This window comes from Xiphias gladius, chromosome 22 (assembly GCF_016859285.1).
Source record: "Xiphias gladius isolate SHS-SW01 ecotype Sanya breed wild chromosome 22, ASM1685928v1, whole genome shotgun sequence".
Taxonomy (NCBI): Eukaryota; Metazoa; Chordata; class Actinopteri; order Istiophoriformes; family Xiphiidae; genus Xiphias; species Xiphias gladius.
The window spans coordinates 29,994,348-30,136,101 of NC_053421.1; the positions used below are offsets into that span (position 1 = coordinate 29,994,348).

Here is a 141,754-nt window from a genome sequence, read left to right on the forward strand (position 1 = left end):
ACTTATCGTATCTTTCGACAGTGGTATGGTCTTCAGTTTATCCGCTGCAGGTTGATCCAGCACCTCTCTGACCACGTCAAAGCCTGCAGGCAAGATAAGCTCTTCTGCAGTGGTGGGGGCCTTCTTGGACTTTGCAATACGGTGCGCTACGTGCTCTTGCTTCAAACATGAAGACATTAGGGATTTCGCGATGCCTTCAGCTCCTGGAGTCGTCTTTGAAAGTACATAACAGGTTTCTCTTAATAAGCGGAGTGTTTTCTTTCTAAATGGCGTTTTTGATGGCTTCATGCTTTCGTGTGCCAGCACTTTGCTGCACGCAACACACTGAGGTTTGGTCCCTCTCTTTTGTACTCAATGTAAGAAAACCCATATTTAATGTAGTCTGTGTTATATTTGATTTTGCCATGTTTACTAATGCTCGAATGAGCGCTCACTGCTGATGTGATGACGTTTGTTTTGGATGTTGATGTCATGACAACAAGGGTGACAAATGGCCACTCATTGGAAAGTGTATGTCCTTCAAGATAAAAGCACAGCAGCAAAAAGTTTAACTTTTTTTCCCTGAATTTTTTTTGTTTTGTTTTACGCACACATCCACGACCCATTCAAACTGGCCCCACGACCCCCTTTTGGGTCACGACCCACCAGTTAAGAGAGGAGATTCTACGGGTCAGTAGAGGTGCTAGAGGTCATTTTAGAGGTTCTGTGGGTCAGTGAAGAGGTTCAAGTGCTCACCAAGGCGGCTCTAGTGGTCACTGAGGAGGTTCTAGGGGTCATTTTAGAGATTCTAATGATTTGTTGTGCTTTTATAGAAGTTCTACTTGTCACTTATAAGGTTCTATGGTTCCTTCAGGTGGCTGAACAGCCATGAGTGATTTTGTAGCAACGTTCTACACCATCATCACCAAAACACTGAATGAGGGAACGTGTTTTGGTAGAATGTTGTTCATCTCTTGCGTCGAGTTTAGGGACTTGAAATCTTACTGGAATTCCTGATAAAATTTTTCTGAGTTTGAACAAATTTTGGACAAGCGTCATGATTTTATAAAGACGGAGATGGGATGGTTACAACATGACATTTAAAGCAGATACAGGAAGAACATGATAAAAAAAAATGTCTGAAACTTCTCTCTGACTTCGGATTATTAAACTCGCGTTCATGTTGTCTGACTGAACACAAAGTTTAACTATCGCTCAGCGGTTCAGTCTGGTTTGATCAGCTGGTCTCTGCCGGACTTCAGAGTCTTACAGAGGAATCTGGCTCTGGCTCTGGTTCTGTTGTTTTATAACTTTGTTCATCCTGATAATGACAGCGTGTGAGTTCAGAATGCAGCCCTTCATCCACTGCTCTGACAGCATGATGACTATAATCTGACCCAAAGTTTCATTAACACTGTGTGTGTGTTTTGGCTAGGTGTAACCTTTGACCTCTGGACAGGATAATGAGTTCATAATTAAACCTTCATTCCTCCTCCTACTCCAGCTGCCTGAGAACTGTCAGTTTACTGCTCAGATCTGTTTAGATTAGATTTATTTCCAGATGAAGATTTAGTTTGTTGTTTGTCTTTGTGTGAAATGAAGGCAAAGCGCTCACCAGTCGCCTCATTTAAGGACAATTTCAGCGTCCCGGTTGTTTAGATTTAGGATCGCGGCTAGCTAGTCCTTTGTTGGTTTTGGGGTCTAGTGTGCCTGGGGGGGCCTTATCTTTTACACTCTGAAAAAAGAACCAATTTGAAGACGTCAACATGGGCTCTGGGAAGTTTTAATGGGCAGTTTTTACGGATTTCTGAAATTAAGACAGCTGCTCACTGTAGGCTTTGTTACACAAACAGGAGGAAACAGTGCATTTGTTGGGGACTATTTTCAGCAGCGGATTAATCCGTATCTGGTGCTGTAGTGAGCATTTGTGGCATCAGGGCCATGTGTGTGGGACTGAGTCTAAATAACCTACAGTGTGTGTGTTCGTGGTGATGAAGGAACATGTCACCCGGTGCAACAGTGTGACTCACTGATGTGTTTTTAATAGTTTCTGGAAACAGTGGAGCTCTATGGCTCAGAAGAATAAGACACATCAGACTGTCAGTCTTTCACCTTCACTCCTCCACCGGTGTTTTTTTTGTTTTTTTTACACCTGGTTGTTTTATTTTGTTGATGTGTTTTCTGTTGGTCAGTATTCCTCCTTCCTGCTGCTCTGAGCTGCCAACAGTCCGGTCCTGCTCCAGGCTGTGTTTCTTTTTCTTCTTTTCCATTAAACTTGTTCCATTTTCTCATCCAGAGTGAACATGGACTCCCTCTGATCTCATGCAGTGGCTGACCAGGGAAAAAGCCTCACTGACTCTGGAGTTTTGAGCAGCAGCAGTTATTTTCATTATTGGTTAATCTGCTTGTTGATTTCTCGATTATTCCGTTACTCCCTTGGTCTATAAAATGTCAGAAACTGTCCCTGTACCTGCTTCAGAGTCTTAACTCTTCTTCTCCTCCTTTAGTCCTGGTTCGTTACGTCAGAGCTGATGGGAAGCTCCACACCGTCAACCTGCAGAACGCTAACCTGGCTGACGGGCGGACTCACTCCATCATCCTGAGAATCGGAGGTCTTCGTCGTGAGAACATGAACATGGAGCTCTACGTCAACTGCCGATTGGCCGACTCCAGCCAGGGCCTCCCGCCACTGGTCCCTCTGCCCAGAGAGGCAGATATGGTGGAGGTCAGGCACGGACAGAAGGCCTACGCCCGACTACAGGTCAGGGAGAGACAGTGAACAACGTCTACAACCTATTAGCTGTTTCTGTCAGTTACTCGATCGCAAATTAATTATCAACAATATGTAAAACGATTAAGCTTCTCAAATGTCTCTCAGATTTTCTGTTTTTCTCTGTTTTATATCACAGTTAACTGGTTATCTGGGTTATAAACTGCTGGTCAACTTGGACTAAACATTTTGGCATTTTAGATGATTAACCGATGAATCCGAAAAATAATATACAGATTAATTGACAGTGCTCCCCAGGATGAATCCTTTTTTCGGTTTTCCGAAGGTGAATAATAACAGACAACCGTTTTTTTATTAAAGCTGCTTTACAGTAAAATGATAAAATATTAAATCAAAATGATGTCCGTGAAAGAATAAAAAGGCAGAGGAGTAAAAATAGAAAACTAGACATACTAAAACAACAAGAGACTAAGATAAAATCAAGTTCAACATTAAGGGCAGAATTAGTGGAGAGAAAATATCTTTCTGGTCTTCTGGGGCTGCACACATTTAAGATTACAGGGTCTGAGAGTCACTCAGCAGCACAAATAACTGTAGAGAAAGAGAAGCTGCAGTTTGAACTTTCTTTCTGACAGATGATGATGATGATGATGATATCAGTGGAATGAGCAGTAATTCGACTAAAAGCAGCTGTAAAAATCAGTAAAACGATCTCTGGATGACGTATTCAGTTCTTAAGGAATAAGATTGAATGTCAATTCAATTAGGGTCACTTTTATTTATGTAGCAACTAAATCCTAACAGAGGTTTTCTCAGGGCACTTTTCATATAGAGCAGGTCTGGACCGGACTCTTTATAGTCAGTTCTTATGATTAAAAACGAAATGACTGGAAATTAAAGAAGAAATCTGTGGGACTCATGGTGAAGATGGACAGTTGGTGTGTTTGTCCAAAACTTTGATCCACAGACTGAAATACTGATGTCCTGATGCCCTTCCTGCTCTCAGAGGATGAACTTTTTTTCATCAGATTACAGATTTTAAGAGTCCATATCTTTGCTCTAGCGCCACCCTCAGGACAAATGGTATACGTTTAGATCCACCACTGGTTAGACTTTAATGGCCTGTTTAAACACCAGGTCTTTCAGTCATGTTTTCAGTTTCACATGCGTCTCACAGAACAGACACAGAGGCTGAATAACGGCTCACATTTTGATAGAAGCTTGTCTCTCTGGGACGCAACGTGTATTTTTATGCTTTAAGTCTATTTTCTTCCATTTACTTATGAACTATGGTGATTGCGTCCATTTATCTTGTCACTAAAAACCCCCATTTTTTTTTCTAGAGTAACATACCAAAATAAAAAGCTTCCTGTTCCTCAGCCCGTCTGATCACAGTCATGACACCGGTCTCCTCTGAAAGGAAACGCTTTAAATGTTACAACCAAAAAGTCAGAATGAGCAGAAGAGCAATGAACCAAAGTTTCGGAGACGCAAACATGGTGGAGACGTTGGTTCTTTTGTCATAAAAAGGGAACACAAGGCCTCTGGTTGAACCTTTTAGTGTGGAGAACACAGTGGAGCCACAAGTCTGAACTAACTCAGTGTGAACAGCTGTTGCAGCGATGTGGGGAACCCTAAAATGCAGGGTTAGGGTGGCACTATGACAGAATCAGAGACTTAGAGTCCAGGCTGTGGGAAGACTGAGTCCAGTACAGACCAGAGCACATCTGAAGCAACTCTACCAAGGTCAAAGAGTCCTTCAGGTGGGATGCTGGATTTCAAAGGGTTAAAGCTCTTTATTGACGTGACCATACTGAGACACTGTCTTAATGTGCCCTCCCTGTCTCGCAGGGTGCAGTGGAGTCCCTCAGACTGGCTCTAGGAGGCAGTGTTGCCAAAGCAGGAGCTCTGACTGACTGTCCGTTCCAAGGAGACTCCTCAGCCTATAACTCAGGTCAGCTCACCTCACATTAACCCTTCAACTCCTCACCCAGAACACCTGTATCACCCAGGTAGCCCTGACTGCTGAACCGTGCTGATCCGGCTGGAGTCAGATGTCAGATCTGGACCAGGTTAGGGTCAGCTTGTTGACAGGTGTTCGGAGTCCGGGTTAAGTCGGTGTTCATGTCATGCAGGAGTTATGACAAGTACAGTATGAGTTTCCAACTTGTAAACAATGTTCACATCAACACCCAGACATAGCTACGACTGGGACACTTAATTTCTCTGAGAGCTCTGACATGTCTGACTTGGAGCTACACGATACATCAGCGTCTGTAAACCAAACAAACGTGGACAACTGGTACGAGGCGATGTCCATTATTCAAGGTCATAGATGTTAATTCCATCTATATAATGCCATATTGTCAAATCACAGTATTTGAACACTCAAAGACCAACTTTGTAATCATACAAGCGACTTGAGTTGTTCGATGCCGTGAACGCTCGTGGGTTGTAAACATGGTAAACTTTAACATCTCTACCATCCATCACATCCAACTCAAAGGTCACTCCAGTAGGTTAAAGAGGAGCTGATGTGATCGTGTGGAAGTAGAAGCTCTGCTGGCTTTTCATGTTTCAGCCCATTTACTCAGACAGATGTGAATAGGTTTGTACTGTTCAATCCAGGCTTCTCGACCGATAGTGTTAAAATCAGCAGTCCTGTCTCATAGAAAAATGACCCATTGTGTCACGTGAGCATAGGGAATAAACTCATTGTTTTTGCTTCTTAGCAGTCTCTTCTACTTTTTTGGATCAGTCCATCTACTTTTCATCTTGTGTAACTTTATACGTCAGCTCCACATTCTCATCTAACACAGTTAATCATGTGTAATATTGGCGAGAACTGAGGAAAGTCACTTCTGTTATTTTTCAGTGAGTGGGGAGGTCAACTCCATCCTGGGTGAGTTTTCAACTGAAGCAACAGATCAAACACAAAAACCGTGTTCATTACTGTTTCATTCAAGCTGATATACACCAGAGACTAATCAATAATCACAGCTGATCAGTTTCATCTGATGTTCCCTCTCAGGTGATCACACCAAGGCTCTGATTGGTCAGCTCATCATCTTCAACCAGATCCTGGGAGAGCTGCGACAGGACATCAGAGAACAGGTGAGACAGACAGGACATCAGGGGACAGGTGAGACTGACAGGACATCAGGGGACAGGTGAGACTGACAGGACATTAGAGGACAGGTGAGAATGACAGGACATCAGGGGACAGGTGAGACTGACAGGACATTAGAGGACAGGTGAGACTGACAGGACATCAGAGAACAGGTGAGACACACAGGACATCAGAGAGAAGGTGGGTCAGACAGGACATTAGAGTACGGGTGAGACTGACAGGACATTAGAGGACAGGTGAGACTGACAGGACATCAGAGAACAGGTGAGACACACAGGACATCAGAGAGAAGGTGGGTCAGACAGGACATTAGAGTACGGGTGAGACTGACAGGACATCAGGGGACAGGTGAGACTGACAGGACATCAGAGAACAGGTGAGACACACAGGACATCAGAGAGAAGGTGGGTCAGACAGGACATTAGAGTACGGGTGAGACTGACAGGACATCAGGGGACAGGTGAGACTGACAGGACATCAGGGGACAGGTGAGACTGACAGGACATTAGAGGACAGGTGAGACTGACAGGACATCAGGGGAAAGGTGAGACTGACAGGACATTAGAGGACAGGTGAGACTGACAGGACATCAGAGAAGGTGGGTCAGACAGGACATTAGAGTACAGGTGAGACTGACAGGACATCAGGGGACAGGTGAGACTGACAGGACATTAGAGGACAGGTGAGACTGACAGGACATTAGAGGACAGGTGAGACTGACAGGACATCAGGGGAAAGGTGAGACTGACAGGACATTAGAGGACAGGTGAGACTGACAGGACATCAGGGGACAGGGCATTAGAGGACAGGTAAGACTGATAGGGCATCAGGGGACAGGTGAGACAGACAGGACATCAGAGCACAGATGTATCAAACAGGACATCAGAGGGCAGGTGGGTCAGACAGGACATTAGAGTACGGGTGAGACTGACAGGACATCAGGGGACAGGACATTAGAGGACAGGTGAGACTGACAGGACATCAGGGGACAGGTGAGACTGACAGGACATCAGGGGACAGGTGAGACTGACAGGACATCAGGGGACAGGTGAGACTGACAGGACATCAGGGGACAGGTGAGACTGACAGGACATCAGGGGACAGGTGAGACTGACAGGACATTAGAGGACAGGTGAGACTGACAGGACATCAGGGGACAGGTGAGACTGACAGGACATCAGGGGACAGGACATCAGAAGACAGGTGACAGAGAGCAGTAAAGTGGTCGTACCTGTGTCGTTTACTGGTCCTTTCGTCCTCAGGTGAAGGAGATGGCCCTGATCAGAAACACCATCCTGGAGTGTCAGGTTTGTGGTGAGTAAGCAGCTCTTTGTCCTGTTGTTAATAAACCAGCGTAGGACATCTGAGGACCTGACTGAAGCCAACCTCTGGCTCTTTCTCTGCAGGTTTCCATGAGCCTCGTTCCCGCTGCTCTCCCAACCCCTGTTACAAAGGTGTGTCCTGCATGGAGAGTCTGCAGTATCCTGGGTACACCTGTGGACCCTGTCCGCCTGGAACCACGGGCAACGGGACGCACTGTCAGGACATCGACGAGGTAAATGGACAAGAGCAAACACAGCAACAGCACAAAAACAGAACTACACCACCACAATGACAACACTAAACCACTAAGGAGAGAACAGAGCAATGAATCATTTCCTTCTATCTCACGTAATAAAACGGCAGCTAAAATAAACATTGGACATTAACTGCCCCCCCTCCCCCACAGTGTGAGCTGCAGCCTTGTTTCTCTCCTGAAGCCTGTGTAAACACGGTGGGGGGGTTCAGCTGTCAGTCCTGTCCTCCTGGCCTGTGGGGGGCGCCGCTGGCTGGAACCGGACTGGACTACGCTAAGACACACAAACAGGTCAGACACATACACACACAAACATCCAGTGAGCAGTTTATGCTTTTGTAAGATGGCAGGAGACTATCACTGGAGCTGGAGTAGACAGGCGTAGGCTTCTTTTCTACTCCAGTGCACTTTCAGTGGGTGGATACAGTGTTATACTGCATCAACATGTCTTCTAGAGACTGCAGCCGTGACACAAATCAAGACTTCACACTAAATCCAAGACATTTTTCAGTCTGTAGTTTGTTCACAGGGGGAAAGTTAAACACTCTGCTCAGGATACGCAACAAAAAAGAGTGATGTTGTACAGCTGCAAAAAAAACATGCGTAGTTGTGGATGTTGGTGAAACAGCTTCAGGAGCACATCAGAAAACGAAAAACATTAAAGCCCCACTGTGGAGGATCCGTTGCTGTTTGTAAACACACCATTGCGAGATGGCCCCTCCTCCCCAGCTCAACGAGCAGCAGAGAGAGAGAGAGAGCAGCGGTGGTCGAGCGAGCTAGAGAGCGAATGAACAGAGGGAGCCGTGACTCAGACAAACACACCTGTGTGTGTGTGTGTGTGTGTGTGTGTGTGTGTGTGTGTGTAGCTCAGCCCAGCCCTCGGTCAAACACACATAGACCTATAGCTCTTTATACGTCCATGACACTGAGTGAGAGCAGAGGACAGAGACAGAGACGGCGATGTAACCTGTTCGCTACGTTTTTATAGAGTCCCGACCTCACCTGCGTGCTGTTATTGGCTAGGAGCTACACACACACTGTATGAATATGAATGTTGATACAGGTATATAATATATAACAGTTTAGAACATCTGGGAAAGGGTTAAAAACCTAACTGCAACAGAACATTTCACATTGAACTTTTTTTTTTTTCACTTGCAAAAATTTGTAATACAAAAAACCTGAATATGGTTTTATGTGGTGTGTTTTTATGTTTGTGCATGTGCTACTAATAATATTGATAGTAATGATAATACTCTGTCTCCTGTGTCTGTCCCTCAGGACTGTGTAGATATTGATGAGTGTATAGATCTACCTGATGCCTGTGTATCAAACTCTGTCTGCATCAACACTGTGGTGAGTTCATGTTTCTGTTCTCTCACAGACAAAAATCTCTGCCCTCTCACTGAGAATAGATATCAACTGAATGTGTGTGTCTAAGAACCAACTGAGCTGCAGTCAGCTGAGACGCACAGGGAGGTGGCGCCCTCATGTGGGCACTCAGCTCTAACACGGCTGCTACTTAGAGAAGTGACACAGTAGATTAAACATGTACTGTCTTTTTACTTTCTTTTCTCTCAGGGTTCATATAAGTGTGGCAGCTGTAAACCTGGTTTCCTCGGTAACCAGACATCAGGTTGCTTCCCCAGGAAGTCGTGTGCTGCGTTGACCTTTAACCCTTGCGACACCAATGCCCACTGCACCATGGAGAGGAGCGGGGAGGTTTCCTGCAGGGTGAGGAGGCTGCCTGGCTCAAAAGACCAGAATCAGAACAGATGGATTTCTGTGTCTCTGGAATATCATGCACATCATATACTGCTGGTTAACCTCAGCCAACATGATCTTACTGTAACTTTGTTGTAATTGGCTCATGACGAAAGCGAAGCTTCTGTAGCTCAACGCTAAATCAAAGTTCAGCAAGTCTTGACCTGTGTGTGTGTGTGTGTGTACGTGTGTGTCTGTACGTGTGTGTGTGTGTGTGTGTCTGTACATGTGTCTGTACGTGTGTGTACAGTGTAATGTGGGTTGGGCAGGAAATGGTAACACATGTGGAACGGACACGGACATTGATGGGTATCCAGATCGCTCTCTGCCCTGCATGGACAACGACAAACACTGCAAACAGGTCAGATATTTCACAACATGTTCTTGCCTGTCATGTATTGTTTTATTTCTACATTTCATTTATCTTAATAATGTAAAGCAATAGAGATAATAATAATTATTTTATTTATATAGCACTTTTCAAAACAACCATTGGAAAGTGCTTCACAAAGAAGGACAAATATAAGAAAACAGAAGAGAGCATGAAAACAATCAAGAACACGCTCACAGTCAGCAAATAAAATAACACATTAAAAATGTATAGTACTGGTAAAACAGTGAGTAGAAGTAACAGAAAAGTAACTGAAAAAATAATTAAACAAGGTCCATGTGGTAAAAGTGTGTTTTGAGAGAGAATTTTTAAAAAGTATCATCAGCGAAGCAATGACATGAAATATCCTGCTGTTTAATCATTTGGCCCAAAGGGAGTAAATAAAGAGAAAATTAAATTGGTCCTAGAATGGAGACCTGCGGCACCCCATCCCTCCACACTGCTTCAGAGGAGGTTAAACCATGGACACACACAACGAGTCTTCTCTAGAATAAAGTCCTCAGCCTTTCAATAATAATGGTATGATCCACCGGGTCAAACATGAACCAGTACCGATCATTCACTTCCATCAGCCCTCATCAGGACATCATTGATAACTCTTACAGGGGCAGTCTCTGAGCTGTGTTGATGGAAATATCGCAAAAATATTGTTATTGATCAAGACTTCAAGCAGGTGATTTGAGATAGTTTTCTCAAGGATTTTTGATTTAAAGGGAAGCTTACAATTTGAAAACTGAAAACTGAAACTTCGATCTAATGCCGTCGATCGAATCTATGATAAAAGGTTAAAAACCTTTCAGTCTGCATTAGAGGAAACGGGGACACCAGGATAGCCAGGGTTGACTAATGGGTCAGTGGAAGTAAATAAGAATCTAGGATTGTGCTGGTTGGAGGTGACGAGTTCTGCAAAGTATTTTACTCCCCAGCTTTAATTTCACTGTTATAAGATTGTAATAAAAAGTTCATATGCTCACAGTGTAGAGCTTTGATTTCCTCCACTGTCGCTCCCTTTTTATGCCACAGATCCTTTCACTATCAAAGATGGTGCAGTGGATGAATTGGATTTAAATAAACATTTTGGAGGAGCAACATGATATGAAGCAGTTGAGCACAAATCATTGAAGCAGTTCACTAAGTCATTTCTGTTTGAGAGCAAGTCTAAGGATTCACCACACTCCACAAACAGTGAGGGAAATCTTAAAGCACTACTGTCATTAAAGATACGAGAGCAAATTTTCAGCTTGTGAGGAAACACAGAATTGAAAAGATGGAAGGTGCAAACACAGAACAGCAGATAAATCAAAGAGAAAAAACAGAATGGCAGACTAAATTTCAAATTTCTTTTCCAAATAAAATGATTTAACTGTGTAGAATATTAAGAATATTATAGATTCTATGGTTTCAAATGTGAAAGAGTTTAGTGAGTGCCGGTATTCTTTTAGATAATCAATATTTAAACAAAAATGTACTTGTTAAGCTGTACAAAGAAATTATTTGTGGATCCTTATGTTCAAAATACATTTATGTGAATTTGTGCTCATAATGCTGAAAATCACAGATGTCAAATAAAATTACAATTTCAAAACAGATGAGTGAAAGTTCATTTTAACAAAAAGTACAGTTGACATCAATATTAGCAAAGTGTACGGTGAATTCATGTCATCATCACTTTATATATTGTGCAGGATTTGCAATGTTTTTCTGGAGCTTATTGAGTTTATAGAGTTTGGGTATTAAGGACAACAACATTTTATTCCAGTTTATATCTTTAATCAACTAATTCCAGAAGATTTTTCTCCTGGAGTGATCTTTGTTTGTCTTTGTAATTCATCATGAGACACATTGTCTCATGTCTTATAACGTCACCTTATATTGTATTAGTTACTGGTTGTCTGTGTCTGTCTCCGTCCACCAGGACAACTGTGTTTTCACTCCAAACTCCGGTCAGGAGGACGCCGACAACGACGGGATCGGAGATCAGTGTGACGAGGACGCGGACGGAGACGGCATCAAAAATGTGGAGGTGAGAGAGCGACGGTGTTGTAGCCGTAAGCTGTCATGTGATCCTGTGATCCAGTTACCATGTGAAGTGTCCTCCGTTCTCCTCAGGATAACTGCCGATTGGTCCCTAACAAAGACCAGCAGAACTCAGACAGCGACTCCTTTGGTGATGCCTGTGATAACTGTCCCAACGTCCCCAACAGCGATCAGACAGACACTGACAACAATGGACAGGGAGATGCCTGTGACCAGGACATTGACGGAGACGGTAAGACACAACCGGTCTGTCACCAGGTTCATTCATCAAAGACACAGTAGGAGACAGAAGCACCTGAATCTGTAGAGATCATAGGCAGGTTCATTTACAGGTGGAGGCAGCTTCTCGTCCTGCTGACAGTCCTCAGGACACACAGGCCAGTTTTAGTCCAGTGTGAGACATCTCATCACCCTATAGATTTTAAAGACCCTCAGCACAGTGGTCCTCAAAATGTGTCAGGATATTTTTCAACATTTTCCAACATTCACCTACATACAGAGTGTAAACACACACACACATCCTTTACTGTGACCCCCCCCCCCCCGCATAGAATTAATTTGCAATATTGTCTGAAATTAACATGTAGCTGAAACTTGAATCTAGTTTTTTACTGAAGAAAAGAACAGTTACAGCTGACACCTGATTAAAGACCGCCCCCGCTAACGTCAGAGGATGCTCTTACATTTTCATCAGATTTAAGATTTAAGAGCAGAGTAGCAAAGGCCACAAATTTGTGGCGTAATTATTAACACTGTCATCTAGCAGCTAAATGTGTCACAAGACAAGCCGCATCAGAATCTGTCTGATTCAGCTCACGTCACCACATCAGAAGAAAGAAAACTCTCTGGGCTTTAGAAGGTGGAGAGAAGTAAAGATAAATGGAACAGTCGTTCATGAAGATGAGAATTAATGTGACGTTTGGAGCAGTCGAGGTTGGATCATTGTATGTTTTACATTTGCTCGACAAACGTCCACCAGATCTATGCTGTTCAGACTGTTCATATTGTGAACAGGGAGGCCTGTAGAGTCCTAAACATTTCATCTAAATATGAACTAGTCTGATTGGACTTTGAGTGTTCTTTATTCTGTCTTGTTTATCCAAACAGCAACAAAACACCTGATTTCCTCCAAAACTCTACCAGTAGTTAAACTCTGAAGACTGAAGTCCACGTCCAGAGCAACTATATCCATTCAACTGATGTGTGTGTGTGTGTGTGTGTGTGTGTCTGTGTCTGTGTGTGTGTGTGTGTGTTCAGGTATTCCCAACGTTCTTGATAACTGTCCGAAGGTACCGAACCCAATGCAGACAGACAGAGACAGAGACGGAGTGGGAGACGCCTGTGACAGCTGTCCTGAGCTCAGCAACCCCATGCAGGTTTAGTTATAGTTAGTTAGTCCGTTCACTGACTTCAGTACATCAATGCTCAATCAATTTTCCACACTCCAGTCGTTTCCACTTGTTTTGGCCTGTGTCCCCTCTACTTGTGACCATTTATCACATGTTGCATATGTCTGTTAGAGGTGGCCAGTCAAAGGGTGACTTCCTTTTTGTCTGTTAGATTTAGATTTTAATACTTTTTAGCTTCCTGAGATGTAAAAAGATCCAATAATTCACAAGCCTATGCTGTATATGTATGTGTGTGTGTGTGTGTGTGTGTGTGTGTGTGTGTGTGTGTGTGTGTGTGTGTGTGTGTATGTGTGTGTGTGTGTGTGTGTGCGTGTGTGTATATGTGTATATGTGTGAGTTTATTTATATATTTTTTTATTTTTCTTATTTATTTATTATACATATAATATATATTATATTTTATATATTATTTTATATATTATTATATATATATATTATAATGATATATATATAATATATATCATTATAATATATATATAAATTATATATTATATATTATTTATTTTTTAATCATCTTTGGACCTCGCGGATTTATGTCGGGACCCCTCAAGGAGGTTTGGAAACCACCGACAACACAGTTTTGTCTGCACATGAATAAAACTCACTGGCCATGCTACAACATATTCAGGGAGGGAATGCAACATGGCTGAGACTTTCCTCTTTGTGCATAAAAATAGAGATTGAAGAACTTGATCTTATTATTATTATTATTATTATTATTATAGGCACTGGTGCAGTGCCAGAATGTATTTGTCGGTAGGCCGATGGGAGTAACGGGTTATTTACAAACTCACAAAGTCACAATCTCTTTCACTAACATCAATATTTATGACCCTCATCTGTGTTCATTTTCTCTTCACGATGTCTGAAGTTTTCTTGAGAACCGCTCATCATAAAATCTTCACAGTCGACACAGCACTCAGGTCCTCAGCAACATACCTGCCAGGTTTGAAGTCAAACAAATACAAATAGAGATTTCTACATTCATTTGAACAGGTGTAAGTCTCAAATTAGCGTTAATATAAGGCTTATCGATATCTGTGTATGACATCCACATATCACACTAACAAATAGCCTCCTGGATCAATGTTACCAATAATAACAGGCAGGTCAGAGGTCACAGTGTGTCTTCATCAAGGTCTCCTCTCTTTCTCAGACGGACATTGACAACGACCTGGTGGGAGACGTTTGTGACACCAATCAGGACACGTATGTCTGATTAAAAACACACACCTACCTGTGTTTCTGTGATGTAATCAATGTTGAGTGAAAACATTCCTACTTTCTGTTGAAAATGTGAAACGGTCTCCAAAAACAAAACCGAGGTAAGGCGTGATAAAAATAGATGGAAAGAGACCATAAAGGGCGTAAAACACACAGGAGGTGTATAATGCATGGAGCTGATGCATAACACAGACTCTAAACCCTGCTGATAACAGAATGAAACCTCTTCCTCTTGTTTCGTCTTGCCGCAGGGACGGAGACGGTCACCAGGACAGCAGAGACAACTGTCCAGACATCCCCAACAGCTCCCAGCTGGACTCTGATAACGACGGCCTCGGAGACGACTGTGACCATGACGACGACAACGATGGTGTCCTCGACGACTACGACAACTGCCGACTCATCGTCAACCCCAACCAGAAAGACTCCGACAGTAAGGATCTGATAGTTATATGAGGTGTTTTGCGTGTTTTTCCCAGAGTGAAGTAACATTTTGGTTTATTGACCTGGGATCTGGCTTTTTTATCTGGAAGAACATAAAGCAGGCTGACTTCTGACAGTTCTGCTCAGCAGTATCAAGGCTTTGCAGTGGGAGACAGTCATCAGCATACAGCAGCAGTTTAATGTCAGTGTCATGAAGAGTGAGAGCCACAGCCACAGACTGTCCCAACAATGTTATCAGGTTATTCATATAAAATACTCAACAACTTTGGACTCAAACAGCAGCCCTGTCTCTCTGATCTTCTGTCTGACTGTCTCTCTGATCTTCTGTCTGACTGTCTCTCTGATCTTCTGCCTACCTGTCTCTCTGATCTTCTGTCTGACTGTGTCTCTGATCTTCTGTCTGACTGTCTCTCTGATCTTCTGTCTGACTGTCTCTCTGATCTTCTGTCTGACTGTGTCTCTGATCTTCTGCCTACCTGTCTCTCTGATCTTCTGTCTTTCTGTTTGCCTACCTGTCTCTCTGATCTTCTCTCTGTCTGTCTTTCTGTCTTTCTGTTTGCCTACCTGTCTCTCTGATCGTCTGTCTCTCTGATCGTCTGTCTCTCTGATCTTCTGTCTCTCTGATCTTCTTTCTCTCTGATCTTCTGTCTGTCCACCTACCTGTCTCTTTGATCTTCTGTCTGACTGTCTCTCTGATCTTCTGTCTGACTGTGTCTCTGATCTTCTGTCTGACTGTCTCTCTGATCTTCTGTCTGACTGTCTCTCTGATCTTCTGTCTGATCTTCTGTCTGACTGTCTCTCTGATCTTCTGCCTACCTGTCTCTCTGATCTTCTGTCTGACTGTGTCTCTGATCTTCTGTCTTTCTGTCTGTCTGCCTGCCTACCTGTCTCTCTGATCTTCTGTCTGACTGTGTCTCTGATCTTCTGTCTTTCTGTCTGTCTGCCTGCCTACCTGTCTCTCTGATCTTCTGTCTGACTGTCTCTCTGATCTCCTGTCTGTCTGCCTACCTGTCTCTCTGATCTCCTGTCTGTCTGTCTTTCTGTCTTTCTGTTTGCCTACCTGTCTCTCTGATCTTCTCTCTGACTGTGTCTCTGATCTTCTGTCTTTCTGTCTGTCTGTCTGCCTACCCGTCTCTCTGATTTTCTGTCTTTCTGTCTGCCTGTTTGCCTACCTGTCTCTCTGATCTTCTGTGTCTGACTGTCTCTCTGATCTCCTGTCTGACTGCCTGTCTGTCTGCCTACCTGTCTCTCTGATCTTCTGTCTTTCTGTTTGCCTACCTGTCTCTCTGATCTTCTCTCTGTCTGTCTTTCTGTCTTTCTGTTTGCCTACCTGTCTCTCTGATCGTCTGTCTCTCTGATCTTCTGTCTCTCTGATCTTCTTTCTCTCTGATCTTCTGTCTGTCCACCTACCTGTCTCTTTGATCTTCTGTCTGACTGTTTCTCTGATCTTCTCTCTGTCTGCGTCTCTGATCTTCTGTCTTTCTGTCTGCCTGTTTGCCTACCTGTCTCTCTGATTTTCTGTCTCTGATCTCCTGTCTGTCTGTCTGTCCACCTACCTGTCTCTTTGATCTTCTGTCTGACTGTCTCTCTGATCTTCTGTCTGACTGTCTCTCTGATCTTCTGCCTGACTGTGTCTCTGATCTTCTGTCTGACTGTCTCTCTGATCTTCTGTCTGACTGTGTCTCTGATCTTCTGTCTTTCTGTCTGTCTGCCTGCCTACCTGTCTCTCTGATCTTCTGTCTGACTGTGTCTCTGATCTTCTGTCTTTCTGTCTGTCTGTCTGCCTACCCGTCTCTCTGATTTTCTGTCTTTCTGTCTGCCTGTTTGCCTACCTGTCTCTCTGATCTTCTGTGTCTGACTGTCTCTCTGATCTCCTGTCTGACTGCCTGTCTGTCTGCCTACCTGTCTCTCTGATCTTCTGTCTTTCTGTTTGCCTACCTGTCTCTCTGATCTTCTCTCTGTCTGTCTTTCTGTCTTTCTGTTTGCCTACCTGTCTCTCTGATCGTCTGTCTCTCTGATCTTCTGTCTCTCTGATCTTCTTTCTCTCTGATCTTCTGTCTGTCCACCTACCTGTCTCTCTGATCTTCTGTCTGACTGTCTCTCTGATCTTCTGTCTGACTGTCTCTCTGATCTTCTGCCTGACTGTGTCTCTGATCTTCTGTCTGACTGTCTCTCTGATCTTCTGTCTGACTGTGTCTCTGATCTTCTGTCTTTCTGTCTGTCTGCCTGCCTACCTGTCTCTCTGATCTTCTGTCTGACTGTGTCTCTGATCTTCTGTCTTTCTGTCTGTCTGTCTGCCTACCCGTCTCTCTGATTTTCTGTCTTTCTGTCTGCCTGTTTGCCTACCTGTCTCTCTGATCTTCTGTGTCTGACTGTCTCTCTGATCTCCTGTCTGACTGCCTGTCTGTCTGCCTACCTGTCTCTCTGATCTTCTGTCTTTCTGTTTGCCTACCTGTCTCTCTGATCTTCTCTCTGTCTGTCTTTCTGTCTTTCTGTTTGCCTACCTGTCTCTCTGATCTTCTGTCTGTCTGCGTCTCTGATCTTCTGTCTTTCTGTCTTTCTGTTTGCCTGACTGTCTCTCTGATCGTCTGTCTCTCTGATCTTCTGTCTCTCTGATCTTCTGTCTGTCCACCTACCTGTCTCTTTGATCTTCTGTCTGACTGTCTCTCTGATCTTCTCTCTGTCTGTGTCTCTGATCTTCTGTCTTTCTGTCTTTCTGTTTGCCTACCTGTCTCTCTGATCTTCTGTCTGTCTGTGTCTCTGATCTTCTGTCTTTCTGTCTGCCTGTTTGCCTACCTGTCTCTCTGATTTTCTGTCTCTGATCTCCTGTCTGTCTGTCTGTCCACCTACCTGTCTCTCTGATCTTCTGTCTCTCTGATCTTCTTTCTGTCTGATCTTCTGTCTGTCCACCTACCTGTCTCTTTGATCTTCTGTCTGACTGTCTCTCTGATCTTCTCTCTGTCTGTGTCTCTGATCTTCTGTCTCTCTGATCTTCTGTCTGTCTGTCTGTCGATCTGCCTACCTGTCTCCCTGATCTCCTGTCTGTCTTCTTCTCCAATCTTCTGTCTGTCTGTGTCTCTAATTTTCTGTCTCTCTGATCTTCTGTTTATCTGTTTGCCTACCTGTCTCTCTGATCTTCTGTGTCTGACTGTCTCTATGATCTCCTGTCTGACTGCCTGTCTGTCTGCCTACCTGTCTCTCTGATCTTCTGCCTACCTGTCTCTCTGATCTTCTCTCTGTCTGTCTTTCTGTCTTTCTGTTTGCCTGACTGTCTCTCTGATCTTCTTTCTCTCTGATCTTCTGTCTGTCCACCGACCTGTCTCTTTGATCTTCTGTCTGACTGTCTCTCTGATCTTCTCTCTGTCTGTGTCTCTGATCCTCTGTCTCTCTGATCTTCTGTCTTTCTGTCTGTCTGTCTGCCTACCTGTCTCCCTGATCTCCTGTCTGTCTGCCTCTCCAGTCTTCTGTCTGTCTGTGTCTCTGATCTTCTGTCTCTTTGATCTTCTGTCTGACTGTCTGTCTGATCTTCTGTCTGACTGTCTCTCTGATCTTCTGTCTGTCTGTCTCTCCAATCTTCTGTCCGTCTGTGTCTCTGATCTTCTGTCTTTCTGTCTGTCTGTCTGCCTACCTGTCTCTCTGATCTTCTGTCTGTCTGCGTCTCTGATCTTCTGTCTTTCTGTCTGCCTGTTTGCCTACCTGTCTCTCTGATTTTCTGTCTCTGATCTCCTGTCTGTCTGTCTGTCCACCTACCTGTCTCTTTGATCTTCTGTCTGACTGTCTCTCTGATCTTCTCTCTGTCTGTGTCTCTGATCTTCTGTCTCTCTGATCGTCTGTCTCTCTGATCTTCTGTCTCTCTGATCTTCTGTCTGTCCACCTACCTGTCTCTTTGATCTTCTGTCTGACTGTCTCTCTGATCTTCTCTCTGTCTGTGTCTCTGATCTTCTGTCTTTCTGTCTTTCTGTTTGCCTACCTGTCTCTCTGATCTTCTGTCTGTCTGTGTCTCTGATCTTCTGTCTTTCTGTCTGCCTGTTTGCCTACCTGTCTCTCTGATTTTCTGTCTCTGATCTCCTGTCTGTCTGTCTGTCCACCTACCTGTCTCTTTGATCTTCTGTCTGACTGTCTCTCTGATCTTCTCTCTGTCTGTGTCTCTGATCCTCTGTCTCTCTGATCTTCTGTCTTTCTGTCTGTCTGTCTGCCTACCTGTCTCCCTGATCTCCTGTCTGTCTGCCTCTCCAGTCTTCTGTCTGTCTGTGTCTCTGATCTTCTGTCTCTTTGATCTTCTGTCTGACTGTCTCTCTGATCTTCTGTCTGTCTGCGTCTCCAATCTTCTGTCCGTCTGTGTCTCTGATCTTCTGTCTTTCTGTCTTTCTGTTTGCCTACCTGTCTCTCTGATCTTCTGTCTGTCTGCGTCTCTGATCTTCTGTCTTTCTGTCTGCCTGTTTGCCTACCTGTCTCTCTGATTTTCTGTCTCTGATCTCCTGTCTGTCTGTCTGTCCACCTACCTGTCTCTTTGATCTTCTGTCTGACTGTGTCTGTGATCTTCTGTCTCTCTGATCTTCTGTCTGTCTGTCTGTCGGTCTGCCTACCTGTCTCTCTGATCTTCTGTCTGTCTGCGTCTCTGATCTCCTGTCTGTCTGTCTGTCCACCTACCTGTCTCTTTGATCTTCTGTCTGACTGTGTCTGTGATCTTCTGTCTCTCTGATCTTCTGTCTATCTGTCTGCCTACCTGTCTCTTTGATCTTCTGTCTGACTGTCTCTCTGATCTTCTCTCTGTCTGTGTCTCTGATCTTCTGTCTCTCTGATCTTCTGTCTGTCTGTCTGTCGGTCTGCCTACCTGTCTCCCTGATCTCCTGTCTGTCTGCCTCTCCAATCTTCTGTCTGTCTGTGTCTCTAATCTTCTGTGTCTCTGATCTTCTGTCTATCTGTCTGCCTACCTGTCTCTCTGATCTCCTGTCTGACTGTCTCTCTGATTTTCTGCCTCACTGCCTGTCTGTCTGCTTGTCTGTCCTCAGTGAACGGCGTTGGAGATGTCTGTGAGAACGACTTCGATAATGACGCCGTGGCGGATTTGATTGATGCGTGTCCAGAGAGCGCTGAGGTCACTCTGACAGACTTCAGAGCCTATCAGACCGTCATCCTGGACCCAGAGGGAGACGCCCAGATCGACCCCAACTGGGTGGTGCTGAATCAGGTGACCCTCGACCTCCTGTCCCTAACATGAACACTGAGCAGCACTGTTGCTTTAGAAGAGCTGAAAGAAACAACAGGGACCGTTCATTTTAAAGGTTTGTGTAAGGTTGTCAGATGGTTTTAGAGGGATATCAAGAAACCAGAAGGACAGAGGACCGAACTAACCTGTCCTCTGAAAGACAGGAAACTGACAGTTAGAGCACCTCTGTCCTCTGAAATGTGACCTCTTTCTGAATGAAACACACACACACACACCATGATCGGTGTACACTTAAATGTTTTACAGGCAACAAAATGAGAGGGATTTGATACAAAAATACTCAAAAATGACTCATTTTACATATTTGACTTTTACCAAGAGGTAACAGAACAATGAACACAGTATTTTCTCACAGATATCAGGCTTTCGTGTAGAAGACTGTGTTGCAGTATATTACACCTGTATCCTGTTACTGTGGTTGTCATGGGTAACGTATCACAGCAGTGCTGCAGGAGCCACCCTGTGTGGAGGCGAAGTTTCTGGCAAAACTTCACCTGCTTCATGAAGACGGGAACATCTGAAGAGGTCAAGACTGCAGTTGTTGTATAAAGAGCTTTTTCACGATAAAGTTGCTTTTCACTCACACGTTAACCTCTTCAGTCACCCTGTGATTCAAAGCTGTAGCTGCTATGATCAGGTTTCAGTCTTCATGCTGACAGTGTGAACAGGTACAGTAGAAACCCTCCTCAGGTTTGGATCCCTGGAACCCAATGTAACTCATCCTTCATGATAAACACAGACCTCATGGACTGATGCGTTCTAAAAGTTCATTTTTCTCCTCAGGGAATGGAGATCGTCCAGACGATGAACAGTGATCCTGGTCTAGCTGTGGGTATGTGTTTTTACTTAAATCTGGATTAAATCAGCGCTGAGCTGTCCTCAGTCCTGGTCCTAGTGTAGACCGTCTGCTCTGTGCTTTTCTGCAGGCTACACGGCGTTTAACGGTGTCGACTTTGAGGGAACGTTTCACGTCAACACGGTGACGGATGACGACTACGCCGGCTTCATTTTCGGTTATCAGGACTCCTCGAGTTTCTACGTGGTGATGTGGAAACAGACGGAGCAGACGTACTGGCAGTCCATCCCCTTCAGAGCCATGGCCCAGCCCGCCCTGCAGCTCAAGGTTTCTACTCTACTCTACTGTGGTCTACTATTCTTGATTCTAGTGTTCAGAGCCATGACCCTGCCCTGGTGTTACAGAGGACTTACATCTGTCTGCTGCCCTCATGTGGCATAAATGGAAACATCAGATTGTGAAAGTTCCTGCTGACGTTGGTAAAACCTGCAGGTCATTGTTGAAGGTTGCAGGTTTGATTCCTCGCTGTTCTCTGTGCTCAGTGGGAACAGATCTGTCTTACCTCGACTCTGACTCTGTGTTCTCCTGGTTTTCTCCCCAAACTAAACAGGCAGTAGAAATGAACGTGAGTGGTGCAGAAACTGAATAAACACATTCATCCCTGTGTCCGTCCTGCAGGCGGTGAAGTCTCGGACCGGGCCAGGTGAGTTTCTGAGGAACGCTCTATGGCACACAGGGGACACACCTGGAGAGGTGAAGCTGCTCTGGAGGGACCCACGAAACATCGGCTGGAAGGACAAAACCTCGTACCGCTGGCAGCTGAGCCACCGGCCGCAGGTCGGATACATCAGGTAAGACCACCACCGGACCTGCATATGGGCTACAACCTAAACCAGAATTGAGAGGCTGTCAACTAGACCTGCAGGCAGATTAGACCCTAAACTAGACCTGAGAGACTAAACCGGACATGAGCATGGGTCAGACCAAAAACTAGTACAGCAGTTTGTATGTTGCAGTGCAGTATTTAAATACTGATACAGCAGTACTCTGTGGTACTCTCCCAGCCTGCAGCTGTGTCTCTTCCACTCGTCTGTCGTCTGTTTTTCATCTCTCTCTCTCTCTCTCTCTCTTTTCTTTTTACTGCATTCTTTCCCCTCTGAAACTTCTTTGTGGCTCCGGGGCCCCCCGGTACTCTATTGTACTCATCTCCATGACGACCAAAGCCCTGGCAAGAATCCGCCTCGGCAACCGTTGATATGCAGATCAGACGGAGAGACAGAGACGCGCTGCAAAACTAGTTAGTTTTGACCTTTTTTAACTGATCATCTTTTTCACTCTTAGTAATTTTCACTGACTAATTTTCTTTAGTCAGGGAACATTGGTTTCACTGAGTAAAGAATCAGCTCGGTACAAACTGGTGGATTAGAAAAGTAAAGTTTCTGTGAACTAGTGATGATTTACAAGTTAGAGTCGGAAAACAAAGCCTGAGTAAAGTGTAACAGGTAAATGTGATCTACATAGCGCTACTATGGTGAGGAACTTTTATTTATATCTAGATTTTATTTGAATGTTTCAGACTGACCTACGTGGTTCTGAAAACAGCAGCAGATTTAAAAGGTCTGGACTCACATTCTTCAGTCAGTCAGGAGGAGAAAAGGAAAAGAAAGAAATAAAGGAGAGACCCAGGAGGAGGAGGAGGAGGTTTTTGTAGAGAGTCTATTCACAGAGCTGAAGAGAGAGAGGGTGCAGAGGCTGAGGTCGTTCATCCTTTTTCTCCTCCCTCTCTCTCTCTACTCTCTTTTATGTTCAGTTTGTGGATTTATGTGAATATAAAGTGTTTTGGAAATGACCTACCGAGGTCCTAATATCTTTCACTGTATTATATTATTGAAGTGAATTTACCTTGTCATAGATCTCTCAGTGTTTCTGAGAACAGGAAAAGTCAAAGATGTTTGAGGACAAACAGTGTCTCTGTGACAGAATTTGCATCAATAAACACAGCTAAGGATCCTTATCAGACATGTGAGTTTACGCCATGTGTTTCTGATAAAAAGTGATATAGTATCACATTTCTTAAACTCTTAAATTTTGACATCGGCCTCTCTTGGTTTCATTCGGGCTGTTCCTGCACAGAGTTCAGATTAAGCGCACACACAAGAGATGAACAGCTTTAAGTTTTGTTTGTAAGTTAGAGGTTTGCCAGTCAGGTTTCTCTCCTGTCGGATGTTTCATTTGTCCCAAGTCAAACCTGCAGTGGGAACATTAAGTAATGTTAAGGACACACAAAATACAGTCATGGACTCTCAGCAACCATAGAGAGAAAGAGAGAGGAAAGACAGAGTCTTTGTAACGAATGTGTCCACAGGAGTCACCAAATCCCCCAGGACTGAAATCTGCAGGATTCTGACTTTAATCGTCTCCACAAACGTACAACTGCTCTTACATGGAGTTTATCAATCTTCATCCCCATCAGCTGAGATTCTGTCTCCTCGTTGTCTTAGAGAGTGTTTACTTTCTAACCCAGCATGTCCTGGCGTTTACAATAAGGACTGTGTGTTTTATAACGCAGACTTTCCACAGGCCCGTACCACAAAGCCAGTTCAGCATACCCAGGATTTCTTTTCGTTATCTGGCCTCAATGAGGCTGACGACCGTAACCACGCTATGGGGTCACACGACGGTGGTTATCAACTCGGTGAGCGCGTTCACGTGTTCGCAGCATATGACCAGTCACAGACTTGGTCAAGTCTACTGGCAGAGCGGCATATTTTACGGACGAAGAGCAACTGTGTGAACGTGTGAGTTCACAGGCTCATAATATCCCTGCCCGTCATTAGGACACAGCAGTGAGCAGACTGACTGTCGTGTCTTATAGGTACAACAGGTACAAGGCTTCGGAGCTTCGGTCAGTCTCCGTCGTAGGATGAGCTCGGTAGACAAAAACCCAATGACAGGAAAGAGATGAGATGAAGAAGACAGGAGCGGACCAGCTCCGACACAGTGGTCCAGTCCTGCTGAGGAGCTGGTCCTCTGCAGTAATGAGGGTCACTTTTAATAAAATCATCAGGAAAAGACAAAAGGGTTTTCTGGTCTCTGAACACTCTAGTCCTCCTCAGAGACCCTCACCGAGCTCCACGGGATCTTCTACGAATGGTGACGCCATTTTCCGAGAGATCTGATTGGTCAGTAGGCGGAGCTACATAACCTCAAAACATACATCTCAAACATAACCTTCTACGGAGCAGGTCAGGTGTGCAGCATAAGTTACCGTGGCGATGTAAGAAGTGAACCACCGTCTTAACCCTGAAAACCCAGAGTTAAACCTGAAGTTACCGCGCTGACCATAAATCCCGCTCCATAGTACAGGCCTCAGGTTTCTACCTGAGTGGATGTTTGGTTTCCAACCCGGCCTGGCCCTGCATTTACCTCACCGAGAGATTGATTTCGAAAGTGGCGTGTCCTGGAGTTTACGCTGAGGAGCGCTTGTTTTCTAAGCTTGCATGTCTCTGTGTTTCAGGGTGAAGCTGTATGAGGGGACCGACATAGTGGCCGACTCTGGCGTTGTGATCGACAGCACGATGAGAGGAGGCAGGCTCGGCGTCTTCTGCTTCTCCCAGGAAAACATCATCTGGTCCAACCTGCGCTACAGATGTAACGGTACGACCTCTGACCCAGGCGAACGCTGGGTCTGGCTTTTACAGTTTTCATTACGTCAGGATGAACCCAGGTTCAGGTTTCATCTTGTTTTTTTAAAGTGGTCCTGAAAAGCGTTGAGGCTGGTTAGACCACTATCTTGTTTTAAGGGTTTGTGACAAATCGAATTTGGCTCATTCAGCTCTGTTGAAGTGAATGAATGTATATTAATGATCATTATGATTATCATCAGATTTGTTCCGTGGTCACTGAGTGGTTTAGTTACAGAACACCCTGATTTATCTCAGAAATGAAGTCCCTTTTTGTTTTGTCCTGTTTATGTTAAAGGGTCATTTTGTCTGCAGGAAGTATAAACCATCAACACAGTATTGATGTGTAATAACAGATTTATCTGTTGCGTTGTTGCTTGTCAGGTAACATTCAGTCATCATTAAAGTGGTGTGTTTTTGTTTCAGACACGGTGCCTGAAGACTTCCAGTATCATCGTAAACAAATTCTGATGCATATTCAGGTCTGAGAGCTGCAGCCGGACTGTCCACACAAACACACGCATACACACAGACACACACACACACACACAAACACAAACACATCTCTATACACACATCCCTGAACACAGAGCCTGAGCTTCTCTGAATCCACATTAACTGTAGTTTGAGTGTGTCGTCTGCATGTGTTTTAGGGATCAAGGTTAGAATAAGTGTGCGTGTGTGCGTGTGCGTGTGTGTGTGTGTGTGTGCGTGTGTGTGTGTGTGTGTGTGTGTGTGTGTGTGAGTGTGAGTGAGTGCATATGTGTGTGTGTGCCGAATGAAAGGGATATTGAGAGGCAGGTCACAGGTGTCAGAGTGTCAGCCTGGGAAACACTGACGAGCGGCACCTGAATGCACCATCTGTGTTGTTCTGTGTGACGTTTAAACGTCTCATTTCCAGTCCAGTTTATCTGTGTATCCATATGTGACTCAAAGTATCTGACTAACAGTGGTGAAGTGTGAGGAGTTGTTTCATAGTTCCTGCAGTAACAGTCTGGTTACTACAGTATTCAGTGACTGATGGTCTGTGTTGGAGGTGAAACTCTCCTGGTTCAATCATCAGATCTAAAGAGTAACAGCTGTTTTTGAAAATATCTGCTTCTTCGATAAAAAGCTACAACAATCCTGTGGACGTGAAAACTTGAGGAGAGTAGTCAACTACGACTCCCAAGGTGCATTTCACTAAGAAACAGCAGATCACAGAGCTTCACATTCTGCCGCGCTAGTTTAAAGACAGAGTTGTGATTCGGGGAATTTACCATGAGGAAAAAAACCTGTGGAACAGGCAGCTCCTCGCACTTCACCACTGAGTGGGCGGATTTATGGAGGAGGAGCATGTCTTAAAGCAGGAGCCAAATCCACTTCAGCTTTATAACAACCAGCACCATCAGTCCTCGGTCCGTGTTCGTCCACTTTACAGGTCAAAAAAGACGAGGGAACAGAGAGAAGGTTTCAGCAATCGAGGTGATAAAAAAGTATCATCATGTAGTTTCACGTTGTTTTTCTTGACCTTTTAATGAATATTTTATTGTGAAATTTAACTTGCCGCAGGAGTGTGTCTTTCTATCAGAAAATTTCAGATATAGTTCAGTTAAACTGAGCGGCAATAATCTTCCCGACCTTTAACCACCCAGACGACCCTGCTGGGAACTGATAAGCTAACGTTACAGAGCGGAGAGCCTGAAAAGTGCAAAACAGTGGAATATTCCTTTAACATGTTTCTGTGTCTTTTCAAATGTACATATCTTGATTGAAATAAAGTCCTCGGCCATAACTTTTCCCAGATTGGTGATTTTTATTTTTCATGTCCATGATTTTTCACATTAGAAAGACTCAGACAGGTTCACAAGTTTGGACAAGTTGAAAAAATATGTGGCCAAAAGTATGTGGACAGGGTTGTCCGCATACTTTTGGCCATGTAGTGTATGTTTTTTAACTCAGCAGTTCTGCTCCCATCAGCTCATTAAGCTTTAGTTTCTTTTTATTCAGAATTTTTAAAATATGGTTTGATCCTTTGTAACCAAACAATTTTAGCTTCAATTCCCTTTTTAAAACACGTTTCTCACGTTTTCATTTTTTGAGCTGAGAGTTGGTCTGAAATGATTTGCCAGGAGACTATTGTCATACACTACGTACCTTAGAGCCACCTGTATACAGATAATTCAGATGTGGGTGATATAACACACACGTCAGGTCTTTTATCTCCCACCTCCTCCAGAAAGACTAATGTCAGTTCAGCTGCTGTTGTTGAATCACGTGTCCCGGTTGTTCCCGTTGTTCCGAGCGTTTGGGTCCGAGCAGAACCAGGGTGTTTTTCCTGAGACTCAGACGTGCTGTGGTCTCGGTGTCGTCATAGTGTCACCCCAGAGGAGAAAACGGTGACCTTTGCTCTACCTCGTCTCTCAGAGCTCCACTGACGGATCTGTCCTGTTGGTCCGGTGCTGGGGGGGGTCGTGACCCCTGGGCCGGGGAGGCCGGGACGAGTGCAATATTGGAGGGGGGGCATGACAACAGTGCACCGCATCCCGGACCTGCCCGACCCTGGGAGGAAACACACCACACACCCTGAAATCCACACACACACACACACACAGGAGGGGAGTTACCAGGTATTAATTAAACAGTTGTGTCTGAATTCAGTGTGAACTATTACTGTATCAAACCAGACCAGGATCTTTCTGTAGCCTGAATCAGGTTGCTGCGAGAGTCCCGACAGAAGCGTCAAACACTTTGATAATTCTGGAGTCACTACAAGTGGATGTTGTGCTGCAAGATCAGACATTCTGGTGGAAAGCAAACACGATGAACGTGAACATTTTACCGATACGTTCATTCGTGACTCGTCAGATAAGTGAACAACAGTCCCTCATCATGTTAATGGGAAACATAATTCAGTCATATTTAAGTTTTCCACTAAACCTTTTTGCTCTCACAGTTCAGTTGTATAGAAACGTAGTTTCTGGGACACAGTTGCCAACACATTCAGCACTAAACCCTGTGAGACTTTACAGCTGGGTTCTGTTAATGCTGCTGCAGTTTAATCATTTAATCATATCTATTGTAGTTTTTTTACTGCAGCTATTGTTGATAATGCTGCGTTCATGCGAGGTCAGCAGAATGTGACATACAGAGAAACAGTCATTCTTCTGACTTGTTCCCATATTATCAGGTCAACCCTGGAGCTAACCCTGTCGTCTCAGCAGATAAACTGACTGAACTCACTTCTTCTTTTGTTGTGTGACGTGTCTGTAGCAGTTAGTTACCAAGTGAAACCGGGTCCAGACAAACAGCTGCTGTAAAATGAGCTGAATGGATAGTATCAGTGTTAAAGCTGGATTTTATGTTGGCGCATTTGCAGCTGTTCTGCCAAAAGTCTTTTGAGCAGCTTACCAGTGACAACATTCAGCAGGAAGTAGTGTGTCCTTCATATAGGGGGTGTCCAGTGGTTATTGACCTGCACCTCATGATGGTCCTTTTTAACCCTAATCACGACCTTCAACCTTAACCAGTTGTCTTAGGTACCTAACCCTAACCATGCATAGATTATGTAACAAGACCAGGTTCAATCCTAGTATGTTTCTCTCCTACTCTCTGTGCTCACATTTACAGCTTTTCTCATTTACACGTTTGTCTGTGTCCGTTGTCAGACGACGGAACAAGAATGAAACGGTGACTGAAACGAGGCCCTTTAAGACGACATGTTAACCAGCAGTCACTTCCCAGCTGCTGCTCTGCTGCTGAAATCCTGGTTTTACAACATCGACGTCGTCTGACAGAATCACCAGACACACGAGTTAAAGACGACGGCTGAGCTGAGATGTCAGGTACATTTACCTGTAAAATCATCAGTACTGAGAGGAAGTGAGAAGCTCATTCACGTCTGTGTCAGCTGCCGTGGGGTCAGGTGAATGAGACACATGCAGAGGTGTGTCTGCGGAGGGAAAGCCTCGACCTCGCACTCCCGGGTCAATACCGGCGACTCTCTTCTACAGAGAGTAGCTCAGGTTTGTCCAGAAAGTCTCCAGATATGTTGCTCGCTGCTTTCTATTCTAACCTTGGGTTGTTTTTTTTTGGTTTTTTTTTTTTTGGTTTTTTTTTGAGGAGAAGTTGCTAGAGGGTCTGAAAAGTCTGTAAATGTAGCGACAAAGGCACTAAGTTGTCAACACTACCTGTAAACGCCCCCTGATAATGTAACAGAAACTGTTTGGAACAATTTATTTTGAAAGAGCAACGGCCAATGGGGAAACTTTATCACTCAGTCAGTCAGGGACGTTCACCTGGTCCTGCTGTTGCTGTTCTGCCAAAAATTGAAGAATCTAACATTATTGTCAGGAGTTTGTACAAAGTAACTAAGTGAATTTACTTGAGTAACTGTCCTTAAGTGCAGCTGTAGGTACTTGTACTTTGCTCAAGTATTTTTATTTTACACCTTTACTAATGTCAGAGGGAAATATTTAACTTTTTACTGCGCTGCATTTAACCGACAGCTGGAGTCACTGGTTACTCTGCAGATTATTGTTCATACAAATCATAACCTGCTTTTAAAACAAGGTCATTGTTCAGTGAAAAAATCTCCCTCTTATCAAGTCATTTTCATCTGGACGTAAAAAGACGTAGAAGGAATATTTCAGCTCATTTCAAACTGTTCTAATGTCAGATTTTCCGTAACTCTGGTGGCGGGACCTGTTGTATTTTGTCTAGTTTCAAGATACAGACACTCATTTCTACAACATTGTGAAAAATCTCTAAATTAAAAACCAGTCAAAATCGTCAGACCGCGTTGCCACAATAACGTTTTTAGGATTCAGTTATAGGCGGGAATGTTTTTATAAGTTTTGAGGTTTTTACACATTGAAACTACCCAGCACTTAATGTGTTTAAAATCACATCGACAACCACAACAAAAAGCCCAACACTCACATGTTAAAGCATCAGCGATAATAATCCTATATTATATATATAACACTATGAAACTATTCAGCATAGTCAGAAATGTTACTTTTAATACTTTAAGTACATTTGGTTGTTAATACTGACACCGTTTTACTGAAGGAAGGTTTTGAACGCAGGACTTTTATCAGAGTATTTTTACCTCGTGGTGCCATTTTTACCTATATCCCATGATACGATAAACTTTCGAAACAGGAATGTCTGTTTTTGGTGAACCAATAAACCAAATGCCTGACCAGTCATATAGAAATCTAAATCCAGCCACTTGAATAGATGATTAAAAATGAAATTCTTTAATTAAAATGTGTCACTATGTAAATATGCATATTTGCACCCTGGCCTTCCTCTGGGAGTCATGGTGGAAACAGTACGGTTACAACAGAGAAACGTGATTATTATAGACACAGCAGATAAAAACAAGTGTTCTGAAGTAATAAAGTTTCTCCTGAGTTGAAGCTCAGCAGCAGGAGTTTGGTCGTTTGCAGTGTCGGAGGAGGTTCTCAGCCCCTTCACTTAAATCCGAGTACTAAGACATACAGGTGAAAGTCCTGCGTTCGGAATCTTACTGAGGTATAGATGTAAATTCAGCAACAGTTACTTCTGCTGTCGAAAGTCTAAGTACTGCAGAGTGGCCCCCTTTATTGCGTTATATGTAGATTATATTATGTGCGAATGTTGCCGATGCATTAGTGTGTCAGCAGCATTTCACTGCTGTAGCTGCTCATCGCGCGGCTTATTTTAATTTTACTATGATCTGTTGAGCATTTTAGTCTTTAGCAGTGCAGAAGTCACAAGGTTCTGAAGACAGTTCTGGCTGTGACTGGGTCTGAAACAAGTGTCCGGATCTGAGAGCATTCAACCTGGTTTTATTCAAATGAAGCTGTGACCGTATCCTGGAACTCGAAAAACGAAGCACGAGGCGTGTCGCTGCACTAGAAGCAAGAGACATGAAACCTGGTTTCAGAAAATGCTAGACACAAATTGACTTGCCCAGAAAATAGACTGGAATATTTTGACTGCACTGGGGAAGAAAGTCCAGAACTAGATAAGACGGAGATTTAAAGCGTCGTCATGTTTCTGGGAGAAATCTCTACTGGCACAGTAAACAGTAACTGCAGCTGTGAGATAACTGGAGCACAGCAAAAAGCAGAATATTTCCTTTTGAAATGTGCTGGGATGGAGAATGCAATCACTCGAGTGCAGTACAAGTACGTCAAATTTAATACTTCGGGACAGTACGCCAGTAAATGTACTCAGTTAGGCTACTTTCATTTGCTCCCTGTGTTTGCCGTCAGATGAACCTGATAAATCTTGTTTTTTCTTTTAAGGTTAAAAGGACCTTTGCAACACACGATTAACGGTTTCTGTTCTCACGTTTCCACACAGCTGAGAGATTTTAGCTGAACTCAGAGATAAGGTTTCACAGACTCAGATCCTCCTTCCTGACAGAGTCTGGATCAGGTTGTGCTCAGGTTCGTGTTCACTCCGCAGGTTTCTACAGTCAAAGAACAGACAGTAACTCACCTCCCTGCAGCAGCCTCTGTCTCTGTGTCCTGTCTGTGGAGGGTCTCGGTCTGTCAGTCCTGGTTTTGGTCCGGAACCCCCCCAACCCCCACCCACACCCCCTCCCCCATAAAGACTAACAAAGGATCCGAGAGCTGCTCAGTGAGGCGTGGAGGGGCCCCGCTTACGCTGAAAGGGCCAACAACTTAACCTGCTAGACTCTGCCGGACCCTCCATCTGTACACACTCCCACCGTGGTTCAAACTCATGCAGCTTTATTTAAAACTCGGCCCGACAGTAGAGAGGGGACCGGCCGGAACAGGTCAAAGTGAACTCCGGTGAGCTGCCGAGACAGGTGGGGGTTTGTCCACGGCAATGTCTCAGTCTGAAGCTTAGAGCAGCTGAGGTCGTGACCTTCGGGTAGAGACCCAGTTTTACCTGAAACCATTGAAACGACAACCTCAGGTTCTCAGTGTCAGTGCTGCCCCCTGCTGTCCGCCCGATGCTACTGCAGCTCAAACTGACGGACCCACCATCAAACTGTTAAATGTTGTGATCTCCACTGGGGGGTTGGAGTGGATTTTCTCACCAAATCCCTCTGAGTCTCCGACCGCCACAGACCAGAGGTTGAGATTTGCCCTGGGTTTCGCATCCCAGGCTGCATGTAGCTTTGTATGTCTTATTTCGTTTTCATGTCCGTACGCAGCAGCAACACCTACAAACACGACGCGGGGCCCAAAAAGCACTTTCACCTCCTCTGTATACAAATACTCGATGCTTTTAGTTACGGTCAATATTCCCTTGAATAAAACTTCAATCATTTCTATCAGGCAAACAAAACATGGGTTTAAGTAGCATTAAGATCATTTAAAGTAGTATTCAATGTATATATGTAAAGATATATATATATGTACATGTGTTCGTGTATGTGTGTATATGAATATATATGTGTGTATATATGTGTGTGTGTGTGAGTGTGTGTGTGTATATAGATGTGTGTGTGTGTGTGTGTGTATATATGTGTATATGTGTGTGTGTGTGTGTGTGTGTGTATATATGTATAGATGTGTGGGTGTGGGTGTGTGTGTTCGTGTATGTGTGTATATGAATATGTATGTGTGTATATATGTGTGTGTGCGTGTGTATGTGTGTGTGTGTGTGTGTGTGTGTGTGTGTGTATATAGATGTGTGTGTGTGTATAGATGTGTATATGTGTGTGTGTGTGTGTGTGTGTGTGTATAGATGTGTATATGTGTGTGTGTGTGTGTGTGTAGATGTGTATGTGTGTGTGTGTTTGTATATAGATGTGTGTGTGTGTGTGTGTGTGTGTGTGTGTGTGTGTGTGTGTGTGTGTGTGTGTATAGATGTGTGTGTGTGTGTGTGTGTGTGTGTGTGTGTGTGTGTGTGTGTATAGATGTGTGTGTGTGTGTGTGTATAGATGTGTATATGTGTGTGTGTGTGTGTGTGTGTGTGTGTGTGTGTGTGTGTGTGTGTAAATTATTATGACTGAATCATCAATACTTTTCTCTGTGTCTACAGATGGAGCTCGTTTGAATCAGTTAATATACATTTAACTAGTTTATAACAATGCCCCGGTTTTTAATAAACCAGTCACTTTTTAGAACAATATTTCCCTCTGAGATATTTTGGAGAACAAGGAGTTTTTCTTATTAGAAAATGGATCCAAATTATTTTAAATTAAAACTAAACTAAAGTTTCTGCCTTAGTTAAACGAAGCAACAGCATGTTACAAATAGACTTCAACTTCCTGGAGGTCTGAGGTAAAAATAAACTGCTGCTGCAGTGTGTGTGTGTGTGTGTGTGTGTGTGTGTGTGTGTGTGTGTGTGTGTGTGTGTGTGTGTGTTATAACAGTTGTCGTGCAGCAGGTGCTGGTTGTTGGCGATTTATTTAGAAACGACCAAAACTCCCACTCAGCTGTGAACGCACCACGAGGCAAAGACAGAACACAGAGTGGGACGCTGCAGTCCTGGACAGACCCGGACAGACCTGAACGGGGCATTTATAGATACCTGGAGAGCTCTGGACTGACCTGAGTGAGTCTTGGAGATTCCTGGACAGAAACGTTGAGAGTCCTGCAGGTTTTGGAGTCTCTTGGTGATTTCCAGCAGGACAGATTGAGGACATGGACGGACTCTGATGCTGAACCAGTTGGAGGTAAGAGACTGTTTTGGTCCTCAGTGACTTGGGTCAGGAACTAAGAGACATCAGGTTTACAAAAAATTACTGGTTCTCACTGACCAAACGTTTTGTTTTGTTGAACAGAAAATCACTGAAACAAACTCAAAATCAGCAGAATTTTAGCTGAAGTTTGGTCAGTGTTTGTTATTTGATCCACAGTTAAACTGTACAACAAATCTGCAACTGAACTCAAATGGAAACATGAGAGTACAGATCAACAAATTAATGTTTCGATCAAAAGTTGATATATCAGTGAGTGTAGCAACATTTCTGTGGTCGGAAACTCGCTGACTGGAAATTTTGTGCCGGTAACATAAATGATTCAGCTCCATCAAAAGAGAAAATCCACCTCCCATCAGCCCCAACTCTGTCTCATCTACATGGTGGATGGTTTTTACTGAACAGGTGATGAAACAGAAATGCAAAAAAGAGACATTTAGGTTTTATAAGCAGTTACACACTGATACCTCTAATTAATTCTAAATGTACTTCTGTTTACTATTGTGGTCCAAGATCATTAAGGGTTAAGTTCTGCATTTGAAAATGCAGAACTTAACCCCTTATAAACACCTTAAATCAAAAAGTAAATTATAAGCGTTACGTGACTTTACCAATCACGTCCACCTGACATTAGACTGACACGGACAAATGAATGGATCAGACTATATTTAGGGTTTTTAATGTTTAGGGGCTGTTTATTAAACCCATGACCGAACATTTATTATAAAACGTGACCATATTAAGATATAAATCAATGGATAGCTGTCCTGCTATTTTTACCACTTAAAATACCCTTAAACAGTGAAGGGAACCCATTAAACCCATGAATGATATAATTCAGTAAGTCATCCATTGAATCATTATTAATGTGTGAATCTATGGTCATAAGGTAAAACATTAAGCACCTGCTTTCATAGCCTTAGAGCTCTTTGCTGACCAACGGTGTCTCAAGTCTTGAACTTACAATGGAGAAACAGGACGGACAACCGAACAGCAGGTGGCGTAACAACGTCCACCATGTAAATCAGTTCCCCCTGCTTCCAGCCTTTGTGCTAAGCCGGGCTAACAGTTTCCCCCGCTTCTAGTCATCTTGCTAAGCTAGGCTAACAGTTTCCCCCGCTTCTAGTCATCGTGCTAAGCTAGGCTAACAGTTTCCCCCGCTTCTAGTGTTTGTAATAAGATAGGTTAACAGTTTCCCCTGCTTCCAGTCTTTGTGCTAAGCTAGGCTAACAGTTTCCCCCGCTTCTAGTCATCTTGCTAAGCTAGGCTAACAGTTTCCCCCGCTTCTAGTCATCGTGCTAAGCTAGGCTAACAGTTTCCCCCGCTTCTAGTGTTTGTAATAAGTTAGGTTAACAGTTTCCCCTGCTTCCAGCCTTTGTGCTAAGCCGGGCTAACAGTTTCCCCCGCTTCTAGTCATCTTGCTAAGCTAGGCTAACAGTTTCCCCCGCTTCTAGTCATCTTGCTAAGCTAGGCTAACAGTTTCCCCCGCTTCTAGTCATCGTGCTAAACTAGGCTAACAGTTTCCCCCGCTTCTAGTCATCTTGCTAAGCTAGGCTAACAGTTTAACAGTTTCCCCCGCTACTAGCGTTTGTTTTAAGCTAGGTTAACAGTTTCCCCCTGCTTCCAGTCATGGTGCTAAGCTAGGCTAACTAAATACTGGTGTAGCAGCTGTAAGATTCAGTTGTGCAGCTTTGATTCTCCATAACAGAGTAGCATCAGCCCATACACACACTTCCTAGATTTTATTTTTATAAATACGAATAAAATAGCAATCACAACCTTCAGCTTAACGTTGGGCAAAGAGAGGAGGCGATCACAGGTTTCAGGAGGGGTTAGGTCAAGAAATGACCAGCTGAAAATGTGACAGCGTTTAAATGTTTTGGCACAATAATCTCTTTGGTGGGAAAGCAAAGTCCATTCTTCCTCTTCTTCTTCTTCTAATCTGACGGTTGAAGTAAAGCTCTGACACTTCTGTTGTGGAAGGAGAGGTAACGTGTCTCTGGTTAATGTGAAACTGCTGGAACCGGTGCAGTGGAAGAAGAGTTCACGCCTGTCTTCAGTTTATCAGGTTCAGTCTCAGCAGCTCCGCTCTGAGAGGAAACTGTTTTAAATCTGGGCACTTTGAAAGAAACACGTTCCCCGAGCCTGTTCCACTCTCAACACTTTGCTTTTAGTTGGTCGTGTTTGTAATCATCGAGTAATTAACTGCATATTTTTATTATGTTTAGGTTATTTGACCTGTGAATTGCAGACCTTAGCGCTTTGTTAGCTCATCTTTTACATCTGTGGTGCTGTTTGTATTTCAAAATGTTCTCAAAAATTCAAAATTCAAAATTATTAGTATGTTGTGTTGAATGTTGTTGTGTCTGTCCAGTTGCACTCGAGGTTTGTTGTAACTAAACAGGCCTAAAGTTAATACAAGTCAACTGAAAAACAAATGGTCAAAGAAACACAATCTGTGCACACTCAGAAATATTATGCCCTAACACAGGTTACACGTTAACGTATGCAATGACACAGAAAAACGCAAACCAGTGACAATAAAAAATAATAGACACCAGAAATTCCATCTTTGACCCAAAGAAACGCTTTAAATAAATCTTCCTCAAACACAAACAGGATTCGTGGTTTAGTGTCGCCGCATTTTGCAAGTGGATGCCCTGCATGCTTGTGTGTGTGTGTGTGTGTGTGTAGCGTCTGTCTGTGACTGTAACTCTGGGGCCAACTGGGGTTTAAATTTAGACTCCACGCTCCAGAACACACACACACACACACACACACACACACGGTGAGACCCTCCCACCTGTTAAAGAGGACTAAAGGTCAGCTGACTGCAGAAACACCCACTGTAAGACTGGAAACCAGTCAGCCAGTCACTCACCTGTACTGGGATTCATTTTAAAGGAACAGTTCAACAGTTTGCAGGAATAATGTCCAGACTGATATTAGTCTGAAGCCCAGTGATTAAAGCAGGTTTACACTTTTCATATGTCACATTAGGACCTGACCGTTTATACACTCAGTGTCCACTTTATTAGGTACACCTGTTCAGACGTGAAGTCAACTTTAATGGTGCCTGTAACGCTCACTTTTTGATGATGCTGTCACAGAGGTGTGGTTCAGTTCTGGGTTTTATCACTGAGCTCATGGTCTGGACTGCTTTATATTCTGAGCTGTTTCTAATGTTCAGACACCCCCTGTGTGTAAATAGGGAAAAGTAAAACAATTAGAAACACCTCTGAACATAACGTAGTCCAGTTCAACTCCACTTTCACCTGTGAGCCCAATAGTAAATCTATTACTGATCCTACACATTTCGGGCAGAACATTATGAGCTTTGTGAAGGTGGTTGTTGTGGCAGAGCTGCCGCGTTGCCGTGTCATCAGATCGTAGAGGTTGTACCTGACAAAGTGCTCGGCGAGTGTGTGTGAATATGTCCTCTCTAAGTGTAATGTCAGTTCAAGCCACCTTAGGGCCCTTACATTTCCAGTTTTAATTGGGCTTTATTGGTGGACGTTACCTAATCAGTAATTAACCAGATCACCGCAGAGAAACCTGGAGCCCTCAAGGGTAATTCAGCCCAAATTAGAGATTTCACAAGTCATATGTCGGTGTTAGTGACGTCCTGTCTGTCAGTCATCTGTAACCAATGAACAAAGAGCGCTGCAGTAAGCCCCCTCCCACCCAACACACACACACACACACACACACACACACACACACACACACACACACACACCAGCTGCTGTTTGTTCTGCAGAAGAAAAAACAAAAAAAAAAAACCAGAGGAAAGTCCATGTTACAACACAGGGAGATGAGACTGACAGACACACGGATCCTGGACGATTTATTACTGAGAGTTTGTGGAGAGTCTCTGATGCTGCAGAAACAGACCGTTCCCTCTGAAATGTGTCCACGATGTTTGAGGGAACAGGACGATGTTCTGAGGTCACTTCATTAATGGGTTTGTTAGTGAGGATCAACACTGACTCTGCAGGTAGGCCTCAGGCCGAAGCAAACTAACCGTCATGTTACTGCTGAATGTTTCATGATTTAGGTCATCGATTCTTAGTGAGAAAGACCCTCACGAGTCTTCACTCCGCTAACTTCACCTGACAGTCAAAACAAGCGAGTATTCAGTGATAAAAAGTTCCGGTTAAAGGAGCACCAACCTCAGCGCCTCCGCTCCCGTGGAGGCTCAGATCGCATAACACGACATCACGCGAAATAACACTTTATTATGAAAATCCCTGTTTTACAGCAACACCACATGATGCAGAAAGGACGGAGAAGAAGAAGAGTGGAGGGAAAATAACTATGACATGAATCCAAATTAGAAAGCTGAGTTTCCTCAATATAATATAATAATAAGTAATATAGAAGAAACACAATTACAATAATTAAAACAGTCATTTATAAAAGGATCTCAAATATATTTCATACAGAAAAAATGGTAAAATAGAAAATATGTGGAAATTATATGAAATTATATCAATATGAAGAGATATAAATGTATATATAATATGTGTAGACATTTATATACATATTAATGTACAATAATATGTATAAAATAAATTATACAAAATATATATGAAGTACATGTGACGTATTGTAAAATAAAAAGAAACAAACATTGACATTGCATTAAAATTATTTTTACTGACATAAATAGTGTTGCAGTGTGAACTTTTAGGATCTATTATTATTATTACAGTGCCACAATCGGTTGTGTTGCAGTAGCATGTGAACTCTGTCTCAGTGACTCTGGGTTTAATCTCAGAGCTAAAGGGAAGAAGACGTCCCTCAGGTGATAAATCATGTGATGTCTTTCTGTGCAGGTTGTCCAATGGGTCCTGAAGAAGAGGAAGATCTCAGCTAACAGACAGGTGAGCTGGAATCTGCTCCGATGTGGTGTTTGTTCTGAAACATGATGCATGAACTGTGGCAGACACTCAGACTGCATATACATGAAGCCGTCTGAATCTGGAAATGTCTCAGCGCGTCCACACAGCGTTTCCAGGTGGTTTTAGCAGAGAGCTCTGTCCACAGTGAATCACCTGAACAACGGAAAAACAGGCAAATCTCTTCTTCTTCAAACAACAACAAAACTGCATGACAGCCAGCATCAGGTGAGGAGTGAGACAGGCAGCCAGCTGATAACATCTGGCTTTTATCATCGGAGCCCTGCCAGCAGCTCCGCTGTGATCAGACAAATCCACGTTAAACTGATGGATCGCAGAGAAAGTTAGAGAAGATTAAAGCTCGTCTTCTTCACTTCACCGTCTCACAGCTCCGACCCTCAGTGAGACGCTACAGCTTCGCTCTGTAAAGTCTCAGTTTTCCCCAAACACCTGAAACACCGAGCTGCACTTCAACATTAGACACTGAGACACTTTAACTACTACAGTGTTAATAAACATCAGTTCAGTCTGGACGGAGGCTTAACACAAGAGAAGAAGACGCCTTGATTTGAAATTTAACCAGCTTAATGTGGACGTACTTTCAGTAGTTTTATCTACAGTCAGCAGTGAAGGGAGATTTCAGTTTATTAATCATCATTATTCATCATCACTGTATGTGACACACTGCGCTGTGTCCAGGGCATTGACTCTGATTTTATTGTTCTACTGTGTGAGTGTCCGAGGCTCCACACAGAAAATAAATTCACCCATTGGACAGTGAATATATTGACATGTAGTAGAAATGGAGAGAATTCAGACACAGTCGGGGGTTAAAGTGAAGGTGCAGCTGCTGAGGTTTACCTCAGTTTGAGCACAGTCGGTAACATTGGATTAATATGAGCCATGATGCGAAGAAAAAAGAAGGATCAGTGTTATGGAGAATGATGATCCCAGTCGGAGAGATGAACTAATGTACAGACTCACTACTAATGGACTCTAATACACTATAATCACATCAGTGTGTCGTCGGTCCGTACTGAGAAACTCTGAGAGGGCGAGGTAACTGGAGGCTGGACCGCTCTTGCTCTCTCTCTCGCATCACAGAGGCACGATGAGGTCAGCGAGTTGATGAGTTAATTTAACGATGACTTAGTGGAGATCTGATCGACACCTCCACCTGTGATGTTCATCACGTCAACGCCAAAGGTGCGTTTCACCGACAGCCAATCAGCCGATCGCAGAGCTTCACGTTAACGATGAGCCGCAGCTACAGATCGTGCTGGTTTCACAACCTGCGAGGTCGAGTGATTCACTGTCTGATTCTGGGTCAGTTTTGGATGAATTCAGTTACCATGACAACTGCAACGATGTCGTATTCTCCGTGGTGACAGCGGCTGAGGCTCATGGGTATTGTAGCATGTAGAAACAGGAAAAAGCCCATTAGTCAGAAAAAGAGTGTGAATATTGCAGACTGGTGTCCGAACATAAACCGGACGTCAGGAGATCCTCCAAAGACAAATGCGAAATGTGAACAGAGAGTGAGGAAAAACAACCAGCGGCTCCTCACCCAGCTTCAGGGTGTCCTGTTCCCGCTCACGCCGTCACACCCAGCCCCACCTGAAGCTCTCCAGCACCACCACAGGCTGATCTGATGGTCTCCGTTGGGGGTTCGGTGCCTCGATCGAGGGCCCCTCATGATGAGGCAAGCGTCTCCCAGAAATCACATTCATATAAAACTAAACTGCTCCCAGTGTGGTGCCATTGTAATCCACTCCACTGGTAATATGTTCAGAGGCAACGTTTTTTATTTATTGGGTGGGTGGAGGCCATAGAAGGCTGAAGCTCCAGGTCCGGCTGAGGCTCAGGCTGCACAGATCGAATGGGTGGAGGTGCTTCTCCATGTGGTCATTCTGTTGATAGGAAACCTAACCCGGCCGCCGGTACGTTTCCCTCTTTCCAGCGAGTTGGGCGGTAAACTCACATAAACGTCCTTTCTAGGAGATAGAGCTGGATGGGGGAGGGGGCAGGTTCACTTGTGTTCACTTCCCATACTCGGATGTATCCTACTGGTCCTCCATTTGTTTAGGAAGAGTCCTGTCAGGTGTAAATGTGGCGCTATAGGATCAAAGCGATTACAGTTCAGCCTGAGGAGAAGATGAGCGTCTGACAAACGTGGGACAACCCGGCCCAGGGTTGCCGAGGTTTGCCATCGCGGACCAACAGACAAACTCGGCTGTGTCTCTGTCTTTCAGAGCGGCGGCGAACTCCGTGAGCCCGAGCTGGGTTTAGTCTGCTGATGGAGCTGCAGGCCGGCGTCACGCAACAGGCGGCGTTACCATGGAAACACTGCATCCACCTGACTCTGATGCTGGTCCAGCTGCTCTTACCTGAAGGTACAATCTTCTATCACAGTAAATGTCATTTAATATCTGGATACTGATACATTCTTAGGAATATCTTTATCGACAAAATACCCTGACAGTGACGTTCTAACTCTAATCCAGTGAATTAAATACCAGAAAAATCAGGTGAATGCAGAACTCATGTAAATCCAGTTTTGTCAGAGAGAGATTCCTCCGCATGAAGTGAACCACAGTTTGCTGACATGTCTACCATCACGTCACTCAGCCCTACAAGAGACGGGGCTGTAGAGACAAAGTGGACAATGTGATCTATGCAGAAGCCTTTACAAATCACTGGTGTGGTGTCAGAGCGCCCATGAAGCCAGGAACAGTGGGCCTGTCCAAGTCCGCAATTCATCGAGTCCACCTGGGACCTTAAGTGCACGTTGTGCTACACAGGACCTGGTTTTTCAGTTTTGGTGTAAACATTTATTTAAGGCAACAAATTACCAGTGTAAATGAGTTTGGAACCATTCACAAAAATACTCAGGGTATTGGTTGTCTCCATGGCAACGATTGGAGTCTGATGTTATATATCGTAGCGCGGTTTAACCCCCTGTGGCCCAGTGCTCTCGCAGCCGCCGCCTGATGACGGTGAGCTTCAGGCACCGGTGAGTGTTTTTGACTGACGTCCACGAGGATTTTTAGGATGTAGCTGCAGCCTGGAGTCGTCACAATAAAAGCGTCCGAGCTGAGGTGCCTTCAGGAACTTCACCCTCAGTCCACCTCTAATGTTCAGACTAAACTCTTCCATTCTCTCTGCAGTCGGAGCTTCCTGTCGTATCCTGAGGTGTAACTCTGACTTTGTGGCTGCGACGTTGGACCTGGGCAGCAGCAGCAGCAGCAGTGAGGGTGGAGGAGGCGGAGGACCAGGTGGAGGACCAGGCGGGGCAGCTCTCAGCAGGGCGGTGGTGAACGCCGGTTACTGCAGCGCCCTACGCTCCTACGCCATGTGCACAAAGCGGATGGCACGGGCATGTCGCGGTGACCTGGCGTACCACTCTGCGGTTCAGGGCATCGAAGACCTGCTGATCCAGCACCGCTGCCCCCGGGCAGGGCCCACAGCCCAGCCCCGCCCCCTCCCTCAGGGCACGCTGTCGGGAGACGCCTGCCTCTACGAGAGGAGCTTCTTCAGCAGAGAGGGTCGGACACCGGACTACCTGCACTGCGGTGTGTTTGGGGACCCGCACCTCCGAACCTTCAACAACGACTTCCAGACGTGTGCCGTGCAGGGGGCGTGGCCTCTCATAGACAACGAATACCTGTACATACAGGCCACCAGCTCACCGACCAGGGGCGGGGTGCACGGCACGGTGCTCACCAAGGTGAGTCACGGAGATCTGAACAAAGTTGTGATGCTAGAGTTTCACAGGAGCAGTAAAACCAGGCACTGTAGAGACCACGCCAGAATTCAGCCCTGAGCCGGTCCAACTGACTTCGGCTTGTGTGAGATCAGCCGTCTGACTAACTGATCAATCACTGACCTGGCCGGTCAGAAGGTTTGGGTTCAGGGATCTGATTGCCCAACCGAGCGGCAGTTAAGAACAGCAGTCAGCTAGTTTTAATGTGACTGTAGTTCTATCTGACCAGCTGTGGTTAAACTGTAGACTGACTCAGACGGCACACGTCTTCCAGTCATCTCCGGCTCCACATTTTCTGTCCTTACCTTCTGTTACTGTCTTTTCAACACTGCTGAGGACGTGCTCGTCTTGCTTAACAAACTTGACTGCACTGGACGCTGATCAGGGGCTGAGGTCTACGTTCAGTGGATCCATCAGCCTCAGGTTGTGGAGTACTCCAGTACACTGTGACATCACCGCTGGGTGTGGTCCACTCCTGACCACAGGCGACAAACAGACTGAGACTTTCACTGATGTCAACTTTCTGAATTGACTGAAGCGATCAATAAAACTGACTCTGGTCGTGTCCCATTGTGTCCTCACAGATCACCATCATCTTTAAGAACATGCGCCAGTGTATCGATCAGCAACTGTACCAGGCCGAGCTGGATAACGTCCCCGCTGCGTTCGCCGACGGCTCGGTGTCCAGCGGCGAGCGGCGAGGTCACCACAGTCTGACGGTCCGGACTCAGAGTCCGGGCCGACACGCGGAGATCCGAGCGGCTCACATCGGGACGCTGATGGTGGTGCGTCAGAGCGGCCGATCGCTCGGCCTGTCGGTCCGGTCGCCGCGCCGCATCGTGGAGGCCTTCGGCCCCGAGCAGGACCTTCAGCTGTGCGTGTGGGGCTGCCCCCAGTCCCAGAGACTCAACACGCTCCGCCTGCCGCCAGATTCTTCGCCATCCGCCGCCGTCGGCGCCCACGCCCACTGCGCCGCGCTGCTTCCCGCCCGAGACATCTACTACCAGGCTTGCGTGTTCGACCTGATCGCCAGCGGAGACCTGAACTCCAGCACAGCCGCCGTCAGCGCGCTGCAGGACGCCCGAAGCATGATCTCTGAGCGGGAGAGAGTTCACCTGCTGCTGGTCGCCTCCGCTGAGCATCGCCGGGCACCACCACACCTGACGCTGCTGCTGCTGCTGCTCGGCATGCTGGGAACTATGACCAGAGCCTGAAGCAGCAGGAAGTCACTGATGACATCACTCAACACGGACCGGAAGACTGACTGACATAAGGACCACACCCGAGGAGGACAAAACACACACCTGTGGTCACGTGACTCAGGTGGTAAACTGCAGCAGATGAGACCGTGTCAGCAGGTCTCACCGGGCCTGACGTGGTTCTGGATCACAGCTGCTGAAGCTCCAGTTCAGCCTGGAGGCCAACAAACCAGAACACATGTGGGAACAATGAACAACTCAACTAAAGAGCAGCTGCTGTGAACTGATGATAAAGGTTTGGCAGTGAAAAGTCTAAATGTTGAAAAGTTGTAACCACATCTGTCTGTGACGTTTTGGTTGTGACATCTGACCTTACCTGAAAAAGGTCAAATGAATACGGGTATATGAATACCCTCAGTCTGGTCTGCAGGCACAGCTGAGGACACGGAGGGCAGGTTTACTGTCTCCAGGTGTGTTTCCATCACCAGTTTTCATTGGCATTCTGTTTCGGTTTCTGCATAACAACCTGAAAACCCTGAAATATCAGCCGTGGATAAAACAAGCCTGAGGAAACAAACGCTGACGTACATGAAGCACGAAAAGACGAAACCGTCACACTAGGCTCACAGCTCTGGTTTAACCAATAGACTCAGACAGAATCTAAACCTAAATCCTTCAGGGATGAGGATTATCATTCAGTGTCCATCACCGTCTCAGCAGAGCGAGTCCGTCTAACTTCTGAGTAGATGGAGGATTTGTCGTTAACGTGCACAAACTGAAATCGATCTGATAAATAGGACATAAACCATCTTAGAGCGGTTCCTTTAAAGCCAATTAAATGTTCCCGTCTCTGTAACAGGATGTGATGGTCAGTGGTATCAAATGCAGCACTAAGGTCTAACAAGACAAGTGCAGAGACAAGTCCTTTGTCTGATGCAGTAAGAAGGTCATTTGTACCTTTCACCAGTGCTGTCTCTGTGCTATGATGCTCTATAAATCCTGACTGAAAATCCTCAAATAAACTTATTATTTAGAAAGTCACAACTGGTTGGCGACAGCTTTCTCAAGGATCTTAGAGAGAAAGGGAAGGTTAGATATGGGTCTATAGTTGGCTAAAACACCTGGATCGAGAGTAGGCTTTTTAAGAAGAGGTTTAATTACAGCTGTTTTAAAGGACTGTGGTACCTAGCCTGTTCATAAAGACATATTGATTATATCTAGTAAAGAGCTGCTAACTAAGGGTAAAACTTTCTCAAGCAGCCTAGTTGGGACGGGGTCTAAGAGACAGGTTGATGGTTTAGATGAAGACATTGTTGAAGTTAGTTGGTGAAGGTCGATGGGAAAGAGACTGTCTAAGTATACATCAGGTTTTACAGCTGTTTCTAAGGTGCCTGCAATTGAAGGTAGGTTGGTGCCACTTGAGGGCAGGAGGTGGTGAATTTTGTCTCCAATAGTTTGAATTTTATCATTAAAGAAGCTCATGAAATCGTCTCTACTGGGAGCTACAGGAATACGTGGATCAGTGGAGCTACGACTCTGTCAGCCTGACTTCAGTGGTGAAGAGAAACCTGACGGCTCCAATTTATCTGACTTGGTTCTTCAAAGTACAGACGCAGCGTCAAAGTCACTGAGTCGTCCAATAACGTGAACACAAGTCAACAAGTCATAAACATGAGAATCTGTCCCATCATCCTCCCCCAGCTGTATTACATGTAGACAAGTAATAACTGGTTTATAACAGACTATGATGTCAGTTATAATCAGATATAATAACTGGTTTCAGTGTTTATTGATGTTCAGTGTTTGTTCTCCATGTTTTCTGTTATTCCATCCTGTGTTTGACTGTGTTGTCGTTCATCGTCTGTTCCTCCTGCAGCCTCCGCTGACGAGTGTCCACGCGAGGAGCTGGACCCGGTAACGGAGACGCTGACAAACACTGAGATCTGGTCACAGCTGTTATAGATCAGACGTGTTTCAAGCCATAAATTTGTTTCATATGTAAAGAACTGTTATTCAAGACTCCTTCATTTACAGTATCACGACCACATATAATTAGTCACCTCCGAGCCATGAGCTGCAGGTAAATCATGAGACCGCAGGACTGATGACAGGAAGCAGCCGGTTCCTCGCAGGGTCCTCCCTGCTCCGACATGTGGACGGGTGAGGTGGGTGGGGCCCCTACCTGACCAGTATCTCTGCTGGTTCATGTGTCAGTGGAAACTCCAGTGATGGAAAAATACCGAGGAGACAGAAAAGATGATGAAATATTGTATCTTTGATTTCAAACCCACCTGTTTCCAGGTGTTAAAGGGTCCAATCAAAATTAAAGCTGCATTTTACAGACATAGGAATCTGCTTTTCTTTTTGTTGCATAATAAAACAGAGTAGATGCCTTTAGCTGTAGGTAGATTTTTGTTGATCCCGGACCTGAGGAGCAGCCTGGTGTTACAGTTTCTCACCATCTTTACCGACACACAGCTCAGCACCACATCAGGTTCCACCCTGGGACCAGAACCCTGACAACATCTGTCTTACATTATGGATCAATATTATTGATTTATTTGGCACAAGCCGAGACTCCATTACGATCAGAGGAAGAAAGGATATTCTGTTTTTCTTTCTTTCTTTCTTTTCTGTCTGACAGCGTTTGTCACAGAAATGAATCAGAAATGCTGCAACATGTCAGCAATTCTGGCCACAAGTTCTGATCCACATCAGACCTTCTGTCCTGTCTTCAGTCCACCAGGGGAGGAATCTTTCTACAGCCTGATCCTTCCTGGTTCCATCCGGATCATTAAGGGTCCACCTCAGTGAGGAGGACAGCTCCTCTGGGGGGCTGAGGGACGGAGAGTCCCATTCTGGGACGGGCTTTCAACCAGTCTGTGACTGGGAGAGAACAGTGAAGCCCCACATCTTCCCAGACAGTTACAAACTGTTCTGGATTCAGCCTCACCTGCCCCCTTTCCTCACCTGGAGCAGGTCTTCACAGAGGTTGTCATGGAATGAAAACAGGTCTCAGTCCCATTTGTGTAATGTCTTTCTAGATGTAGCAGGTAACAAATGTCTGAGTTGCACTGAAGTTGTGTTTGGTCTCAGCTTTTGATTTGAAATCGAACAGTTTTTACAACAGAACGTCGGCGTGTAAAATGGAGAGTAAATACACAGAGGTTCGGTGTTGGCTGAGTCACCTGATCGATCACATGCCTGATCAGAGAGGTAATAACCAGTCAGAGACATAGATCGACCCGACATCTGCCGTGTTGAACATTCTCCAACAAATCCTACGGTTTATTCGCCGATTTGAATCATCGTCTTGTTGGCGTCGCTTTTTAAATCTGCAGGAATAAATAACTGATTTCTTTATAAGGTGTAAATATAGAAACGGGGATGAAATCTCAGGAAACCAAACTCTGCTGAGAGACGTTCTGCTGGGGGTGGACCAGGTTCGTCACAGAAACCAGACAACCAGGAGAATTTAGCTCCACGCTGACGAGAGCAGACGGAGGAGACGGTCGGAGACTGTCAATCACAACGGAGTCAGATTTACTCTGGTTGGTCTGCAGCTAATGAATGACAAAGTGATGTCACATCCTGTCACATGGTCAAATGCAAATAATCAACTGCAACGTCTCTGCTCTCAATGACACACCAGCGCATGTATTATTGATCAGACGGAGAGCGTGGGCCTGCTAACCAGGTTGATTCAGATGGACCCGATCTGGTTTTGTTTTTGGTTCTTGCACCTTTGGCTCGTTGTGGTTTATGTTTTCATCAGTGCTGAACCAAACTGCGAATCACCTTTCACTGCTTTGAAGTGCGATATGCAGATTTTTAAGTTTTCAGTTTGGATTTTTACCTTTATCTTTCTCCGGGCCGGGACAGTAAACCCAGGTTCAGGATTTTAAAGCAGAAAAGGATCCTTTATGTGCATCTGTACGAATGTGAGCAGCAGATCATGTTGTTACTGGCTTCAACACACACCCACATGAGTGTGTGGGTGATGCAACTCAATCGCACAAACTTCCAGTGAAGTGTAAAGAGAGGTGCTGACGCAGTGTTCCTCCTGTCTGATGAAATATTTCCTCTCCTGCAGCCACAAGAAAACATGTCAACTGTGCAGCTCTGCCAACAAGCACTCTCAGTCACATCGTCGATCAATAAATCAGCACATCAAGAAATACAGCTGATCTTTGATCGCATTTGAACATTTTACATAAGAAGCAATACTTTCTCTCCAAAGTCATGGGTTGACTTTTGGCAATTTAACATTTTAAAATCTGCCTCAGACCAAATTGTTGTTGATTTATTTGTGCGCTAGACAAAAAAAAACATGTAAAAGTGACAAAACACTTATCTCCAACATGGTCCCAAGATGTTAAAAGACAAAAACGCTGAAATACAAAAATACTTCAGCACGGTTGAAATATAAGAAAACACCCAAAATAATACACCAAAGCGCAACAAGGACTTTGGTGTTTGATGAAGTGAAAATGGGAATAAAAGTGATGATGAATCTGTGACCACGTTCCACAAACCGTCCTGAGCTGACATCTGGTTTCTAACAGCTGGATGAGCAACCGAACGTTTTGAAACTGATGACTCTGGACATGTTCACTCATTTTTACTCAAAACAAAAACTCCAAATGACGCCGATAATTAAATCCACCCACTGGTCTGTGAGATGAAGTAACTGACGGCCAGAGGACGTGAAAGAAAATGTTTCCTTTAAACTGAACCTTCAGCTCGGAGCTGGGCCCCGTCAGGTCGGACTCCGGGTTCACCTACAGATTTCCTACAATGGTTTTTTTTTTGGTATTTTAAGCTTTTAGCCGACAGCAGAGAGATGGAGAACGACATGAGGCCAAGGCCTCTGGCCGGACGCCAGTAGGGGGACGTCCTGGTTCGCGGTCGACCCCTTAAACCATCACTTCTGCTGATGAAACATGCACTGATTTGGTTCCTCATATAGTTTTAAATCTCTGCGCTTTGCTGCTGCGTCTCTGAGGAAATCTGCGCTTTTATGTTGGAGCTCTTCTCATACACAGGCGTATCCAGGCAGGTTCAAAGTCAGATAAGAGGGTGAAGCTGTACGTGCGTTTTTAAAGAAAAGACCAAAGAAAGGGCAGCTCACAGAGACCAGACCCCCCCGTCCCTACCCCCTCAGACCCTACAACAAACTGTGTGTGTTCGTGGTATTGACATCCTCCGGCTGCAGCTCTCACAGCTTTCTGTTGTCACTGAGTTGAAGCTTTTGTCTCGTGTGCTGTTGGGTTGTGTTTCCTCTTTGTCCTCGTGGGTGCTGGGACTCCCCTGGAACGAGGTTTATCCTGATATAATGAATCAGTGACTCAGTCTGAGGATGAAACGTGGAGTTAAAGAGAAGTCTGAATAAGGAGAAGGAAGATGATGAAGGTGTGATTTCCTGTCACGTGATGAGCGTGAAGCGGCGACACACCTTCAGGCTGACTCTGAGTCAGCCTGAGACTCTGAACGCTCCTGGAAACTGGATCTGCAGAAAACACTGATGTCCAACCTTCTGAGAAACACAAGACACGGTTTTCTCAGCACACTTTGATCGGGACGGACAGAGGATAAATATCAGCACCTGCAGCATGAAGGCTGCACATCACAACCTCCACAGGACAGAGGACGGGCTTCATCGGGATCAGAGACCAGACTGACATCCAGACCGGGATCATCAGCCCAGGACCCATCAGAGCTGCTTCATCCCTCCGTCAGAAGACCACGAGTGAGTTTTTTCCTTCTTCTTTAGCTGCTGCTGCAGTCCTCTTTCTGCGGGTTTCGACGAGTTTGAGGGAGTTTGTGTTTTGTAGAATCAGTCATTTCCATTTGAAAATCTTCCTGCCAACAAAATGCATATTTATTCCCAGCAGCGTGGAGAAGGCTTTGAATGAGTGTTTGGATCTTTGTTTTGGGAAATGATTTCCACTAAAACGACAGAAGTAGGTGAATAAATAAAGCTTTACTTTACACAGTAGAAATCAGTGGGTTGAAAGTGGGGCGGTCAATACTGTGGGGCACCCAGGACATAGGGCTGTTTGGATCCGGTGACCCAGCGTGACAGGAAATCGGGGTTTCAGTGTTTACTGAACCCGGGGATCAAGGTGACAACAGGTTTGTCATTTCCTATACTGCCCAGGACTTGACCTGAACAGAGGAACAGTCGGACCTCGGTCATTTGGTTCTGATCAGAGAAGAAGCAGCGACAGTGTTTTTCAGTTTCAGTGTAGTGGGTTGTGTTTAGGACCCATACTTGGAGGGGGACCTGTCCTCACGTCTTCAGCCTTTCTTACAGTAAAGCCCGGTTGAACAATCCGTCCGTCCGTCCGTCTGTCGTCTCGTGATCACGGGTCGAGCGGAGCCTCCAACGCTGCCCTGACGCACACAGTCAGCGCCGTCGCCGAGCTTCCACCTTGTGGGTCTCCCGCGTACAGTTCTGTCAATTCGAACAAAACCCTCTCTTCGCCTCGTTGCAGTGCATTCTGGGTACCTGTTCCTGCTGCTCCAGGGGCTGTGGGCGGAGCTTGCCGCGGGTAGCGCGTTATTAAAGGACACCACGAGCCCAGACACTGAAATGCAGAGTATCATCGAGGACCTGCAGGCGGCGCTGCAGAGCTACAGCAGCGTCCTCAAGGAGACGGTGAGGCACAAAGCTGCGCAGGCTTCACACCAGACTCCCCTCAAAAAGACATGCATTTTTGAAATCGTGTTTCCATCATTATCAGTGATTTCTGGACAAACGCCTTGATTCTCTGAGCGGCTGCGGGACTGAGAGAGTCCATCAGCTGACAGGGGTCGGGTGGTTTCTGTTTCATGAATCTTTCTGCTTTGTTTTTTTGGTGCAGAGCTCCCTGAAAGATCTGCCGGTCCTACCCTGCACGGAGACCGCTGCTCACCTGGAACAGGTGATCTGTCTCATCTGATCTGTGGAAAGTGCCGCTAGTGCCCCCTGCAGGCTGTAGTGTTCATTGCACGGCACAAATAGTAAAACTCAAACTGTAAATTTTGTCCCGATGGTGGTGATCTGTTAGACTAACACCAACAAAAAAAACCAACCCCATCATTTCAAAGAGGAAGAACAAGCTCTCACCCGTGTCTGAGATCTGGAATAAAAAAATCCAATGCCAGGCATTTAAGTAGCTGGTTAAAGACTTAGAATAAACATACTGTAGCTTTGACATTATTGAAATATACCAACGTAAATCAGGAAGCTTGTCTTCCTCAGTTTTTTCATTAATGAATAAAAAGTGTTGAAATATACTGTCAGTTGAGTTCAGTGGCTCAGCAGGTTACAATTGTGTGTTTTTTGCCTGTGATTTGGTTCAGAGCTCCACGCTGGTCCTTAGACTGTCTCAGTATCAGGTGTGTGCGGAGCGGCTCAGGTCTTTCTGTCCCGATGTCAGCGCCCTGTGTCGAGTCGTCATGCTGAACCAGGACCTGCTGCAACACCTGGTCAGTATCCGAGCTCTGATTGGGTGATTCACACGGAGAGTCGGTCTCACCTGGATGTCAGCGAGGTTCCGTAATTACTGCCGAAAGAAAGAAAGAAAGAAAGAGACGGAAGACGAAAGCGGGGAAAGGAAGGGAAGAAAGGATAGAGACGGAGGGAGGGAATGAAGGAAAAGGAAAGAAAGAAGGAAAGGAGACAGGATGAGAGACAATACGGATGGATGGACAAAAAAGTGGAGAAAAGAAAGGAGAAAGGGACGGAAAGGGGAATTATGAAAAGAAGACAAAGGGAAAAAGGAAGAGAGGTCAAGGAAAGGGGAAGAGAAAGAAAACCACAGAAATGAAGGAAATAAGACAGAAACAAACAAAAGGGATAAAAGGTGATAGGCACCATGGAAAAGGAGGGAAAGAAGGAAGAAAGAAAGGAAGACAACGGGAAAAAATGATAAAAGAAAGGAAAGAGGAGAGAATGAAGGAATGAATCAAACTGGTGAAAACGTAAGGAAATAAAAGAAAGAGAGAAGTTCAAAATGGGAGCGAAACATCACAAAGGTGAAGAAGGGAAGATGAGAAGGAAACAAAGTGAGAATGAGAGAGAGAGAAAGAAACATGAGAAAACGTGGTTGGACAGTTTTTGTGTTTCTGTGAAATGAGCAGCTGTTTCAGATCAGACAGAGATCAATCGATTTTCATTGATCATTCTGAGACTTTAGGGGCTCACAATATGATATGTATTGATTGATCGATTAGAAGTCGTCAACCTGCTGTTTAAACAGACTTCAGTTTTCTCCGGTCAGTGGACGGCTGATGTGAGACAAACAGAAATACACAGAAACAGTTCGTCTCAACACATAAAAAGTCTTTGTAAAAACAGAAATGGGACAAACGCACGAGGATTAATGTCAGTGACCAACAATATCCAACATCTCAAAGGTTCATAATATGTCCAAAAAGTGCATTTTCCGTCTGTGCACAAGGTGAACGGAGCACTTCTTGTACCGCGCCCGTTCACGGGTCTGATGGTTTCACGTGTTTTACATGAATGTCAAGTCGTCACCGAGGAGATCGTGTGCGGGGTCGCTTGTGTGTGTTTCTGAGGACGTGTTCAGTACGAATCTATGAGGATCTTCAGCAAAGAACTTTAAAATACGTACTTTAGAGAGTTCCTGCTGCTTGAATCTGGACTGCAGGTCTGAAGTGTGTGTGTGTGTGTGTGTGTGTCTGTTATTTCAGAAAGGATCGTACCAGAACTCTGCAGGATGTCCCTCCTCCTCCTCCTCCACCTCCTCCCCTCAGTCAGACTTTGACTCCATGCGTAAATCCATCCAGTGTGTTCACTGCTGGAGCCAGCAAGTGGCAGCACTCCGCAGATAACACAGACACACACACACTGACTCACATTCAGAGTTTTACCACGTGGAGACCTGCTTCCTTTGACCTTGAAAACATCTGGTTTTTGTTGGACTCGTCGGACTGAACTTAATTTGTTTTTCTGGGAACTAAAAGGGGGGAAAAAAATCATCATTAATTCAAATCTAGTTTTTCTAAAATATCATGTCGCAGACTCAATCATGGAAACAGAATAAATTAGAAAAAGAAGTTCAGTCTCAACATCAACTGTTATTTTAAATAATGTAATGAATTTTTTTTTCAAATTCTTTTCAGCCGACTGATACATTTTTGCAGGTGAAACTTTTCAGACAGTATTCGTATTCATTATTTATTTTCTCCAATCAGTTCAGCACGATACAAACTTTATACAAAATATAAGTTGTAATCTGTCGCAAATGAATATGCATTTAACCACCAGAAAGGAGGAGAGGGAAGATCTTGTGTCCCCTGCCTCCTTTCCTAAATACATAAATAGCATAAATGGTTTACCAAAACATTTAAGCTGAAAGAAGCAAAACGTTCCTCTTTTCTTCAAATTTGTTAGATGTGCCTTCTTTGTAGATTAAAATTTTATTTTCTCAATAAGTGTAGTTCTCATTATGTCAGAATTTCACAACCACTAAAGTAGATTTACTACTGAAAAGTCTAATTAAAGGGATCATGAAGCCACAAGGTTATATATTTGTATCGTGTTTCACATATTTACCAAAGTTTATCTTGTAGTGATTTTCTGACGGGCTCCTTTTATATTTATTTATGTTTTGATTAACTTTTTTTATTTTGGATTTATTAGCTTCAATGCTCTGTATGAACACCAGAGGGCTCTGCTGATTGCTTTGTACTGTTGTGTTGATACAAATGTACACACACACACACACACACACAGACACAAACACACGATCGTTGTGCGCCGGTGTGAAGACAAATATCTCACCAACTTCAGTTTTTTAATATATTTACATTATATCATATATTTTCTATCTGAATTGTTTTCTGCTCAAAATTTCTACATAAAGTTTTGAATAAAATTTAAAAGAAAAAGAACAAAGTTTCAGAGACTCATCAAACCCACGCCATCACTGCAGTATGATGGAAACGAGCTGAGCGCCCCCGTCAGGCTGTGAGGGGAACCATAGTAGTGGACGTTGTCTCCCCTGAGTTTCGTCTGTCAGGCACAGCTGACAGTTTGGTTCCTGCAGCAGGTGACCAGGCCCGAGTCAGTGACCAGCTCCCGCAGATCTTCATCCCCTCAGTTTGCTGTGACCATGAAATGACTTAGAAGTAGAAGTAGATGATGTTGACATACTTCCAAACAAAGACTGGTAATAACAGTTACTGCAGACACGACAGCTTATCATACAATGAGAAACACATACATCCTTATTTCTGGATTTATAATTCATTAATATATAAAATATTTTATTCCATAAACATTTTGTTACACCAAAGCGGACTGATGTAAGACAGAGTTTATTGAAAAAACAGAATGGGAATTTTTGTAACTTACAAATGTCCATAACTCTTCTAATAAAGACTCAATATACACTCCTCAGATTTATCAAAATTCAATGTTGTATGTCCAAACTAAAATCCTGAAACAGGCGCATACCTCCACTGGGTCATTAATTCTCCAATTGAAAATTTTTATGAAGTCATAAAGAAAAGTTCTCACTCTCTGATAATAAGATAAACTGCAACTTTTTCACCTGTAAGCTCCTCCCTGATTGATCAGCATGTTGGTGTGTTTCCTCATTTTTTTTAAAAACTTCACAACTTGATCCAACCTGACTTGACCTGACTCGACTCAACGTGACTCGACTCAACGTGACTCGACTCGACGTGACTCGACTGCACTCCTCTCCACTCCACTCCAATCAACTCGACGTGACTTGACATGACTTGACGTGACTCGACTCCACTCCACTCCAATCGACTCGACTCGACTCGACCTGACGTGACTCGACTCGACTCGACGTAACTCGACTCGACGTGACTCGACTTTACTCCACTCCACTTCAATCGACTCGACTCAACTCAACATGACTCCACTCCAATCGACTCGACTCGACCTGACGTGACTCGACTCGACTCGAAGTAACTCGACTCGACGTGACTCCACTCCACTCCACTCCACTCCAATCGACTCAACTCGACTCGACTCAACGTGACTCCACTCCACTCCACTCCAATCAACTCGACTCGACCTGACGTGACTCGACTCGACGTGACTCCACTCCACTCCAATCGACTCGACTCGACCTGACGTGACTCGACTCGACTCGAAGTAACTCGACTCGACGTGAATCCACTCCACTCCACTCCACTCCACTCCAATCGACTTGACTCGACTCGACTCAACGTGACTCCACTCCACTCCACTCCAATCAACTCGACTCGACCTGACGTGACTCGACTTCTCCACTCTCCTCCCCTCCACTCCACCCCTCTCTTGACTGAGGACTTGACACGGACTCGACTCCACTCACTCTCTCCAACGCCGGCTCGGACGAGACTTGACTGAGACCTGAGTTAACCTGTGACTGACTGTGCTGTGTGTGGGAGGAGGGAGGCAGCACAATAAGGAAAAAAAAATTCCATTTCATGAGGTTTGATTGTGTTGATAAAAGATTAAAAAATAAACACATAAAATCATCAAAAAAATCAAAAAAAAAAAATTTCTCGGATCTCTTGTAGGATCATAGGGGTGGTATACCCTATTTTTTTATTTCAGTTAATACGATTTATAGATTATAATGTTAAAAAAGGCAGCATTATATGTATTTGTGTTTGGTGGGGCTTGTGTTGAATCGGGGGTGCGGCGGCTAGCCAGCTATATGCCTAGCTTGTTGTATAAAAAAAGTTGTGTGTTACATCTGTGTTCTTTCCAAATGTGTGGAAATGGGAGTGTACAAACAAATGAAATCAGCACCCGTGTGACATGGTCTGTTGTTGTTGCTGTCGACTGTCTTTATAATCGCTGTCTGTGGTAAAGACAGAATGCTCCAAACATTCAGGGGCCTCATTTGTTCAGTCGTGTTTGTTCAAAGTCAATATGTAAGTCAGATCATACTTCATGTCTGGATGTATTGTTTTAATTCATAACAGACCAGATGCCTTCTCTGCAATGCTGCACTCTTCATCATACAACCTGTCACTTTCTGGTTCATTTTCAGCACATCACAGGACCCTGTGGACACAGGACTCTCTGAACACAGAACCCTAGGTACATAGAACCCTGGGAACATAGGACCCTGTGAACACAGGACCTTAGGTACATAGAACCCTGGGAACATAGGACCCTGTGAACATAGGATCCTGGGAACATGGACCCTGGGAACATAGGACCCTGGGAACACAAGACCCTGGGAACACAGGACCCTGGGAACATATGACCCTGGGAACACAGGACCCTAGGTACATTGGACCCTGGGAACACCGGACCCTGGGAACATAGGACCCTGGGATCATGGGAACCTGGGAACACAGGACCCTAGGTACATAGGACCCTAGGTACATAGGACCCTAGGTACATAGGACCCTGGGAACACAGGACCCTGGGAACACAGGACCCTGTGAACATAGGACCCTGGGATCATGGGAACCTGGGAACACAGGACCCTAGGTACATAGGACCCTAGGTACATAGGACCCTAGGTACATAGGACCCTGGGAACACAGGACCCTGGGAACACAGGACCCTGTGAACATAGGACCCTGGGATCATGGGACCCTGGGAACACAGGACCCTAGGTAGTTAGGACCCTAGGTACATAGGACCCTGGGAACACAGGACCCTGGGAACACAGGACCCTGTGAACATAGGACCCTGGGATCATGGGACCCTGGGAACACAGGACCATAGGTAGTTAGGACCCTAGGTACATAGGACCCTGGGAACACAGGACCCTCTGAACACAGGACCCTAGGTACATAGGCCCCTAGGAACACAGGACCCCGTGAACATAGGACCCTATGAACAAAGGACCCTAGGAACGAAGGACCATGGGAACAGAGATATGCCCCTGTTTTAACGCAGATTGCAGCAATCAGAAACTAAGTGTTATAAATTACCTTAAATCACCTCCATGAGCTGTTTGTCACATTACCCCAGGATAACAAACCATATTGTGCAGAATCAGAATCAGCTTAATGTTCCCGCTCTCCAGAGGGTGAACCCTTTACATTTGAATGATTCCATGACTTTTCCTGTAGCGCCACCCTCAGGAGAAACTATGCCTTAGTGTGTGATCTTTGTTAAAACTGTAAATCCTAATGAGCTAATGTCTTGAGAGGGTCCTGAGAGGCTAACGTGCCTCTCAGGACCCTCTCTGTGATTCAGCTGTTCCCACCAAATGTTTACCTTAAAGCAAAAATCAGCAGACTGTCATTATGGAAAATAAACTGACAGTTTATTTCCCATAATGACAGCCTGTCTGAAGACACGGGCTAAGTGCGTCAGAACTAATCAATCACAGCCACATTGATGTACAACTATCTGTCATTATCTCTTACTAAAACTGAAATATTCAAACCCAGGACTTCATGATTTTATTGCAAAATGGAAATATTCTAGAAGTCTTTTACACACATATCTCCAAGTTTCAGCTTGATTTATTTGGTACCTTTGGATCGTTTAGGATCTCCACTACAATTTAAAATACTGTTATGGGGGTTTGGACAAAGTTTTCCTTTCAAATGACTGTTGAAGGCTTACTGACAGAGGTTAATGTTGCAGCTGGAGCTAATTTTACTTTATGTATTGGTAAATAGCTTAATCCATAATAATGCATCATCATTTATTAGTTGTTTCTATTTTGTATTATTTATATTAATCTGAATCTCTAAAGTAACTGCAGCTGTCAGATAAATGTGCAGTAAAAAGTTCAATACTTCCCTCTGAACTGTGGTGGAGCAGAAGCAGAAAGAATCAGAAAATGGAAATTCCTCAGCAAAGTACAAACAGCTCAGAATCGCACTTCAGGTACTGGATAAATGTACGTAGTGACGTTTTTTTAAGATTTTCGGCATTAAATATGAGCAGCCTAATCCTAGCCTTTGAGAACTGTTTAGTTTGAAGTCTGCTGGTAGCCCTGAGCTGGCTCCAGGTACACCTGGTTGTGGTTCTGGTTGTCATGGTGATAAACCCTGTGGGACGGTTTTACAAGACTTGCATTGTCATGGTAATGTGAGGGGTCGTTGGGGTCTGTACCACCATCAAAGTCCATGTAGGCGTAGTTCTGTCCCCCCTGGTCAAGGTCTTCTATAGGGGCGTGGTCCAGAGGGGTGTGGTCAGGGTCAGCCAGCTGATTGGATCCTTTCACGGAGGCTTTCCTTCCCAGGGCACGATACAGGTAGACCATTACCACAAACTGAACCAACTGGAGAGAGACGGAGAGACTCAGGAAGTAAAAAACAGCTGCAACTGGAGTTTATACTGAACTGAATGAGTGGATGTGGAGAAATTAAATGATCAAACACTGACATTTCAGTCCTGTTAGCGCCCCCTAGAGACTGCTGTTCTCATTACAACTCAAAATCTAACAGCGCTGAACAAGGAAATGAGGATGAAGGAAAGGTCACGGAGATTTTTACTGCTGTATCTTTTCCATGTCGGGACAGACTCTGGTTTTCTTACCTGGATCAGCAGGAGGCCGACGTCCATGCTGACGAGGGTCAGAGCGTTCTCCTGCAGCCAAACACTGAGCGTGTGTTTACAGCCCTGCAAACACACGTTATCCTGTTTAACAAAGAGCACACAACGCAGCGCAACACAATACATGACACAAACATCACCCACCGATGTGTAACATAGGTAACGTAATATACATAACGTAACATAACGAACGTAACGCAATAACAAATGTAACACTAGAAAATGTGGGACTGCTGAATGCTAAAAAAAAGGCAGACTCTGAGCTTCATTGCCGGAATTGCCAGAAACTAATCTGCACTGGTGGCATGAATTTGTGTGAAGGCGTAGATGAAGTCGTCTGAAGTGAAAAAGGACTGAAGGATGCAAAACATACCATGAAAGGAGTGTGTGCGCGTGTTTATACCTGAACATACGAGCCGTTTCCTCGTCCGTACAACGGCTCGGTAAAGTTCAGCAGCTCGGAGCACCAGGACGAGTTGAAGCTGCGACGATACGACCTGAAACAGGAACAGGGAAGAACGTCTGGACCCGTCAGGTTCAGGCTGTGGACATAAGAGTTCTTCAGCCAATCAGCAGGCCCCGTCCTGCCACAACACTCCCCCTGTCAACAGTCAATCAGTCAGTCATGGTCACGGTCCTTCAATAAATTAATCAGTTACTCAGTTAGGAAAAAAAAATCAAGCACGGAAAGGAAAAAACAGATGTAATATTTAAATCTGTGAGGGAGTAAAATTTTATCAGAACACTCACATAGTGTTGCACATTGTCCATCAGTGTGTCCTGAGTGTTACTGCTGGCTCCATACTGAAGGATGATCTGAGCCACTGCTGCATCCAGACTCTGTTCAATCTGATCACAGCAAACATCTTTCTGACACAGCCCCCAGTTTACAGTGGGATCTGGCTGTATGAATCAGGTCCCAGTAAAACACCCGCTGGTTCCTACTGGGACTCAAATGTAGGCACAGTGAAGCAAAACAAAACTAGAGAGAATAAGGGAGCAACAACCGGAGATTTTAGAAATTTAGAAATTTAGAAATTTTCGTGAATACTGTTACCTATAGGTACAGGACTGGGAAACAAAACTGAAGCTCGTAGAAAACTTTATCTTATTGTGTAATTATAAAAGAGGAGAACAGACACAGTCATTGCGAAATATTATTGTGTTGTGTCAGAGAAAACACAATATGAAAAAGTGGAGTTCAGTTCCAGCCTCACTCCAGGGATTTATCATCATGTCTCCTACTTCACTGTGTGAACTGGAACAAAGACAAGACCTGAAATGGGTTCAAAGTTTTGAAAATGTGCTCCAAGCAGACATGTTGGTCCAGCACAGCAGCAGCTCATAGCAGGTACGCTGGTGTGCAAAACAAGCGCACCTTTGTCATGAGGAAAAACTATAACATGATAAAGACATGTAATGATATGACATACAGATGATGTTTCCCAGGACTGTACCCGTAGGTTCCAGTATTTACAGAAATACTTACAGTACCGCTTATGTCGTCTTTTCTCCCCCTTGTTCTCCACAGTATCGTTTTCTTTCACTGCGCCAGCATTTTAGTCCCAGTAGGAACCAGTCAGTGTTTTATTGGGACCTGATTCACAAGGTGAAATGACACTGTGCATCACAGGCTTGATTACGACAAACGTCGCGTCACTAACTGGTTTGTCAGCTGTTACAGTATCTGGACCAGACAGAACAACTCCAGTGCAGCATCACATTATTTTACATGTGATTTGAGTTCTGCAGCGCACACCGGACGCGTCATCCGGTCAGGAGAGGTGGTCAAAGTACAGTATTCAGGGAGAGAAGGTGATCAAACCCCTGCTCTTCGTACAGCTTGCTGATATTAATATTCTCCTGTAGTGGTTAAGAAGTGCACCTCGGTTGCAAAGTGAATAAGAAACTTTATAAATTTAACTACATATATTGTCATGTTGCAGTGGTGGAAGTATTCTGATCATTTACTGAACTAAAAACAGAAATACTACACTGTAAAAATACTCTGTAACAAGTAAAAGTCATTGCATTGAGAATGTTAATTAAAGGAAAATAAGTGACAGAAGCGAAATGTACTTGAAGTACCAAAAGTAAAAGTACTCAGTGCAGACGAATGGCCGCTCTGAGTGATATATTATTTAATATTGTATCATTTGACTATTATTCTTGATGCATCGCTCTAAGTGTCACTTTACTTTTTAAATTGGCCGAGGTGCAGTTCATTTTAGCTCATTTATATATTGTTTGAAGTGTCAGTCCAGAAGATTCCAGTCCAGGTGGATTTGGCGCCACCTGTAGTTTCTGGTGGTGAACGCAGATGTGGTCTAAAACTACATGTCCCAGAATTCCAACCATCGTGGTTTTAGTAAAGACGTCGGGCAGCAATTGTCCTTTTCCCTTCATTCTGAGAGTCTGAACATCAGGACACAGTGACAGGAGCTGGGTACCTGGCTGAGGAGGCGGAGGGGGAGGTGGAGGCGGAGGCGGAGGTGGAGCTGCAGCCTGTCGCCTGCAGCTCTTCCTCTAACAGCCACCGTGGCTGCTCCTTCTCTTTCCATTAGTCCCCGCAACATTTCGGACTGATCTTCTGTCCAGAAACGTTAAGCTCACTGACAAACACACCGCGTTTGTCAGTGGTGGGACTACTTCACAATAAAAGTCTACCGGGGTTTCACCAGTGAAATGCCTTTAACGTGAAGCTGCGGCGGCAGGAAATGTTGGGTCCACATCAGCAGTAACCTAACGCAGCCTTTTTTCTGGGAACGTCTCCGCAGACCCCCGGTTCATAAAACTGCAGATATGTAAATATCGTGATACTTTCATCGTCACCACAGTGTCGCCTCATCCAGCGAAGGAAGGAGACTAACAGACTTTTGTTCCCTGAAAATCTTCCAGACTGACACTTTAATCTATAACAATGCATCATTTATATAAGATCTTAATCTGTAAAGTAACTCAAGCTGCCAGTTTATTGTAGTGGTGTAAAAAGTACAATATTTCCCTCTGAAATACAGTGGAGTAAAAGTCGAAAGTACCAAATGTAAATACTCAAGTTAAGTACAAGTATTGCAGATTTGTATTTAAGTACAGTATTTGAGTAATGTACTTAGTTACTATCCTCAACTGTCTCACTGTAACATAAATGCACCTTTCAGTTTTTGTCTTTGGTTAGAATTTATAACAGTAACAGGTACCTTGTAATTCTCTGTTTATTCCTCAGAGAAAGGTTGCAGGTGTTTTAAAACATCAGACGCTGCAGGTGAGTGTTGCCCCTCTGTGTGTTCTTTATTCCCAAGTTCTTTCCTCCAAAAAGAAAGACGTCTCACCTTGTTTCTGTTAATGAGCAGCAACAGTGTGATGAACAGCTGCCCCAGGACCAGAATGATGAGAAAGCCCAGGTACTGAGGAGGAACAGCAGAGTTCAGTCACAGTCTGGAGGGTTGACGTCATTTTCTGTGTTCATGGCTTGTGAGAGTCAGGTCTGGTTAAAAATGCTCTTCATCGTCCATATAACTCCAGATCCATTCAGTCTGGGTGTAAAGGCACTGAGCAACAGACTTTGGCAGATGTGAGGTGTCCGAGTGTTTTTTTGGTTGATAACACTTTATAACACGGCCCACAATTTAAGTTTACAAAGTAATTTCATCGTATGAATCAGTCCCAGCAGGAACCAGTCAGTGCTCACACGGTGAAATCACACTGTGAATCAAAGGCTGAATTATAAAGTGTTAGTCTTTAGTTTTCAGGCACACCTGTAATATTTAGCTGTTAGAGGTTACATCCGGTGTTACTGGTGTTATATCAGGTGTTACATCTGGTGTTACAGGTGTTATATCAGGTGTTATATCAAGTATTACATCTGGTGTTACAGGTGTTATATCAGGTGTTATATCAAGTGTTACATCAGGTGTTATATCAAGTGTTATATCAGGTGTTACAGGCGTTACATCTGGTGTTATATCAGGTGTTACATCTGGTGTTACAGGTGTTATATAAGGTGTTACATCTTGTGTTACAGGTGCTATATCAGGTTTTACATCTGGTGTTATATCAGGTGTTATATCAAGTATTACATCTGGTGTTACAGGTGTTATATCAGTCGTTATATCAAGTGTTACATCCTGTGTTATATCAGGTGTTATATCAGGTGTTACAGGCGTTACATCTGGTGTTATATCAGGTGTTACATCTGGTGTTATATCAGGTGTTACATCAGGTGTTATATCAGGTGTTACAGTAGTTACATCTGGTGTTATATAAGGTGTTACATCTGGTGTTATATCAGGTGTTACATCTGGTGTTATATAAGGTGTTACATCTGGTGTTACAGGTGTTATATAAGGTGTTACATCTGGTGTTATATCAGGTCTTACATCTGGTGTTACAGGTGTTATATCAGGTGTGATATCAGGTCTTACATCTGGTGTTACAGGTGCTATATCAGGTCTTACATCTGGTGTTATATCAGGTGTTACATCTGGTGTTACAGGTGTTATATCAAGTGTGATATCAGGTCTTACATCAGGTGTTATATCAGGTGTGATATCAGGTGTTATATCAGGTTTTACAGGTGCTGTTGTGACTCACAATCAGCAGCAGGAACCTGTGCTCTCCATCAGCTCCTACACACCCAGCAACACTGACCACTAGCACCACTCCACCAATCATCAACAGCCCCACCGCCACCGTACGCAACTCCACTAAACACACACAAACACAAACACACAGATAGATGCATGTACTGATGAACAGATACTAAAAATTGTATCTCACAGACAATACACTGATTCAGTCCTGCTATTCAGATAGGTACAGGATGCGTTTAGCCTAGCTTAGCACAAATACTGGAAGCAGAGGGAAACTGTAAGCCTAGCACAGCATAAAGGCTGTAAGCAGGGGAAAACTGTTAGCCTAGCTTAGCACGAAAAGCATGAAAATGGTTCGATTCACATGTTGTATGTTGTTAACAGCAAGGAAGGCACCAGTATATCCTGTGAGGGAAATGTACGGATGACACGAATGACCACTCACTACTGTTACTCAAAGGAAATTTACTCAAGTAGAAGTAAAAAAACGTAAAAAATAAAATGTACTCAGATAAAAGTACAAAGTGATTCAGTTAAAACATACTCTGAGTAAACATTACTGCGTTACATTTTTCAAAGAGGTAGAGGAGGTAAAAAATGTTATATGGTGGTAATAATGATATATGATAAAACTATTATATTAAATTACATCTTGATGCAACCAGGTGTATATATATGCATCAGTTATCAGTCTGTTTGATTACTAATAATCGGTACCAATATCGACATCGGCCCTGAAAAACCATATCGGTTGACCCCTATTATTGAGTGTCACATGTCACGGGGATTTGAGCCAATATGTTATCATGTATGCAGAGGTCTCAGGGCCCTTCTACGAAGAAGAACTAGGGCTCATGATTTTCAGCCAATTGACTTTGTAACTTGATAGGGGAGAGAATGTGTCTATAACTTTAAATAGCGTGGGAAGGAAGGGCTCAGGCTCAGAAACAAAAATAAGGATGTCATCTGCGTACAGCATGAGCTTGTGGATTGATTGGCAGGTTTGTAGCCTGGAATTGACGGTTCCCATCGGATAGCTGTCGCCAGGGGTTCCAGCGCAAAGAGAACAAAGGGAAATGCCGTTGCCCTGCCTGGTCCCCCTATGTGGTCCCCCTATGTGGTCCCCCTACCTAGCTCGAACCGGGGTGAAACCAGACCATTATTTAACACTGTGGCTCTGGGATGGGCTTACAGGAGATGACTCCAGGGCAAGATATAGATAGAGCCATTAAACCCTGTCAAACACCTTTTCAGCGAGGTGGCAGCTGCAGGGGAATTATCATGATGGGTGGCCATGACATGTATTTTATATTTTTGTTGAGGTTTCATTTTTTATATAATTTAAATCCTGCCTTGGAGGAACAGTGAAGAAAGAGTTTTGATAACTTGGGTTACAAATTGGGTTTAATCATGTCACGTAATTAAGTTGTTTTGGCTTCCACGGTAATCATTAAACAACTCAATCCACGCACAAAACCTGTTAAAACTCATCAATATATTAGAATCCATTACTTATTTATAAATTAAACACAAATTTGGGGTCAACTCTGTAACTTTGTCCAGTATCAAAGCCGATCCTGAATTTGTAGCTTAAATGTGAAATTAAGATCATTTAAGGTGCTTCTCATGGTCATCTGTACATTTCCCTCACCGGATATACCGGTGCCTACCAGACCCAGTTACCGGAGGAAAGGACGGTCAGGAAGCTTCCTTCGCCAAACAGGATCCAGACGGCACAGCCGGCTACACTGAGACCTAGAACCTGCAGACAGAAGTCAAAGGTCAGAGACCGTCTCTGTGTACACTACATCACTGTACAGCAGCAGATGTTTTCTGACGTTCAACGTGAACCGGGACCTCGTTTCCTGCCTTAACCAGTACTCCCACTACAATCCTCCCTCCTTTAAAACAGTTTGCTCCATCTGTCGGCCTATGAATAAGTTGACCTATACAGAACAGAATGAGGTATAAACAAACAACATTTATCGAGTAGAATACTTTCTATAGAATTTTAAGGTAAGTGAACATTAACGCTAACATAAATAAGAAATTGTAGAAAATATAAAATACAGAAAGATAATAAAATATAACGCTGAGCTTTGGTTCTGCTGCCAGAGTCCCATCTGTGGTTCAGACACCCACAGCTCTTTGTTTCAGGTTCAGGAAAGATGGTGGTTTTGGGTCAATGTCAATAAACAGGTTGTGTCTGAAGTCACTGTGAAGTTTTTCTTTATTAAACCAGACCAGGATCTTTCCCAAACCTGAACCAGGTGCTGTGAGAGTCTGAACAGAACCATAAACTAGTTTAAAGATGCTGGAGTCGCTGCAAGTGGATGTTGTTGAAAAAAATGAAAATTCCTGCCCATGTACATGAATCAAAAGATGATATTTCGTGACTATTTCTTGAACTGCCCTGACACGGGGTTGACCTATAGATTATCTTTAGTTCCTATAGAACGAGACGAGAAGACAAACGAAAACATAATGAAATCACTTTTTTCTTTCTCAGAAAAGCCTCATGGAGATACATAAAATGCTGTAAAAGCTCAATGTATCATGTGATACTAACAGAAAATCGGATATGCAAATTAAATATTTTTAAATTAATTTGTTTAAATCTGTCCAAAGGAATAATAAACCCCTTAATTAAAAAAAAGACATTTCTGATAAGTATTTCATGCTTTATGGGATTAAATAAAGTAAAAATGTTTTGAACCTTAATATGTTATATTCTCAATTACTGTACTCAAGTACTTGTACTTTACGTGAGTATTTCCATTTTAGGCTACTTTATATTTTATACTCCACTATACTTCAGGGGGAGTTTTTTTTTTTTTACTTTATACTGTATACGTTTATTTGACAGCTTTAGCTTCTAATGACTTTTGAATAAAAGACATAAGCTTATAAAAGCTTATAAAATACAATTCATTGTAAAAAAACGAACAAAAAACCCCAAATTGACACTTAAGTCAATGTGTAGTTGTGTCTCCTCGTCAAGTTTCAGTCTCTTGTTTTCAGTTCTGCCAAAGAGACATTGAACTTCTCACATGGTTTCATTTCAATAACTGATCAAATTATCAATATTTCACTAAAAGTCAAAGATCAGAGAACAGATCAGTGGATCAGAACTGTGTTTCTTCTTCTTTCCCATGAATCGTCTGATTGGTTCCTTTACTGTAGTAAAAGATGAGTTTTTCTTCCAATGAATTGAGTTACTACAGTCGTACCTGCCTTGGTGTTTTTTCTTTCACATCATTATTCATTGTTATTGTGTATATACATATCTATAGTCAGTTTTTATTCCCTTGCTCCTACAGAGAAACAATACTTCAGCTGTGTTTTTCTTTTATAGCTTTGCGCACTGAAAAAAACAACTGGTTTGTTGGTATTTCTAAAAAAGATAAAGTTGATAATACGAATGTTAACAGTTAATATGAAAGAATAAGAGATGGAACAGATAAAAGCCTGAGCTGTGGTATCTTGTTGATTATTGTTGACATATTTTCACAGACTGAGATATTAACGAGGTAATTTCTCCTCACCAGGTAGATGGCGTTAAAAACTGCAGAGCAGAACTTCAGCAACTGAATCTTCAGCTCCAGCTTCATCGCTCTTCACTCAACACTGACAAGCAGCAGATTCAGGTTCGTCTCATCTGATCTGGTTCTGTTCACTGAGTCCACGTTCTCCAGCAGAACGTTTGAGTTCCTGCTGCGAAAACACCTGAGATCAGAGTTCACTTCCTCATTGTCTCTAAACATTAAACTGATCTGACTGTCTCCGTGGAAACAGGAACACACACACACACACACACACACACACACACACACACACACACACACACACACACACACACACACACACACACACACTCTCTCTCTCTTTTGGGGGGAGGGATACAAATGACTAAGAAGTTCCTCTTAACTATGTGTCGAGGACACAAAAGCTCATAGCAGTACACATCATCCACATGTGATTGTTGAATTCAACCCTTCAGGAATAGGAAAAGTACGAGAACAAAACAAAGGACAGACCCAGTCAATATATAAAAACAGATGCAGTTAAATTGATTCCAGATGTTAAATAAAGGACCCCAGGATTCTCCCCATTTGAGTCGACTCTTTATTACGTCGCAGTTGCTCCACGTGTCCATTGGGAACAAGCTCAAGCAACCAGTTTCTGAAGCTCGGTGGAGTTGGTGTCTGCCAGTCAGTTTTTTTTTCGTTGGCTCCAGGTTTGTCAATAGAGCTGTTTGAATGTGTGAAGGGAGAGTTAGAGTCCTCTGAACATCCAAGGGGACAGAGTCCTATCAGGACAGAGCAGAGTCCTGTGATAAACCCAGTGCAACAATGTTCCATCATTAGATTTACATTCATCACAGACTGGAGACATGGAGGGATAACATTTATGTAACATGACCTTAGAATAACGAAAATGGTGAATCAATTTGAACTGAATTGACCTGTTCTGCTATTTACTGAAAACCAATGCAGTCGTCCAGATCTTAACACAGATGAAAGAAACGGGATCCGTACAGAAGACATTCAAAAATTTGGTGATAAGCTTCTTACTCTCTGGATGTTTTCCATCACAAAATGCTTAAGTTGCATATTATGAGAAAAATTAGTGAGGTAAATGGTTCAAGCTAGCAAAAGACTCAAAATTTTCTAAATAAAAGCCTTTCGTTTGACTTTTTCATATCTGTCAGACACAGCTGGAGTGTCTGAATACGCCACTCGTGGACAGAGCCTTGTTCCTCTGCTTGTTCCTTCCTTCAGTCAGCACCGACTGAGGGTTCATAAGGGTTTCAAGTCTGTGATCTAGAAGTCGAATCGCTTGTTAACTGACTCCAGAATCCTGTCAAATGTCTTTTCCCACATATGCGGCGATTCTTCCTCCGCATCAGGTCCAACAGCCGCGTCAGATTGTTTGACACGCTTCGTTTGACGCATATCAGGCATCTTTACTGTTTTCAAAGTCTGCGTATAGGTGACTATCACAAAATAATTATTAAAGCAGTCTGAATTATCAACACCACTAATTCTTCCTCCCAGAGCTCTGAGAGACTGGACTGCTCCAAGCACGTCTGGTTTTTTTCTCTGGTTTCTAAGTGGATTTCTGGAGCTTTATTCTGGAGGGACATCAGAGATCATGATGTCCTCAAGAAGTGAACGTCACGCTGAATCATGTTTCATGTCTGTGTTCAGACCTGACTCAGGATAATTTCACCTCATGCTGTACCTTTGCCCCCCTGCAGCTCCACGGTGTCCCCCTGGGGAGGGTTTTATGGTTTTGGGGGCACATGTTAAGTTTCATTATTTGTTCTGAATGTGAAAGTCTTCATTCAGGTAACGTTGCTACTGCTTGCTTTAAAGAAAATATTTTCTTGAATCCCATCAAGAACCTCTGGAGGGTCTTTGAGGTCCCCCGGAGGGTCCTCAGACCTCAGTGTGGGAACCTCAGCTGCAGTTAATGAGAGACAAACAGTCAGCGTGACCTTTTGACCCTGAGCTGAAGAGAAAGACGTTACAGATTCAGAATCTCTCAGAGGCGAGAGGTCACGGCTTGGCCTGGTTCCCACATTCGTCAGCGGCAACGTATTTCTTGCGGCCGAGCAGACGGCCAGCCGTCTTCAGACGTCTGCGTGGTTACCACGGCGATGCCTCGTCTCTGATGTGTTTATGTCGAAGTGTTCAAAGGATCCAGAAACACAGAGTTCAGAGTTTCTGACGTTTCAGCGTTTCAGGCCGAAGCTGCGCATGACATGTCACTGTGACATCACATCACCATCAGTGATGACATTCACAGGTTATTCCAGCAGAGGGCGCTGCAGTGAAAACAAAACACATGACAGAGGGTTCTTTATTTATTGTTAAAATAAATAAATCCTGAGGGACCCTGCTACCTTTGCAGCAACACCCAGAATATCTTCAATTTCCCCAGAACCCCATCAAGGACCCTTTCAAACAAGAACCTCTGGAGCCTTCTGGTCCCCAGAATCCCCAAGGCCCCATCAACAATATCTGAAAGATCTTCAAAGACCCCTAGAACAATGTCAAGGCCTCCTGAAACATCTTGATAGACGTTGACCTGGAACCAAGGACTTTGGTACCTTTTCGCTGACACCTGTAACCCCATTAATTGTTCTTGGGACTTATTCAAGTTCCTGCAGATCCCCATCAAGGACCTCTGAAACAAAGTTCAGAACACCTAGAGTCCCCTCAGTGTCCACTAGAACCTCCTCCATGAGGTTTTCAAGGAGCCATGAAAGCCCATCAACACCTGGAACACCTATAATATAGTAAAATAAACTAAAACAAAATAATAATAAATCAATCAATAAATACATGAATTATGACACTTGATGTAGCTCAGGGATCTGACTAGTGTTGAATCTTAGAAAAGTCCAGACTTTATGACACACACACACACACACAAACACACACCGAGAGAGTCCTGTATAGAGAGTGTTTCTCAGTGGGAAGAATTCCTGACAGGCAGGTCAATCCATCAGCCCCCCCTCTGTCGCCCTGCTACATGCCGAGAGTTATCAGCTGTATTATTTAGATCCCTGTTAGTAGCAACTGGCAACAACTCCTCCTCCCCAGGTCCAAGTTATATTATAAAGTATGGTGAACACTGAGACTAAACAGTCAGTAAACCAGCAGTGGAGGTAGCAGTACTCAGGTCCTTTACTTCAGTGAGAGTACTAATACCGCAGTGTAGAAATAATAAACTTTACTTAAGTAAAAGTAAAAAGCATCAGCATCAAAATATCGTTAAAGTACAGAAAGTAAAAGTGCTCATTATGCAGAATCATGTATTTATATGGTTAAATTATAATTACTGATGCATTCATGTGTTCATCACTTTAACGTTGCAGCTGGTGAAGGTTCTCCTTTTAATGACTTTATATTCTGCTGGGTATTTTGTTTTATCTTAACCTATAATAATTCATAATAATTCAATAATTAATTTTTTGGTTTCATTCTTTTTTAACAATCTGAATATGTAAAGTAACTGAAACCTTAAAATAAATGTGGAGCAGCAAAAAGTCCAATATCTCCCTCTGTAGAAAGTAGAAAAAAACCACCATCAGCAAAACACTGACTGAGAGAGGGAACAAGTTGCAGCAGAGGTTCCACACAGCTGGAGAACCTATGACCAGGAGAACTGAGGCTGTTCTAGATACCTGGGATGGAGCATCACCTTAACACACAGCTTGTTGTCTGTGTGTGTACGTTGTGTTTCTTTTTTTTGTGGGTTCTTCGGACACTACGGTTTAAAATAAAGTTCTGTGGGACTGAACACAGCTGAGACAAAGCAGCTCTCCGTTTGTTAAAGGGTTAAATCTGACTCTGTCCCTGTGAGAGGACACACCCCAGCTCTCTCTCTCTCTGTCCTCAGTCAGTGTGTGTCTCTCGTCCAGGATGAATGTGTTGCTGTCTCTCTCTCTCTGGTTTGTTCTATTGATGCCGACTTGCTGTGGTGAGTGACCTCTGACCTCTCTGTCCCACTTGTAGTCAGATCAGATTCAGACCTGATAACAGACACTGATCGAGTTTTGAAGACCGAGTTTGAACTGAAACTAGTTTAGGTCTTTTCGCAGTAAAACATCCTCAGTTTAGAGAAGCTGTTTTGTCTGTCTTTTTTAGTAAAATGTCCCGATTGTATTTATTTAACTGTCGAACTGGTTTTGATCCTAAGAGACGAGATATTGATGAAGAGAGATCCATCCTGCGATCAGGTGATGTGTGTGTGGCTTTACTGGTTAACACATTTCTCTAAAATGTGATAATATGTATAGATTTACGTTATGTTATCTGTGAGTTATTATGTTGTTTTGTCTCATGTTTATCGTTACACCCTAAAAATCATTGAGTGAAAATTGACCCGGTCTGGGTCAAAACATGGCAAAGCTTGTTTATTTTTGTTATTGTTGGATTATTTATCCAAATGGAAACATGTCTGTGAATTGTTATAACTGATTCCAGCTCAGTTTAAACTCAGTTTTACTATTTACTATCAACTGTCAAGAACACATTTCCTTTGCATTGATGAGGTTCTAGTTGTCAGTGAGGTGGTTCTAGAGGGGCTTTAGGAGGTCCTGGTGGTCACTGAGGAGGTTGTAGTAAGTCTTTAAAGGGGACCTATTACGCACATTTCCGGGACATCTGGGACTCCACTAGAGACATTTTGCATGGTTCACAGTTTAAAAAAAAAAGTCCTCATTGATGTCCAACTGCCTGTTATGCAGCCCCTCAGTTGAGCCTCTGACTGAAACAGGCAGTATTAGCTCAGGCCTCCTTAAGAGGCCTCCTTAAAAGCCCACTTTCCTCTGATTGGCCGAACTTCCAGAAGGCTGCTGAGGGGCAGCACCCAGTGCTTGTGAGCACCTCCTCATCCTTTTTCCAGTGTGGAGGTTCTGAAAGCAAACTGTAAAACTAAGTAACTAGTAACAAAACTAAATAACAGAACATAATTGGTTGGAAATGGAAACTTCTCAGATCAGAATCCGTACATGTTCGAGCCCGAATCCGATCCAGAATATGAGCGTTCACAGCACAAACATCTGCAGCAACAAAGAATACGGCAGGACGTCTGTTTTAAGTAAATATTACGCCCTTTACCTGCTTATTGTGTGACATAACTGTGGAGTTAGTCTTTCAATCACAAGCTGTATATAAAAATGTTCTATATATGCCCCTGTTTATAGGTGCACCTGTGGGAAATGAGCTAACTGCCGAAGCTAACGTTGCTGGTAAAATGTTTTTCTGCTGTCGCCAATAGACTGTATAGTGAACCTGCACCCTCGGTAATCTGTATGCTGGACTACATTAAATGCCTATAATGTTCCTCAGGTAGACTGTTTTGGGAGAACAAGCTGTGTGTGGAGCGGATCACCGTAAAAAGAAAGAACCATCGGAAATGCAGTCTGACGCCTGAGCTTTTGTCTCACAGGGATTTACCTTTAACTATGTTTACCTCATTATTTGAAACTGTGGCCACATTTATTATGGATGTCTGCACTGTAACATAATATATAACAGAAAATAAGGAAAAGCATGATAGGTCCTCTTTAAGATCTCCCAGTTGTCAATGAAGAGGATCCAGGGGGTCTGCAGCAGGTCTTAGGGTGTTCTTTAGGAGGTTGAACAGCTTTGTTAGATTTTGTTGCGATGTGTTACACAAAGTTTTTGTGCCTAAACCTAACCAAACCTCAACCACAGAGATGCTCCACATAAAACTGTTTCAGTCGGCGTCAGATCAGAACACATATTTTGATGTTTCATTCATGTATTTCCTATCAAAATTTGTCTGAAATGTACAGCTGCTGCCACTCTGCTCCTTAAGCAGAAAACAGTTTGTTCATCATGATCACTTCTGATAATTTTCCAAATCATCCATCCATTTCCGTCCCTCCAGGCATCCACCGGTTCACGTTAGTTCAGGGAGAATCAGCCTGCCCAGACCTGAACCCTGCTGCAGACAGAGATAATCCATCACAGTCAGTCAACTTTTCTTTCAGACGTCGTACCCTTGTCGTGTAACAATACAAACCACCAGTCATTTCTGTTGAGATGCAAAGCATAAGGGGGAAAAGTGAAGCAATGTCTCCACGTTTATCTGATCTGGAGATAAACCTCCAAACTCTAAACCAACATGCACTGTTTTCGAGTTTCCAGCTGTGAAATCTTATTTCTTTGAAACCGATCAGAAGCAGAAATGAAAGATTAAGCTGTTGAACACATCCACACCCTCTCTATGTTTGTGGTTTTATTGCTGCTTTGTGACACTAACACAAACGTGAAGGAGACAAAACCAAGAGGAACAAAGACAGCTGTAAAAAAAATTAAACCGGAATCTAACAAATTATATAATAACTGACACTAAATATTTCAAGGCGAATCAAGATCTATTTGTCGAAGTGAAACTGAACTTGGGATAAGTGTTTATTATACTGTAACAGCTCTTTTCTTTTTCAATGTGAGCCCATTTAGAGCGTAGTATTATTGTGTGAGTGAAACCATACAGGACTTTATTATCCTGTAAATATTTAGGCTCGGTCTTGTTTTCCTTTTTAGTAGTCTTGTCAAATTTGAATTTCTTTTTTAAACTCAGAACTGCCCTGCAAAAACAGGACGTTTAAACCTTTTATATGTTATTTTTAACGGGGGTTTAGTTTTTACTAACTGCCTGAGTTCAGAGAAACTCCTAGAGATCATGTTAGTGTCAGTCCTAAAAGTAAGACTCGTCAGTTTCTGGTCTGAGAGAGATTCACATTTTAGCTCTAAAGGTTTCTCCTCAGTCTGAGAGAAGTTTGAGATCCAGAAGATCCTGAGTCCTGATACTTAATTTTAAGATAATGCAGTTTTACTTTTAATGGAATATTTTTACGGTGTTGATGTCTTTGTCCAGTAGAATAAATGGATAATTTGAGACTGTTGGAAATATAAACTATATTATAATGTATTGGAGAACATCATTGTTAGACTTAGTTGGTTGATATGTTTTAAATATCTAATATCTTTTCACACATGACGATTAAGTGGCCAAAATTTTTATCATCAGGCACTTTAATAAAATTTAAAGGAAAAGTGCAACATTTTAGTAAAAACCGTCTTGTTCTCCGTCTCTTCCAGAGTCACATGACTCACATGGATAAAACTCCAGGACAGGTTTAGCTTATCGCTCTATCACAAGAGAAATCAATCATCAATCATTACAGACCGTTTTCCATCCTAATATATTTGCTTGTTCTCTTTAATTTATGTTTTCAGGTGAAAAGTGATTCAGGATCTGATCTCTTGCTTGACTGAATGGTCTTTGTCCTCCACAGATTCTTTCTGTGTTGAATCATGAAACTGTATCTGCTGGATGTGATCAGACAGTAACACAGTTGCTCTCCTTTCACACTCTGTGGGAAAAACATCAAAATACCGAGCAGAGAAAAACCCCTGCAACATGAGTCTTCATGTTCTTTAATGCAAACAGATTCCACTGAGCTCAGCAGGATCAGAGACTCATTTCACCATTATAAATGATCAGGAGTCAGAGTCAATCAATCAACAATAAGAATTTCGAGACATTCAAACACTTTTCTGTCTGTTTTCGATTCAATTCAAGTCAGGTTATTTATGTAGCAACCTAATCATAACAGAGATTATCTCAGGGCACTTTTCATGTAGAGCAGGTCTGGACCGGACTCTTTATAGTTAGATTCACAGAGACCCAACATTCCCCCATGAGCAAACACTTGGTGACAGGTAGAGCGGGTCGTCCACTAACTGGAAGGTCGGTGGTTTGAAACCCGGCTCCTCCAGTCTGCATGTCGATGTGTCCTTGGGCAAGATACTGAACCCCAAATTGCCCCTGATGACTCTGCCATCAGTGTGTGAATGTGTGTGCGAATGTGTGTGAATATGGGAATGAGGCTTGTAGTGTTACCATGATTAGTAAAGAGCTGTATCATCTGCATACAGTGAATTCTGCTGCTAGTCGTCTGTCGTGAGCAGACATTTACTGAGGAATGTACATGTGAATGCGTCTGGTTGTAGAAGTGTGTGTGTGTGTGTGTGGGGGGGGGGGTTATGGAATTAGATATTATAAAATTATTTATCAGGTTTTCCAAATCAACAGTAGACTAATAAAATAAAGCATCTGAACTGTTATTAATACACTACCATCACTTAGAAGTTTTACCTGATACTTTATGATAGATGAATATTTCCTTCTGTCCTTTCCTGCCTCATCTTTGAGTGATGTTCAATAGCATCTTTTTTAGGAGATTACTGACCATAAATAACATGCGTTCAATCCTGCTTTAACTAGACAAACATGCCGAGGAGTTTGCAGCGTTGTTACTTCCCTGAATGTTGTCTACAGGTGCTCCTCTCCGGCTTCAGGTATAACCTCCACCAATCCCATAGACAGAGTCACAGCTCAGATTTTGTAGTTTCTCGAGTAAGATTTAATGCTGAACTACACTAAAAGGATATAAAGATTCTACACTTTAAGTGTCTGGTACAGACCCAAACCAACAGTGTGTTTGTCCTTCCCTTCTCTGTCTGGTTTGTAAAACTTTCAGATGCACATACAATGTGTCAGCGGACTGATCCTTTATGTCTCAGTAAACCAAACTGTGGAAGGACTCATCTTTCTGATTTGGGTCCCTGAGTTCAGACCGCAGGCGGGTCCTGGCATGTTTCAATCTGTCTTATAACCATCCGCGGTGAGTTTTACGCCTCAGAGTCATGAACAGCTTCAGCAGCCAGTTTGTGTTCGGAGGGAGGAAGAGTTCGGGTCAGAGTTTTTATCTAAACAGGCGAGTTCGCACAGAGACGAAGACACTGAGCCAAAAAGGTGTCAGAGAAACTGAAATGGGGCGTTTGTTCATCACACCTGCTGCAGCAGGTTTCTGCTGAGGCAAACTTTACCTCCTACCATCAACCTGCTGTACGCTGTACAATAAAATGTACATTTTATGTTTGTATGGAGGATCCTTTTAAAAACAAAAAGATAATTTATAATTAATTTACTCATACATTTTCTCATTTTCATTTTTATCTGAGTTTCACTTTCAGCTTTTGCATTATAGTTTTTTTATTTTCCATTTAAGGATTTAAAATGTCAAGGTTCAAGGTAGAATTTATCGTCATTCTCTCCATATAAAATGTTCAGTTGACAGAGGAATGAAATTGTGTTTCTTCAGTTCTATGCTGTACACAATAAGAACAGTTTTTTAAGATCAATCTTTTTTTTAAAAATACAAAAAACAAGCGAAAACACAGTGAGGTGCAAGAAGTATTAAGTTGAGTAAAGTGCATCTTACTTAACTTTGCACTTTGTCATTTTTTCTTTATACTTCATTATGGTCTGATTATCCTGAGCACTAAAATAATAAAAATGTATCTGCAATGGTCTCCTTTCATTTTAATCCTGGGTGAAATTATCCTCGATTGTGGAGTTTGAGAGTCGAAATAAAAAGATCTGGTTGCTCACACCTGAACCAGATTTGCTTTGTCTTTCTGCCTCACACATGAATGGATTATTTTTCACCCGGTCATTGTGATGACAGAAATAGGAAAGTTCTCGTTTTCTTCCGTGCATTCATTTGTCAGGTGCTTGTGTTTTTTCTCATCGATAAATATTTTTCATTTTTATAAAGACTCAACATGTGAACGGATGAGAGACATATTATTCACTTCAGTTCAGCCCCTCCCCCACATGAAGCTCCCGTGTCCGCCTGTATGGACCCGCATGTTTCACCTCTTTTAAGGTCTTTGTTCGTAACTGAAAACACTACATTTCAGCAGACGAAGAGATAAAAAGTGTGCGCCCTGCTGCTAGTTCGGGTATAACATCCTCTCTCCTGATTGGCTGCTGAGAGCGCTGTCACCTGGGTGGTGGGGGAGGAGGTTTTACCAGCGTCTGATCAGAAACCAGTCTCTCTGCTCTCTGTAACTTTGAGACAAGACTCAGTTTGTGAAGTTCAGAGCCGGTCGTGTTGCTCCTGTGTTGCTCTGTTTACAGTGACAAAGCTGAAACCAAAAACTGCAGAGAGTCGACTGACAAAGCTCGAGGGGACTCGGGGTCTTTTCGACTCGGAGTGAAGTCCCTCTGGTGGTCTGGTTTCCTGAACACAGCTTCATCCTCTGAATCAGCCATGAAACACAACACAGGATATAGATCATGTTACCAGGAACTCCCACAGGTCCACTGATGTTTTACAGCTGTCTGTCTGTCTGTGTGTGTGTGTGTGTGTGTAATCTGAGCTGGACATTTCAGTCACTTTCTCCTCAGTATATCAGCAGTACAGAGGTCAACTGTCCCAGCTACATCTCAGAGCAGACAAAGTTAATGGAAAAGAGAAAAGCTGAGAAGGAGTTTGCTGTAACATCACACAGGTCACATCTGCATCTGTTCAGTCCAAACACAACATTTGATGAACTAGTCCAACATTCAGGGAAACCCTCTTGTTCACCTCGAGACAAAAGGATCTGAACTCAGTGCAACAAGTCTTTAAATCAGATTTTCCTCTGATCAGTGATGTGAAAGATGAAGTTTTCTATCTGCTCACTGTCTGCAAGGACCAAAAAGAAAGAGAAAAACAAGGCGCAGAAGTATTATCAGCAGGATGTACTCAAATTTTCCAAAAGTAAAAGTGTCATCATGCAGAATGGCCCCTTTTACATGACTGTCTATATTTTATTACTGTATTACTGTTATATATATGAATTAATGTGTAGTTGGTCAAACTGAAGCTCATTTCAGCTGTTTTATATTCTGTTGTGTAGTTCATTTATAAAAATGCATCTTGTTGTTCAGGATGATCATTTATTTTGAACATATAATCTTAATCTACAAAATAACCACAATAAAAAGTAAAAAATACAGAATTTCCTCTGAATTGCAATTGTATAAAGTATAAAGTAGCCTAACCTAGAAATACTCCAGTAAAGTACAAGTACATTTTCTAAAGAGTATGAAATATGATTGGCTGATACCAAACAAGCCAAAGTTACTGAAACACCAAAATATTTTTTAGAAATGTGTCAAGTTTGATTTTCTGCCATGTGTTTTAGTAATAAGCAAGAAAGAAACCGAATTGCAGGATTTGGAAGGGGAGTTTTGTATGTATTTTTATATGTTTTGTGTTTAGCCTAGCTTAGCACAAAGACTGGAAGCAGGGGGAAACTGTTAACTGACTCACACGTCGGTCCTTTTTACCCTCCACAGGAAACGTAAGAAGCCATGAAGAAGAGCTGACCACCGATGACTACGACGTCGCCACGACGACACCAGACTACGACTACTACGCCACCTTCGACTACTACTACGGTAACACCAGAGGACCAACTTGCACAGAGACTTTGTTTAGTGACGGTAGTATCAGTACCGCAGTATTAAGAGTACTAGTGGAAATAACAGCAGTTACTGTACTTCACTGTGTCTTTGTGTCCTGCAGTGACTGGACCTTATGAAGCCAAGAGCAAGGTGAGACACGTTCCTTTCTGAAACGTTTCCCCCCAGTGGTCAGGTGCGTCGTCCTAGGACACATGCTTTCATATTAAAACAACATTCACATTCTCATACATACTACATATCAGATGCAACAGTTGGTGGTTGAAGAGATTCCTCTAAAAGACTTGTTTGTAAATTCCAGTTTATTTTCAAATAATCTCCCAGGACATTTCCTGGAGAGAACCACACATGTTGGCTCTAACTACAGGTAGAACAGAGAACGGTCAGTTGGTAGACGACATTTCCTAAGGCCTTGCCTTCAGAGCTGCACATGCAAACTGAGAAAATGTGTCCACAAACAAACAAACAAACAAACATAAATGTCAGCATAAATGGAAAATAAAGTTTCCAATAATAAAACAATTAGTAATAAATATTTACTGGGGCTTAAGTGGAGCAATTTCTTTCATGGAAATTCATATGGAAGTCAAAAATAAACTCAAACTAAAACTAATAAAACAAAACAAAATAACAGTCTCAGAACTTTGTCTCTGTTTTTCCTGTAATGAGAACCAAACTACGCGGTTCTTCTTTCCAGGAAGTATTAAGGAAATAACGAACCTGTAAAATAAAGCGTTACCTTTTTTATTCACACATTTCAAACATTAAAAAAAACACCTAATAGTCATATAAAAAGACCAAACTTTCATATAATCTGCATCTGAGTTTTGTAGCCGCAGATCAGATCAGATCAGATCAGATCAGATCAGATCAGATCAGATCAGATCGGCTCTGACGTGTTTTCCCTCCTCTGCACTCTCATCTTGATGCAGTCTTTGGACAGGAGTGAAACACACAGAATAAGATAAGATGCTGTTGGATTATTATTACTGACACATTAACGACTCCACCACAACTCTGTTAACAAAGTGAAAATATTTGGTTGGGGAGGTTTTTGAGTTTGCAGAGAAAAGAAGTGAAGACAAGAAGGAATCCTGAAACACAGTCGGCAGCCATCGTGTGACTCTGTCTTTATACGTCTGTCCACGTCCCACAGTGATTTGTGGTTTGATTGTTCTCCTGACCTGTGTGTGACCTCCCTCAGGCCGCGAGGATTGGTCGGCTGACCCCGGTACTCCTCCTGGGATTGGCTGTCCATCAGATCTGGAACTGAAGGGGGGGGCGACAGCAGACAGGTGGTCCACACAGCTTAGACAACAGGTCAGGTGATGTGGGCCCCACTGGAAGACTAGGGATTTAATACATGAACATTCATTGAGTTCCTTAATGTTGAGTGAGCAACCATCATTATTTTTATTATTTCTTTTTTCTCTTTTTATCTGTCTTTTTCTTTTGTACTACCTTTTTATGATATCTGTTCATTTCTGTGATGTCAGTCTTGAAAATATTTTTGTGACCGCGCAGGAGAAACAGGAAACTGGAGATAAATGTTGTAATGTCCCGCGAAGTTTGGTGGTTTTGGGTCAATGTCAATAAACAGGTTGTGTCTGAGCTCACTGTGAGCTTTTTCTGTATTAAACCAGACCAGGATCTTTCCCGAACCATAAACCACTTTAATGATGCTGGAGTCACTACAAGTGAATGCTGTGCTGCAAGATCAGACATTCTGGTGGAAAACAAATGAAATATGTCGTCTGTGAACATTTTACTGAGACCTTCGGCATCAACGTGTTTGTGATTTGTCAGATACGTAAATTAACTTCCCTGAACATGTTAAAACAAAACATGATCCAGTCTCAAAAATAGGAACTGCTCGTAGAGGGGTGCGCTTCCCGTTTACAGCAGAGGGGGCGCTGCTGCTCACACTGGCTTTTAATCCGATTGAGATCCACAGGTCTGATATTGGCAGGGCTTTTAGATGCTGCCCCTTCAGGTTGTTTCCTTTTTTTTTTTAACATAACATCTGTAAACACCTGTAAACATGTATATGACACCTGAAAATGCTACAAGGCATTTTCTCTTTTCTTTTCTTTTCTTTTGGTAAATTTAAACGTGAACAGACTCCTGTAGGTTCTGTTTTTAAGAACATGTATTCAGCGTTGGGAGGAACCAGTCTGATCTGGATCAGATCTGGTTCTGCTGGACTGCCTGACTGATCATCATCTCTCCTACAGATCATTAACCTCCATCTGTTTCCTCCTGCTGCAGGCCCTCTGACCTCTAATCAGCCGACCATCCTCAGGAGCAGGCCACCAGCTGATCAATAACTGATCAGAGGATCATCGATAACCTCCTGACATCACTCTGCTATTTAACAACCATACCTTGATATGAAACATTCAGTTTGACAGGTGATTGATTTCTAATCAATAACTCTGAGCAGTTCGGAAGTACCATGACTCCATGTTTTATATGTTTCCTGTTTTCATTCTGTAATAAATGATTTCACTCAGGCGTCTGCTGCTGATGTTATTGATCGATCGACACAGACTGATCAGTGGCTCGTCCCACTAATCTGCTGCCACCTGCTGGACACAGATCAATAAAACAATGGTGAAAATCATGAAGACAGACTGCTGAGGAAGTGGGTCAGAAAATATCCCTTTTAAACTCGATCTGTTATTGATCGATTTATCGGACACATCATTGAACATTTCTATGATGAACTGATGTGAGATCTTACCTGTCTTTATATAAATTTATTACAGCTGCATTCAGTGGCCCGTCAGTCTGTGTAATCTGTAATTTACTTGGTGTTTTATCGTTTGCATCTTTCAGTACATCAGTTCTGACAATCATTCTTTTCTCATGACTTGGTTTCAAGCCACAAAATCTGGATGAATAAAATCCAAAATTGAAAGCAGAGCTTTGGAATTAACAGGAAATTTGTGTCGGCTGTGAACAGTCGACGTTTATTCACGTCTCCACTATGTTCCCCATCAGAGCAGATGCCGTGTTTGTATCATGATTCCATACTTTTAATCCTTAAAAAAGGCACAGAGCTACACACACAGCAGATCATCCTGCAGCTGCTGCTGTTTTATTGTACTTTAGTCCAAATCATCAAAGATTTGCTTCCATGAGGAAAACCTGAAGTAAACAGTGACTCAGCAGGTAACATGTTTTATTAAAATTATTCCCAGTAACCCAATCTGACCGAGTCAAAGAAGTTCCAACACAAAGAGAGGTCAGTGAAGTACACACGGCCTGATCAGAGCAAACACAAAACAATACGTGAACAAATCAACAAAACTTTTCACACTCTGGTAAAAACCAAACTCTTCGAAGCAACATCTGTTCATTTAAATGTGATGTAACACTCCCTCAGCTCACCTGAGAGAAGTCTGGGCTTCTCTACTTGGAATCACAGGACCGTTCATTAATCTGACCTCAGGTCTGCAGCCGTCGACTCTGGAACGTCTTTAAACGTTTTTGTTTTGTGTTCCTTCGGGGACTAAATAGAGCCTGGAGGAAACGAGCCGCCGGTTCAGAGTCGACGGCTGAAAACCGAGTCCCCAGAGGACATACTAAACTTGTGTCAGTCCAGAATGAGTCTGAAACTTGTCCCCCCCACCCCCCAAGTGTCTCAGCACCACTGTAGCTGTGTCTCTCCAGCCATCGACATGTACTCATCCAGCTGTGCGTCCAGTCGGATCCTGGACATGGACATGTAGTCGTCAAGCTGTTTGTCCAATCTACTCTTGGACAAGGACATGTACTCATCCAGCTGTGCGTCCAGCTGCCTCTTGGTTGGTACGTCATCTGTGCTCAGGCCCCGGCCCCTCGATGCAGCGGCCCCGCCCCTCAGCCGGTTCGGACTCAGGTGTGGTCCTGCAGAAGGAAACGGGTTCATGACTCTGCGTCGGCCCAGATACAAAACTGTTCTCAGAGCTGTTAATAAGAGGAAAATCAGCCGCAGCTGCACCGATGCTGACACTCTGTGTAAAGACAAAACCTGAATCAGGCAGGCTACCTGTGAGCTGCCAGCGTCCCCTAGAGGCTGCAGAGTTAATTACAGCCACTATCTGAACAAACAGCTTCCTGATGTGTAACATTTGTCCTGAGGGACGTACGTACAGCAGCCGTTGAGGTGTATGAAGACAGACAAGAGACTCCTGCCGACGCTGCTGCTCCTCCCTCCAACACGGTTAACAGAGATGTTTAATGTCGGATCTCTGCATGAAACTGTTTCAGGTCCTGTTGTCTGAATTTACTCATCATCTGTCTGGGAGTTGTTGTTTTGTGTTCTCTCTCCAGCTCTACATCAGAGTGTATTCATGCACCGTGAGGCAACCGTGTTAGCATATGTGTGGTGAAATGCAGAGACACTAACAGAGCCAACTGAAATAAAGATACAGGATGCTGTGTTGTTAGGCTTCTCTGTGAGCAGTCTGAGATCGCTTTCTAATTATAAAAACAACCATAATGGTCACGTCTGTGAGGCTTTGTGCACCTGCAGCCATGTGTCTGTTGTGGATCTGAACTTCAGCCGCAGTGAGATTAGCAGATATATCAGCGGTTCAAGCGCTGTAGTCACAGTGGTCATCAGGGAAAAGTACCTGTCACCCGACCCTAGAATGGATGTCACATCACTTTCAGAGTGAGCAGTCAGGATATTCATGTATCATCGCAGCAACAGCTGGAGTTCACATCTGTAAAACTGCCTGTAATACCTGGCCTAAAACTGGAACATCATTCATGTCTATTGTGTGAACTGCCCAGGATGAAAGTTGTTGTTGGACATGTTAGGTCATAATGTACAGCTGCCGGACTTCTCTCAGTCCACTCAGTGTGAGGCCGGGTTGATAAACTGACCTGCAGTCAGTTTTTGGATGTTTGTCCTCCTCAGGAAGCGACGCTGACCGAGTCGACTCCGCAGGTTACCTCGTCCTGCAGAGGAAACACCCACACAGGAGCAGGTGCGATGATGTTAGTGGTTTACTGTATTACACCAACATCTGAAGCTTCACTCTGCTCCTCAGACTGAGAAGGAACGAAGACCGTGAGGATTTACTTTCACTGACAGAGCTTCGTCAGGAGCTGTTCATTATCAGACAAAAGCTTCACCTCACTCCAGCAATTCATCTGTGAAAATCTTTTCTCATTGATTCCTGTGACAAATTCATTCAGAGTGTTTCTCTACTAGGTGGAGGACATGTTTCAGCTGAACCAGCGCGGACCAGAAGCACCAGGTACTCACGCCTGTAGGTGGAGGTAAACCCGGCTCCCCCTCTGTATTTGTCCGTGAAGCTCCAGAAGCCTCGAGGTCTGGGTGCAGGTCTGGGGGCAGGTCTGGGGGCAGAGAGGCGACGAGTCACACGCTGCCAGCCGAGTCGAGCCCAGACGCTCGTCCTCCTCACACGCTGCTTCACCGTCTGCGAGACGTCAGGAGTCTGAAACACGGAGAGACCAGTCCAAGTCCCACAAGAACCACCTGATAACCAGGTTACTGACACTGGCTGACACAGTCAGGCCAGATTTCACAAACATGGACACCTCACTTCAAACACAATCTGTCGTCCGAGCTCCCTGAACACAAACCCAACGAATACAGTGTTATATTGTCAGTGCACAGAACTTTAATCACACGACCAACTGTCTGATGACATGTGACGTTGTAAACATGACAATGCAACACAAAGAGCACCTTCACACTGGAGACCAAGCTCCCCCAGTGACAGGTCTGCCTCAGGTAAACATCCACAGAGAGGAAGGAGGGATGCGGTTTATACAGCGCAGTGACCAGTGGCATCGTTATCCTCTACTTACATTCATGTGTGTCTGGATCTCCTCATCATAGAGACATTTAAATATGAATATGAATACACACATCAGCATGACTCCGGTCAATCCAGCACAAACTTTCAATGGATGAGAAGAAGTTCCTCCAAAAGGATCCTCCGTGTGAACAACACCTCCGAAAAACAGATTCAACACAAACTGACTGACTCACCTGCAGAGCGAGCTGTGACGATGGCTTCTTCTTCACCAGCAGGACCACTGGCTCGGGGCCGGACACCCCCCTCTGCTGTGGCAGGACGGGGTCAAAGGTCACGGTCCTGGACCGGGTCAGCTGATCAACCAGAACCTGAGAGAAGCTGTAGCAGAAACAGAGAGAGATGGAGCTAAAGCAGCATGTTTTTCCCTAAAGTCTTTTAGCTTTGGTCTTTGGATGAAGCGGATGATATTAAAGACACAAAGTTTTTATGATCCATACACTTAATACCTAAATACTTCATATTACTCCAAGATCCAAGTGACATTACAGGACGGATAAGGAATAATCAATGTTAATTGATCGATTTACCTAATTTCGTACACACTGGCTGATATGATCAGGAGAGTGTGTCCTCACCGCTCATGGAGAGAAACTGCGGAGGTGCGTCTGAGGAACAGCGAGTTTGCTTTGGATGAATCCATCGGTTTTCTGACTCCTGGACTCATTCGCCTGCTCGTTGGTAAAACCCTGCTGAGCCGAATCTCGTTCACCTGCGGACTGATCAACAAAGACAAACGTTCCTTTGTTTACAGAGGAGGACTAACAACTCGACCTTTCCGTTCAACGGGACTTATTCAGACTGCTCACAGAATGACAGCGGTTTTCAGTTCGGTGCACACAAAATTTGACCACTATTATGTGAGTTTCCTCTCCGCGCCTGCAACAATCAGTTGTACCGGGGGGGCAGCAAAATTAACGTTCAAAGTATTTATCTATTTTTTTGGATAAAGAGCAATGCTGCTTCTTGGTTCAAATAAGAGCCGAACCTGAGAGAAGACCACAACGATTCACGAATCTTCAAGTTTAGTCAATGAAGTTTTTTTAATTTGCCGATAAGTCATGAAATGTTACGTTTTGCCGATTTTTTTTTTTTAAGGGGATTCGCCGCCATGTTCTCTTTCTACAAAAGCCGTTTTGACTTTTTCCGCGCATTAGCTTAAAAATGTTATCTGTTTCGTGACCGGGAAGGTGGTGGTGGTATTATTATTATTATTATTATTATTATTATTATTATTATTATTATTATGTTAAATTTGTAGCTACTTTTACGAGGGACAGTGAGTTTACCTTTGCTACCAAGCGGAGACACCTGTTGACGGCCCCGGTGACTGCCCACGATGCTAATCGGCTAGCTTTAGCTGTCCGTTAGCATAAGCATTAGTTGTTACCGTTTACTTCACGAAACGTGTTACTATACAGTGATACCGGCCAACTCAACTTAGCTTAGTGACCTAACAAAAGCTGCCAGACCTGCAAGTTTAGGTTGCCAACATTAGTGTTATGAGACTCTACCAGGGCAGGTTAGTTAGCATTAATTAACTGTATATTGTTAGCCCGCTAACTCAGCAACATCCCAGGTAAGTTCAGGGTAAAGTACTGAATATCTGTCTGCCCACCTGTCGCCGTTCCTCAGGTTTGTTCAGCTCCAGCTTCAACAACACAGAATGTTCAGACTGAAACAGGTGAACTCAGGGAAACAAACAAAAAACTGAAAATGTTGTTAAACTAACTTAGTGGTCACAGACAGTCCAGCTAACGGCTGCTAACAGCTGCGAACAACTGCTAAGTTTAATTTTAAATTCAGTTCCATTTATTCCAGTTTTCAGTTTGCTCCACACTTTAACTAGACCCTCCAACTGGCTATCATCATCATCATCATCATCATCATTAGTTTCATAGTTTTAACCAGCGCTGGTAGAAGTATTCATATCCTGTACTGAAGTAAGTGTAGTTATACAACACTACAAATAGTTCTGCAGTAAACATTATACTTGAATAATAATAGTACAGAAATATATCAGCAGCATGAACTTAAAGTATCAGAAGTAAAAGTATGCATGCAGCAGAATGCGCCTTGTTGTAGTGATAGTTTACATTTAAATTATTGCTCAATTTATAAGTAGTATTAAATGCAGGTGAATCTGATTCAAATCACTTTGTTTCGTTACAGTTTGGTGCTTTTTAACCTGTGAAACTGCCATCATATCTGGTGAATGGTTCATAAATCTTAAATTTTTTTTATGTGAATTCATCTGCAAAGTGAAGTAGTGATCACAATTATATTCTGTATATTTTATTTCTTTTATTTTTGTTTTTGAATTCAGTATTTTGTAGAGAATAACAATAGTGATCTGTTTAATAAAGACATTAAGGTTTATTCAGAACAGTTTAACAAATTGGAAATATCGAAAATCAAAAACCAACAGACAGTTTCTGTCAGTGCGTTACTACTTGTTTTAAGTCACATGTAGATTATTTAATTCATTTGCTCCCGTGCTGCATCACTTCCTCCACAAACCAATTCCTGAATAAAAATGTGATCTTTATTTATTTTGCAAAGGGAACACGATCAGTTTTAAAACAAGGACATAAAACCTTGTAATGATTTTTTAAAATTAGGTCACTAACAAACACTTGAGATGTCGAAATAAAATTTGTTTTTATTGTTTATTCGTTTATTTGTACTGGGAAGATTTTTGTTAAGTCTTAAATTTCACATAGCATTTAACATCAGTTATAAAAGGTTTTATGTGTGACTTTAACAGAAACTTGTCTGGAAAAATCTCCTTTACTGTTGCTCCGGACCTCCTATGTTGTGTTAAACTCACATGTGGACCTTAAATAAATTAGTTATTTTTTAATTGATTCGTCATCCATCAATTTTCTGCTGCTTATCCAGGTCATGTTAATGAGTAATGATATTATTAGGAATTCTTGTTATATACAGCTGACAAAAATGTCATAAATGCTAATAATTCATGTGCCTGGTGAGTAGAATTACTTACTAAGTGCATGAAAAGTATGAAAGTAACAGTGAAAACCAGCGGAGACGTCTCTACTGATCTGATGTTTTACCAGACCGGTATAAGTGTGAAACAGTCATGAAATTAAATTCTCTTAAAATGTCTTTAAAAATCTTGAACGTAACTTAAAGAACCTGCCGCAACCCCGGATAGAAGCACTGCGCTCTCCTCACCGCGAGATGGCGCTGAAGTCTCTCCGGCGACCTGTCAATCACCCGGTAACCAGGCTCTCTAACAGAAGTCACGCGCACAAACAGACTTTCTGTCAGACCGTCAAAATAAACAGCCGGAAATGCGCTTCCGACCGCTGCCTTCAAAGTAAAAGCTGTTAGCTCACTCTTCAGTAGTGTAGAAAGGAGCAGTCTGGCAGTGGTAGGACTTTTACACAGTGCTAAGTACAGTTTTGAGGTACTCTGTTTATTTCTATTTTATGCTACTTTATACTTGTACTCCACTACGTCTCAGAGGGAACTATTGACCCTTTTAGCGCATCACATGTGTCTGACAGCTGCAGTTACTACAAACATACAATCAACCAATTAATTTCGATGTACTACTACAGATTAATCAACCCAACGGTATATAAAATAAGTCAGATCAGCTTCATCTTTACCAGCTGCAACAAGTGATGAGCACATGAATGCATCAAAGAATAGTACAATAATGTATATATTACTGTAAAACGGGCCATTCTGCACAAGGAGTACTTTCACTTTTTGGTACTTTAAGTAAATTTTGATGCTTATACTTTTGCACTCAAACAAGATTTTGAAAGCAGGACCTTTACTTGTAAGAGAGTAAAACTCTGACTACTTCCTCCACTGGAGTAGTCAGACCTACGCTGATTTTTACAGCCTGGTGTTTGATATTTAGTTTAAAAAAAGATTTTTACCCACGATTTCACCCGAGTCTTACTGTTATTATACTGCACCTGCGCAATTTGCATCGAACTCTACTGTTAATGTTCTTATTATCACTATTTTACCATCAGCTTTAAACCCTCATTCCCGCTACTACCACAAGCTCTCTTTCAATACAACCTGCACACCAAACGGATACTTCAAATAGGGTTCATGTTTCTGTGTGTGTGTGTGCACATGCATGTATGTATATGTAGTTTTCCTTCTTAATTTCTCCCCTTAGTGCGACTTTTACCGCGAGTATTCGGTGAGTAAGATTTCACGTCGTGTGTACACAGATGAATAAACCAGGGGTCTAGTAGAGTCAAAGCAAGAAAAATAGTCACGTAGAAAGACTGCGAAGCCCACAGATGCTTCGCGATCTCTCGGGTTTTGTGTGAGGACATTCGGCTGCGGATCAGACGTATTGTTCGACGCAGGTATCGGAGGAATGTGGCTCTTTGCTCGTTCATCGAACTGTGACAGAAACTCCGATGGATGAAAGAAAGCTGTGAACGATGAACCTTGGACCGTGCTGGCTTCTGGCGACCTTTTCTTCCGGGCTTCACCGTCGGTAACGTGGACTGTGACTCTGACCGGCCGCTGGCTCCCGCTACTCTTATTTTAAAAGTACAGACGTCGGCTGACTTCCTGTTATGTCTGGCTTTCGGGTCGGGCATGACACGGCCCCCCGACCCCACCCCCACCCCCATCTCCCTCCGTACTGACTCGGTGTGCAGACAGAGACAGTCTGGAGCGGACGGAGGACACGCAGACCGACAGACCGACGGCCGGTCTCACCGTCACGGGCACCGCGGATCACAGCCGAGCGGAGAGAGCTGAGTCCCGGTGAGTGGAGCCGACTGAGCCCGCGGACGGTTCAATCTGTCCGGATGGTTTCATATGTGACAACTGTTGATGCAGCGGCGACTGGCTCTGTCTGCCTGTCTGTGCCTGTCTGTCCGTCTGCAAGTCAAAGGGTTTTCACTGAACATCAACTCCAGTGAGATTTATATGATTGATTAATTCATTAATCGGCCAATCGCCAGAAAATTAACGGATGATTGTCTCGACGATGGCCGACTGGTTCTTCGGACTTTGATGACATCACTGACGATGTCTTTTTTATCGAGACCAACAATCGAATCCGGAGCTGAGTGGATGAGTCGGTGAGTCGGTGGTGAGTCGGTGATGGGTCGGTGAGTCGGTGAGTCGGTGATGAGCATGTTCGACCTGAGTGGAAAACCCGTGAAGCCGGACAGGATGTTGTCCCGGCTGCCTCCGCGCTGGCGGTGTGCGTCTGTCTGAGTAATGTCAGGTGAAGGTTGGAAACCGAGGAGACATCAGATGAATAATCAGACATGATGCAACGGAGAGGAAACGCAGCTCTTGGGCCGCCTTCATCCGGAGGAATCCGTTGGTCTGCACTGGTCCCGGGTCACTGGCAACTGCAGTTATCGGCAACATCGCCGGTTCATTCCTGCCTTCGGCGTCTTTACGTGAAGCTCCTCAGAATCCTCCCTGCGTGTGTTTACCACTGTACCAGTAGTTGGTCATGTCAGTACTAACTAGAACCGAAGCCTCGTCCTCCTCCATTCAGGACGTTTTGGTTGCTGATAAGGTTGTTTAGTTACTTAGTTAGTAAAAGCAGTGGCTCCCAACCACCGTTCAACCAGTCAGCCAAGGAGTAACTTCTACAGTTGTCAGGGATTCAGTTCCCCTTATGTGTCCTGTAGAATCAGCTTATAAACCTGGTATAACTGCTTTATAACTAACTGTCGTGTAGTTTATGAGCCGATATAACAACATTTTTCAGTGTTTGTTCTGTATATTTTATATTATCCCAGCTGTTTTTTTTTTTTTTTTTACCATACAGTCGTTCATCGTCTGTTCCTCCTGCAGCCTCCGCTGACCAGTGTCCACAGGAGGAGTTGGAGCCGGTAACGGCGACGTTGATAAACACTGGGATCTGGTCACAGCTGCGTTAGAGTCTGTTAGAAACCAGTTGTTACACTTTATATACCGATATTATGGGATGAACAGTGGGTTGAAGTTAAGTGTTGTCTGGCAGCTCAGGTCATTAAAAAAAATCTCTAAAAATGTAAAAAAAAATCATGATTTAGTAAGAAAAAAGCATCTCCAAATATTTTTTCACAACAAACTGGTGATTGTCTGATCTTTAGTGTATTTCTTGTCACAGTTACCAGTAAAGTACCAGCTACAACAGGCTGATTGAGTCTCTGAGGAACCCTGAAAAGCTCTTAAGAGCTACATGGAGTCTCTTCTGGAGCTTCCTCAGGACCCGTTCTTAAGAACTCCAGGCGGAATCATGAACTGGTTCAGACACCTGAACTGAAAACCTGCAGCCCGCTTTGTTTTGATGATTGTTTCAGCTGAATTAAAGAGAATCAAACAATATTGATATTAATCTGTGATGTCAGACGATGGATTGGACCACCCGGATTCTGACTGAGAAATCATCCAGACCGATGTCGTCTTATTACAGATACATCAGTATCGGTGTGTACTGCATATCAGCTGTACGGAAACGTGACACTAGGTTCGAGGTCATTTGGAAATGGAGTCTCTGTTACAGAGTTTGTCACCAGAGACCTCTGTAGATGATTTTTACACTGTAAAATGTCCTGGACAATATGAAACACGGTCACAAAAAAAACAAATCTAAAGGATCTGAATCAAGATTGTTTGTTTATGTCGAAAAAATGACTCCAGCTGATATATCGTTATCAAGCCGATCCAGTTTCAGTCAGGCTAATAATCTCTTCTGTATGCATTTAAAATCTGCGAAGTGAAAGGTGACGTCTTCTTTTGAGTTTTGTCCAATCAACAGTGTAAATCCCAAAAACATTTAGTTTAATATCACGGGAGAATAAGAAAATAGGCAAATATCGTCTTTCGAGAAGTTGAGAAAAGTTTTCTTTTTTTTGTCACTTCTGTGTAAAAAATTGCTGAAACGTTTCAGCAATGATCTGAATTGTTGCCGATTAATTTTCATTCAATTGTCTAATGGACTAATAAACTAATGTTTTCATTTGTTAGAATCTTACGATAATCGCCGTCCCTTGTGACCATGTCGGTGCTCGGCCCGGCCCCCAGCAGCGCCGACGCCTGCCTCAGCATCGTCCACAGCCTGATGTGCCACCGGCAGGGGGGAGAGAACGAGGGCTTCGCCAAGCGGGCCATCGAGAGCCTGGTGAAGAAGCTGAAGGAGAAGAAGGACGAGCTGGACTCGCTCATCACCGCCGTCACCACCAACGGCGTCCATCCCAGCAAGTGTGTCACCATCCAGAGGACGCTGGACGGGCGGCTGCAGGTAGGAACGCTCAGGTTCAGGTACATTCAGGTTGTTCATTTCAAGGTTAGACAGGACAAACCGTAGGTGGTTCATCAACCAGAGGTGTAACAGTATATGAGGACATGATGTCTGACACAACAAATATGATGCAGCTGAAAAACGAATTTCAGTACCAAGTAAATCTGATCAACGATTCCCCTCAAAGGCTGTTTTTTCCTTGCATTAACCAGAGAGCGTCTTTCAGAGCCGCAACCGTCAATCGATTCCACAGTAGGTCAGTCAAAACAAAACTGACAGGCAATAGTTTGGATAATCCATTGATTGTTGATTGTTTCAGCCATATTTCAAGCAAAAAAGGACAAACTAAATTTTCCTGGTCCAGCTACTCAAACGTCCCAGATTTTCTGTTTTCCTCTGTCTTACATCACAGTAAAGTGAATGTCTTTGGTTTATGGACCGTTGGTCGGTCGAACAAAGCAATTTGAAGACACCGTGATGGGCATTTTGCACCCTTTTTTGACATTTCAAAAATTAAATGAAGAATTAATTAATTAAGAACATAATCAACAGATTAATTGATTATAAAAAATAATCATAAGTTGCAGCCCTGGTCTAATTAGATCATGTTAAACGAAACTAGAAAAGGTGCAGTCTGCTGAAGAAGGTTTACAGGTGTTCACACCTAAAATTTTGTAGATGAACCATTTGAAATAGTTGAAATACTGAAAGAATTTAAAGCGGGAGCCGAAATACTTTTTCTGAAAGATGGAGAAATGGCAGCTAAAAATGTAGGCACTGAAAGAAGTTGAAGTGTAAAATCTGAGTTTGAGCACTGAGTAAAGTTAGAGTACCGTTTGAAGTGAAAGTGCCGAGAGGAGTTGAAATGAAGAAAGTGCTGGAAGTTTAAGTCCTGAAGTGAATTTAATGCCACTTCAGTTGTACAAATTGAAAGAAGACGTCGGCTGGAGTGTAAACAGCGAAAGCAGTTGGAGTGGATTGAGTATGAAGAGTGGAAGTTGTTGCAGTTAGAAGAGCTGGAGAAGTTTTCTTTTTTGTTCAAAGGTAAAGATCTGTGGCCCGAAAGGGTTTGAAGTGTCAGTTGAAGTGTAACCATTGAAATGCAGCGTGTATGCACTTTATGCAACAGGATGTTAGATTGTCATTTAAAGAGTGGGAGATAAAGGCAGCACTGGGGACAGTTCAACTGGGGTGTTTAGAGATTTGATCAGGTATTTTTATTGAGCTTGGTTTTAGTTTAGTTGTAATCCAGCGGATTAATTCTTTCAATCCAACAAGAAAAAAAAGACAAAAAACTGCCTTTCTCCTTTTATATCAATTTATACTGTGATAGTTTAGTTTCATTCAGAGGCTCTTCGTTGGACCATGAGCTCATAGCAGCAGTAATGATGTTATATGATTTATTTGTGGATTGCAGATATAAATAATCCAGGGGACGACCTGTGGAAGTGAAAACACTTCATTTCCAACATGGTCCCAGGACATGAACATAAAACTACTTCACATTTACATTTATTCATTTGACAGATGCTTCTGTCATTTGGTCACGGTTTAAATCTACGAGAAACAGAATGTAAATTAACAACTAACGTGGAGCTTTGATCTTAATGTGTGCTTCTACATTGTTTTACTTTCTCACGAAAAAACACCTTCACCTGGTTAACAGAGTCACATGATCATTTACTTCTTTCATATGTGTCCTTTGGCTGTATGTTTACATGCATGTATAAATATTATTTTCCATCAGGTCTGCCATTCAGTCAGCTCTTCATTCTCCATTTCTTCCATTTCTTCATGTATGTGCTGTCTGTAGTTCAGATGATAAAGAGCAGCGTGTCAGAGCAGCAGACTGGGTGTGTCTCAGACTGTCAGACAGTAATTATCAGACCAGAGGATGTAAACATTGATCACACTTCAGTCTGCTCACAACTGCACATGAGCCACGTTCAGCCTGGTCTCTACAGACCTCATCTTAGATTTACATCCAACCAGGAACTAGTGGAACCATCTCAAGAACCCCTGGCACCTTTTTAAGGACTGACTGAATCCTTTTAAGGCCACTAGCACCTTTTCTAGAGCCACCACATTCTCCACAAAAACTCCTCAAAACCTTACAGGAACCACTGAAACTTAAACTCTGAAACTCTTACAGTAATTCCTCAGGGCTCTCTGAAATGTTCTCAAGAACCAGTGAAAAACTCATTAACAACCCTGGAACCGTCTCAACAACCCACTGGACATCCTAGGAACCCTTCTCTGGGACCACAGAAATCCTATAAAAATTTTTTTTAAATGGCCTTAGGAACAAGCTTTACAAGATTCTCTGTAGCATTCTAAAGAGCATAACTAACTGAAACTAATTGGATCATCTATTATCCGAGTACCACTGGAACCTTATCAACATTATCAACAAAACCTGAAACATCCTCGGATACCCCTAGAACCTTTACCTGCTCCTCCGGAGCATTCTAAACACTCCATTTGATCCTTTAACAACTCCTTGTTATATAACTTTTTCAAGAACTCATGGACACCCCAAGAACCCCTGAAAACCCCATAAGAGCCCTTTTGACCTGCTCAAAAAAAAAAAAAAAACAGACTTTTCTTTTCCCTTCAAAACCACTTGAGGAGTCACTGGAGCCTCCTTAAGGGGCCAGATATAGTCCAGAATGGATGTGGATGCACACGCAGTCCTGTTTACGCTGCACTGGGTTTCTAAATACACAGGCACATTCACACGTTTGTCAGCACATACAGTCCATGTAGTTAATTTAATTTTACGCTACATGTTGATGGTCCATGTAGACCCTCGTGGACATGGACAGGTGACGGAATCACATCATGTGGATCCTCATGGACCCTTGCAGTGATGTAAGTGCAGAGTATAAATTTGTGTTCAAGAATCCTGTTACACACTTAAGTAGCTAAGAACCTTGTTGAGTACCCCTGGAACCTCTCCAAGACGTCATGCAGCTCCCTAAAGAATGATGAAGTCTTTTAATGGATCGATAGAACCTCCTGCAGAACTCCTGCAGGTTCCACATCCAAACAGAAACAGAAAAAATCTGATGTAACAGTGTCATGCCAGACAGACAGAGCAGAGCCTGAAGACTGTGTGTGTGTGTGTGTGTGTGTGTGTGTGTGTGTGTGTGTGTTTCCCTCCGCCTGGATGAGGAGGAGGAGGAGGAGGAAGGGCAGGCTGGCTTGTTTTGTCTGAAACACAGGAAAGGGGCCGGGTTAAGAGTTAAGCCAGACTGTGTGTGTGTGTGTGTGTGTGTGTGTGTGTGTGTGTGGTTGTGTGTGTGTGTGTGGAATGTGTACACGTCTCAGTTTTGTACTTGGATCAAAAACCACAGTCTCTACACTGTAAAAAAATCGCTCCTTCAGTCTGTCGCTGAGTTTTTAAGAAATCAGATGTTTATTTAAAACAAATGAATCAGACAGTGGACAGAGATGATTTTGTTTGTTCATTCAAGAACTGGAACCTTTTTAGAATCATAATTCTGGTTTATTCCAACAGTCTGAGTCAGTTGGTGCTGACAGTCTGCAGATAAAATCCTATATTGTGTGATATGTGAAGATTCTGATCTTATGTCATTCTCATAAAGATTTTTTAAAACGTGTTTAGGGCTGCAACTAATGATTATTTTCATCATCAGTTAATCTAACAGTAACAGTAATTTTCTCGCTTAATTGTTTGATCAATAAAATGTCAGAAAATAGTGAAGAATAACTGTCAGAATTTCCTAAAACCCAAGGTGACGTCTCCAGACAGCTTTTGGCCAATAAACAGTTAAAACCCCAAATTATTGATTTATTATCACTTGAGAGAGCAAATCCTCAAAATTACTATCTAATCGATTAATGGACTAATCCTTTCAGCTCTAATTATGTTCTGTATTTGCGACTGACCTCAGATACGAAGTCGCTTGCGTGTTGTCGAGGGAGACGGACAGGTGAATAAACAGCTTTACCTGAAGTTGGCTTCGTTTTACAAAGTTCACTAACTCCTGACTGTCAGAGACTAAAACATCTGTGACGGTGGAAACGGTCTTGGTGTTGGTTTGTCCCGTTTTTGTAGCTTTCAGCTGATCTTCAGCTTTGTCCCAACATTTACCAAACAAACCAGCAGTTTATCCAGGTAATCTAAACCACTTTATTTGGAGATCAAACAGAAATGTGACCAAAAATCCTTCACGGGACAAGAAAACTGCGCACACACTGGCAGTAAGTACAGCATGTCAGAGCTGAAGCAGTAAGTGGGTCTGTTGACTGTGATGGATGTTTATGATCCCACTGTAGGAGAAGCCGGTGTTCAGGAATCGGTGGTAGTGAGGAACCTACAGAGAATTATGAGCTGAATCTGCACTCAGAGTCAGATTCCTCCTATGATGAAACAAACCTGGGCCTGATTCTAAGAGGAGTCTGTTTGCTAGGTGTCAGGTGTGTCAGCATATCCACTCTGAGTCCGGTCTCCACACTGCATTTTTTTCTGCTTTGAAGAAACAGTGAAGCTGAGTGACTTGTAGAGGCGGATGTTTTTTCCCCTGTGTGTGCGTGTGTGTGAATGTTGTGTCTGGGGAGTCTTATCCCTGCCCTTCACCTGTGCACACACAGAACACACACTGCTCTGATAGGCTGCTTCAGCGTGTGTGTCTGAACTGCAAAAACTCTTGATCTGAAGCTGTTGTTCAGTCTGTTACTGAACCATAATAACCCCTCATCCTGTAAACACCTGTACAAATCAGCCAATAAAGTGGCATTATTTCACCTGTTTATGACACGAATCACCTTACTTCTTGAATCAAGTGTAATCCTAGTGACTGTAGTGTTTTTATTGACAGAAACTTGCTGAGATGATTTCACCTCACTTGCTGGTGCCGTCTGACTTTCTTGTACATAAAAGAGTTCAGGGACCTGGACCACGACGCGAGTCCAGCTCAGTCTGGATCTCTTTGGGTTACCTGCTTCACTGAGACTAAAATCAGCCGTCCCGGATAACTGGTATCATGAAGCTGGTCATCAGCCGGCTCCGTTTCCTCTGGGTTTAATAATCCGGCTCCGACAGTGTGCATGTGAAAGGTGGAGGTGTTAATCAGAAGCCACGTCATCAGAACCACAAATGAAGCTCTTGATATGACATGAGATGAAACGGCGGAACTTGTGGGGAGATGTGGTTCCAGCGACAGCAGAAGATGAAATTAAACAGGGTGAAATGTAAAGAATATGATCACATACCTGGAAAGAATAAGACGCTGCAGAAACACTAGAAATCATTTCCCCATGTTGAAGTAAGACTAAAGCTATAAATAAGGTTGTGAATTATTCTGTACATCTTTTTTTGTCCACTGATGAACAAACTGTTCTGAACACGTGATCCATGTATCATCACGTTGTTCTGAGCTGCAGTGACGGAATAAGCGCGTAAAAGCATTGACACTGTCAGATCAGCTGCATTTTATCTCCACCTGCTCTGACTGAACAGGGGTAACCTTTACTGCTGCTCTGTTCTGCACTAACTGAAGCTTTTCCAGCTATTTTCTGGCAGCACTTGCCCGAGCACATTCAAGACAGTGCCGTGGTTTGTATGACCTGCAGGGTGATAGAGGGGCCGAGGGTCAGTGGACACATCCTGAATATAGCTGTGAAAGGGAGCAACAACTGGATCAGTGTTCAAGTCTAGTCACATATTTATTCAACCCAGTATCACCGATCACACACGTACCTGAAGGGGCTTTAACAGTCAGTACAGCAGACAGCCCCCTCGGTCCTCAGACCCTCGACTCCGATCAGTCGGCTGCTCAGAAAACCAGAACCAGGATCATTTCACGGTGTGTTGAAGTCTGACCGTCTGAGAGTAAAACCCCCCCCCACACACACACACACACACACACACACACACACACACACACACACACACACACACACACACGTTGTACCTCAAGCTTTGTGAAGACACCAACTGACATAATGCATTCCCTAGCCTCTTACCCTAACCTAAGCCTGATTCTAACCTGAACCCTAAAACCAGGTCTGAAACCTCAAACAGCCCGTTGAATGTGTAAGGTCCAGACAAAATGTCCTCACTTTCCCAAAAATTTTCTCACTCTATAAGGTCTGTAACTCAAACTGGTCTTCACAAAGATAGAGAGCCCCACACACACTCATTTCCTGGAGACTTACTCCTACCTGAATCGTAACTACTACTTGCATAACCTTAACCTAGCCTAACCTTAACCTTAACCTAACATTAAAACATGTCTTCACTTTGAAATGTAATGCTTTACATTATGGGGACTTGTTTATTGTCCCCATAAGGAATACAAGTCCCCATAATGTGACTGTATAAACACATTTGGTCCCCACAACATGAGTAATACCTGGACCACACACAAACACACACACACACACACACACATATACGTGAGGTCAGACATGATGTCATGGTCTAGGTTTGGCCTGACAGGTTAACTCTGCATCACCTGGTACACACACACACACACACACACACACACACACACACACACACAGACAGACAAATGTTTCCGTGGTAACCTCTGCTCACCATGACTCAGAGTTTATTTAAATTTCCATGAAGGATGTTTCCTCTCTGACTGTCTGCGGCGCTCCCTGTCTGTCTGTCAGCTTGCCTCTCACCTGTCTGTCTCTCCCCTGTCTGTCTGTCTCTCATCAATCTGTCACTCACCTGCCTGTCCCGCAGCTGTCTGTCTCCCTGTCACCTGTCTGTCGGTCTGTCTGTCTCTCACCTGTCTGCCTGTCTCTCAGCTCTCTGTCTGTCTCTCATCTATCTGTCTCTCACTTGTCCGTCCCTCCCCTGTCTGTCTCCCTCTCACCTGTCTCTCTCTCACCTGTCTTTCCCCCTCCCACCTGTCTCTCTCTCACCTGTCTGTGTGTCTCTCACCTGTCTGCCTCTCTCTCATCTGTCCCTCACCTGCCTGTCCCTCACCTGTCTGTTCCCCTCTCACCTGTCTCTCTCTCACCTGTCTGTCCCCCTCCCACCTGTCTCTCTCTCACCTGTCTGTTCCCCTCTCACCTGTCTCTCTCTCAACTATCTGTCTGTCTCTCACCTGTCTCCCTCTCACCTGTCTATCTCCCTCTCACCTGTCTCCCTCTCACCTGTCTCTCACCTGTCTCTCTCTCACCTGTCTGCCTCTCTCTCACCTGTCTCTCTCTCACCTGTCTGTCCCCCTCTCACCTGCCTATCTCTCAACTGTCTCTCTCTCAACTGTCTGTCTCTCTCTCACCTGTCTGTCTCTCACCTGTCTGTCTCCCTCTCATCTGTCTCTCTCTCACCTGTCTGCCTCTCTCTCACCTGTCTCTCTCTCACCTGTCTGTCCCCCTCTCACCTGCCTCTCTCTCAACTGTCTCCCTCTCACCTGTCTGTCTCCCTCTCACCTGTCTCCCTCTCACCTGTCTGCCTCTCTCTCACCTGTCTGTCTCTCACCTGTCTCTCACCTGTGTGTCTGCCTACAGGTAGCAGGTAGGAAAGGTTTCCCTCATGTGATCTATGCCCGTCTGTGGCGTTGGCCTGACCTCCATAAGAACGAGCTGAAACACGTAAAGTTCTGTCAGTTTGCATTCGACCTGAAGTACGACAGCGTGTGTGTGAACCCCTACCACTACGAGAGGGTGGCGTCCTCCGCCGCTACAGGTGAAGACCACGCACTCTACACTGACAGTAATTTTCATCATACCGAGTCGTCCCAAGGGAACACCTGACGCACATGACAACAGACTGACCAACATATTATTGTGGTATCACACTGGTTAACACAAGATGGCGCCACAGCGTTCCCGTTCATGGTCACCCTCACAGAACAACAGAACCAGCTGCTTTCCTGCTACTTACCACCTGTTATTGTTTGTGATGACAGTCATTAGACACTGTTGGTGATTTAAAATTTTATTCTCAGGGAACATACTGTACTGACACTAAATTGCAACATGCACAGGTCACGTCTCACTGCGTAAAGAAGCTTCACATAACATAGCTTCACATCACATCATGTAGCTTCATGACACATAGCTTTGTGTAACGCAGCTTCACTTCACATAACATAGTAATGAAGCTTCATGTAACGTCATGTAACGTAAGGTAAAATCACGTAGCTTTACATCACATAACATACATTAAGGCTACTTCATGTCATGTGACAAAATGTACCTTCATGTAACGTAGCTTCACGTCACATTATGTAACGCAACATAAAGTAGATTTGCGTCACGTAGATTGATGTCACATGACTTCATGTCACGTAGCATAACAAAACATCGCTTAGCATCGTGTCACGTAACATGGCTTCACATCCGGGCACGTAGCCTCACATAATGTAGCTTCACGTCACATAGCTTCATGTAACATGGCTTCACGTCACGTCACATAACTTCATGTAACATGGCTTCACGTCACGTCACATAGCTTCATGTAACATGGCTTCACGTCACGTCACATAGCTTCATGTAACATGGCTTCACGTCACGTCACAAAGCTTCATGTAACATGGCTTCACGTCACGTCACATAGCTTCATGTAACATGGCTTCACGTCACGTCACATAGCTTCATGTAACATGGCTTCACGTCACGTCACAAAGCTTCATGTAACATGGCTTCACGTCATGTCACAAAGCTTCATGTAACATGGCTTCACGTCACGTCACAAAGCTTCATGTAACATGGCTTCACGTCACGTCACATAGCTTCATGTAACATGACTTCACGTCACGTCACAAAGCTTCATGTAACATGGCTTCACATCACGTCACATAGCTTCATGTAACATGGCTTCACGTCACGTCACAAAGCTTCGTGCAACATAGCTTTGCATAAAGTAGCTTTGTGTAACGTAGCTTCACTTAACGTAGCTTCAGGTCACATAACATAGTAATGAAGCTTCATGTAATGTCATGTAATGTAAAGTAACATCATGTAGCTTTACGTCACATGACATACAGTAAGGCTACTTCATGTCATGTGACAAAATGTACCTTCATGTAACGTAGCTTCACGTCACATAATGTAACGCAACATAAAGTAGATTTGCGTCACGTAGATTGATGTCACATGACTTCATGTCACGTAGCATAACAAAACATCGCTTAGCGTCGTGTCACGTAACATGGCTTCACATCCGGGCACGTAGCCTCACATAATGTAGCTTCACGTCACATAGCTTCACGTAACATGGCTTCACATCCGGGCACGTAGCCTCACATAATGTAGCTTCACGTCACATAGCTTCATGTAACATGGCTTCACGTCACGTCACATAACTTCATGTAACATGGCTTCACGTCATGTCACAAAGCTTCATGTAACATGACTTCACGTCACGTCACATAGCTTCATGTAACATGGCTTCACGTCACGTCACATAGCTTCATGTAACATGGCTTCACGTCACGTCACATAGCTTCGTGCAACATAGCTTTGCATAAAGTAGCTTTGTGTAACGTAGCTTCACGTAACGTAGCTTCAGGTCACATAACATAGTAATGAAGCTTCATGTAATGTCATGACAATGTAAAGTAACATCATGTAGCTTTACGTCACATGACATACAGTAAGGCTACTTCATGTCATGTGACAAAATGTACCTTCATGTAACGTAGCTTCACGTCACATTATGTAACGCAACATAAAGTAGATTTGCGTCACGTAGATTGATGTCACATGACTTCATGTCACGTAGCATAACAAAACATCGCTTAGCATCGTGTCACGTAACATGGCTTCACATCCGGGCACGTAGCCTCACATAATGTAGCTTCACGTCACATAGCTTCATGTAACATGGCTTCACGTCACGTCACATAACTTCATGTAACATGGCTTCACGTCACGTCACATAGCTTCATGTAACATGACTTCACGTCACGTCACATAGCTTCATGTAACATGACTTCACGTCACGTCACAAAGCTTCATGTAACATGGCTTCACGTCACGTCACATAGCTTCATGTAACATGGCTTCACGTCACGTCACAAAGCTTCGGGCAACATAGCTTTGCATAAAGTAGCTTTGTGTAACGTAGCTTCATGTAACGTAGCTTCAGGTCACATAACATAGTAATGAAGCTTCATGTAATGTCATGTAATGTAAAGTAACATCATGTAGCTTTACGTCACATAACATACAGTAAGGCTACTTCATGTCATGTGAAATAACGCACCTTCACGTCACATAATGTAAAGCAACATAATGTAGATTTGTGTCACGTGCCTTCATGACTCATTGCTTTACGTTAAGTGAAGTCACATAATGTCTGTAACCTCATAGTACTCAATGACACTGACAGTGGTCCGTGGTTCTGATAATGTTGCTATCAAACATCATCCTACCTTCATTACCTCAGTATTCTGTTACGTTATATATATAAAGATAAAAAGAGCTGTTAAATGGGCAAAAAATGCAGATCAGACCTCCCTCTATGCCTTATCAGCATCACACAAACAGGACTCTGTGTGGACGGAGAGTTTAGCTTGGATGTGTTGGACTCCCATTGACAAGGACCCCAAACTAGTCAAACAGTCTAAGAACAGCTAAGTCATCAGTATGGGCTGGTATTTTGTGGTAATCTACGTCTGGTTACTAATGAAATGAGGTATTGCTTAATTGAGGCTTAATGATGAACCTTTGCTTCAATAGAAAAAAGCCTGTGGGGACCGAACTGATGGTAACGTGGTCACAGCTTTAAATAAACACGTTTGTTCTTCCCCGTGGAGACATTTAAATATCTGGGTCTGTGTTTGGGTTTCAGTATATCCTCTAAAAACAGAAACGCAGAGTCAGCAGGGTGTTTCTGGTCTCAGTGTGTTTAGTCTGACTCTTGATGTTCACTACAGACATGACACTGACTGTATGTTCCTGCTGTCAGTTGGCCTCACACTGCAGTCACTTCTTATGGCATCTGTTGTTTAACAGCTCTTATCTTCCTTCAGCTCCTCAGTCACTGATAAAGGAAGAGTTCATTCAGGACTGCCTGCAGATCGACCTGCCCCCCCATCCCGACCCCTACAACCAGCCCCGCCCTGTCAGCATGTATCCCAGCATGCCTCTGTCTCCTCCAGGTCACTGTCGGATACAGATCTTTTGAAATGAATTCAAAGTTAAAAGTTTCATAATTATAGATAACAATAATAATAACTCTGCGTTCTGTCCTGCAGGCAGCAGCTCCATGACGCCTGCAGCTCTGTCTGCCGGCGGAGTTGTTTGTGGTAGGAGTGGAGGCGTCGTCACCGGGGGTCTCGGTGGGGGTGTCGGTGTCGGCGGCGAGGGCCCGGGTCTCCTTCAGATCGCCCCACCTCAGAACCACGGGGGTCAGGCCTCACCGCCTCACCCAAACCCTCCCCGCACCCCTCAGCCCCCTCACCCTCCCACCCCCACCTCACCACAACAGCAGAGCCCCGAGTACAGCAGCCCCCCCAAAAATGGTAATATACCTGTACTGTGCTCAGATAAACCATGGGGATGTTTGTAGTACAGTTGGTTACACTGTGTGAAGGGGTCAGGATCTGGAATAGCAATATACCAGTACTACAAGTACTAGCAGTAGTAGTACTAATGGGAATAGTAGCAATAGTAAAAGAAACAGTGGCAGTAGTAGCAGTAGCAGTAGAAGCAGTAGTAGTAGTAACAGTAGCAGTAGTAGTAGCAGTAGCAGTAGTAGCATTAGTAGTAGTAACAGTAGCAGTAGTATAAGCAGTAGTAGTAGTAGCAGTAGCATTAGTGAGACTACCAGTATTACAGTAATAGTAGTAGTAGCAGTAGTAGCAGTAGTATTAGCAGTAGCAGTAGTAGCAGTAGTAGTAATATGGTAGCAGTAGTATTAGCAGTAGTAGTAGTAGTAGTAGCAGTAGCAGTAGTATTAGCAGTAGTAGTAGTAACAGTAGCAGTAGCAGCAGTAGCAGTAGTAGTAGTAGTAGTAGTAGCAGTAGCAGTAGTATTAGCAGTAGTAGTAGTAACAGTAGCAGTAGCAGTAGCAGTAGTAGTAGTAGTAGTAGCAGTAGCAGTAGTAGTAGTAGCAGTAGTTGCAGTAGCAGTAGTAGTAGTATCAGTAGCAGTAGTAGCAGTAGCAGTAGTGAGACTACCAGTATTAGAGTAACAGTAGTAGCGACAGTAGTAGTCAAAATAGTAGTGAAAAACAAACTGAAACCTTTTAGGAAAAAAATAAACTGAGAATAACCTGGTTGTGTAAGTGTGCACAGCCTCTTTTAACTGGGGATGTGGCTGTGAATCAACCAATTACATTCAAGCCCATGTTCAGTGGTAGTTAGTTTCCCCCTTCCAACAGTTAAAGTGACTCTGATGAAGCCCGAACAAAAAAAGTTCAGCTGTCGCTGTAGGATTTTCCTGACATCTTAATTGCATCCTACTGCAAAAGGCACAAAGAGCTTCCAGAGCGTGAACGGGATCTCATTGTTGAAAGGTATTGATGAGGAGAGGGGTGCGACAGAATTTCCAAGGCGTTAGATAAACCCTGGAACACAGTGAAGACAACCATCGACAAGTGGAGAAAATATGGCAAAACAGTGACATTACCAAGAACAGGACTGGTCAGGGAGGCTGCAGGAATTCCTGGCAGGTACTGGTTGCTCCACACATGTGACAGCAATCTCCCATAATCTTCATACAGTATGCCTGGGTCATGGGGTAGGGTGGCGAGTCGGAAGCCTTTTCTCATGAAAAAAACATCCATGCCCAGCTAAATTTCCAAAAAAATAACCATCAAGTCTCCCAAAACAACGTTGAAAAATGTGTTATGGTCTTATCAGACCAGGATGTAACTTTTTAGCCATAATTCCAAAAGGTAGGATTGGCACAAAAACAACACAGCACATCAGCGAAAGAACACCATATCGACGGTGAAGCATGGTGGTGGCGGCATCATGCTTTGGGGTGCTTTTCTTCTGCCGGAACTGGGGTCAAGTTGGAGGGAATTATGAATGGCTCCAAATATCAGACGATTTTGGCGCAAACCTTAAGGTGTCTGCCAGAGAGCTGGCAATGGAGAGGGTTCTCCTTTCAGAGACATAGAGCCAAAGCATACATCCAAATCAACAAAGCAAAGGCTTCACCAGAAGAAGACTAAAGTTTTGGAAGGAAGAGTTGGCAAATATTGCCAAGTCGAGATGTGCCGAGTTAATAGACTCCAACCGAAAAAGACAGAGTGCTGTAAGAAAAATCAAAAGGTGCTTCAACAAAGTATTCGTTTCAGGGTGTGCACACTTCTGCAACCAGGTTATTGTAAGTTTTGTAGTTTTTATTTTTCCCTAAACAGTTTCAGTTTGTTTTTCAGTTGGATTTTATAGGTTAGAGGTCACATTAAAGTGTAAAAAGTTCTGAAGTGATATATCTTAGTTTAATTTCTTTACTTCACATAAGCCTGCACATTTTAACAGGGTTGTGTGGACTTTTTAGATCCACTGTGCAGCAGCACTAGTAGAGGCAGAGCAGAAGCAGAAGTGGTCGAACCACCGTAGTAGTAGTAGAAGACATACTACAGTATTATGAGTAATATTGGACAGATGAAGCTCACCTGTGTCCTGGGTGTCTCTGCAGCCACCTGGACAGTAAACAGCCCCGCCCCCTACAGCCCCGCAGGACCTCAACAGAGTGGGCGGAGCCACCAGCAGCCTCCATTACATCAACATCACCACGCCCCCAGTACTCACTTCTGTACGACATCATGTGACCGTCAATGTGAAATATTAAAGTACAGCAGGTAATAAAGTGCTGTAGTACTGTGAAGTAGTACATCATACTGAGTCTGACTGTTTGTGCCTGCAGGGTCACAGCATCACAGTACTGCTCCGTATCCACAACCAGTGTCCAACCACCCAGGTATTACATCTGTCAAGAAATGTCCTCACTTTTTACCCGCCTCTCTCTGTCTGTGTTGGACCTTCTCACTCTGTCCTCCGGTGTCTCTCAGGTCCAGAGTTCTGGTGCTCGATCTCGTACTTTGAGTTGGACGTTCAGGTCGGGGAGATGTTTAAGGTCCAGTCCAGCTGTCCTTTGGTGACGGTGGATGGATATGTGGATCCTTCAGGAGGAGATCGTTTCTGTCTGGGACAGCTGAGCAATGTCCACCGTACTGCTGCCAGCCACCGTGCCAGGTGACCAGTCTGAGCAGTCAGACCAGTAAGAGTACTGATAGCAGCAGGAGGAGGTGCAATAGGAGTAGTAATGTCAGTATTGTTTTATTATTTAAAACACATCTAGTCTGAGGTAAGCCTTACAGTGAGGGACAGTACTTCGACAGCCTTCTGTCTCATATAATATTATTACTCAACAACTTTTGTTCTTTTTCTGCATGTTATTATCCTGCAGGCTCCACATCGGTCGGGGGGTTCAGCTGGAATGTCGGGGGGAGGGGGACGTCTGGATGCGTTGCCTTAGCGATCACTCGGTGTTCGTTCAGAGTTTCTACCTGGATCGAGAGGCTGGCCGAGCACCTGGAGACGGAGTTCACAAGATCTACCCCGGCGCCTACATCAAGGCAAGTGTGTTGATACATAGACGACACTCTGCTGTTCGTCTCTGTTGACCACACTGACATAAAGCTCCATCTGAATCTTTTGTTTGTATCCAAACTGCAGATACAGTTTTCTGGAACTAGTCTTTGGAGGAACAATATTACAATGCTATTAAACTGTGGGCCCCACCTCAGGAAAAATTGAGCCTTTTATTTTTTGCCTACATTTGGAAAATTGTCGCCCTTAAAATTATGCTGAATCAGCTGTGATCAGCTCCTGTTGCAGTGTAGCCATGGATGTACAGACAACTGTCACCGGATCACTGTGATGCTGAAGGAAACTTGAAAACATGAAGATTCTGAATGAAGCTCCGCAGCCTCTTTTTCCTCTGGTTTCTAAGTGGGTTTGTTCTTGACGGACATCGGGGATCATGATATCGTTGGAAGTGTAACACATCAATTCTAAAAAATAAGTGTTTCATGTCTGTGTTCACATGTGAATGAGTTAGGACTCTGAGAAGAAATGGTATTTTTGACGCTGTGTGGCACTGCTGAAGAACCTGAGGACTGTTCTGCCTGCTTCGCCTACTCTCTCACCTGTCTGTCTCTCCAGGTGTTTGACCTGCGGCAGTGTCACAGACAGATGCAGCAGCAGGCAGCAGCGGCTCAGGCAGCTGTAGTGACTCAGGCCGCTGCGGTTGTTGGTGTGATTCCTGGACCGAACAGTGTGGGAGGAATCGCCCCCGCTGTCAGTGAGTATCACTCGTCTCTCTCTCTCTGGGTAGCCGTCTGTCTCTCTGTTGTGAGTCAGTATGGAGGCTTTGGGCTGCAGCAGGTGACATTATCAGTAATAAATCTGTGTGTAACCGGTCAGTTTGTGTCGGTGCCACTGTTAGAAAAAACAAACCGAGGTTCTGAGAATTAAGTTGAAATATCTCAGGATAAAAAAGTCAGAATGTTTTGAGAATAAAGTCTTAAGTCAAAATATTTTTAAAAAGTCACATAATGAGAAAAAAAATACTTTTAATATAATGAGATGAACACAGCTGCACAATGTTCAGAGTGAAAGTAAAAAACGTGCACCTGTAATCCAATCTACTTAATCCAATTACAACATACACCTTGTTTTTAAATATACTTTCTCGTAATACTACAACCTTACTCCCATGATATCATGATTTTGATCAAGACTTTTTGTCGTAATATTATTATTTTTTCTCTCAAAATTACAACTTTATTCTCCGAAAATATCTTGTCAGTCACAAGATGGAGTAAAGGTTGGCTGTAGCTGCTCCCTGTCTTTTCATTTCTCTTACTCAGTTCAGGGAATAAAACCAAGAGGAAGATCTCTGAGGTGTAAAGTCGCCACTGTGTTCATAAAGAACGTGTTAAATCACATCACATATCAAGATAAGCATGGGTTTTAATGTGAGGGGCCACTGATCAACAGTTTATTGAGTGTTTATTGGCAGTTGGCTGTTAGTACATGTGTACTAACAGCCAACTGGAATGGGACAAAACCTCCAGCAACTCCTGAGTAGAATCAAAAGGTTTCAGGGTTAGTTCATGTAATTTCACGTCATTTCTTCAGCACCTGCAGCAGGTTCAAAAGCTTCTGCAGCTGCTGGAATTGAAGGAGAGATGAAGGCAGGACACGAACCCAAAATCCAGTAACTCTGGATGAAGATTTGCTGTTATTTTTCATAAAAACTTCCTATTTTAGCAGATTTTAGGTTTTTATCTTCTTTTCTACAATCACTGAAGGACTGGAGCCACACAACAGTAACGACTGGATGATAAATTATTCTCAGGGACTGGACAACACCTGGACAGGGACCATGTGACAGAGTTAACGTGTCAGACAACAGCATGTTTCTTTTAGAACTGCATCGGTGATATCTTGTGTATTTTCTCTTAGGAGTGTGTTGTCTCCGTCTGTCTCTGTTACTGGTGTGTGTGTGTGTGTGTGTGTGTGTGTGTGTGTGTGTGTCCCGTTTCTGTGTGGGTGGGATCAGGTGGTTCTGTTGGGAAATTCTTAAGCACAGCACTGATGTTATATCTCAAAATAAAGAAACTGTACTTTCCCTTCAGGATAGCGTAACAGTGAAGTTCCTGTCTCCTTCCAGGTGTGTGTTCGGCAGCAGGTCTGGGGGTGGACGACCTGCGCAGGTTATGTATCGTGCGTCTGAGCTTCGTTAAAGGTTGGGGGTGTGATTACCCGCGACAGAGCATCAAAGACACCCCCTGCTGGTTGGAGGTTCACCTGCACCGAGCGCTGCAACTGCTTGACCAGGTGCTGCACACGCTGCCGCCGCGAGAACACACACTCTGACAAACTGCAACAGGTGTGTGTGTGTGTGTGTGTGTTTTCTCTGAAGGCTGCAGGTGTGTTTGAACCAGTGGAGGATTCGTCCGCAGCTGGAAACAGAAAAGGAGCTGTGATGTCATATCATCTGAATGTCTCTGTGACGGACAGACACCTGACACCATCCAACCTAACAGGGTTGATAAGCCCCACCCACCCTGTCCTCCTACAGACAGGTGTAAACAAACACACTGCAGGTCATTGGTCGGTTCAGACAGGTACAGACCTCCAGGCTTCAGACAATCAACCAACCACAGCATCTCTTTCCTCCTGTCAATCAAATGAGTTTCCACAGATACCGGCATCCAGTGTCACATGTTAAAGTGTCAGTCCGGAAGATTCCAGTCCAGGTTGATTTGGCGCCACCTGTAGTTTCTGGTGGTGAATGCAGATGTGGTCTAAAACTACATGTCCCAGAATTCCAACCACCGTGGTTTTAGTAAACACGTCGGGCAGCAATTGTCCTTTTCCCTTCATTCTGAGAGTCTGAACATCAGGACACAGTGACAGGAGCTGGGTACCTGGCTGAGGAGGCGGAGGGGGAGGTGGAGGCGGAGGCGGAGGTGGAGCTGCAGCCTGTCGCCTGCAGCTCTTCCTCTAACAGCCACCGTGGCTGCTTCTTACCTGAAAATCTTCCAGACTGACACTTTAAAGGGTCAGTTCGCACAAAACGTGAAAGACAAAAACCTTCGGTCGTGGCATCTGTCCAGTCATATTTTTATGGACTAACAATGGCGACAAAAGATTTGAGAGCACAAAACTAATCCTGAGCTGAATCAGGTTTGAGGAGTCCTGAGCGATCCTGAGTCCGCTGTCAGTTTCCTGTGGCTGCTCTGGATTCCGAGCTCCTGAGGTCAAAGGAGGTCACTGATCCACCGTGTTAGACAGATGCAGGCATCGGGGTCGGGTTAAAGTCCACACAAGGTAAAAAAGCAGCTGTTGAATATATTGCTCATCTGTTAGGACTCGTACCGTTTGTCCTGCAGGTTCAGTTACCGTGAACATGTGGATCTGAAGTTCACTGGTATGTTTGACATACACCACACCTGTTCTGAAAAAGCTGCCACTCTGAATGTAGCCACAGCCCATATTCATTTTAGTATCATTATTATTATTTGTTTGAAGCGTTAGTTTTTTGGAGTGGATTAGTTTTTCTCATCATTTTCTCTCCAAAAATTAATCATGAAAATGGAGAAAGAAGTCATAAAAAACTCGACACCTGCCTCCGAAAATCAGGGTACAAAACCCAACTGAACTCGAAGAACACGGACGCTTTGATTCTCAGCTTATTTCTACTTAGAAATTAATGGGACTCTCAGAGAGGGTCCGACGTAACAGCTTCAAAACCGGATCATGTGCCAACAAACTGAATGTGATTTTGGTCTTTTAGCGTCAACGCACTTTGAGTTTGTGTTCAGGAGGTTCAGACCGAGCGCGAGCAGCTTCGGTCTTTATATTATTGCTGCTCAAGTGTAGTTACACAGTTGTTAGGCTCATGATTCTGCACCTGAATCTGTACCTGTGAACTCTGACGGGTCGACCGGCAGACTGAACACTGGTTCTGTGCTCGGTCACATCTTTTGTCGTCAGTAAACTTCCGTAGCTGATTTTCTCTTTTTTTTTGTCCAGGCTTGTAGATTTCTACTGGTCCCTCATTTTAACTTCTACATTACATACGACGGACCTGGTTCTTGTTATGCTTCATACATCTTAACATCTCAACTTGAAAACAGCACTCGTCAAAGTTTGAGTCTGAAAAATATTCACAATATACAGAGGTATGAAAAAGTTTGGGCCCCCCAGGTCAAAACTTCTGCTACTGTGAATAGTCAAGTGAGTAGAAGAAGAACCGATCTCCAAAAGCCGCAAAGTTAAAGGTGAAACGTTCTTTACTACATTTGAAACAAGATCAGTGAATGAAATTTTGTTTTGTACAAGTTTAGAGTGAAAAAAAGGAAAGGAGCATCACATGAAAGTTTGGGTGTAAACTGTAAAAGATTGAAATAAAAAAAAGATAATCTTGCTTCAGGTGTTGAAAAGAATGTTTCACCTTTAACTTTACGGCTTTTGGAGATCGGTTCTTCTTCTACTCACAGTAACAGAAACTTTGACCTGGGGGGCCCAAACTTCTTTTCATGCCACTGTAATTTCACAGGAGTGAGAACATAGTGTATATAGTTTGTAGTTTGAGTGAAATGACCCTTTAGCTGCTGGAAAGCTGTTTCTCAACCTGCCTTCTTCACACAGTGATGTCAGATTTCTGGTTGCTCTAGTTTTATGTGGGACTGTCCCTTTAACATGTCGCTGACAGTTTATTTATTGTTATTTTTATGGATTATCTACCAAAGATTGATTTTCTGCTCTTGGGGACATCATATCCCGTGTACTTTGTGATTGGGCTCCATTCTGATCTGTCAGATTATTTATTCTGTCATCAGGTTTTTTTTCTCTTTCAACTTTTTATCACATTTTAAAGGCTTTTATACTGAAAGGGTCTATAACTCTAACATTTGCTGTTGATTCAAAATAAATCTTTATGATAAAAACAATCAATGCTTCTTTATTTCTCCATCAGAACATTGAACTTTATACGTTACTCTTGTAATTGTCCTTCAGGATAAAATCTGTCAAAAATTCTGTCAAAATCATTTTATCCTTAGTATTTTTATCCTGTGACTATTCTCTTTAACTGTTTTTGTTTTTCTCAGAATTATAAAATTAATCTCAGACATCGTATTTTCCATGTCACCCAAACCTTCCTCTGACGACGAGGATTAAAGTCATTATATGTAAGTAAAGGATAACAAATATATTGTATTTATTATTATTATTATTTTTTTATTTTTTTACTTCAGGAAAATTTTCACTACAACGACGTGAAAATACTCTGATACAAGTCCTGCGTTCAAAGTCTTACTTATTAAGTGCTGGGTAGTTTTAATGTATAAAAACCTCAAAACTTATAAAAACATTTCTGCCTATAACTGAATCCTAAAAACGTTATTGTGGCAACGCGGTCTGACGATTTTGACTGGTTTTTAATTTAGAGATTTTTCACACTGTTGTAGAAATGAGCGTCTGTATCTTCAAACTAGACGAAATACAACAGGTCCCGCCACCAGAGTTACGGAAAATCTGACATTAGAACAGTTTGAAATGAGCTGAAATATTCCTTCTACGTCTTTTTACGTCCAGATGAAAATGACTTGATAAGAGGGAGATTTTTTTCACTGAACAATGACCTTGTTTTAAAAGCAGGTTATGATTTGTATGAACAATAATCTGCAGAGTAACCAGTGACTCCAGCTGTCGGTTAAATGCAGCGCAGTAAAAAGTTAAATATTTCCCTCTGACATTAGTAAAAGTGTAAAAATAAAAATGAATGTGAACTCAGACACTTAAGGGTTAACACCAAATACACGCACTACTTTATATTCTGAAGTCATTCAGTTACTTCTGCAGCTTTCACTCCTGATATTACTACAACTACTACATAGTCAGCATCAGTCAGTACTGTACCTCAGACCTGTCGTCCATACAAGAGAAAACTAAAGATAAAAGACGAGAAGACAGTTACATGACAAACAAGGAAAATTCAGTTTGGTTGAAAACTGGAAAAAGGGAGAAACTGTTATTTCAAATGGTAAAACAGCAACTGAAATGAAATATATGTCTCAAAGGAAAAGGGTATTGACCAATAAAATATGTGTGACTGCATCAAAGACATAAAATATCTTAGTTTGTGTGAATATGACAGGATAAAAGATCGTGTATTTAATGTCTGGTGTCGCATTGCTCTTCCATATACCTTCTGAGACAGTACTAGAGTATTAGATGGGTACTGTGTAAAGTTGCCTACCTCGTAGTTTTGAGTTTAATTGCTTTTGTATAGTCTATTTTTCATTCTATTATTACTTACATTTGATCTTCATTATTCAGTTTTTTACTTGTTTCGGTCTGTGTGCTGCTGCAACGCCTGAATTTTCCCTCTGGGGATCAGTAAAGGATTATCTTACCTTACCTTATACACATTTGATATATACTTATATAATAAATAAATCGATGAAATGAGATTGAAAAATAAATACAATAAATAAAACAACAGAACAAGGTTAAATAAAGACATTAAAACAATATGCTCATACAGCTTTCCCAGCCTTCTTATTGGATGGTCTCAGAATCTCGTTTGTTTTTATGCCAAACAGGTAAATTTCCATGTATGATTATGAGATTTAGCTAAGACGACGAAGAGACACTGACGATGCAGCTTTGTTTTTCATTATTTCATACAATCAGCCATTGATCCATTTATTAACAATTTAACACTGCCGCTGTTGTTGTTTCTTTATGAATGAAACAATGACTGTCTACAAATACACGTCAAGTATAGACAATTTATAAGCAGTATAATTATTTATAATAAACAGACATGGGAATGAGAGAGAGCGAGCGAACAGTAAAATATGGCGCCAATAAGGACAAAGAGTGGGCGTCTGTAAAGTTTAAATGTTTCATGTTCGCCTTGTAATTGGTTACAGTAAAGCAACGCCTTCGCAATTCAAGCCAATCGTAGAGACCAGACTTGCATAAAGAGCCCATGGGGGAGCGCTTTTATGAGTGGCTCGTCTCTGGGCCAATAAGAGACCAGAATCTGGAAACGGAGGCATATTCATCGCGGAGGGGGCGTGGTCTCTCGGTGGAGGTCGGGCGCAGGCGAACATGGAGGTTTAGTTGTCGCCTGGTATCCGCTGGAGAAGGAGGGCGCCTCGCCGAACCGTGGTTTGTTTTCAGTTTTCCTTTGATATACTTAGTTGTTTTGGGCTCTGCGCGGCTTCAACATGGAGATGAAGAAGAGGATCAGCCTGGAGCTGAGGAACAGAAACCCAGCGGAGGTGCGTAACTACAACAGCGCGGACTTTCATTTATTTATTTCCGCGAGAAACGATGAAGGATGCGGAGTCAAACCGACATGACGATGCTGAAAACGTCGACTTTTCTCCGAGCAGTCTCTGCCGTTCAGCTCCGACATTTTGACCCAGATAACAACTTCGCGCCGCTCCAACATGGAGGAAACTCCCGCGGTCGATCCCGGAGGAGCCCGCCGCGTGCAGCTCCTCTCTCTCGCGCTCTCAGTTCTCGCCCGCTCGTGGGGACTCCCGGGAGCCTCGCGCGAGCCTCCTGCCGTTAGCACACGGGCTAACCTGGCGAGCGCCCAGCCCTCATTATACAGGCACGGCGGGGGTAGGTGGCCGGGGGTCGGTGCCGAGTCTCGGTAGTAAAGAGAATTGCACCCGCGCATGTTTTGTTCGGCTTCGGTTACGGTCTTTGAACCATCCCGGCTCACCGCGCGGCCGACCAGGCTACCATTTTAACCTTCAGTGTTAAATAGTTGGTTATCCAAGATGTTTGTTATCTGATGGCGCGTCAAGCCGGACTCAATTCTTAAATCGCCGAATCGTACGTTTACTTGATTACAGACCAATATGGATTTCCTCCTCGACACGATTTGCGTCTTGTCGCAGTTCCTCGGGTGTTGCAGGTCAATTCGGCTCGCATTTAACCCCATAACAGCCCTTCGCTTAGGTTAGGCTGAAGTTTTACGACTGGATCGCGGTGCTGTTCCCGCCCACTCCGCTCTGTTTTGGTGGTGAAGAACGGCACAGCACCACAGCCCGAAAGTCAGGTCAGCGTCTGGCGGATTTACCTGGAGAAATAAGGGATGTAAAGATAACGGAAATTCGGTAGAGTCTGGAGGTTTTTCCGAAGGGAGTCTATCGGAACGTCGTATCCACCGACGAGAATTGGCGTCTTCACGGCAACAGTTTGGTTAATGAAGCGTTATTTATCCGGAGCGTTTCCCTCCATTACTGAAATACGACGACTTTATAGCGACGCCGTGCTGCCGGTGGTCGGTAACCGGGGCAGGTAGTGGTGTCTACGCTACATATGTTTATAGGTCGGTATTTTGTTCCCGGTTGAATCAGATTCACGCCAACAGGTGTGTCTGTGTGTGAGACCCATTGACGGTGACAGCTCATCAAAGAGTGTTTGTTAGAGGAGATGCATCACTCCATGATGTTCTTCCTTCCGGTTCAGGACCGATCTTACACCTGGGTCCAGACCGGTTCGGACCATCCTGACTGGTCGAAATCGGCCTTTAAAGAAAAGAAAGGAGATCACCTTTTTTCTGTTTTCACAGATGCTGGACAAATTTCCAGGCCTGCAGCTGACGATTATTTTCATCATCGATTAATCTGCAGATCATCGTTTTGTCTATACCATGTTAAAGAGGAGCAAGAAATTTCCCGCAGCCCAAGGTGGCGTCTTCAAATGTCTTGAGATTCATCTCGCTGTGATGTGACACAAAGAAGCGTGAAATCATCACATGTGAGAAGCTGAAACCAGCAGACGTTTGATACTTTTGCTTAAAAATGACTAAAACGATTATTCGATTAGCGAAATAGCTGCAGGTTAATTTTTTTTTTCTTGGGTCGCCCAACGGTTCAAATTGCTCAAAGTTCACAAATATGGACAGTTTGAAACAGTCTCTGGGGCAGTAGTAGGCAGTTTGATTCATTCAGCCTTTATTTGGTGGGTGGTCGCTTCACTCTCTTGTGTGTGGATCTGTGTGTAGACAGGACCATAAAACAAAGTTAACACAGAGCCATAAACGTACATTTTCATTTACATTCGAACTTAGAAACTGCAGCCACGAGAAATGGTAGAAGGACTAGTGTTGCAGGATGACAGCGAGGACTGAACCAGCAATACATACATTTGATCTGAAAATGGGATACAAGAAAAGTTACTCTACACTTGACTCAGATGAGTCCACAAGTTTGCCGGTAACAACGTCAGCAACGTGCTTGTGTAATAAATCTTTTAATACAAACATGATCATTGGTTTTCATCTCAAACACAAAGAGGCAGCAGCCTAATAGACATTTGACTGACATCAGTAGCAACAGTCGCTGTCTCCTGAGTGGGGCTAATCGATTTTCGGTAGCCACAGGTGGATGAAGACTTATCAGGCCTCAGGGCGTCAAATGCAACAAAGGCAGTCTCATCTGGGGGGTTACAAACCTTACAGCGGCCATTCAAGCCTGCAGCTGGATCCCCACAACCCCTCGCTGGTTTTAACAGCTTTAGTCTCATATGTGGCCATAAAAGTCCCAGAAGCCTGAGGGTTGCTGTTAAATCTGCAGGACTTTAGTTCAGAAGCTGCGTTAAATGTCACTGTGCAACACTTTACAGTACAATTAATAAATACATCGTCCAAAAAGCCCGGATATAAAATATTTTCATTGACTTCACGGTCAATATTTACGTGGCACTTAACGAGCCGCAGTGTGACGTGATCGGAGAATGATAATCATTAAATTAGCCTTTTACATTTATCACATTGTTACTGGTTATCAGGTGGAAATGTTCTCATACTTGTGTCTTTGTAGTGTCCATCGCCATATTTCTCACTTGTCCTGCTTGTGTAAGTTTTCAGGTTTTTACACATTAAAACTACCCAGCACTTAATAAGACTTTGAACGAGTATTTTCTTGTATCAGAGTATTTTCACGTAGTTGTAGTGGAACTTTTACCGAATTAAAAGATCTGAGTACTTCCTCCGACACTGGCTTTAGTTTGCCTTACTTCTGTTTCTGTTTCACAAGTCGGTGTCACCTGTCCGTCTCTGATATCGGACGCTTTCTCGGTCGGGCTCTAGTTATCCTCCTGTTGTTTATATTGTGCAGATATGCTACTTCATACAAATCTGTGCTGTATTGCCACAAAGAGGATGCACATTTTCTAACCGTCAAAGAAAAGTGTTCAGTATTAATCCAGCATCAGTGAACGCAACATCCAGCTGCTCCTGCTTTATTAGGACAGAGAACGGACCGTCCTGAGTGGACGGTCTCTGCCGTCAGTCGTGTTGGATTAAGATGTGGTCTGGTCTCATTAGGTGGCGGAGCTGGTGGTGGATAACTGTCGCTCCAGCGATGGGGAGGTTGAAGGTCTGACAGACGAGTACACAGAGCTGGAGATCCTCAGTATGGTGAACGTCGGCCTCGCCTCGCTCTCCAAACTGCCCTCGCTGCCCAAACTACGCAAGGTCAGTCCCACGCTTCTGTTCTCCAGCTGGACTCAGTTGTTTTCGCTCTTTCCGTCTCAGTTCGTCTTCCGCTCTAACTTCTTCCGTCTGCAATGGAGATATCGGTACCTGGTTTCTAGCCATTGTGTGTTTACCTGTGTGTTTCAGTTGGAGGTGAGTGACAACGCCATCTCGGGAGGTATGGACAAGTTGGCAGAGAAATGTCCCAACCTGACGTACCTGAACCTGAGCGGGAACAAGATCAAAGAGCTGAGCACCATCAAGGCTCTGGTAAGTATCACGGGCTCTGAGCTGAGGGGAAGTTCCCCAGGCACCAGACTCCGCTGGCTAAAGTGAAGTGAAGTAAAACTCCTGAGCTGTGGGACATGTCAGCGCGATTGTGGTAAAGTTTTTTCTGATATTCCTGACAGGAACCACAGGAACACAGGTGTCCACAGAAAACCACAAGACGGTGTCAGGATGTACTTTCAGCAGAAAATAATTTAACTTCATGATAGAAAGACTGTTTTTCCTCTTTACATATTTTTCAGTTTTTCCCGAGCTTAACCATTTTTCCTTTTACGCTCTAATTTTTCTGATATCAAAGGAATTTTTCTGTACATCCTGCTGTCAGTAGTGGGGAAAGTTTGCCTTAGAAAGATTAGTAAGACTGCTGTTGCAGAGTGAAAGCATTTAAAATTTGGTTTTCCTACTTATATTTAATAAATAGCTGAATTGGAGCTGCAAATATGAACTGATTAGTCAACCCACAGAAAATTAATCGGCAGCTATTTTGATAATCGATTACTCGCTGTAATTAATCGCAAGTTTATTTTTTTGTTGTTTTGAGAGATACAAAAAATCCTGGTTTCTGCTTCTCAAATGGGAATATATTCTGGTTTGGGTTGTCTTCTATGACAATAAACTGAATGTCTTTGGGTTTTTCGGACAAAACAAGACATAATCAGAACATAATAAACAGATTAATCGATGATGAAAGTAATCATAGGATTCAGCCCTAATATAAATCGTTAATATCTCATTTGGAAAAAGTCGCAATTTTACAAAAAGAATTACAGCATTGTTGTTATAATATTGCAATTTTATGGAATAGTATATCAAGATGAAATCTTAACTTTAAAAAAAATGTAATAATTTGAGAGTAAAGTTGTAATTTTGCAGTAGATCACATGAAATCTAAGCAAGCAGTCCCAATGTGCAACATTTTGTTTGATCTTTTGTAGTTTGCTTGAAAAATACCTTAAATGGCAATTTGCTTATCAGAACAATTTTCTTTCCATTGACTAATCCATTATTGGACTAATGCAGGGATTAAGATTCTCCGGAGAGGCCTTGTATGAGATCAGTGTAGATAAAAACATGACTATCTTTAGAGGACAAAACTCCCAAACCGGCTTTGCAGCACCTAGTCCATCTCTTCGTGGCAGTTGTTTCAGCGCAGCCTTTTTACATGGGCTGGTTGCTTTTCTTTTTTTTATGGTTTGTTTTTGTTTTACTTTCAGGCGAGCTAGCATGGACTTCTTATTCGTCTCATGCCATGTTATGCCTTTATTAAGTCAGTATGTGGCGGTAACTAGGGTACAGGCGCCGTTCTGGTTCATAAAGCAAATTATTGGTGAAAAAGAAACGGCACGCTGCACAGCTCCCCTGAAGCGCTATCGGTCTCACGTGTTTAAATAAAGTGTAGGTTACAGCCTGCATTTGAAGGCTGCTCTACAGAACAGCTGAAATCTCCTCGTTTTACTTGTTTAGCAGGCGTCGTGGGCTGAGGGCATGTACACACTGTCCGCCGTTTCCGCACCTGCCTCCACCGTTTTTACATGAAAATGGGCGGGAAGCGACCGCACGGTGGAAAGAGGCAGCTGATCTAAAAGCGCGGCGCGACACCCGCCTTTTCTTTCTTTAAAAAAAAAAAAAGAGCTGGACAGTGTGTACACGTCATAATGTGGGGGCCTCCTCTGTAACTAGTTTTAAATCTACAGTAAGAAGGTTGGTTGGTTGTTTTTTTTTGCTCCAGTCCCCGCTGATGGTTGCAGCTCTGCAGCACAGCACACCTCCCTGCAGCTTTCAGTGTGATCAGCTGTCAACCTCATGGTTCCTCATGTATTGGTATCAGTAGTGTGCAGCGTTCAGGAGGGCTCTCCTGGTCCTAGTCCTCATACTGATCCTGTCCCCTGTCTTTTTGTCCGGTCCTGCAGCAGAACCTGAAGAACCTGAAGAGTCTGGACCTGTACAGCTGTGAAGTGACCACGCTGAACGACTACAGAGAGGGTGTGTTCGAGCTGCTGCCTCAGCTCACGTATCTGGACGGATACGACCAGGAGGACAACGAGGTGCCCGACTCCGAGGCTGACAACGGTGAGACTGAAAACAGCCGCAGATGTACTGACCTGACATTTTAATGGGGACCAGATTCTTTACGGTGCACTCTAGACTTGGAGTGTAAGTCCGGGCCATGGTTTACTGACGGTTCTGTAAAATGTGTTTGATGATGGGATTTCATTTTACAATTCAGTATCCAGAATAAAGAGTCTGAGAACAGTTGGTGAGAGGAGATTATTTGATTATTGTGGTCTTGAACTCTTCTGCAGGGAAAGAAAGACGGAGTTCTTTCTCCAGAGCTGCCGTCATTCTTTTCCTCTTTTCAATCCCATCGTTTGAGTTAAAGGCAGTTATTCAATAAGGTGACAGTCAGAAACAGGTTGAAGTTGAGCTGAGATTTTGTTCCAGATGAGGAGGATGAAGGCGGCCCACCTGAAGACGAGGATGATGAAGAGGATGAGGAGGATGAGGAGGAAGGCTCTGACGGGGACGAGGATGAGGTCGGCCTGTCGTACCTGATGAAGGAGGGAATCCAGGTGAGCGGCTGTCTCAGAGGTCACACTAGCTCTGAGCTGGTTTTTAATCAGCTCACATTGAGATAATGAAGATGACTACGCAGACACTCTTCAGACTGTGCGTGTGCTGTTGTTGAACGCTTCTCTCACAATGCATTGTACAAAGGATGAGGATGAGCCGCTCACAGCTGGAAAACAATGACGAGAGACTGTGGATGGTGATGAAGAGGCTCCAGACGTGAGCGTTAAAGCTCCGGAGAAACACTGTGACGTTCTGAGTCACGTGTGCTGTGGAATCTCCCGTTGGTATAAAACGGGAAAGTCGTTGGGGACCGGCTGATGTGGTTCCACGCTTTGACCACCGAGAGGCACAATTTATTCAGCAGCTGTCACCTTTTTTATTGTTGATTGACATGTCGTTTCCCTCTCAGGATGAGGAAGACGATGGAGACTATGTTGAAGAGGAGGAGGAGGATGAGGAGGAAGAGGAAGATGGAGGTTTGTGTTGCCGATTAAAAACTCTGCTGCAGGACGAAATAACTTCATGTAGAGTTTGTTGTTTTTGATTGTAGCTGCTTACAAAGTCAGTATTTATTGTGAATCGTTGAATTCATGTCCCCAATTAATATTAATTATTGGATATTATTAACTGATTTGCAGAAAAGGCATTTACACGGTAAAACAACAGTAAAGAAGTGAAGACGTCAGCTCAGCACCACACAGTCCTGCAATGATTATGAGGCGCAAAGAATCAGTCTGAGAAACCAGCGTTTGTATGAAGGCAGCACAAAATCCCCTCATCTGACTCTGTCTTCTCGGTCAGCTGCGGCATGTAATTCTCCTTGTAAACTCGTGCAGAGATGTAAGCGCTGAATATCTGATTTAAAGCTGCAAATTAAAAGTCGGAGGGTTCTGATGCACCGAGCTGACTTGGAGCACATCCACATTCAGCACGCTTGGTCTCGAAACTGACATTTTTTACCCTAAAACATCATCAGGGTCAACAGACGCTTGCTGTAAATACAAAATGTGGAGAAATAATCTGCTTGTTTATGACTTAAAATCAAAACTTAAAAAGTTTTTCAGGCAAAATCAGAGGGAACCAAAAAAAAAGTTTTTAAACATTCTCCAGAGCAGATCCGTCCGAAAACTCAGAAGATAAAGTGAAACATTTTTGAAGCCTAAGCGATTGAATGTTTTATGATTCAGCCATACTTTCCTCAGAAAAGCTGCTGTTGTATTTTGGCTGGTTTAGACTGGGGGTCATTACTGCAGATGTGGTCGTAATGTTGTAAGCGTTTACCCCCCCAGAGGCTCCGATGCTGCTGTAGACGTTACAGAGTCGCTTGGATCTGAAAAAACATTTTGTGTGTTTGTCAGATGAGGATGGAGCCGGTGTTCGGGGGGAGAAGAGGAAGAGGGACGCAGAGGATGAAGGTGACGACGATGACGATGAATAGATGAACCACCTTCACACACTGAAACACCTGTTAAACCCCCCCCCCACCCCAATGCTCCTCCGGTGACCTCTGACCCCGCCGGGCGCCGCCGCCGCCTCCCAGCTGCAGACAGACAGGAAACACAGCCCCGAGATCAGGTCCAGGATCAGTTATCCTCCGACTCATTACCACATTTCATTACCTGCACACAACTGATGATGTCATCGTTAGCCCGGTAACGTGCGATCAGATCACTGATCAGTACTTCAGGTGGAGCCAGACCATGCATCGGTGCCGCTGTACTCCATCTACTCCACCAACGGTATGTGAGGGAAGTAAAATCAGCTCCACCTGGTGCTCATCAGTTAATCAATAATCAATGATACGACATCCATAGTAACACTGCGTATTTTTACAGTATAGTAAGGAGTTGGATTCTACATCAGCTCACTGCAGTTACCTCCACCCACAGACATGTTGTCAGTGATGAAAATGTTGATTCATTGGAAAATTGTACAACAGAATAAAAACGCATTTTGTTTTTACAAAGGATTTTATCCGTGAGGAGATGCTGGAGTAGAAAACCTGGTGCTTTTCTTGTTTTGGTAAATGCAGTGAAGAAAACTTCTTCCACCTCTGGATGTTTTACACCTGCAGGTGTGTTTGATCTGGTAGTTGATTGATTGATTATCGCTTGGACCAGGTTTAAGAATCCAAACCGATTCACGCCCACGCCGTCTGTGGTTTTCATCTTCTGACTCTCGTTTCTTTAACGTCAGACTGTGGAGAGGTGATCTCTGGACATAACGTAGAAGAGTAGAATCCTGGACAGAAATCAGGGTCTGAGTTATGATTTTAACGCCATGTAAATGAAAAACAAGTCTGGAACAAGTCTGTTTTCTTAGCTGGATTTCATCTGTCCAGCAGTTTTAGTGAATCCAGTTCCAATCTGCTGATAGAAAATGTCCACACTCTCTTCTCTTCCAGCCACATCTGTCCTCTCTGAACACTCAGTTAACTTTCTGAACCAGAATTTCAGGTTGTTCAGGAAGAAGAATTTCACCTTTTTTCCACTAACTTTGGTCTGTGACTCTAAATACTACATTACCCTGTTACTATGGAGACGATTCCATCCAGAGCTGTGACAACGGAGTCGGCCACTCTAGGATTGGTTGAATATTTTTTTTTCTTCCTTACAAAAACGACTGTTATTGCATTAACCCTTTGTTTCAACCCCGCCCCCCTCACCTGTCACCTGTCGGTCTGCGGCTCTCTGCTCGGGGTCGGCCCGGCTCCTCCTGGTCTCTGTGGATCCTGGTCTCTGGTCTGTGTAAATAGCGGTGAACTGGTCTTTGTAGGTTTCTGTGGTGTCGTCTTTTTGAACCTGAATTGTGGTGTTGAGTTTGAAACGTGAAGCTGGAGCGGACGCTCGTCCTCTTTCAGCTCATTTTATTTTTTTATTCCTGTCGTCTCATCGTGTCGCTGTAACCAGAGTGTTTTTGAATAAAAACAACTGAATTCTCCATGTTTCCTCAGTCAATGAAAAAAATCTGTTGGACTCATCAGCTTCAAGTGAACATCAGTAGTGCTGCTCTAACGGTTACAGTCACTACGGATCGATTAACCGGGAAAAATAACAAATCATTCAGTCTATAAAATGTGTCGTTGTGCCCGGAACTCAGAGATTCTGTTACTGTGAGAGAAAACAGACAAATGTCTTTTTTTTTTTTTTTTAATGAATAGAAATAAACACTGCAGCACCAAAGCTGTCGCTTCATGTAACAGCCGTTTCTGTTACTTCACTTAACGAGTAAATGACTGAAAATAAACTCCCGGTGAGTGGATGCACTGAGCAGGAGCTGAGTCGGAATCACACACAGGAAACGGATGTTTCTGATCAGTAAAGTCTGATGTTCACCTGCAGTTAGGTGAGACCTGAGACGTCGACCCTGACGCCGTAGCGATACCAAGCTTCGACTGGTTTACAGCTTCTGCCATTTCGTCATCGTTCTTCGCTGTAATCAATTATTACTAATCACAGAGAAAATAACGAGCACCATCTCACTTAAGATTTTCACAGCAGCAGCTCCTTAAGTGAGTGAACTTAATAAGCAGTTGTTGATTTGTAGATGAAAGTAAATTTTCAATATCTTGATATTTACTGACGTTGATATAAAAAGACCTTTACATTTGAACGTTGACCTGCCGAGTCTTCAGTCAGTTTTATCATTAAATGTTTCCTGTGGACTGATGCAGTTCCTGTTTTCACCACATGGTGGCGCTGCTGACCGACTGATGAATACTTCGATGGATGTATTTGATTTTTTTTTTTTTGAATTAGTTTTTATTTATATTATTTTTTCATTTAGTTTGAAAATATTTTACAACTTGTTAAGTTTTACTTTTCGTAATTTAAATTAGTTTCCTACGTCCTAGTTTTTTAAGTCATTGAAAAGTTGTTTTAATCAAAAGTGTTCTTAACTAGATTTGAGATGAATCATTTTTCAGTTTAAAATGTGTTCTTTATGCAGTGAACCTGTTCTTTCTGTTATGGGCGTGTGTTAACAGCATCACTTCACATTTGTTACTAATAACCAGGTTTTTTAGTTATAATCTGATGATGAGCTGCAGCTTCCTCAGACTGTCCCGACCTTTGACCCCTGACGATGACGACGATGATGATGAGGCTTTGTCCTGTGTGAACGTCTTCACGCTGGAGTCAAAACTTCACTAAACCATGTGAGTCACAGTCTGGTATTTTAATACTTTTCTGTCCGTTTTGAAGCGGATCTGATCGATCGGCCTGAGGATCTGATCACACCAATTGATTAAAGCTGAAACTGTCGGCTGTGACAAACAAACCAGCTTTGTCTCAGAGCTATGGTTTACTGTCTCTGTGAGGACCGTGTGCAGATTTGTAAAAAGGCTTAAAAAGCACTGATTTCAGTTCTGTCAGCGAAGGTTTTTAAAGGATTTAAAAAGTCTTAAATTGAACCCGGTGAACCTGCAGGGACCCCTTCTCTTCTACATCCCTGACAAGGTTTGTCAACATCATAAATTCGGGCTCAAAACAGAATCTTTTAATAAGCCGATGGTGTTCAATGGGATCAATCAATGTGTACATTATGTCTCAGCTCAAACCCTGTCCGACATGTCAGCTGAGACAAAAGCAGGACCAGACTCATGTCCTGCTTTAAATGTACTGATCTGAGATCTGTGTGTGTTTGTGTTTTAGCACAGTCAGGAAGACACACACTCCTCACCAGCTGCTGCCTTTAAAACACACATGTTCCGCAGGAGTGTGTGAGGTTTCCTTTTCTCCTTATATGGATGTACAGGACTGTGAGGGGCGGGGCTTGACACACACTCACATTACGGAGACTAGAGCTGAGTATCAGACCTCGGGACTCTATGAGAACTGACCAAAACCACCTCGCTAGTACTGGGTAGTTCCTCCCAGTTCTAGTTTCTCCCTCAAACAGCCCCGGTTCTTTGAGGCCTGGCTTCCACCAGATGTTGGAGACTTTCCTCTGACATCTGGTCCATGTTGACATGACTGTCTCATATCATTTCTGCAGATTTGTCAGCTGCACATTCGAGCTGCCAGTCTCCTGTTCTACCACATCCCTGAGGTGTTGTACTGGTTCCAGATCTGGCAACTGGGGAGGCCACTGGAGTCCTCTGAACTCACTGTCATGTTTGTGAAACCAGTTTGAGACGACTTTTGCTTTGTGACATGGAGCATTATCCTGCTGGAAGTAGCCAATAGAAGGTGGTAAACTGTGTCCATAGAGGGAAGCACATGGTCAGCAACAATCCTCAGACAGGCTGTGGCTTTCAACCCATGACTGCTTGGTATTTAGGCCCAAAGTGGAGCCAAGAAAAATTCCCCACACCGTTACACCAGCACCAGCCTGGACTGTTGACACGAGGCAGGTTGGGTCCATGGATTCATGCTGTTGAAGCCACATTCTGATGTGTTCTTGAATTTTTTCTGCTCCCCAAAGAGTGGTTACCTGAGTTACCGTAGCCTCTTTCAGTCAGCTCCAACCAGTCTGGCCGTTCTCCTCTGACCTCTCTCATCCACATGAACTGATGCTCACTGGATGTTTTTTGCTTCTGGCTCCATCCTGAGTAAAAACTCTAGAGACTGTTGGAGATCAGCAGTTTCACAAACACTCAAATCAGCCTGTCTGGCACCAACAATCATGGCAAGGTCAAAGTCACTGAGATCAATTTTTGTCCTCATTCTGATGTTTGATGTGAACATTAACTGAAGCTCCTGACCTGTATCTGCATGATTTCATGCACTGAACTGCTGCCACATGATTGGCTGATTGGATTATCACATGAATAAGCAGAAGTGCTCGTTGAGTCTGTCAGTACAGAATAAATAAAGGTGCAGTTCCTGCAGAGAAGCAGCAGGATGAAACTCCATTGAGCAGCTGATGTGTCTTCGTGTGTAAACAGTTTGATTTTGACTCCCGACAAACAAATCAGCTCACTGCTGAGTCATCCAGGTGTCGAAGCTCCGCCCCTCTGCGTGTCTGACCCCAGGTGTGACTGAGGTCAGAGGTCCATCTGCATGGAAACGGATGTTGAATATAATGTAGGAATTGGGTTTGCATCCTGTTTGCATGAGGAGTGTGTGATGTGATGTGCAGCTGAACGCTGTACATTTCATATATTTAGTGTTTATTATTAAATCAATACAACCACATTTATATTGTAAATAAGACACTCAGTCTCTTAATTACTCTGCAGAGTATTTACTGTCCTCCTGAACAACACTCAGCTCAGATCATGTAGCTTTGCATGTTTGCTTCATTTTCTTATTCATCATTTTAAAGAACCGTTATTATCGGTTTCTGCTGCGACATAAATTTCCTCTAGGGATCGATACAGTCTAACGCTCTGTGTCCACACTGACAGAGGCTCCAGATGGTTATAGTAGAGAATCTGTCCACAGTCAACACCTGGACAACATGAGAACAGGTAAATCTCTTCTTCTTCAGACTCCTCAGTTAAATGACAAAAATCCCAGAGATATTTCAGTGTGAACCATGGGCAGGAACATCTGTGAAGTGTTTTATAGGTTTACGTCTTCAATAGGAAACCAATGAGCTGAGAGCCACAGATGGAGGACGGACGGTGTTGAGAGACGGACCAACACTGTTTGTTTGAACATGGAAAATACAGAAAAACAGCAGACTGGTCCTTTAATGGAGACAGGTGAGTGTTTTCTGTCTGCACGTGTGACCTGAAGGTGTCGTTCATCTCAGCTGAGTGTCAGTTCAGGACACCTGGTCGCCTAGCAACACCACACACACACACACACACACACACACGGCGTCGGAGATCTAATTAAAGCCTGCAGGATTCCTCGTCAACAGTTGAATGAGACACCATGATCCAGGTTCAGTTTGCAGGTTTTATTTTAGCACATGAAATGATCCCCAGCTTCACATCACTACTGGACTACATCTCCCAGCATACCCTCTGGGTTTAAGGCCACAGAGAAAGAGAAACAACAAGACTTTGAAAAACAAAAGGCAAGGGAGGACGTGTGGTCGTCTGCGAAACAGGTTCAAGTAAGAACCAACTGAGAAGTCAAAACCTGTGTCTATCTGAGGAAGTGAAGGAATAATCCACCATTTCTGATTTATTAAGACCAAAACCTGAAGCAGAACTTTTAGATTCTCAAATTCATCAGCATCCAAGACTCTTGAGTCAGAAAACCGCAGAACACACTGCATTTCTTACAGTGACAACATTAAAGGAAACACACACCAACTTTTTTTATCTGATTCCCTCAGTGTGAGGTTGAATGATTTGTCAATGCTGCGCGTTTAAAGGAACAGTTCAACATTTAGAGAAAGCCTCTTTGTCTTTCTGTCTGAGAGTTTAATGTTCATGTCTGTGTGCAGTACAGAGCTGGAGTCAGGCCACAGCTAGCTTAGCTTAGCATAAAGACTTGAAACAGGGGGAAACAGCTAGCTTAGCTTAGCATAAAGACTGGAAACAGGGGGAAACAGCTAGCTTAGCTTAGCATAAAGACTGGAAACAGGGGGGAAAAGCTAGCTTATTTTAGCATAAAGACTGGAAACAGGGGGAAACAGCTAGCTTAGCTTAGCATAAAGACTTGAAACAGGGGGAAACAGCTAGCCTGGCTCTGTCCAAAGGCGGCAACATGAATATAATTAACTCGTTTGATCTGGTTTGTTTCATCGGGACCAAAATGTAATCCGTTTGTGGTTTTAGTCCAGTATTTTTTCAGTGTCTCCATTTACGGCCCAGGTTGACGGTAGGTGAGCTCAGGTTTTGGTCTCTGCAGGTGTGATGGAACCAAACCTGACGACCTTCCTGTGACACTAAGAGTTCAGGCCCCGCAGCCTGTGGGGCAGCGCTGCTGGTTTTATCCAGCTGTTTGTGGTTTTTCTGGAGGACCATAGGCTCACTGATGATTTGTGTGTTTTCTGAATCCTTTATTTTCAGATGTATGATTTCTGTGCAAATTTCTGACATTGATGAGTCTGTGATGCCAAACAAAGTGGTTGAATCAGTAAAATCAAAGACTGAAGATGATTGTTTTTCTACCTTTGCATTGTCTTTGGCCTGACGTCCTTACTTTTTATTGCTACCACACTTCATCTACCAACACACACAGAACAGAAACCAGTTGAACTCCAGGAAGCTTTAACGGTACAAAAGTGTGTGGAGGGCGGGGTTTCTCAGTAAAACTTGGTGATTGTATTAAACTGCACAGGTGGTCAAGTCTCCAAATGTTCCAGTGCAAACGTCTGTCCGACCGCAAAACAAATAAGAAATCTGTCTTTAATTACAGGTGTTTTGTTTTCCACCAGAGATACAGCTCATTTCATCCAGATACACAAAGTGTTCTATTTTCACAATCAATCTTCATTTCGTGATTGTTCCTCACAACGGGATCAGGTCCTTTAGAAGCTGGATTCACCCACAAAAAGGAAAATATGTTAGGAAAGACAAAAATCAAACTACTCTTTACTTTGTAGTCAGGATTGTGAATTAACGGCTCATAGTTTGACTTGTTTTCTTTTAATTTTGACTAAAGTCCTGGTCACATCAGAAAGTGGAGCAGGGAAATAAATCAATTCGTCCATTAGGTCCTAGTTTGTTTCCATCAAACCGAATATGACTGATGTTTACCGTAGTTTGTTTGACTCGTTGTTTACTTGATTGTAAATTGTTCGCCTTGTTCTGATCTGTAGAGACACAGACTGAAGGCTGTGGTGTTATCTGTTTGGCCTTCAGGTTTCCTGAGGACGGTGGAGTTCATTGGGAGAATCAGTCTGGTTCTTGTCAAACATATAGACCTGAGTCTGAGTTTCCAGCTGTGACTGAAGGCTGCAGCCTCCAGTGTGTCTCAGACAACATTCACATTCACAAGACGCTGAGGTGGACTCACTGCAGGGACGGAAGAGGAAAGTGCACCCCGTTCTTCACACAGCGTTCATCGTAGGGGTCGACCGATATGGTGTTTCAGGGCCGATACCAATTATTAGTAATCGAGGAGACCGATAACCGATAATCGGAACCGATATACATTTCCAGTCAAAATGAAAATCTCGGTGTCAAAATTAAGAAAAACAAACTCCAACACAAAACTACTGCTACATTATGTCTGTGGACATCCGCCATGGTGTCCAGGTGTTTCTGTTATTTTTGCCAATCCCCCTTATATCAATGAAGGTAGGCCAAATAACAGACACACCTCTCTGTGTATTTAAGTACAGCTCAGCAGCACCACACAGTACAGCCTCTACAGTAGATTCAACGACTCCCTCAACTTTGATAAAAACTGAACATTAGAACCTTCATGAAGGACGATTTAATGCAGGACTGTTGGATCAGACTGAAATTAGTTTTACCTAGTGTTAGCTGGCTGTACCCGATAAACTGCCAACTGAGCGTAAATCGGTAATTATCGGTTGTTTGCAGAGGCTGCAAAGTGCCTGACCCAAATTTACTGGTTGCTTTCGGTGCAGTTTTCACCTGGGAAAAATACCTGCATATTCACCTGGTAGCATCAAAATGTCCCATAATAGTTTTATCTCAACCCAGCCGATGTTGTTGTCTTAATTACTGCGGCTAATTAACCGCTGTACATTTAAACTTACACTAGTTCTGCTCAGTCACTCTCACATCTCTCCTTCGTTTAGCGACTTTTCTCGCTAATCCCACAGTTGTTTACAGGCCGTTAAAATCTGCCAGTTAGCTCAGCTTAGCAGTTAGCGATGGCTTCTCTCTCTCCCTCTCACGCTCGCTCTCTCTTGCTCGATGTGTCTTTGATCAACAAATTAACTTGTTCATAAGATTTTAGTGTTTTGCAACTTCAGCAACATTCGAGTCTTAACGCTCGGGCATACCTTCAACACACAGCTCCGCTCGCTCACCTGAGCTGCTCCAGTCAGCGAACGTGTTTCTCTGTATCCGTTTGTGCCTGTAGCCTTCAGTTTTGATAGGCTATTACTCGTGATGTGTAACCGATCAGATAGTGCCGTGGTTGGGACGTTGCTCAAGACCACTGATGGTGACTATAGACCGAGAGATGGCTGCATCAGAAAGTAGTGCATTTTTTTAAAATTAATTTATTGTATCAGCAATCAGATACAAAAAAAAAAAAAAAATTCCGATAATCCTAAAAACGGTTAATATCAGATCTGATAATCGGCCAGGCTGATAATCGGTCGACCCCTAGTGCATAGCATCTGTTTAAACTCGTCTAGAACTCTTTACAGGTCAAAAAAAATCGTACCTGTCCTGACATGGATCTGTGAGTTTGTACACAAACTCAGTTTATACACAAACTGAAACGGACTCCGACCCCAAAAAAAACACCTAGAAAACCAGATTCAGAGAAAACTGTTTCATTTCACATCCCCAACTTTAAGAATATTACTAGCGTGGCTAAAGAGAGCCTGAGAGAGTAGCTCAAAGCCCGCTACTTTCACTCCTCCAAAACTGACCAAAACTCTACTAATCAGACTGTGTGGTGTGAACAGATCATGGTGGAAACTTTCCAGAGGTAAGTTGGGTTTTGTGGGGGTCTTAAGATTTGATCACTCTGATGATCACTGTTTATGGATTCCTGCTGATCACATATAGAGACACAAAACCCAATGATTCCCCGTCAATCTTGGAAACATGTCAGTCATCAAACATGCATGATGTATCTGTGATAAATGAGTCGAAACCAGCATTTACTTACCAGCTTTTTCCAGAGCTTTCGACCATACCTCACAGCCTTCTTTAGTGAGAGGATCTTGCTCATGTGTCCTAAACTAACAACTGTCAGATGATAATAGGTGGTTGTATATGGGGGAGATGGTAACTGGTGATGGGAATGTCTTCCATGATCTTCCTCCTGCCAACTCCAGTTGGGACTGGTTCTGATCTGACGTCCTCAAACTCAGCCCCAGACCAAAACCAGTCACAACATTGACTGGTTTTAAAGATATCAAGTCACCAAACGGGCGAAGAACTTGCAAATAAAGTTGAAACTCATTAGATTGGAAAAGGGATTTGAGAGGATTTGATAAAATGCTACTAAAGCCAACCAATTAATGACAACTGAGTAAACTTGTTTTCTTGAAGACGGCTGCAAGATAAGAGTCAAAAGCTCTGGAAAAAGCTAGTAAATGAACCTAAGGGTTAGAATAATTATTCACGTGTTTATTCCCAAAGTCAAAGACCCTAATGCACATTCCATTTCTGCTACTGAGTATCGTCAGATCAGCTGAATCTTTTTTATTTCATACAGATCATCCTCCGTGGTTTAAAAATAAGAAACCTGTCGGTCAGGTGCCAAAGTGCACCGAGAGGCAGGAAAACAAAAAGTTTATCCCAAAAATCATCCAGGCGGTAGGATAATCAGCATTAAGATCAGTCAAAATAAATGTGATGAGTCCGAACTTCTGCTCATGTACCGTCACATTCGGAGGAGTCCTCCACTTTTAAAGGATTCAACAAATCCTCCTCCATATGTACCCTGCATTCGTACCGTCAGCTGCTCCTACAGTCCAGTGCCCAGCTGCATTAAACTTCATCTTCCTTCCTTCATTTCCCTATAGACATGAATATTCCAAAGGAAACCATGGAGCAAAATAAAATGGATCCAGAGCAGTGGACAGAAATGAGGGAGATCAAGTATCCAAGGTTTTTCTTCATTTATAAACTCAGATTTTTATTCCCTTCCCTTAAAAAGACGTCAGGTAAGTTTCCTGTAAAGGTAATTCAAGTGTTTTCCGGTAGTTTTGTTTCTGAGGAAGTTCGTGCAACTGAAAAAAGGGGTTTTTGAGAGCCTGAGGATACTACAGAAGGGTGGGACTATAGCTAAATCTATGCTTTAACATTGTTTTTCTGAAGAAGTTTGATGTCCCTGGGCACCGAGCTGAATCAGTCAGCAGGACAGTCCTGGTTCCTCCCGACAGCTGAAAATTAAAACCTGAATTTTTCCAAATAATTTAAAAGTGGTTCGTCCAGTTCTCAGCAGCTTTGTCTGAAGTCCGGGACCAGACCTTAAACCGGCTCGTATCAGAATGAGTCAGTACCTCCATTTTACATCAGGCTCTTGCGGTCTGGTTTCAGTTTGGCGCTGTTGGAGGGGGTGATGGGGGAGGAGGGGTCCAGTCGTAGGTACAACACCCTCAGCTCCTTCACCTCCTCCAGCACCTCCCGGGCCTGACTCCAGGCCACCGCTGCCTCCTTCAGGAGTCTCTCAGCTTCGCCTTGCACTGCTTCAGCCGGCTCCTTCCTCTTCACCTTCCCCCACTCCCTGGCCTCCCCCTCAGCCTCCCCCCGCACCTCCGTCAGCAGCCGCTCCGTCTTCTCCAGCTTCTGTCTGATCAGCTCTTGCAGCTGGGTGATGGGCGTCGTGGTTCCGGTCGGCGTCGAGGCCAGTGAACGAGACATTGCTGCAGTCTTGTTCTTAGCAGCTTTGGTCTCTGAATGCGACAGGATCTCGTCCATGGAGGCACAGCGGTTTTTCTCTGCCGTCGTCAGACGTTTTCCAGGCTGAGGAGTTTGAGCGGAACCCGTCTGCTCCCACACCACCGCCACCTCACGAGGAAGGCTATGGGATTTCCCAGAAGCCTCCCCGGTTCTGGCAGAAAGGGCACCGTCAGTTTTGGACCTGGGACAATCTGGACCGAGGTGAGACTTGTCCAGGTTGACCCTAAAGTCATCGCAGCCGATAGCTCCCTGAGACGGAGCGTCTTCCTCCTGGATCAGATCTAGAGTCAGCATCCCGTCTGAGGAGGACGTGGAGGCCTGGACAGAAGAGAAGAGGCTGGTCAGTCCACTGATACAAAAAACCAAACCACTAAAAAAAACGTTCAGACATCTGTACTTTTATTCTGAGCAGTAACACTGAGGCTGGTGTTGTCTTGAACTTGTATGAAACCTGTATAGTTCAGTTTGTACAATCTGAAACCTGGAAATGTATTTCCTCCTCATAAACAGCAGTGACTATCTCAGTTGAAGTTCAACTTACTCATTCTGGAACTTCGGACTTTGGAGCGGGCCTGTTCTTGGCCATATCTCGTTTTCTATCCACCGCATATGCTACCATTAGGGCTGCAGCTAACAATTATATGATTGATCGTCTTCAAATGTCTTGTATTTTCTTTTCAACTAAAAGTGCAAATACCCAAAAATATTTAGTTTATGATTATATATGACAAAGCAATCCTCTCATTTGAGAGGCCGAAATCAGAGAATATTTGGCAAAGTTTCTATATTTGTGTCTGAAAAATTACTGATTGATAATTGATTATAAAAATAGTTGCATATTTTTGTCTGTCAGTCAACTAATTGATTAATCGACTAAGCATTCTAGCGCTAGTTACCATTGGGCTTTTTAATTCATTGTTTCTATATAAATTACAATTTTTATGTAGATGACACTCAGCTGTACTTGTCTGTGAAATGTGACGATTTAAATGTACTAAAAGTTTTCGTTGTAAAGCACTTTGTAATGTTTGTTGTGAAATATACGATATAAATAAATCTTTACTTATTTACTTACGATTGCATCATATGGTCCAAATGTTCAATTTGCTCAGTTGTCATGGAACCTTATAATAATCCGGAGCGACTCCAGGACTTCTCAACTGGGTTAATTTAAAAGGACCAGGTGGACTGTGTGATACGGTCCAAAGCTTCAGGAGTGAGTAAGTGGACCTTGAGTTGAGGTTGTTCTGTCAATTGTTGTTTGAACATCTACAGTTCTGTGGCAACTGAGCAAACTGTCCACAGATGAAGATGATTTACTCAAAAGCTCCAGGAGAAGCAAGTAAGTGAATGTCAAGTTGAGATTGTTTCGTCACTTTGAATTACGACAAGTTGTAACTCAGATTCAAGATATCACGGGTTAAGATGTTTCATTCCTCACAATTTCAAGGTATTATTTATCACAAGGCAGCTGTAAATAAGTCATTTGAAAGTCATAGCTTTTAATTTACAAGATAACTAGCAACTTTTACAGGTATCCTCAGTTATCATCCTGTCTGGTCAGTATGTATTCTGAAACTTCTGAAATTACCCAGGAATGATCCGTTTTAATGTTACTATGGTTTGACAAAATACACAATAACTTTGGACATTTCATGAGGAAAGGGCCTCCCACAGAGGAAGAGGAAGGAGATGTTGGAGGAGGAAGAGGTGATGATGAAAGAGGAGGATCATACGGACCACGGCCAGCAGGTGGCCTCTAGTCGGCAGTCTGCGGTTGTGAGGAATCTTCACTCGATCTCGAGTCAGATGGGACAGCTGAGAGTCTTCTACTGTCACCTGAAACATCAACACAAACGGCACTTCAGGTGAGATAAAAGGTGGTTTCACTTTTTATGCAGCAACAATATATTCCACCTGTGACCTGTACCAAGTGAGTTAAACATTAAAGGACCCAGGATCGACCCCTGAGTGAACTCCATCAGAACTGAACAAAGCTGCAGTTCCTCTGACGTCCACTAGATGCTGCTGTGCTCAAACTCTGTGTTGAAGTGATTGAGAAAAACCTCCAACTTCATTCTACAAATACAAAGTGGGGACAGTTTGACAAAATAATTCTAATTCAAAATCATTTCTCCAGAGCTTTAACTGCATCTCATGGTCTTCACCAGCCCATGAAGTTTGCTGAGTTCCTGTGGCGATTTACATCACGTTGTTTTAGCATGCTCTTAACATGGGTGGAAAACACCACGACATCAATATGACATGAATGTGGCACAGGTTCATGAGAGACTTTCTTTCAGCACGCAATACAAGTGTGTGTGTGTGTGTGTGAGAGAGAAACAGTATTGATCAGATTATTGATCAGCGTATTGACGGGTGGAAAAGGCGAAGGTTGTTGACTGAATGTTAATCAGCTGTTGTGTTGGCAGACAGCAGCTCGGACACACTTCCTGCTGCTGTAACTTACCGTCAGTGAAGACACTGAAATAAACATGACTAACACCACGGTTAAAGAAATCACTCTGAAATCATGCATGTAAACTAAAATATAACCGCAGGTCTTTAAAAAACAGGAAGTTTGTCAAGTTTGTCAGAAGCTGGAGCTGCAGCCGTGACACACAGATCAGTGGAGACTGAAAATAGTCCCAACAAATGCACCGTTTCCTCCTGTTTGTTTGATTTCAGCTGTTTTAGGAAAACTACTGGGACGTTTTTAAAAAAGAAACTACATATCTGTGGTGTGATTTTAAAGATTTACGTTTTCAGCAGGAACCAATGGGCTCAGAGCAAGGAGCCACAGACAGAGGAGGGAAGGTGAGGAGAGACGGACTAACACACTGCTGGTTTGAGTCTGTACGTGACGTTTGATGACAATCAGAAAAATGTAGAATAGCAGCAGACTGATCCTTTAAACACTCGGCCTGTCTGTGGGTGTTTGGTCAGTGGACCTGGTGTAACAGACTGAAGGAATCCACATAATAATAATATTATTATTATTATTATTATGATAACGATGATGATGATAATAATGATAATGATATGATGATGATAGTGAAGATGAAGTCTGTGTTAACTTCCGCACCTCATCCAGGATTCTGTTCTTGGCTCTAGTGATGGCAGCATTCAGGACGTTGATCCAGGACTCCTTCTCCTCCGGACTGACAGCCAGGAAGACCAGGTTCGGAGCCTACAACACACACAAAAACACAAGTGGTGTTAGTCAGTGCTTATGTGCTGTCTTGTATACTGTCATGTTTTGTATCGATATCAGGACGACAAATCAAGCTGAAGTGAGTTCTTAAGTAAAGTCAGCTACGACGCTGTTAGCTTCTAGCAATAGTTTAGCTTACCTTAGCTTGCTGCTTTGTTGCCACTTGTTAACTGCCAATAAGTAGTTTTTTTTTTGCCATCTTGATTATTTATTGTCGGCTAACTCAATTGTGACTTTGTTGTTAGCATGTTTAAGCTTGGTGTTAACTTTTTATTAGATTTTTTTAAATAGTTAGCTTCTTTTAGCATGTGGGTAGCATGTTTCTTTGTTGTTAGCATGTTTAAGCTTGGTGTTAACATTTTCTTTGCATTTAGGTAGTTTTAACTTTTAACCCTTCTTATTTGACCTTCCCTTAACCTAAAACAAGCTTTGTTGCTAACTTGTTTTTTAGATTGTTTATTCGTTGTTCACATTTTTAAGCTAATTCTTTTATAGTTGCTACCTTGTTTACTTGGCTTTAACTTGTTTCGTTGTTTCTTTGCGGTTTTTATGTTTTAGCAATCATAACTTATATTTAGTCTTTGTATTTAGCTTCTTTTATCGTGTTTAAGCTGGTTCTAAAGTTAGATTATTTCTTTACTGTAAGCATGTTTTAGCTTGTTCTTAACTTTCTACTAGATTGTCTCTGTGTAGTTAGCTTCTTTTAACATGCTCCTAGCTTTTTATTAGACAACTTCTTAGTTGTTAGTTTGTTTTAGCATGTAGTTGGATAGCTGTAACCTTAATTTAGCTAATTTAGGTTTTTAAGGTTTTTTATTTGTTGTTAGCATCTTTTTTTTTTTTTTCTTATACAGTTTTTTATGTTTCTTTACCTTGTACATTATTTTAACAAATATCAATCAACACTTACTGAGTTAGCATTAAATAACATCTCCTGGATCAGAATTTAATGGGAGCTGTGGTTGTTGTTGACTGCTAACACATTTTTTAAAATCTTTATTAAAATGTAATGTTTCTGTTGTTCATATTTTACTGTCTAATTCAACAATAGATCCTCACAGTGCCGCCCCCCCCCAGACCCACTGCAGTTTTCTGAGGCCTCAGTGGGGGTCACCAGATGGCTGCGTGCGTGCGTGCGTGCGTGCGTGCGTGCATGTGTGTGTGTGTGTGTGTGTGTGTGTGAGAGGACCCCTTAGAGATTTAGACCTTGGGAGTGAGGACAGTTAGTGAGGACACTGTGGTCGAGTGGAATAAACCTTCAAAGGGCTGATTGAGGTTTCAGACTCAGTTTAAGGTTTAGGATAGAATCAGGTTGAGTTTAGGAAATACATTATGTCAGTGATGGTCCACACAAGTACTGAAAGACAAACGTGTGTGTGTGTGTGTGTGTGTGTGTAACAGAAGCTGCCACCCAGTCTGCAGGACACCCGATCCCCTCCCCAGGGCATGCTGGGTATTTGAGGGTTGGCCTGCAGACATCGTGTGTGTTTGTGTGTGTGTTGCTGTTGCTGTTGGGGAAAGTGGTATAAAGCAGAAGCTCCACCTGTGTTTACCAACAGTCAGCTGCTGAGTTGGGTCACTGAAACTGGTTTGATATGCAAATGTTAGAGTCAGTTCAATTTTAGCAGAAACTCAACTCACTACAGTTTGTTCCAGTTTTATTTAATGAAACTGGTGTAAAAATGTTTCATTCGGTTTAGTGTCAGTCGTGGGTTTTTGAGATAACACAGTCGGGTTTTACAGGGTTTGTTGTTAACGATTCAAAACGCTGTGATTTAAAACCTGATTCAAGACAATATCATTCAGCTCAGACTCAATCTGATTCCTTTTTTTTTACTGTACAGCAACTAAAGGCATCTTAACAAAACTAAAACCTATATTTCCTCACAGGTAGACAGACAGGTGTATACTCAGACAGGTGTACCGTGTTCCCTGGCGTGCTGCAGCGCTGCAGCCTGAACTTGCTGTGGTTCTTTTTGCTGCGACTCTTGTTCTTCCGGATCTCCTCACAGCGTTCGTAGTCCGACAGGTCCAACACCTCGTCAGCCCGACCCAGCTCCTTCACCTGCACCGGACACACACAGGTAGCACAGGTACAAGGTCAGAGGTCAGCTCAGTAACAAGACAGGCGAGTCAGGTGTCCATCTAAACCTGAGAGTGAGGAGGCGGAGCGTCGAGCACCGCTTCATTCTCTGACGTATAGACAGATATCTCCCGTTACAGGGATTTATGTTCACCTGACCTGAGTGAGAAAGTCCCACCCACTCCAAGGTGACTTTGTCTAATCCTATGGATGCTGTCAATAAATATCCCTTTCTGAAAATATTCATGTTCCTGAGCTTTCTGTCCACACTAAAAAATATCTCATCTTAACTCAAGGTCGACTTACTAGCTTTTTCAAAGCTTTCAACTGCATTTCGTGTTCTTCATCTCTATTGTTGAACTGGACATTAACATTTGAACCTTTAAAAAAACCAGAAAAACACATTTTAACCATTCAACAGCTCCAGCTCCCTAAAACTCATGGGAGATGTAGTTGAAAACGATTTTTAAAAAAATTAATTATTAATGTTTTATACTTATGAAAGCGCAAATTCAACATTTACGTAAATTGTCTTGTCTTTCGACAAAGACGTGGAGGATTGTGAAATGCTATCGCCAGCTGCCAGGCTATCTAGCGCTACCTCAGGTAGGCTAATGACAACTCACTCGCATTCTTAAGATCAATAATCACTTAATAATCTGGGCGAGATCAGTCACACGCCGCATCGTGTGGCTGCCCTGTGTCCGGGGCTCCGACACACCCGGAGCTGGGAACGTTGTGGCTGGTCAGCGTGGAGGCCAACATCGTTATCGTGAACGGCACTAAGAGGATTTCACACAGGGTTGAAATATTCCTTCACCTTGAGGAGGGGCCTCCTCCCTGCTGCTGCGGGTTTTCTGTGAAAGTACCAAACTAAGACTCAAGTACAGTCAAATTCAGTAGAATAAGACTCTCCGTCTTCGATAGATTTAAATAGAAAAACAACATGCAACTCATTTTCACAGAGACACAGTCAGGTTCATCAGTGTCTGGAGGTTTCTGAGGGCTGAGACGGGGACTGGAACACAGATTCAAATGTTGCTACCGATAGAGACTGGTTCAGACCGGTTCGTCGGTCTTTCCTCGCGGTGAAAATCATCTGAAGATTCACTCATACTCAACACCGGCTACATCTGCAGTACTGTGATCCCTGACGGTGAAACCGCTTCGGTCCAGATCGAAGCTGGTTGGTGTTAGAACAGACAGAAGCCAGAGGCTGTAGCGTAGATCGGAACATTGTAGGCTGAAGACCGGTCAGGGGTTAGGCAAGGGGGGGTTATGATTACACTGTAAAACATCACGCAGGAATTTAGTGGAGTCAGTGAATCTCTGCTCAGGAAGTCCACATAAATCTGTAGAGTTCAGACTCCGGGGCTGCAGTCAGACACTGAGCTGTGACGGTTGAGGTTTGGGGCAGGGAGCTAGGGAAGACATTATGTCAACGAGTGTCCTCACAAAGATAGAGGTACAAGTCTGTCTGTCTGTCTGTCTGTCTGTCTGTCTGTCTGTCTGTCTGTGTGTGTGTGTGTGTGTGTGTGTGTGTGTGTGTGTGTGGGGCAGATACAGAAGGTTTGGTTTCATCTTCAGCTGTCTGCCTCCCTTCCTCCCTCTCCCTCCCTCTATACCCCACCCCCCCTCCCACCACGAGCCGGGTTCTGTTCAAGGTTTCTACCTGTTAAAGGGAGAGGTTTTCTTGCCACTGTCACCCAGTTCTTGCTCATTGGGGGAATGTTGGGTCTCTGTAAATCTAACTAGTCCCGGTCTAGACCTGCTCCACATGACGAGTGTCCTGAGGTGACCTCTGTCATGATTTGGCTGCTATATAAATAAAACTGAACTGAATTGAAAGCTCCGAGCTAAAATGTGTTCACACAACCATAGAAAGGTGGTTTCTGCAGGTAAACGTCAGCTCATTAATCTCCATGGAAACAACATCCATAATTAACCACCTTTAAACTGAGACTTCCTGGGAGAGAGGCCACGCCCACCACACACACACACACACACACACACACACAGTGAGGTCAGTCCTACCCTCAGGCTGTATTAACTACTCTTGCTGATGTCACTCTGCCTGCATCATCAGTCCTCTGATCAATAATCAATATTCAGAGTTCAGTCCCAGAGGAGCCTCTTACATAACGAGTCTGTACAGAAACACAGTTGAGCTGCAGTGACCTCTGACCTTTTACAATCGTCAGCACAAACATTTACTGTCGCAGTCAAACCGGTGCTGAAATAAATCGCAATTTCAGCTGCGGAGGAAGAATCAACAGTTTTATCCTGTAAACGGCCGGAAAAGAAACTTGATGCAAATAAATTCTCATTGAATGTGAGTAAAACCAGGTTAATGGTTTTTAGAAACAAAGGACGAAGTCATCATGCGGCTTCATTCGACCCTCAGCGTCTCCCCCGGAGTGAAATAAAGGTCGAATGAATGAATGTAATGCAGATGAAGTCCACGAGAAATCGAACGTTTGATCTGATGAAACTTCGCCTTCCTCAGATTTGAGTGTGTTTTTGAAAGAAATATCAGCTAAAACCCCAGAAGTACTTTGTGCTTTTTTTCAGACAGTCATCAGAGTTTCACCGCTGCCTCGCGAAGAAGGATTTTCATACAGAGAAGAGTCGGTTATCGTGCAGCGCGAAATTCATCACCAGGTTCTCCGATGTCAGAAGGTAACGAAAAGCTGAGATATGATCCGGTTACACGAGAGGCTGCGGAGCTTCACTTGTTTCTCAGATGCGATGTGGCTGTAGAGAGTTGCTGTTAATCCATTTTCACCGTATTGTATTTTATTTAATAATACAATGTAGGGATAAGTTATGTACTAGATAGACTGTGAGCACGGATGTTAAATGTTATGTGGACTTTGTGTCACTAAAGTGATGTAAATATATTGATGCGGAGTCCAGGAAGAGAAGCTGCAGCCGGTGGGGATCTAAAGACACTAACTGGCAGTTTGTTTAAGGTAAAAACTAAGAAAATTACATTGTAAATGATAAGACACTTAAAATGTTGCACCTCTCACTTATTTATCATCCTTTTCTTTACCGTGTAGACGTGTGAGGCAACAGCACTAATCTAAATCCACTGACGAGAGCAATGAGCATTATGAATAAGGTGAAGGAACATGCAGACTGTTTATCAGGTCGAGGAGAATAAATCCATAAAAACATTTGTGACTTTGGGCTGCGTTAATAAAAATGATTCGCTGGTTGAAAGGGAATCGATCCTCAACTCTTTTGGTAATCAATCATTTGTAAAAATGCCAAATATTTGATGGTTTCAGCTGCAGGAGTTTGAATCGTATACGGCGGGAAATGAAACACTTTCTGCCTTTGGACAGTTGGTCGGATTAAACCGTTTAAAGACGTCGCTTTGGGTGTTTTCCGCCTTTTGACGCTTCACAGACTAAACCATGAATCGATTACTGATCGGTTTATTTAAAACATGATCACATCACGTAGTAACACAGACACATGCAGACGGATGTACAGTATGTACACATCATCATGTGTGACACTGACGCTGCCTGAGGATTACTGAGACTTAACATGGTACACACACACACACACACACACACACAGTGGATTACCAGTCTCAGCAGACACAGGTTAAACTGCGTTTTCTGTTTCCCTGACAACAGGAAGTCTTCATGTTTCACACTGACCTGCCGTGCCACCTGTCAGTCATGTTTCTGAATCAATGTCACCTGTGGCTAAAGGTGCATTACGTCACTATGCAACACATACGGCATCTGACGTTGAAATGAGTGTAGAGTTGAACCCTCTTATCCTGTGTCCATCTCGTTAAAAGCAGAATAACGAGCGAAAACCGCTGACGTCTCCCTCGGACTGTTGGCAGTGGGCCGTAAACGCACCACTTGCGCAGTTACGTCTAAATTCAGTCCAGTTTTAACTGTCCTGTAGGGTGCGTCCGCTTCCTTTGACAGATGGCGTTGTCGAGAAGCCGATCACGGCACGTGCGAGACGACTAAAAATGGATGCACATTGTGCAACTTTGAACTTTCCATTCAACTTTCAAAAGAAGGGGGAAGAAAAGTCTGAATTTCACAGGCAAACGTTTTGTTTTCTGCTGATCAAGTCTCTTACACTGACGCAATCCACTCACCTGGATTTACAGCATTTTGTTAAACCAGATCCAAACAAATACAAAATACCGCTGTGACTACCACGTTGCCCCGGGGCCGACACCTGGGCTCAGGTGGAAACCGGCGGTTTCTGTTCATAACTGTCTGCCGGCATCGTGCGAACGCGGCGTTACGCCGACCCTCGTTCAGGGCGCGCTCACCTGAATCAAAACAGAACCTGATAGCAAAAATCGTCTGGCCCAGATCCCTATAATGGACCCAGGCCGGCGTCCTCTGGTCATTTCCAGTGTGGATTCAGCTTTTGCATCTGGACCCGGACCGGGCCTTGAAATGACTTGGTTACGACGGTAACACGGATCTGCCAGTTTTGACGGCGGACCCGGGCCAGAGCCGGCTGCGTTCCGAGTTTTCGAGGTTTTATGTTTTTGTTAAGGCGAGACCTCTGATTTTCCCACTTTCACTTTTAAACTCTGCTTCTCTGACACCATGTCGTATTTTGATGGCAGCGTTTACCAAACCAAAAAAACGGAATCCCACTGATAGAGACGTCCACAGATGTTGACAGCTGCGACAACAGAACCCGACGTGTACACGTGCGTCTGCGCCGACACCCCACCTGACAATTTCTCCCTCGGGGAGTACGCCGAGCTTGCTCTTGTAATTAAACCTGCTGCTTTCCGTAATCCCACTTCTGTCGATATAGAACCACGAAACTTTGCACTATCTGCGTATCCTCCTTTTTAAACTATACAGATCATCCCGCTACTCACTCCTACCTGATCTGTCAGCGCATTCGGTTGCATTCTTGTGTCTGTTTACCAGATATTATCTGCGCAAAAGTCAATGACTGTATTCTCTGTTTATCCACATCAGACGCACTTTTTTCCAACCTCTCAGGTTGATGAATTTATCTTGTGCTTTTGATGTTTTTATCTCTTGGCTGTATGATGCTGCTTCCTCCTTCCTTCCTTCCTCCCTGCCTCTCTATCTATCTAGTCAGCACTTTGGTCTTTTTCATGTACTTATTCCTCTGATCAGACACAGATTTCATTCACATCTATCAACATTTGTGACCTGATCAAAACCTTAAGGGGCCACACTGATCAATTATCAATAATGCATGATTTAAAAAACAAAAAAACAAGCAAAAAAAAAGCCGCAGTGGCAGCGTAGCTGCTTTGTGTATTTCTAGCTCTGCTCACATGAGGTTGGACTGTGAACTACATCTCCCATCATGCCTCAGTGCAAAGTGCTTCAGAGTCTCTGTGACCGCCACTAAATTGTCATCATCTTGAGATTCCCGATTGGGGGGGGGGGTTGCCGTGTGCCTTGGAGGCTTTCTGTTCATTACCATGGAAACCAAACCCCCACCTTCTGTCAATGCCCCTATTTAGGGAAAACACACACGTTTGTCTTTCTGTACTTGTGTGGACCCTCATTGACATGAAGCATTCCCAGGCTCCTAACACCCCCCCTAGCCTGAAGTAGTGAGGACCGGCCGAAACGTCCCCACAATGCAGAGATGTCCTCACTTCGATGGTTTGAAACTGAAATTGTTCCACACACCGAGCTGCGGTTTGAGGCTGCATCGGAAACAAAACCTCTTCAGCTTCTGCTTTAAGGAATTTTTTTTAGAATAGAATTCAACAGGCTGATGCAGGCTGGAGTCCCGCACAAGCCCGAAACACAGACCCCAAACCTGGTCTCTACCCGACTGGCGCTGCCAACTTTGAGACCTGAATCCAACCCGAGACTCGAGGCAGATTTTTTGTTAATCCCTCAGACGTGAGTTTGCTTTGGACCAATAGAAAGACTCCCTCGCTGATAAAAATAACTCATCCAGCAATAATATATAGTATAGTAGCACATCTACATCTATTAATTGATCCAAAGTATCTGAAAAATAAAAAAACAAGAGTAACTTATAGGTCACATGTTTAGTGGCAATACTACAAACTGCAGCCAGTTAGCAGCACCTGACACTGTAGCATCTTACGCTAATATTCAGATTATTTTCCCAGAACTAACCTGATGAATGTGGCGGAAAACATCTGAACCCACCAATTCAGAGTCCAAACCGATTTTTCACTACTTTTTGAGTCTTGATAGAAAAATCGACAGATCAGGA

The 141,754-nt window shown here is 43.5% G+C and overlaps 7 protein-coding genes across 20 annotated transcripts in view; 4 read left to right on the forward strand and 3 right to left on the reverse strand.

Annotated features, from left to right (window-relative positions):
- Positions 1 to 26,146, forward strand: part of thbs3a (thrombospondin 3a) — a 34,618-nt gene extending 8,472 nt beyond the window's left edge. The window contains exons 4-24 of the mRNA XM_040118260.1: positions 2,487 to 2,740; positions 4,562 to 4,664; positions 5,586 to 5,612; positions 5,742 to 5,824; positions 7,103 to 7,154; positions 7,247 to 7,395; positions 7,570 to 7,707; positions 8,698 to 8,772; positions 8,998 to 9,150; positions 9,431 to 9,541; positions 11,487 to 11,594; positions 11,681 to 11,840; positions 12,866 to 12,984; positions 14,174 to 14,226; positions 14,493 to 14,674; positions 19,698 to 19,876; positions 20,699 to 20,747; positions 20,842 to 21,038; positions 21,390 to 21,562; positions 24,229 to 24,368; positions 24,821 to 26,146. Of these exons, the coding sequence (XP_039974194.1) occupies positions 2,487 to 2,740; positions 4,562 to 4,664; positions 5,586 to 5,612; positions 5,742 to 5,824; positions 7,103 to 7,154; positions 7,247 to 7,395; positions 7,570 to 7,707; positions 8,698 to 8,772; positions 8,998 to 9,150; positions 9,431 to 9,541; positions 11,487 to 11,594; positions 11,681 to 11,840; positions 12,866 to 12,984; positions 14,174 to 14,226; positions 14,493 to 14,674; positions 19,698 to 19,876; positions 20,699 to 20,747; positions 20,842 to 21,038; positions 21,390 to 21,562; positions 24,229 to 24,368; positions 24,821 to 24,882 (2,567 nt within the window). The 3' untranslated portion in view covers positions 24,883 to 26,146. The remainder of the gene's footprint in view (positions 1 to 2,486; positions 2,741 to 4,561; positions 4,665 to 5,585; positions 5,613 to 5,741; positions 5,825 to 7,102; positions 7,155 to 7,246; positions 7,396 to 7,569; positions 7,708 to 8,697; positions 8,773 to 8,997; positions 9,151 to 9,430; positions 9,542 to 11,486; positions 11,595 to 11,680; positions 11,841 to 12,865; positions 12,985 to 14,173; positions 14,227 to 14,492; positions 14,675 to 19,697; positions 19,877 to 20,698; positions 20,748 to 20,841; positions 21,039 to 21,389; positions 21,563 to 24,228; positions 24,369 to 24,820) is intronic.
- A 10,715-nt stretch (positions 26,147 to 36,861) lies between these two features.
- Positions 36,862 to 45,227, forward strand: hjv (hemojuvelin BMP co-receptor). 2 transcript variants are annotated; one of them, XR_005706368.1, is made up of 6 exons: positions 36,862 to 37,044; positions 37,886 to 37,933; positions 40,201 to 40,341; positions 41,116 to 41,675; positions 42,296 to 43,205; positions 44,787 to 45,227. XR_005706368.1 is itself a non-coding variant. In XM_040116846.1 (5 exons), exons 3-5 carry the CDS (start codon positions 40,245 to 40,247, stop codon positions 42,923 to 42,925), a joined length of 1,287 nt encoding a protein of 428 aa, XP_039972780.1. In that variant the 5' UTR covers positions 36,862 to 37,044; positions 37,886 to 37,933; positions 40,201 to 40,244; the 3' UTR covers positions 42,926 to 43,740. The 2 variants fall into 2 exon arrangements, 1 of the variants encoding a protein (XP_039972780.1); XM_040116846.1 differs by lacking the exon at positions 44,787 to 45,227 and having other exon boundaries at positions 42,296 to 43,740.
- An 11,611-nt stretch (positions 45,228 to 56,838) lies between these two features.
- On the reverse strand, positions 56,839 to 65,659 carry si:ch73-139j3.4 (CD82 antigen). The gene is made up of 8 exons (XM_040117654.1): positions 65,560 to 65,659; positions 63,698 to 63,776; positions 62,016 to 62,128; positions 60,755 to 60,829; positions 58,176 to 58,274; positions 57,829 to 58,026; positions 57,408 to 57,491; positions 56,839 to 57,150 (listed from the first exon to the last, which is right to left on the reverse strand). Exons 1-8 carry the CDS (start codon positions 65,623 to 65,625, stop codon positions 56,839 to 56,841), a joined length of 1,026 nt encoding a protein of 341 aa, XP_039973588.1. The 5' UTR covers positions 65,626 to 65,659.
- Positions 65,654 to 84,603, reverse strand: LOC120783822 (chromatin target of PRMT1 protein-like). 6 transcript variants are annotated; one of them, XM_040117089.1, is made up of 7 exons: positions 84,338 to 84,602; positions 83,298 to 83,438; positions 82,896 to 83,040; positions 82,143 to 82,335; positions 81,758 to 81,832; positions 78,067 to 78,230; positions 65,654 to 65,725 (listed from the first exon to the last, which is right to left on the reverse strand). In XM_040117089.1, the coding sequence occupies exons 2-7, from the start codon at positions 83,384 to 83,386 to the stop codon at positions 65,669 to 65,671; spliced, it is 723 nt and encodes a 240-aa protein (XP_039973023.1). In that variant the 5' UTR covers positions 83,387 to 83,438; positions 84,338 to 84,602; the 3' UTR covers positions 65,654 to 65,668. The 6 variants fall into 6 exon arrangements, with proteins under 6 accessions (XP_039973023.1, XP_039973021.1, XP_039973018.1 ...); XM_040117087.1 differs by lacking the exons at positions 65,654 to 65,725; positions 84,338 to 84,602 and adding an exon at positions 83,529 to 83,701 and having other exon boundaries at positions 77,036 to 78,230; XM_040117084.1 differs by lacking the exon at positions 65,654 to 65,725 and having other exon boundaries at positions 77,037 to 78,230; positions 84,338 to 84,603.
- LOC120783821 (mothers against decapentaplegic homolog 4-like) lies at positions 83,294 to 108,695 on the forward strand. 5 transcript variants are annotated; one of them, XM_040117081.1, is made up of 12 exons: positions 88,566 to 88,583; positions 89,085 to 89,163; positions 89,704 to 89,977; positions 97,472 to 97,649; positions 100,942 to 101,070; positions 101,167 to 101,433; positions 103,562 to 103,678; positions 103,790 to 103,843; positions 103,935 to 104,118; positions 104,333 to 104,501; positions 105,091 to 105,229; positions 106,604 to 108,695. In XM_040117081.1, exons 3-12 carry the CDS (start codon positions 89,735 to 89,737, stop codon positions 106,807 to 106,809), a joined length of 1,686 nt encoding a protein of 561 aa, XP_039973015.1. In that variant the 5' UTR covers positions 88,566 to 88,583; positions 89,085 to 89,163; positions 89,704 to 89,734; the 3' UTR covers positions 106,810 to 108,695. The 5 variants fall into 5 exon arrangements, with proteins under 5 accessions (XP_039973013.1, XP_039973017.1, XP_039973016.1 ...); XM_040117079.1 differs by lacking the exons at positions 88,566 to 88,583; positions 89,085 to 89,163 and adding an exon at positions 83,294 to 83,579; XM_040117082.1 differs by lacking the exons at positions 88,566 to 88,583; positions 89,085 to 89,163 and adding an exon at positions 83,853 to 83,909.
- A 2,848-nt stretch (positions 108,696 to 111,543) lies between these two features.
- On the forward strand, positions 111,544 to 120,748 carry LOC120784689 (acidic leucine-rich nuclear phosphoprotein 32 family member E-like). Of its 2 annotated transcripts, XM_040118685.1 has the most exons (7): positions 111,544 to 111,734; positions 114,800 to 114,949; positions 115,097 to 115,219; positions 117,148 to 117,307; positions 117,680 to 117,807; positions 118,218 to 118,284; positions 119,167 to 120,748. In XM_040118685.1, exons 1-7 carry the CDS (start codon positions 111,681 to 111,683, stop codon positions 119,244 to 119,246), a joined length of 762 nt encoding a protein of 253 aa, XP_039974619.1. In that variant the 5' UTR covers positions 111,544 to 111,680; the 3' UTR covers positions 119,247 to 120,748. The 2 variants fall into 2 exon arrangements, with proteins under 2 accessions (XP_039974619.1, XP_039974620.1); XM_040118686.1 differs by lacking the exons at positions 117,680 to 117,807; positions 119,167 to 120,748 and having other exon boundaries at positions 111,545 to 111,734; positions 118,218 to 118,269.
- A 4,591-nt stretch (positions 120,749 to 125,339) lies between these two features.
- plekho1b (pleckstrin homology domain containing, family O member 1b) overlaps positions 125,340 to 141,754 on the reverse strand; it is a 23,630-nt gene continuing 7,215 nt past the window's right edge. The window contains exons 1-5 of one of the 3 annotated variants that reach the window (XM_040118684.1): positions 139,827 to 139,865; positions 135,353 to 135,493; positions 133,300 to 133,404; positions 131,955 to 132,053; positions 125,340 to 130,532 (exon numbers count right to left, since the gene is read on the reverse strand). In XM_040118684.1, coding sequence (XP_039974618.1) covers positions 129,822 to 130,508 — 687 coding nt within the window. In that variant the 5' untranslated portion in view covers positions 130,509 to 130,532; positions 131,955 to 132,053; positions 133,300 to 133,404; positions 135,353 to 135,493; positions 139,827 to 139,865 and the 3' untranslated portion in view covers positions 125,340 to 129,821. Of the gene's footprint in view, positions 130,533 to 131,954; positions 132,054 to 133,299; positions 133,405 to 135,352; positions 135,494 to 139,110; positions 139,188 to 139,826; positions 139,866 to 141,754 lie in introns of those variants that run through there. The other 2 variants (XM_040118683.1, XM_040118682.1) reach the window with 2 other exon arrangements.

Excerpts from the sequence above, each read along its gene's own strand:
- LOC120784689 (XM_040118685.1), top strand. The coding sequence starts at position 111,681 with ATGGAGATGAAGAAGAGGATCAGCCTGGAGCTGAGGAACAGAAACCCA. Across the intron at positions 111,735-114,799 it reads GGAACAGAAACCCAGCGGAG|GTGGCGGAGCTGGTGGTGGA; the intron begins GTGCGTAACTAC and ends TGGTCTCATTAG. Across the intron at positions 117,308-117,679 it reads CGACTCCGAGGCTGACAACG|ATGAGGAGGATGAAGGCGGC; the intron begins GTGAGACTGAAA and ends ATTTTGTTCCAG.
- LOC120783822 (XM_040117087.1), bottom strand. The coding sequence starts at position 83,386 with ATGAGTCCAGGAGTCAGAAAACCGATGGATTCATCCAAAGCAAACTCG. Across the intron at positions 83,041-83,297 it reads GCAGTTTCTCTCCATGAGCG|CTTCTCTCAGGTTCTGGTTG; the intron begins GTGAGGACACAC and ends TTTCTGCTACAG. Across the intron at positions 82,336-82,895 it reads CGTCACAGCTCGCTCTGCAG|ACTCCTGACGTCTCGCAGAC; the intron begins GTGAGTCAGTCA and ends TCCGTGTTTCAG.
- hjv (XM_040116846.1), top strand. The coding sequence starts at position 40,245 with ATGGAGCTGCAGGCCGGCGTCACGCAACAGGCGGCGTTACCATGGAAA. Across the intron at positions 40,342-41,115 it reads CCAGCTGCTCTTACCTGAAG|TCGGAGCTTCCTGTCGTATC; the intron begins GTACAATCTTCT and ends TTCTCTCTGCAG. Across the intron at positions 41,676-42,295 it reads ACGGCACGGTGCTCACCAAG|ATCACCATCATCTTTAAGAA; the intron begins GTGAGTCACGGA and ends GTGTCCTCACAG.
- si:ch73-139j3.4 (XM_040117654.1), bottom strand. The coding sequence starts at position 65,625 with ATGAAGCTGGAGCTGAAGATTCAGTTGCTGAAGTTCTGCTCTGCAGTT. Across the intron at positions 58,027-58,175 it reads TGGACAATGTGCAACACTAT|GGGGAGTGTTGTGGCAGGAC; the intron begins GTGAGTGTTCTG and ends GACTGTTGACAG. Across the intron at positions 57,151-57,407 it reads TCGGCCTCCTGCTGATCCAG|TTGGTTCAGTTTGTGGTAAT; the intron begins GTAAGAAAACCA and ends GTCTCTCTCCAG.
- LOC120783821 (XM_040117079.1), top strand. The coding sequence starts at position 89,735 with ATGTCGGTGCTCGGCCCGGCCCCCAGCAGCGCCGACGCCTGCCTCAGC. Across the intron at positions 104,119-104,332 it reads GCTGCCAGCCACCGTGCCAG|GCTCCACATCGGTCGGGGGG; the intron begins GTGACCAGTCTG and ends ATTATCCTGCAG. Across the intron at positions 105,230-106,603 it reads AGGAATCGCCCCCGCTGTCA|GTGTGTGTTCGGCAGCAGGT; the intron begins GTGAGTATCACT and ends GTCTCCTTCCAG.